This window comes from Amblyraja radiata, chromosome 34 (assembly GCF_010909765.2).
Source record: "Amblyraja radiata isolate CabotCenter1 chromosome 34, sAmbRad1.1.pri, whole genome shotgun sequence".
NCBI lineage: Eukaryota > Metazoa > Chordata > Chondrichthyes > Rajiformes > Rajidae > Amblyraja > Amblyraja radiata.
In genome coordinates, this window is record NC_045989.1 from 4,182,675 (window position 1) to 4,326,853 (window position 144,179).

The following is a 144,179-nucleotide window of genomic DNA, read 5'->3' on the forward strand; positions in this document are numbered from 1 at the left end:
TAAAATTGACAACATATAGAAATTGATTGATTAAATTTGAACAGCTGGGAATTCTACAGGAATTGGAATGGAATTATGCTATCAATCACAATGCTGTGGAATGAGAAGGGCGAGATGGACACTGAAATTAAAAATAGTAAATTAGAGGCTGGGGCTGAATTTGGTTGAATTGAAACATTTTTCATCGTTTGCTTTAGATTAGTCATGCCTGTACGGAAATCTGGACTGAACCTAGCTGAAATTTATATGAGAAACCATCATCAGATATACATATTATAACATTGTGTGAATATGGAGAGGGCTGATTAGTGTTTAGTGAAGAGTATATTATAGAACAGAATAGTAAAAGGAATAGTGATAGAGTAGAATATAATAGAGCAGGATAGTGAAATGGAAAAGGGGTAGTATTGCAGAATCATGGTGAATGTATGGGGAGGCATTGGTGCATGAATGGTAACTTGCTTCGTCCCAAGTTTTTCAGGAATTATAGGTTATAGGTTCAACTATGGAAAGGGATGGAAGAATGGGCAACAATACAGATGGAGGGAATTCACGCCCACGAAAACTCAGGAGGCGAAGCTACACCCACGAAAATTCGGGAAGCTTGACAAGATTCTGCGAAGAAACATCATCATCTTGTGTTGTTGATAGATGAAGAATGTAATGGACACATATATGTATATCTGGTTATCTGATTATCTGACTATTTAGTTATCATAAATGATGGTTTATCATATATGATAAAAGGAAAGAATGTTAATCCTGGCCAAATTGGAGAGGCTAGGATCCTAAAATTGAGTAAAGGCTTCTGGGCTGCTCGGCCATTTGGTCAATTTAAAAGTGCTTTCTGTAGAAATGGGACAAGCTGCAGAACCAGTTTGTCTAGAGCCTAGAACAGAGCTGCAGGAAGAGAATGGGAACATCTGCAGACCCTGACAATTAGGTGCAAAATGCATAGAATGGATTGGATGAATGCAAACCAGACATACACATTATAAATAATGTTGCAAAACTTTACTTTGCTGGATGTTGATTGGATTAAGTATTGAGCCTTGTCTGGTTTTCTTGCATATCAGGGCACATGTTGCGATGTTTGTTTCCTCTGAGAAACACTGTTTGAATACAATGTATTAGCTACCGTATTATTGGGTTAGGGACATTTCTGTCATGTATGGGGTTAATCGATATCTGAAATTGGATTGTAAAGGGACCACCCCCATGTGGTTCGGCCCCTATAAAAGTCCGCTAGGTCCTGTGTCGATCTTCTGGGAGAGCGCTTAGGACTGTGTGACCTTCTGGAGGGTCTCTGTTTGAGTGAGGCCAAGAGGGCTTGATCAGGCAGATACGAGGATCGAACCCGCGGTGGTTAGGTATAGTAGTGGAACTGTAATTGTGTTTTTAATCTAAGTAAAAATAAAGTTTAGATGCGCAAGTGCTTGATTCAGTGATTTTTGACTGAAACTAAACTGGGGGACGGTTAGAACGAGCTATTTACAGAGGCAAGTTAGACAAAAATGCTGGAGTAACTCAACGGGACAGGCAGCATCTCTGGAGAGAAGGAATGGGGAGTTGATGTGCTTTCTTTATAATTGAATCAGCGTGCTTGGTGCAGGAAAGGTCGGTCTGCGCAACTCGGGTCGAAACCCTTCTTCAGAGAGGCAGGCTGTTGTGCTGGCACCATTTGGTTGGTCGATCGATCTCACTTCTATACTCTGAGTCATCATCATCTGTAATTCATCCAACAATGGTGTTGTCGTCTGTGAACTTGAGGATGGAGTTTACACTTGGTCCGGTTACACAGTCGTGAGGAGAGCAGGAGGCTGAGCACACATCCTTGAGGTGCTTCCGTACTGATGGTTATTGAGCACGAAGTGTTGCTGCCAATTCAAACAAATTGTGGTCTTTTGACGAGGAAGTCGAGGATCCATTTGCAGAGAGTTGCGCAGAGACCCAGTTTTACGAGCTCGATAACTAGCTTGGAGGAGGTGAAGGTATTGAACGCCAAGCTGTAATCTATAAACAACAGCCTGACATATGTGTTTTCATTGTCCAAGTGGTCCAGTGCAGAGTGGAGAGCCAGTGAGATTGCATCCTCCGTTGACCTGTTGTGGTGGTAGGCAAATTGTAATGGGTCGAGGTCCTTGTGGAGGTCGGAGTTGATATGCGCCATAACCAACTCAAAGCATTTTATTACCACAGACGTTAGTGCCACCGGTCGAAAGTCAATGAGGCGTCTTCCGGTGGCGCTATGGAGGCTTGAGTCCAGCGCCAACTAGCTCCGTGCCGAAGAAATTTAAAACGGGAGAAAAATCGGGTCTTACCTGCAGCGATCGCGATCTGAACGGCTGCCTGCGTGACGTCATCAGGCGCGCGACTTTAAGATATGTCATCGGTACAACATACCCCCCCCCGTGGGACACAAAAAAAAGCCGGTAAAGGGAGACCGCAGAAGGAAGAGGAAGGCCTTACAGAGGCCTCGACCTCAGTTACAACAACGGCCCAGGAAGACCCTTCGAAGAAAACGAAACCGAAAAAGTCTGAAATGGAGGAGCTTAAAATTTTTCTCTCGGCCGAAATGAAAACCTTTGGAGAGAAGTTTGGAGAGAAGTTTAAAGAGGAACTTGACTCTTTTAAGGTAGATTTTAAAGCAGAAATGCTTTCTACCGTTAAACAAATGCTGGAAATCTGGAAGAAGACGAGGGAGGAAGAGATCAAGGATCAGATGGAAGTGCTGGAAACCAGGCTTGTTTCGGTGGAAACGAAGGTGGACCCCATTTATCACATACTTGATCAGCATAGAACAGTGATAACCGAACTTGAGAATTCGGTGACGACAAGTGTGGAAACTGTAAGTCGACTCCTTATTGAAAACCAACGCCTCTCCGATATGGTGATCAAATTAAATGATAAGTGTATTGATTTGGAGGGGCGTCAAAGACGTAAGAATCTAAGAATTGTAGGGGTGAAAGAAGGAAGTGAGAAGGAAATGGGTACGCGGGATTTTGTGGCAGACCTATTACAAAAAGCCTTAAAATTGGATCACAAACCTTCACTCGGTCGAGCTCATAGAGCGCAGGGACGTCGTATACAAGATGATGGCCGTCCAAGACAAATTATCGTAAAGGTACAATTGGATCATGAATTTGATGATTTAATGAAGAAAATTGTTCGAGGTGGACAGCTCCTTTTTGAAGGTGCGAGATTCAGTATTTATCGAGATTATCCGGCAGAAGTCTTCAAGAAAAGAGCGCTGTTCACTGAGACAAAGAGAATACTGAAGGATGTACCTGATCTGAAATACAGTTTGTTTTACCCCGCAAGACTAAGAGTCCTCTACAAGTCCAAGGAGCACTTTTTTACAGACCATGAAAAAGCACTGGAATATGCCAAAAAAGTCAATAACATGACCATAGACGGAAGAATTCTCATTACTCCTTAGGAGTCAAGCCAGATCTAAAAGGACCTTTAAAGTTCTTTTAAGAGCTTTAAGGACATTCGGAAACCGAAATGGACGGAGGACATTGGATAAAACCGTGATCTTTGTATTTTGGCTTATTAATCAATATTATTATCTGTATATTCATGCCTAACTATATATGTAACAACTAATACTTATTAAATATCTATATTACTACTAAAATTATTAACATTAACATTTCTCATAAAAATTTAATACTGTATATGATTGATAACAATGATTAATAATTAATAGTCTTCGATTAACGTAGAAATGAATTACATACTTATATTATATAGGAAGATATGCAAGAGGTAAATTAGATTACGTCATTAAAAAAGTTTAACGGTTTTTCTCTTTATTTTTCGATTTAAAATTAAATTTATAGATTTAGCGAAAAAATTAATATGATATGTGAGAATAATAACGTTGGGAATTTTTGCGGTTTTTGAATTTTTCTGCAGGGTCACGTGTTTATGTATGGATACATGTGGGTATATATGTATATATATGTATGTGTATATATATATATATATATATATGTGTGCATATTGTGTGTGTGTACGTATGGATAAGTAAATAAGTTTGTTACTCCCAAAGAAGTTATTTGAATGTTAGAAATAATCTTTTTTTTCTTCGGGCACGGAGCTGGAAATTTTTTTTTTTTTACAAAGGCTACGGAAGTCTTTAGAATTCTAGCCACGTTAGTGTGGCTATCACTAACTACACTAATTGTAGATGTAGTTCTTTTTCTTTCACCCTATACTAACCAACTCTATCACTTTTTTCACTTTAAATATTTTTATAATTTAATGTTTGAATGGAAAAATAAGACTAATACAAGGAGATGTGTTCGGAAGAGCGATGTATATGATTTTAAATTCATCTATTTGAGGTTCGGGAGCAGGGTCAGGTTCTATGTGTTGTACCTTCTGCTCGGTTATAGACCACCTTAGAAACAATATGCAAGATGTTAATATGATAAGAGGGGGTCAGGGAATAACATTTTGTAGTTGGAATGTCAAGGGAATTAATGAACCAATTAAGAGAGGTAAAGTTTTGGCACATCTAAATTTAATCAAAACAGATATAATATTTCTACAAGAAACACACCTTAAAAAGGAATCTCAACATAGACTTAAAGCTAAGTGGATCGCTGAATCATATCATTCCTCCTTTTCCCATAAGTCCAGAGGAGTTGCAATACTAATTCGTAAAGGAATACCTTTTAAGAACTCTTCAACAATAGTGGATATTGATGGTAGATATATTATATTAGTTGGAGAGTTAAATGGAGAAAAAGTGATTCTTCTTAATGTTTATGGGCCTAATTTTGATAACCCCAAGTTTTTTAATAAAACATTTAATAAAATTCCTGAATTTACACAATATAAATTAATAATTGGAGGAGACTTCAATTGTACATTAGATCCATACTTAGACAGATCATCAAGGCAAAAAAAAGTAAAATCTCAATCAAGTGTATTTCTAAATTCATTTATTAATACCACTAATATTAAGGATATCTGGAGAATAGAAAACCCAACGGGACGGGAATATTCATTTTACTCACCAGTACACAAAACATACTCAAGAATAGATTATTTTTTAGTTGACTCTACGTTTATCCCATTTATTTATAATTCAAAATACCATAACATTATAATCTCAGATCACGCACCTGTAACATTCATGATTAAATTAAATGGAATGTCCGAGAAACAATCATATTGGAGATTTAACCCACAAATTTTGAACGAAAGATCATGCCAGGAATATATTATTAAACAGATTCAAATATTTTTTGAGGTAAATGACAACCCTGACACACCTACTTCTCTTATGTGGGAAACGTTTAAAGCGTATGTTCGAGGTACATTAATTTCTGCTCAAGCATTTTATAATAAAGAGAACAGGATTAAGCAACAAACATTGGAAATTGAAATCAAGCAACTAGATATAGAAAATGCGAGAATGCCATCTACTTTAAAACATAATAAAATTGCTGTATTGAAATATAAATTAAATAAAATGTATTCAGAACAAGTAATAAAACTTTATCAAAAAACCAAACAACTACATTTTGAATTTGGAGACAAACCACAAAAATTATTAGCACGTCAGTTACGAAAAATGGAAGGGGAAAAAACAATTCATAAAATTAGAACAGAGACAGGAGAATTATTAAAAATGCCCAAGGATATAAATGATAGATTTCTCCAATACTATCATAACCTTTATTCAACTAAAACCGTAGCACAATCAGAAGGAATAGCAGATTTTTTAATAAAATGTAATTTAAAAGGTTTAGATTCAAACGATAGAGAATTATTAGAAAGGGAGATTACGATAAAGGATATTGAGGAGTCTATTGGCTCTTTAAAAAATGGTAAAGCAGTAGGACCAGATGGTTTAGGTTCCGAATTTTATAAAAAATTTTATGATTTGCTTAGCCCACGGTTACAAAGACTGTATGAGTATATATATACTCAACAGAAACTTCCAGACACTTTAAATGAATCAATAATAACACTTATTCCTAAAGCTGATAAAGATCTGGAAGACCCGGGATCATACAGAGCAATTGCACTTTTAAATACAGATCAGAAAATTTTAACTAAAATACTAGCGCATAGATTAAGTACAGTGATGAATAAATTAATACACCCTGACCAAACAGGCTTTATTCAGAAACGGTACTCATATTATAATCTAAGAAGATTATTTAATATTATATATTCTAAGAGAATTATTAATGAAGATCTAGCAATAATTTCACTTGACGCTGAAAAAGCATTTGATCAGGTCGAATGGCCTTATTTATTTTCGGTGATGGAAAATATGCAGCTAGGGGAGAAATTCTGTACATGGATAAAACTGTTATATACAAATCCCACGGCTAGAATATTTACAAACCAAAGGTTGTCACCTAAATTTAGCCTATCTAGAGGTTGTAGACAAGGATGCCCATTATCTCCATTATTATTTGCGCTTGCTATTGAGCCACTGGCAGAAAGAGTTAGGGGGCATCCGGAAATACATGGGTATAACACAAAGGACACAGTGAATAAAATTTCTCTATACGCAGATGATGTATTAATTTACATTACAAAACCAGAAATTAGTATTCCAAATTTATTAAAGCTAATAACCCAATTTGGTTCACTTTCAGGATACAGAATAAATTGGAATAAAAGTGAAATTATGCCAATAAGGGAACATAACAAACAGACAATACAACAATTTCCATTTAAAATAGTAAATGAAAAATTTAAATATCTAGGTATTTATGTAACTAAGATATATACATCATTATTTAAAGCAAATTTCCCCCCATTACTGAACAAACTACATAAGAATATTCAATACTGGAAAACACTTCCTATCTCAATGGTAGGCAAAATCAATGCCATAAAAATGATTTTTTACCGCAAATATTATATCTTTTTCAGACAATTCCGATATATCTGGCAAAAAACTTTTTTAAAAAATTGGATTCTATTGTTAATGATTTTATCTGGGATTATAAGAATCATAGGATAAACAAAGACACTTGTGTAAATCAAAAATAAATGGAGGCTTGGTTTTACCCAATTTTTTGTTTTATTTCTGGGCAGTTAACATTAAAAATATGAATTTCTGGTTGGAAGAAATAGATCATCAACCAGACTGGTTAAAAAATGGAAAAGGAAGATTGTTTACCTTTTGATATCGGTTCGATATTATTTGCTACGTCTAAATTAAACAAAAAAATTTATAGGGAAAACCCTATAATATTTAGTGCTATACGAATCTGGAAACAATTAAAAAAGACATTAAAATTAGATAATTTATCACTTTTTCTTCCAATTGTGAATAATCCTTTGTTTAAGCCTTCATGGTTGGACGGGGGTTTTACACAATGGAAGAATTATGGAATTAAAAATATGGGACAACTTTACAAGGAAGGCACTTTTCTGACATTTCAGGAATTGCAACAGACTTATGGACTTCGAGGAAATGATTATTTCAGATATCTTCAATTTAGAGATTATGTAAAATCGAACTCCCAAAATTTTCGAATTAGAAATTCAGAAATTCTTGATGAATGTTGGAACAAACATCCTAACACAGAAAAATTAATATCTTATATATACAATATCTTAATAGACAGTGACATTCCCTCGACGGACTTACACAGACAAACATGGGAAAAAGAATTAAATCAAGTAATAACGAAAGATACTTGGGAAGAAAGTTTGCAACACATACATCAGTGTTCACTAAACGCCAGACATTCTCTAATACAATTTAAAGTAATACATAGGTTACATTATTCAAAAACAAAACTACATAAAATTTTTCAACATATCTCACCTATATGTGATAAATGTCAACATTTAGAAGCTACATTATCTCATATGTTTGCAAACTGTATAAAAATTAAAAAATTCTGGGTAAATATTTTTAGTATAATATCTAAAGTAACCAGCACACAATTGGACCCAGATCCAAAATTAATAATACTCGGAATATTAGAATTAAATCAAACACTTAGAACAACACAAAGAAACTTTATTGATTATAGTTTAATAACAGGAAAAAAATTAATTCTAAAATTTTGGAAAGGCCCTACGGCCCCCACAATCAAAATGTGGATTATAGAAATGACGGAGACCTTAAACGTGGAAAGAATCAGATTTTCCCTGTTGGACAAACAGGAATTATTCGTTGGAACATGGTCTCCTTTTATTGATTACTTAAAGGGTCAGAATGGTTCAGCACAGGAACCTGACTAGCACGCGGGCTAAAGAATGGATGAAATACTATACTCTGAAATGTACGAATATATCTCGAATGAAGTCTTTTTTATTTTAACAAATTTTTCCATTCTTCTTTAACTACCTTTTTTTTTTTTTGTTGTTTTTGTTTTTTTTGTTTTTCTTCTCTTTCTTTTCTTTCTTTACTTCATCTATCTCTTTAGTTCTATCTAGTTTAAAAAAAAAAAAAAGGCAAAAAGTATTGGAGACAATGTAATAATAATTGACAATATTATCAATTTAAAAATGTAAGACTGTAATGATGTATTTTGGTTATGTACCTATCTCCAATAAAAAATATTTTCAAAAAAAAAAAGAAAGTCAATGAGGCACGTCACCTTACTCTTGCTCTGCCAGCTGTGGCACCCTAAATCTTTGTACAATTACATTGTATTAAACAACGTAACACACAGCCTTTAGAATTTTTTGCTTGCATTAACAAAACTAAAATTGTAGCTATAATATGACCGTTCTGAAAATCCTGCAGTAGAATTAACTTTGTGCAAGTTCAAGTTCACATTTATTGTCACATGCACCAATTGGTACAGTTAATTTGAGTTACCAGCCATACGAACACAATGCACAATAGAGTTTAACATAAACATCCACCACATTGGAATCAACATTTCACACTGTGATGGAAGGCAATAAAGTTCAGTCATCTTCCTCTTCGTTCACCCATGGTCGGGACCTTTGAACCCTCCACAGTCCCCGCCACAGACGGCCTGATGTACAGGCCCTCTCGCCGGGATGATCGAAACTCTGGCGTTGGAATGGAGAAACACACTCTGCGGCGTGGAGTTTCCGAATTGGCCACATCCTACCGGAGACCCTGGCTTCCGAAGTCCACAGGCCGAGCTGGATGGAACTCCAACACTGGCAATCCTCGGCAAAAGTTCTCAGGCCTCCGCGATGTTAAAGTCAGCGCCGCACCCGTGGCTAGAAGCTCCGCAGACCACAGCTCCACAAAGTTAAAGTCAGCAGGCCCTGCTGGATGGAGCTCCAACACTGGCGATCCCTGGCAAGGGATCGCCCCGCTCTGCGATGCTAATTCAGCGCTGCACCTGCTGCTGAAGCTCTGGGCCGGTCACCGGTAGGAAAGGCCGCACCAACCCAGTTGGTAGGCCGTGAAGGGGGGGGGGGAGCGAAGATGCAACACAGAGAAAAGACACATCTCCGTCCTGGTAAGTGACTGAATAACGGTTTCCCCCTATTCCCCTCCACCACACCCACATAAGACATACTAAGAAACATTAAAACATACACACTAAAAATAACCAAAAGAGTGAAAGGACTAACGAGCTGCTGGCGTGGCAGCCACTGCGGTGGCGCCACCCGATGGAGATCTGGGAGTTATTGGGACTCTGAAACTCTGCAGCTCCTAATTCATTTCCCCATTAATACAATTTTTTTATAACACAATTTTCCATAACACAAGGTTTCTTATGATCATAACAATCGTGCTATAGCAGAACTTTCTGAATTTAATGACTCACTTTTGGTGGGCACAGTGGCATCGAGCTTTCTCAATGTAGTGGGATTGGACATCCATGGTAAAGATAAGGCTGATTATTTTCCCTCCCCTTCCCATTTCCATACTTATCTTGCTGTCCTGTGGCTCCTCCATTGCCAGAGTGAGGTCACACACAATCTAGAGGAACAGCGCCTCATATTCCGCTTGGGCAGCTTGCAACCCAGCAGTATGAAAGTTGAATTCTCCAATTTTAGGTAACTTCTTCCCTCCTTCCCCCTCTCCTTTCTCCCCCAACCTCTCCTCCACCACTGAACCCTGGCTGAGCTTACACTGGTTTCTCCCCACCCTCTCCACCAACATTCCTTCCTCCGGCTTCACAATTCACAACTTTTCTATAATCGAGCGTCACAATTCACAACTCTTTATTCTTTTGGCTCAGATCTGTTTTATAATCTCCGGCCTTTGTCCTACAACCTGCCTCTCAAAAACCCTCTCGTCTGTGCCATAGAAACATAGAAAATAGGTGCAGGCGGAAGCCATTCATTGTGATCAAGGCTGATCAACCCCTATCAATAACCCGTGCCTGCCTTCTCCCCATATCCCTTGGCTCCACTAGCCCCTCGAGTTCTATCTAACTCTCTCTTAAATCCATCCAGTGACTTTGCCTCCACTGCCCTCTGTGGCAGGGAATTCCATAAATTCACAACTCTCTGGGTGAAAATGTTTTTTCTCACCTCAGTCTTAAATGACCTCCCCTTTATTCTAAGACTGTGGCCCCTGGTTCTGGACTCACCCAACATTGAGAACATTTTTCGTACATCTAGCTTGTCCAGTTCTTTTATAATTTTATGTTTCTATAAGATACCCCCTCATCCTTCTAAGCTCCAGTGAATGCAAGCCTAGTCTTTTCAATCTTTCCTCATTGTCAGCTATTACCATCAGTCCTGTCCTCCCTCTCTTCCAGCTTTCTTTCTCCCCCCCCCCCCCTCCATCACCAAAACATCACCTATCCATGTTTTCCAGAGATGTTGCCTGACCTGATGAGTTACACCAGCATTTTGTGTCATTTTATTGTAAACCAGTATCTGCAGTTCATCATTTCTAGATTTTAAAATGACGGTTATCTCCGTTTGTATTCCATTCTCCTTACTCCCATCTCTAATTTCACGTTGTGCATCCCATATTCTGCCTGGAATAAATATCTAACAGCTTTGACTGCTGCAGTCTTTCATTTTCACCCCTTCGTTGGCAATACATGGCAATACATTAAGTGAAACCATGCAGGTTCCACTTCATGTTAGGTTTGGGACTTGGAATTTCAGGATCCCTACAGATAATTCCAACAATAATAGATCTGAACACTACCCTCAACTCGTAGCAGAAGATGGAAATGTGGTGACTCGCGTGCTGTCTCAGTGTAATCTACTAGTCTTACATGCTTGTACACAAGTATGATCGTGCCTATGTATAGTAACATTTTTACTGAACTGTATGCAAAAGAAAAGGAACTTCACTGTGCCGAGGTACATGTGACCATAAAGTACCATTGTGACAAGATATCTGGCATATTTGAGATTGGCATTGGCATACTGAGTGTGGCATGACAGGCAGTTGGTTTGTATGTTCTTCCTGTGACCACTTTGGTTTTCTCTGGGTGCTCTAGTTTCCTTCCACATTGCAAAGACATACAATTTTGTAGATTAATTGGCATGGTAAAAATTGTCCCTACTGTGTAGGATAGAACTGGTGAACTGGGGTCTGAAGAAGGGTTTCGGCCCGAAACGTTACCTATTTCCTTCGCTCCATAGATGCTGCTGCACCTGCTGAGTTTCTCCAGCATTTTTGTGTACCTTAGAACTGGTGATAGCTGGTCAGCGCGGACTCGGTGGGCCGAAGGGCATGTTTCCGCGCTGTATCTCTAAAATCTAATGACGCTAAGTGCTGGAGTAACTCAGAGGGTCAGGCAGCATCTTTGGTGAAAATTGATAGGTTTTGGGTCGAGATCTTGCTTCTGATTGATTGTTGTGGAGGGGGGGGGGGGGGGTAACTAGAAGAAAGGAGGGGCAGAACAAAGCCCACAGGTCAATACAGCTGAGGAGGGTTATTTGATCCCAGCAATGAGTAAGCTAACCTATGATCAGCGTTTGACGGCACTGGGCCTGTACTCGCTGGAGTTTTGAAGAATGAGGGGGAACCTCATTGAAACCTACAATAGTGAAAGGTAGACAAAATTGCTGGAGAAACTCAGCGGGTGCGGCAGCATCTATGGAGCGAAGGAAATAGGCAACGTTCGGGTCGAAACCCTTCTTCAGAATAGTGAAAGGCTTGGATAGAGTGGATGCTTCCAGTAGTGGGAGAGTCTAGGACTAGAGAATTAAAGGATGTTCTTTTAGGAAGGATGAGGAGGAATTTTTTTAGTCAGAGGGAGGTGAATCTGTGACATTCTAGAAGGCAGGAGAATGGGGTGAGGAGGGAGGGATAGATCAGCCATGGACGAGTAGACTTGATGGGCTGAATGGCCTCATTCTGCTCCCTTGTGTTCTTTTGAACTTATGACAGGCAGGTCGTGGGCAAAGGCCAGAGATGAAAAGTATGAAGGGGTGAGACAAAGGGAGAGGAGAGTTTTGAATTATGAAGCTCGAGGAAGGATTGCAGGTGGAAGGGGAGCGGGATGGGAGAAGTGGATGCAAGCCCAGGGCGGCAGCGGCGGGGTGAGGGGGTTTGGTAGTTACCGAAAAATGGAGGAGGGTACAGCTTCTTTTAGAAGGAACGCAGTGATCCCTCCTCTTCCATCTCCCCTCCCTCAGCCCATACTTTCCCGCCTCTTCCGTCGCGGGGGCTGATGTGTTTCCGGCGCCGGCAGGGCCCGCCTTGTGTCTGCCTGTCCCGACCCCGGCCCGGAGTGCGGCCTCTCCCCGCGGACACCCCCACCTCTCCCGGTCAGTCGTGTTTCTATCGAGCGTCTCCGGGTCTCTGGCGGCGGCCCGCTCCCCTCCCCCGGCTCCATCACCACCTCGCCGGTGCGCTCTCGCCCCCATCTCCCTCCTCCAGCTCCCTCTCTCCCCCCCTCTCCTCTCTCCCCCCCCCCCCCTCTCCCCCCCCCCCCCCTCTCCCCCCCCCCCCCCCCCTCTCCCCCCCCCCCCTCTCTCTCCCCCCCTCTCCTCTCTCCTCCCCCCCCTCTCTCCTCCCCCCTCCTCTCTCCCCCCCGTCTCGCTCCCCCCCCCTCTCCTCTCTCCTCTCTCCCCCCCTCTCCTCTCTCCCCCCCCCCCCCGTCTCTCTCCCCCCCCCCGTCTCTCTCCCCCCCCCCGTCTCTCTCCCCCCCCCCCCGTCTCTCTCCCCCCCCCCCCGTCTCTCTCCCCCCCCCCCGTCTCTCTCCCCCCCCCCCGTCTCTCTCCTCCCCCCCCGTCTCTCTCCCCCCCCCGTCCTCTCTCCCCCCCCCCCCCTCTCTCCTTCCCCCCTCCTCTCTCCCCCCCGTCTCGCTCCCCCCCCTCTCCTCTCTCCTCTCTCCCCCCCTCTCCTCTCTCCCCCCCCCCCGTCTCTCCTCCCCCCCCCCCGCTCTCTCTCCCCCCCCCCCGTCTCTCTCCCCCCCCCCCGTCTCTCTCCCCCCCCCCCGTCTCTCTCCCCCCCCCCCCGTCTCTCTCCCCCCCCCCGTCTCTCTTCCCCCCCCCGTCTCTCTCCCCCCCCCCCCCGTCCTCTCTCCCCCCCTCTCCTCTCCTCCCCCCTCCTCTCTCCTCCCCCCCCCCCCCCCCGTCTCTCTCCCCCCCAACTCTCCCCTCCCCTCATTGTTTGATGACAAGCCCAGACCTTTCAGCAGAGGAATAAAGCATGGTTTTAGAATGAATTTTCACAGTGACAAAAGTTGAAGTGAAATAGTTTACGTTCGGTAATTTTTCACAGTGTGTGTCTGCCTATGACAATGAATTGCATTGTGTTTGTTTGTGCCTTCATTAATATTTCAGGGGGTGGCACAGTGTTACAGCAGTAGAGTTGCTTCCTTACTGTGCTAGAGACCCGGAGTTGTTCTTGACTACAGGTGTTGTTTATACAGAGTTTGTAAGTTCGCCCTGTGACCAAGTGGGTTTTCTCCGGGTGCTCCAGTTGCCTCCCACAGTTCAAAGACATACAAGTTTGTATGTTAATTGGCTTCTGTACATTGACCGTATTGCGTAGGATAGAACTAGTCTGCAGGGATCGCTGGTCGGCGCAAACACGGTGGACCAAAGGGCCTGTTTCATGCTGTATCTCTAAACTAAACTAAACTCATCTAAATTTAATGAGATTATAATATAATTTGACCCAGTGAGATCATTGAATGGTGGATTGTTTTGGTGGAATAATCATTCCTTTTTAACTGCTATTTCATATTTGCATCAGAAGTACTGTCACTTAAGTTAGATCCGCTGACATCCCACATCTCTGTCAGATCTTTGTGGTAAGCATAACTGCAGAAGGTAGTTTTTTTCTTTAAAGACTATGTCATTTAGTTTAGCGATACAGTGCGGAAACAGGCCCTTCGGCCCACCAAGTCCATGCCGACCAGCAATCCACTTGCACTAACCTACACACTATCGACCAAAGCTAAATTAACCTCCAAACCTGTACGTTTTTGGGGTGTGGGGGGAAATTGGAGCACCCGGGGAAAACCCACACAGTCACAGGGAGATCATGCAAACTCTGTACAGACAGCATTTGTAGTCACTTTTGAATTCAGGTCTCTAGCGCTGTAAGGCAACCCCTCTACTACTGCAATACCATGCAGCCCCTGGTATGCTGTAGTCTTCATTAAGTTCTGAAGATGATGCCAAACACCTTTTGGTTCATCCTCGAGCTATAATTTTTCAACAGTGTTAAATTCTATGTTATGGAAGACAATGTTCACTCTCTTCCACAGCGCTCCAGCTCAATATTGTCAGGGATTTGGTTGTTCGGAGAGTTCACCACTTGAAGGGACAGCTTTGGGCTGCAGACATGCCTCCAAAATCGAGTGGCTCCACAAAGACTGAAGAATCCGCAGTGAAGGTGGCAGTTCGGGTGAGGCAGCTGCTGCCCAAGGAGCTACTCCACAGACATCGGTCCTGTGTCCATGTTGACCTCGACACGCAGCAGCTTACCCTGGGGCATAACCGACATTTTCACTTTGATGTGATCTTTGACCAGAATTCCACCCAGGAGGACGTGTATACAAGCTGCGTGGAGCCGCTTGTGACAGCTTTTTTTGCGGGTTTCAATGCCACAGTGTTTGCCTATGGACAGACTGGATCAGGCAAAACCTACACCATTGGGGGATCGTACATATGTAAGTGAAGTAGGAGTCAGCACTTTGACATTGTCAGCAGTTCTCCACTAAAAATTGTCTTGTTTGTTTGCATGCAAGAGGCTGAGCTACGCAGATTGAAAAGATGCTATATTTGAACTTCACTTGCTCCTATTATCTCGCTGAAATGGTTCCGCAGGATTTATTTTAATGCTAGAGAGAGGGAGAGGTCTGTCAAAATTCTTGCTGTCCATTACAAACCAGCTTGTTCCATGTCAGAAAATGATCGTGGTCAATATTTATCGCTCACTCACAACCAAATAATTTCTGAAAATCAGTGGTGCAGCGGTAGAATTGCTGCCTTAGACCCAGCACCAGAGAACCGTGTTCGATCCTGACCGCGGGTGCTGTTGGTACGGAGTTCGTACGTTCTCCCCGTGACCTCCGTGGGTTATCCCCAGGTGCCCCGGTTTCCTCCCACACTCCAAAGATGTACAGGTTTCTAGCTTAATTGGTTTTGGTAAAAGTGTCTCTTGCGTGTGTAGGATAGTGTTAGTGTATGGGGATCGTTGGTCGGCATGGACTCGGTGGGCCGAAGGGCTTGTTTCTCTAAACTAAACTAAGAAACTAAATCTAGCAATAATGTTTGGACTTTCAGAACTTGTCTGCTTGAATGGGTCACTTCCTCCATTTTAGGGGGCTGCACTATAAAAGTAACTCTCGGTTTTAAATAAATTTGGATGCCCTGCAGCACCTTGGAAATGTCCAGTCTTTTGTTCCTTCCTTGAAGGATTGTTCTCCCTGAATACGACAATCTGAAGGTTTGATGTGGTAAAAAAGACACAAAGTGCTGGAGTAATTCAGGCAGCATCTCTGGAAAACATGGATAGGTGCCGTTTTGATCTGGACCCTTCTTCAGACTGAATGTTGGGGGGGCGGGGGGGGAAGAATGCTGGAAGAGAGGTGGGGCAAAACAAACCCTGGCAATAATAGGTGAACACAGGTGAGGGGGGGCGGGGCACGGGGCTTGATAAGTGGATAGTTGCACAAAGGGGGGGGGGGGGGGGGAGAGAAGGAAGTGGGTGTGGGGGGGAGAAGACGGGGATAAGAGGGGGGGTGGTGTTATTAGAGGTTACCACTGTATATTCAGGAGGAATTCCATGAAACTGTTCAGGCAGCGACACTGGATATACACATATTGGAGGACCAGCACCACATATTTCGCTTGGGTAGTTTACACCCCAGCGGTATGAACATTGACTTCTCCAACTTCAAATTGCCCTTGCTTTCCCTCTCTATCTCCTCCCCTTCCCAATTCTCCCACCAATCTTACTGTCTCTAACTACATTCTACAGGGCTGCCAACATTGGGTGAGAGTTGAGAGTGAGAAATTGCGAGGGAGCGTAGCGACCGATGGGGGGAGGGTGTGAGAGGGGGTGTTCCCCCTCCCATAGTAGGCTCCGGAGACGGCACCAACGCCCCCACTCACCCGGTCCGCTCCTGACTCCGGGCCGGGGTTAAAACTCCATGGGGTGTGGACAGAGCGGTCGACGGACATAGAGCCGCCGGAGGTGAGGATGGGAGGTTTGTGCCGTGCCTCAGGGGGGAAGGGGGAGGGGGGTTGGTGCTGGGACCACTGCCGTCGTGTCTCACCTATCACACCATCTGCATGGGAGAAACTAAACGACTTTTTTTTCCCCCCAAAATCATCCCGCAGGCCAGTAGTTTGATAGCTCTGCTTTAAACCCCTCTATTGCTTGAATCACATATCCTGGGAAAAAGAATATGCATTCACCTGATATTCCCATCATGGATTTTACTCACCTCTAAAACAATTATTGCTTTATTTTGAACTTTCAGCACCTGCAGATATTTGAGCGTGAGAAATTTTGTGATCAGTGTGAGAGCATGAGAATTTTGTGAAATGCGTCTCACGCTCAATGCGTGAGAGTTGGCAGTCCTGCTAATAATGCAAACGTTTTATGCAATTTCCAATTGTTTGGTCAAAAATCACTTATTACTGCTTTATAACAGTTAAGTTACTTTAAGACCATTTCAGAAATGATGGTACTCAACAAACAATCAACTAACAAATTTAAGCAAACTAAAAAGAAATAACATGTTCCCTTTCCTGACTCAACCTCATAAGTACTTTAACGCTGTTAACAGAGCAAAGGGATATTAATCTCAAGAATCAGAGTTATACAACATGTACGTGGCTGGCCCAATTTGTCCATAATGATCAAGTTGGCATTCTGAGTGCCCAGGGACTAGCTGCCGTTCCCAGATCAGCTGGCGTCCCAGGGACTGGCTGCAGTTCTCGGGTCGGCTCACCTGCCCCGACCCTGCGAAAACGAATTGAAAAAAAACACTGTTTTTTTGGGTTACGGGCCGGATTCAGCCCGTGTGCCGTAGGTTGCCGAACCCTGTCCTTGATGTTTGGCCTCATTGTGGTCCCCCCCATGTTTTACAACTGATTCACCTGGTTAGTTCTATCTCCGGCTGCTTCGTGTTGTCGGCGGCTGCACATCCAACCAAGAAAGAAGAGAAGAGACTCGACGTCACTCACAGCCGCCAACTGATGCGCTTCCCCAGACTGCACAGATCGCTGTGATGTGGCGCAAAGAGACAAACTGGGCAGGGACTGAAGACAGCGTGAGAATTCTGTCATAGGGTGAGAATTGGCTGAAATGCGTGACTCTCACGCTCAAAGCGTGAGAGTTGGCAGCCCTGTCTAAGGCCAGGATGTGACAACAGACGCACAGGGAGACACATACACAAAGGAAGACACACACACACACACACACAGACACACACACACACACACACACACACACACACACACACACACACACACACACACACACACACACACGGAGACAGACACACACACACACACAGGGAGACAGACACACACACACACACAGGAAGACACACACACACACACAGGGAGACAGGGAGACAGACAGACACGCACACGGGGAGACACACACACAGGGAGACACAGACACACACACACACATAGGGAGACACAGACACAGACACACACACAGGGAGACAGACACACACACACAGGGAGACACAGACACACACACAGGGAGACAGACACACACACACAGGGAGACAGACACACACACACACAGGGAGACAGACACACACACGGGGAGACACACACACACACACACACACACACACACAGGGAGACACACGGAGACACATACAGGGAGGCACACACACACACAAGGAGACACACAGGGAAACAGACAGACACACACACACACACACATCTTTCCTTCCCCCCCCTCCATCCTCCCCTCCCTCCCCTTCCTCCCCCCATCCCTCTTTCCTCCCCTCCCTTTCTTTCCTCCCCTCCCTCTCTTTCCTCACCCTCCCTTTTTTTCCTCACGCTTCCTCTTTCTCCCCTTTCTCCTTCCCTTCCTTCATCCCCTTTCTACATTTTCTCCCCCTGTCTCTCTTTGCCTCCATCCCTTTTTTTCTTTCTCTCTCTCTCTTTCTCCCCTCCCTCTCTTTCCCAGCCGGGCACGGTGAAGCGTGGATTGGCGGCGTTGGCGCTGCCGTGTGAGTTGAAGGGCAGGAAAGAGCGAGGTTGCCGCGGCAGCCAGAAGCGCAGCGTTCGCAGACGGCGCACAAAAGCGCTGACACCCGCTGCCCGGGACCGACGCGCTTCCCCAATCCGTGCAGATCGCTGTCATGTGGCGCAAAGAGACAAACTGTGCAGCAAAGTTCCTATAGCTCTGCTCTAGGATCTTTGCTGTGCAGGGACTGAATTCAGCGTGAGAATTGTGTCTTCAGTGTGAGGGCGTGAGAATTGGCTGAAATGCGTGAGTGTCACGCTCAAAGCGTGAGAGTTGGCAGTCCTACATTCTATCTCTGTCACGCCCACTCCCCTGGCATCAATCTGAAGAAGGGTCTCGACCCGAAACGTCACCCATTCCTTCTCTCCAGAGATGCTGCCTGCCCAGCTGAGTTACTCCAGCATTTTGTGTCTACACATCTTACCCATCAGCCTGAACTGAAGATGTGTAGTCATTGACCTTGCGATCCTCTACAATTAATACCTTCTATGATTGTTACGGCAGGATGTTGTCAACTTTCATTTTATTTATTACTAGACCAAGGGGGACCCGTTGGGTGCCGTCCACTTTTTTAGCTCAGCGGTTTCCCTATTCTTTCCGCAGTTTAGTTGTTTTATTGTTGTACAACGTTATTGCCATACAACTTGGGCATTTCTTTATCTGCCAAAGATATTCTTTCTTTGTCTGTTGTTATGGCAACAAAATGAGAGAAGATGCATTTCTTTACTTCAGGGGCACGGTGTCGCAGCAGACAGCTGCTGCCTCACAGCATCAGATACACTGGTTCGATCCTGCCCTCGGGTGCTGTCTGTGTGGAGTTTGCACGTTCTCCCTGTGACCGTGTGGTTTTCCTCCCACATCTCGAAGACATGCGGGTTTATAGGTTAATTGGCCTCTAAATTGCCCCTGACGTGTAGGGAGTGGATGAGAAAGTGGTATAACGTAGAACTAGTGTGAATGAGGTGATCAGTGGGTGGTGTGGATCCGATGAGCATGTTTCCCTCTGTATCTCTAAATTAAACTAAATCAGTATTGCACCTCTGGTTCAGTGGTTTTAAATTGCAATATGCCCATTCAAGAGCTATTTTAATACCACAATGTGACCTTTACGCAAGTTAAACTAGCTACTATTCTAAATATACCCATGAAAACAAGTGTACTGTTTTGATCTAAAGAGTCATTAGTAGCCGTAGGAAAGATAACCATTGTTGGCCATCCCAACGAAGGGGAATCTCTCACGCTTCATATTTCATATTGAAAATAAATTGCTTGTATTTGTTGAATCCGGGCAAATATTTAATCTGGGTAGTGATTGATGGAAGATTTTGTTGAAGTTTTGTGAATTCCAAAGAGTTTGTAGGTCCAACATATTGACAGAACTTAAAGGAGACATTTGCAAAACCAAGCACAGCCGATGACTTCCACTGCAGCAGCATGAGAGGCCGCGTGCACTCATAGCCATATAACGTGGAAGCTGGCCCTTCGACCCAACTCATCCACGCTGACCAAGATGCCCCATCCACACTAGTCTCACCCTTCTGCATTTGCCCCATGTCCCTCTAAACCTTTCGTATCCATGTATCTGTCCAAATGTTTGCTAAATGTTGTTATAGTTCTTGCCTCAACTCCCACCTCTTGCAGCTCGCTTCATATCCTCACCACCCTCAGTGTGGAAAAAGTTGCCCCTCAAGTTCCTATTCAATCTCTCCCCTCTCACCTTAAACCTATGTGCTCTGGGTTCTTGATTGTCCTACTTTTGGTAAAAGTGTGCATCTACCCTATCAATTCCCCACATTATTTTATGCACCTCTATAAGATTGCCCCTCATCCTCCTGCACTCCAAGGAATGAAGTCTCTGCCAGCTGAACCTCTCCCTATAGCTCAGGCCCTCAAGTCCTGGCAACATCCTGGTAAATCTTCTCTGTACTCTTTCCAGATTAATGTCATCCTTCCCATAGTAGGGTGACCAAAACAACGCAATACTCCAAATGTGGCCTCACCAACAACTTGTACAACTATAACATAACGACTCATCTAGTGACTGCCGGCACGGTGACACAGAGGTAGAGCTGCTGCCTTACAGCGCCAAAGACCCGGGTTCAATCCTGACTGCGGGTGCTGTCTTTACAGAGTTTGCATGTTCTCCCCGTGATCTGCATGGGTTTTCTCCAAGATCTTTGGTTTCCTCTCACACTTCAAAGACTTGCAGGTTTGTAGGTTATTTGGCTTGGTGTAAAAATTGTCCCTAGTGTGTGTAGGGTGATGTAACTGTGCGAGGATCGCTGGTTGGTATGGACTCTGGGCTGAAGAGCCTGTTGCCATGCTGTATCTCTAAACTAAAATAAGCTAAACCAGACTGCAGCTACCTACTCTGTTGTTGGTCATTGGCTGCACTGAGTGGGTTTTCTCTTTGGCAGCACCTTTCAGTTTTTTTCCATGTTGCAGGTTGTGCCAAATTGTCAACTTTATATCAGGCCCTGATCCTCTGTTTTCTGCAGTACAAACCTGGAATTCTTGTTTACTCGATATTCTTGTTTGTTTCGCGGGCAAATGAAACTATTCTCAGATAAGAATTGAAGCACTGCATGTAAATAAGGTGTACAGTGCTAAAGTAATAGTACAGTGTTCATAAGTAATAGAAGCCGAATTAGGCCATTCGGCCCATCAAGTCTACTCTGCCAATCAATCTTGACTGATCCATGGTTCCCTCTCAACCCCATTCTCCTGCCCTCTCCCCGTAACCCTGACACCCGTATTAATCAAGAATCTGTCAATCTCCGCCTTAAAAATATCCATTGACGGCCTCCACAGCCTTCTGTGACAAAGAATTCCACAGATTCGCCACCCTCTGGCTCAAGAAATTCCTCCTCATCTCTTTCCTAAAAGAATGCCTTTTTATTCTGCAGCTATGCCCTCTGGCCCTAGACTCACCCACTAGTGGAAAGATCCTCTCCATGTCCACTTTACCCAATAGCGAAAGGCCTGGGTAAGTTTCAATGAGGACCCCCATCCTTCTAAACTGCAGCGAGTACAGGCCCAGTGCCGTCAAACACTCACCATATGTTCACCTGCTGATTCCTGGGATCATTCTTGTAAACCTCCTCTGGACCCTCCAACACCAGCACATCCTTCCTCAGATGTGGGGGCCATCCTTCTTCTTGTGTATGGGGTGCACAGCCTAAAGTTGTAGGACCACTTGTTCTATTTGATCTTATTTGATTGTGCATTTGTTGATTGCATTTGTCGAAACAGGGCGGTCCACGTGAAGGTTGCAAACTTCCACCCCAGAGGAGGGGTTTCTGATTTCATTATTTCCGGCTATTTCTGATTTCATTATTTCCGGCTACACCAGACCTTAATATCACACACCATTTCTGATTTCTGATGTAGTTACTTCCGGATCTCTGCCCTCTAAAGCCTCCAACCTTATAGTTCCCCAGCCCCGCACGGCCCGATTTTATCTTCTCCCCAAAATCCACAAACCGAACTGCCTTGCAGACCCATTGTTTCTGCTTGTTCATGTCCCACTGAATTAATTTCCACATACCTCAACTCCATCCTATCCCCCCTGGTCCAATCCCTCCCCACCTATGTCCAAGTACCCTCACACGCTCCTCGTCTCTTCAATGACTTCCGTTTTCCAGGCCCCCACTCCCTCATCTTTACTATGGATGTCCAGTCACTCTACATCTCTTCCATTATAGATGAGGCTCGATATCCCGCAGCTCTGCCCTTGCTCCCTCTCCCCCCCATTCGTAACAAGGACAGAGTCCTCCTTGTCCTCACCTTCCACCCCATCAGCTGTCAAATACAGCATATAATCCTCCAACACTTTGCCACCACCAACAGGATCCCACCACTGGCCACATCTTCCCATCTCCACCCCTTTCTGCTTTCCGTAGAGACCGTTCCCTCCGCAACTCCCTGGTCAACACGTCCCCACTCAAACCACCCCCTCCCCAGGTACTTTCCCCAGCAACCGCAGGAGATGCTGGGGACAAGAACACTTGTCCCTTTACCTCCCCCGCGACCATCCAAGGACCCCAACAGTCGTTTCAGGTGAGGCAGAGGTTCCATTGTACCTCCTCCGATCTCATCTACTGTATCTGCTGTTCCAGGTGTCAACTCCTGTACATCGGCAAGACCAAGCGCAGGCTCGGCGATCATTTCGCTGAACACCTCCGCTCAGTCCGCGTTAACCTACCTGATCTCCCGGTTTGTTCAGTACTTTAACACCCCCTCCCATTCCCAATCTGATCTTTCTGTCCTGGGCCTCCTCCATTGTCAGAGTGAGGTCCAGTGCAAATCGGAGGAACAGCATCTCATATTTCGCTTGGGCAGCTTACACCCCAACGGTATGAACATTGACGTCCCCAACTTCAAATAGCCCTTGCTTTCCCTCTCTCTCCATCCCCTCCCCATTCCCAGTTCTCCCACCAGCCTTACTGTCTCCGACTACATTCTACCTCTGCCCCGCCCACTCTCCTGATATTAGTCTGAAGAAGGGTCTCGACCAGAAACATCACCCATTCCTTCTCTCCAGAGATGTCGCCTGTCCCGCTGAGTTTCTCCAGCAATTTGTGTCTACTCTGGATCAAGCAGATTGTTCTACTATTTTCAAAGACAGTTCAAAACTAAGTCAGACATGGTTATGAGGAGCAATGTTGCGAAATAGGTAGACTTGGCATGTTCTGTTGTTCTTCAGTGAATGAGGTATTCAGTGTTAGGTAAAGATTATGGATATGAATCTCTTCTTTCTCCCCAGCTTCTGTGATTGAGGAAGATCAGGGGATCATACCCCGTGCTTTGGCTGAGATATTTAAGCTGATCGATGAGAACGATGCAGTGGATCACACCGTTAAGGTGTCGTACCTTGAAGTATACAAAGAAGAATTCAAAGATCTGCTGGAGGTGGAGACGGCAAGCAAGGACATACGCACTCGAGAGGATGACAAAGGAAACACAGGTCTCTCAGTTCATATTCAAAAATCAAATGGCTCTTCTTTTAAATTGTGCTGCTTTAGCTGACGAATTTTGGATTCAGGAGGCAAGTAAAGTTTACTAAGAGAACAAAGAAGACTTTGCAGTCAGTAGCAGTTTTGCCACTGAATTTAATGCAAACAAAATAGTCTTCTCCAAAGTGCTTTTTGTACCGCAGCACAATGACGCACTGGTAGGGCTGCAGCGACCCGGGTTCGATCCTGACTATGGCTGTTGTGTGTAACAGTTTATACGTGCTCCCTGTGACCGCCTGGGGTTTCTCCGCCTGCTCCGGTTTCCTCCCACAATCCAAAGATGGGCAGGGTTGTTGGTTAATTAGCTTCTGTAAATTGTCCCGAATGTGTAGGATGGAACTAGTGTAAGGGTGATCGCTGGTAGGTGAGGACTCAGTAGGCCGAAGGGCGTGTTTCCACACTCTATCTCCAAATTAAACTAAGCCAGAAACACAAGGTAAAGCTAGAAAGATCCTTTTTGCGTAAAGCCTTTTGTCGACAGACAAAATTATGCAAAAGGAACCTCAGTTCTCCTCACCCACAAAGAGGAAAAGCTGATAGACGACTTGTTCTATAGAACTGTCTGTAAGTGAGTTTCTGAATCATTTACAAATATTTAATAGAATTTCCAACTTTGCAAAAATATATACAATATACTAGATCAAAGTTTAAAATATTAGTACACTCAAAAAAAGAGTAATCATAATTAGAAATATTCCCTTCAATTCATTGTCGACACACTCTATCAATCAACTATTGATATGAAACTCAGACTCTGGTTCAATCCTGACCTTGGGTGCTGTCTGTGGAATTTGTGTGTTCATCCTGTGACCAAGAGTTTCCTTCAGGTGCTGCAGTATCTTCCCACATCCCAAAGATGCAAGTTTGTAGGTTAATTGACCTCTGTATATGGCCGCTAGTTTAGTGTAGTTTAGAGATACAGCGCAAATAAAGGCCCTTCGGCCCATCGGCCCACATGGAGGTACTTTCTACTTGGAGGTTTTGCAAGGTCTTTGGAAAGATTCTTGGCATCATGTTCGGCACAGACATGTGGGCCTAAGGGTCTGTTTTTGTGCTGTAGTTATATCTTCCATCTTCTATTCCTTGCTTGACTGGTGCACAACTTTTCACCCCTTCTCTGAACTTTACTGGAGCGCTGTATTGATAAAAACCTTAGTTTCTCATTCCATACACAATTGAGTAGATCGGGTAAACACTGAGTCTCTTGCCCATAGGGGAATCGATAACCAGAGGAAATAGGTCTGTGAGAGGGTGGGGGGAAGATTTAATAAGAACCTGATGCATCACTTTTTCACACTTAAGGGTGGCGGGAGTATGGAACGAGCTGCCGGGGGAGGTAGTTGAGGCAGGTGCTGTTGCATCGTTTAAGAAACATTTTGACAGGTACATGGATAGGATAGATTTAGAGGAATATGGGCCAAACGCAGGCAGGTGGGTCTAGTGGTTGAGACATGTTGGTGGGTGTGGGCAAATTGGGCAGATGGGCTTGTTTCCAAGCTGTGTGACTATGAAGTCACACAGGGCTGCTGTCCATTAAGCAGGGTAACGCACTAAAGCTGATAGTTTCACTTGGATTTTTCCACCATGCAGAATTCCATCAATGATTAAGTTTCCTGAGAGGCCACTGCTTTATCTTTTTGTTGATCCCTCTGTTGTTTCCAGTGCTCTGTGGTGTCAAGGAATGCGACGTGGAAGGTTTGGATGAGGCTCTGAGCCTGCTGGAGATCGGGAACAGTGCTAAGCACACGGGTGCCACCCAGGTCAACCTATACTCCAGCCGCTCCCACACCATCTTTACCGTCACCATGGAGCAGAGGCGAGGCGTTGGCCGGGTCACTCGGCTGGCAGCCGCCGCTGGAGACCGATTAAACTCGGCGCAGGTGATAAGCTCAAAGTTCCACTTTGTGGACCTGGCCGGCTCCGAGCGCATTATTAAGACGGGCAACACTGGGGAACGCTTGAAAGAATCCATTCAGATCAACAGTGGATTGTTGGCACTGGGGAATGTCATCACTGTGCTGGGCGATCCTAAAAGGAAAGGGTCTCACGTTCCTTATCGGGATTCCAAGATTACCAGAATCTTGAAAGACTCGCTTGGCGGGAATGCAAAAACGGTCATGATTACCTGCATCGGCCCATCTTCCTTAAATTTTGATGAGAATTTAAACTCTTTGAATTATGCCAAAAGAGCCCAGAACATTAAAAACCAGGTTGTGATAAACTGCAAGAAGGAGGTGGACCGTAACAGTGAGCTGGACCTACAGATCAGAACCTTGCACGGGGCTCTGAAACACGGCCAGCGCGAGGCATCGGCCAAGAGCTTCCCGCTGTCGGCTGCGGAAGGTGTAGCTCGACTCCAGGCCGAGAGCTCCCATTACCGAACCTGCACGGATGCTGCCCACCGTATCTTTATGGAGCTGCAGGTGGACAGGAACCTCACGGTAGATCAGGTGCTAAAAATGAAAGAGTGGCTGACAATTGTGGAAGACACACGAAGTGAGCTTTCCACCGCCTCCGCCTTGGACAGTGGTATCGAGTGTACGTCCATTGATGAATCCAAGGCTCAGAATGTATCCATGGCACAGGTATATCTCTAACTGATAGGTGTCATAAAACACTGTTTAAACATATATGGTAACACAAGGAACTTCAGATGCCAGTATCTTGAGTAAAACACAAAGTAACTTGGTGGGTCAGACAGCATCTGTGGAAGGAATGGACAGGCAACGTTTCAGATTGAATGAATGAATAAGTTTATTGGTCAAGTATGTACACATACAAGGAATTTGCCTTGGTGCTCCGCTCGCAAGCAATAACACGACATACAGTAAATCATTAAGAATTAAAACATAAAAACATTAAGAATAAACATTCTTTCGACTGATTGTAGTAAGGGAGAAACATGGCCTATCTATGTTCCCTCTGAAGAAGAGTCCCAACCTGAAAAGTCACCTATCCATATTCTCCAGGGATGCTGCCTGAACTGCTGAGTTGCTCCAACACTTTGTGTCTTTCTCCTCAGATACTGCCTGACCCACTGAGTTGCTCCAGCACTTTGTATGTTAAGCATATGTTATAAAATTGGCACAAATATCTTATTTTATTTTTCTGAAGTAAAATCTTGAGGCTATGAAAGAAGAACAATTGAGTCTCTAACTTTCCTGATCTGCACAACCTTTCCAGGATTTTCAAATTATTATTTTCTATAGAAAAAACAAGATTTAAACAAAAAGTAGGGCTCTGCCTGTAAAATATCCTGCCTGTATAAACATATAATTGAAAGCCAAATGTTGAATTCAAAATGTGTTTTAGGTAAAAAATATATATTTTTTGATATTGTAAATAGATTATTAGGCTTATTCGGAATGACTAGAGGCACTTTATCTGTGATGGATGTCTATTATGATTTTGTTTATTTCTCTCAGGGTAAAACAGAATTTGGCAACAAATCTAAAGAGCAGAAGCAGCTTGTGCCAAAACTGCAGGCACAGGTTCAGAGGCTGGAGGAAGAGAACAGAGATTTCCTTGCAGCCCTTGAGGATGCCATGGAACGGTTTAAGCAACAGGTGAGGACAGATGCAAATATGTTCTGTAAGAAGGTTCTCGACCCGAAACCAAATTCCTTCTATCCAGAGGGTTCGCCTGTCCCGCTGAGTTACTCCAGCATTTTGTGCCTATGTTCCGTAAGGGACCTGAATAACACAGCTCAACCAAGACCAGCAGAAGCACAGAGCTGGCTTGTACTCATGAAGTCATACAGCACGGAAACAGGCCCTTTGGCCTAACTTGCCCATGCTGACCAAGATGCCCCATCTACACCAGTCCCACCTGCCCGTGTTTAGCCCATATCCCTCTAAACCTTTCCTATCTATGTACCTGTCCAAATGCATTTTAAATGTTGTTATAGTACCTGCCTCCTCTGGAAGCTCGTTCCATATATCCACCACCCTTTGTGTGAAAAAGTTACTCTTCAGGTTCCTATTAAATCTTTCCCCTCTCACCTTAAACCTATGTCCAGTGGTTCTTGATTCCCCTATACTGGGTAAAAGACTGTGTATTAGTTAATTCCCGGGATGGCGGGTTAACACAAGGTTAATTCCTGGAATGGCGGGACTGTCATATGCTGAGAGAATGGAGTGGCTGGGCTTGTATACTCTGGAATTTAGAAGGATGAGAGGGGATCTCTTTGAAACATATAAGATTTTACTTCGGAGTCACGTGAGTGACTACGTGAAGAAGGGCCGTCCGTCTGCGTGCGCGTCATTACGTCTGAACGCAATGCGCACGACGGACAGGCAGAGGCACTGCGTCCTCCCAGCCGTCGGGATGGGCAGGTAAGGAAAGTTGAACTACTTACCTGCGTTCTTTCGGGCTTGAAGCTTTTTGTAGTTTCAGAGCCAAGATGTCGAGGAGACGGTCCGCGGGGAAGTCGGCTGCCGAAGACCGCAACATTCCCAGTAGCGGGCGACGGTCTTGTTCCCGACATTGCCGCCGGCAGCACCGGCAGGAGAAGACTTGGTGCAGGAGGAGGAGCTCCGTGGTGGTCTTGCGGGACGTAAAAACCACCCGCAAGTCTGACAAACCCGTTGACTCAGATGAGTCCGGGGAAGAGGGATACCCTCCCTCAACGGAGAGCGTCTGAGGACGACTCTCCCACATGGAGCAACTTATGGAGAAGTTGCTCCAACAATGATCTGCTCCGAAAGAGGGAGCAGTATCAGCACGGGCCTCTACAGCAGGCCGTGCCAGTAGCCTCACACATGGGGAAAACAAAACGGGCCAGGAGTACCTAGGCAAACCCAATTGGAGGGTTAGCCACTATTTGATCTCTCGCTCTGAGGAAGGGAGCGCAAGGAGAAAGCCCGCAAACAAGTCGGGCCAGGAGGATCCTGGATGGAGAGGATAACCTCCTTCATGTGTAACGTCTTTAAACGTCCAAAACCCACATGGAGCACGTGATGGAGAGGTGCTCCACAATGATATACTCCAAAGGAGGGAGTTATCAGCCTGGGTATTATGGAGAACCCGCAGGCAGCGGCACCTGTTTCAGTGCTGCACAAATGTCTCCTGCTCTGAGGAGAGGAGCATCGACGGTCAGTTTCAGTCTGACCCAAAGCAAGAACCTCATTTAGTTCTGCTGGAGGGGGCCATGTCAGCGCAGGTATCCACAGGGGCCTGCGGCAGCACCTGTTTTCAGGGCTGCCTACAAATCTCACTCTCAGTGGAGGGGAGTGCGAGTGATCAGTAGGTAACTGATCTCGAATTTAAAGTATGAACATACTGAAGCACATGGATATGGCCTCAAGAGCCAGCAGTTGGCAGAATATCCGCACGCTACAAGTGCCGGCAAGGGAACAGCGCTATCAGGGTGACTTTGGAGAAACCAGCCGCCGAATCCTCTCTTCAGGTAAGACCAGAAGAAGGAAGCAAAAGCTGTCGGACCAATCAAGGTACCAACGATAAGCAAAACTTCATCAGTAGGCGACAACACACCCCACACCTCCATAGGGGGTAAGCGGTTCACTGAAGCCGGTGGTAGCTTGAAAGCTGGGCATGGAAATATGATCAGAGTCGTCTTTCGAGGCAGACTCAGAATTATGGCCAGAATTGTCTTACAAGGCAGGCTCAGTATGATGAGGTTTTTCAGACCAAGGCCCAAGCAGAGGTCAGGAGAAACATGGAATCCACACTCCCTACCAACCCTACTCCCAATCAAGGAGAGAAAAGGAACCTGCATCAGGGGCCTTTGGGCTTACCACAAGACCACCGGTAGCCATGGAGGTAGGTGGGTCTGGGTTTACCGAAACAAGGGATTGTGGACCAGTTACATGTTGGTGATTTTACTCTTGTGTTTTTGTTCATCTCCAGATGGTCGAAGGAGGTAATGGCGGTAGCAGAAGTAAACATTTATATGGTTAAATCTCACTCCACCAGGGCTGCATCTATTTCGGCAGCAAGAGCTATGGACGTGCCCCTTGACGACATCCTAGTGGCTGCAGGATGGACGAATGAAATAACGGTCCACCGGTTTTATAACAAACCCATAACCGGACTGGGGGTGTTTGCACGTACCATTTTAAGTTCTGTCCCCTAGTTTCCCCCCAAGGTTGGGAGGGGTAACTATTTTTTTGTAACTTTTCTGTCATTTAAAGCATCAGTGTCTTTACTTAACTACGTAATGTCTGAATGCTTTAATGATTACACTCATCCATGGTCAATCCATTCAGTGTGTGACGCCTGGCTTCGTAACCGGCGTAAAATCACAGAGCTTTGAAATCTTCACGTAGTCACTCACGTGACTCCGAAGTAAAATAGTAAGATTAAACGAGAACTTACCAGTTTGAAGTTCGATCTTGATTTTATGAGGAGTTACGATGAGCGATTATGTGCCCACCGCTCCCACCCTCATACTATCAAGGTCATATGGAAGTTCTAGTTTCTTCACAATCTTACTATTCTCAGGTCTTTTTATCTGTGATTTAACACCGCTGCTTTGAAGATTGACGCGCACGCAGACGGACGGCCCTTCTTCACGTAATCGCTCATCGTAACTCCTCATAAAATCAAGATCAAACTTCAAACTGGTAAGTTCTCGTTTAATCTTACTATTATTAAGGGTTTGGGCACATTAGAGACAGGAAACATGTTCCCGATGTTGGGCGAGTCCAGTACCAGGGGCCACAGTTTAAGAATAAGGGGGAAGCCATTTAGAACGGAGATGAGGAAACACTTTTTCACACAGAGTTGTGAGTGTGTGGAATTCTCTGCCTCCAGAGGCCGGTCTCTGGATATTTTCAAGAGAGCTTGATTTGGCCCTTAAAGATAGTGGAGTCATGGGATATGGGGAAAAGGCAGGAACGGGGTACTGATTATGGATGATCAGCCATGATCACATTGAATGGTGGTGCTGGCTCGAAGGGCCGAATGGCCTACTCCTGCACCTATTATCTATTGTATTTATCTAACTATTCCCCTCTTGATCTATACTTCATAACATCACCTGTTATCCTCCTGCACTTCAAGAAATAAAGTCCCTGCCTGCCCACCCTATAGTTCAGGCTCTCAAGTCACAGCAATATCCTCGTAAAACCTCTCTGCGCTCTCCATCTTAATAACAATATTTCAATTCGAAAAGAATGCGCTAAATAATGGTGCAGAAGAAAGCACCAATAACAGAGAAAGGACAAATTTGATAAGCATGTATTAATCATAACTGCTGGATTTGATGTACATAACTGATTATTCCTTTTATCATTTATTGAATGTCCACGGCAGCAATCTAGAAATTAGATCATGTTTGTTTCACTTCAGAAATGTGACTTAAGAATTTCTTGTCATGCAATCTTTCTTTCATGTCTGACACATTTTCTGCTTTAGATAGTCATAGAATTATATTGCAGGGAAACAGGCCCTTCGGCCCAACTCATCAGGGCTACAAATGTGCTCCGTCTAAGCTCGTCCTATTTGCCCGCGTTTGGCCCGTGTCCCTTTAAACCTTTCCTATCTGCGTACCTGTGCACCAATTTGCACCATTTCTCGGGCAAGACTCTTTTTGGACTCTTTTATTGGTGTGCATCATTCTTCCCTTTAGTCCCGACTGGCTAGCACATAACAAAAGCTTTTCACTGTACCTCAATACATGTGACAATAAACAAAACTGAACTGAAACAATTTTTCTGTGGTGTATATGGCCACACAAATCCTTCTCTGTAATTTACTATCCTTTCAAGTGGCACCCAATTTGGATTAACCCATTGACAAGCCTTTTACTTGTAAAAGCTGATTTTTGTTGCTCTACAATCCTTGCAGTGTTATTATTTTTGTGGGAATTATGGTTGTGTGTTATTATCAAGACACAAATACTGTTATAGGCTTCAAATGTACACTCGGATATCCGTGATTCATTTCTACAGGCTGCTTATTAGTACTGCTCCATGGTCCTTATTGCCCTTTTCTTTCATTTTATATATTCTTCCAATATTTATGTAATTTCCTCTTAAATATTCTAATTGGAAGTGTGTCAGTGTTCAATTGTCAAAGTATTTTTTTAGCCATAACAAAGAATATCGCACAGGAATAGACCCTTCAGCCCACTGTCCATGCCGACATGATGCAAGTTAAACTAATCTCTACCTGCACGTGATCCATATCCCTCCATTTTCTGCATATCCATGTGCCTATCTAAAAGCCCTTAAATATCACAATCCTCAATCACCAACCCTGGCAGAGCAGTCCAGGTACCCACCACTGTCTGTGTAAAAAATAACTTGTCCTGCACATCTCCTGGAAACTTTGCCCCTTTCACATTAAAGCCATGCCCTCTAAACGTTGACATTTCCACCCTGGAGTGAACAAGGGTCTGATTGTATACCCTATCAATGTCTCTCATAATTTTATAAACTTCCAACAGGTCACCCTTCAGCCCCCGACGCTCCACAGAAAACAGTTCAAATGGCCAGAACAAATCAGAGCCAGCAACAGATTACCTCATTAAGGGTTGGTCCCATAATTATCTGTTGCCAGCTATGATTTGTTTACTTTAGTTCAGAGATACAGCGTGGAAACAGGCCCTTCGGCCCACCGAGTCCGCACCAACCAGCGATCCCCGCACATTAACACTATCCTACACACACTAGGGACAATTTACATTTATACCAAGCCAATTAACCTACAAACCTGTACGTCTTTGGATTGTGGGAGTAAACTGAAGATCTCAGAGAAAAGCCACACAGGTCACGGAGAGAATGTACGAATTCTGTACAGATAGTACTCATAGTCATGATCAAACCCGGGTCTCCGGCGCTGTAAGGCAGGTAAAGTTACTGCTGCGCCACCGTGCGTTTTCTCGCTTCCGGTTTATTTCTCCATCCCCTCCCACCATCTCTACTTTTAGTGCGAAGAACGTTTCTGACCTAAAACGTCACATATTCTTTTTCTCCAGATAAGCTTTTATTGCGTGCTAACCAGTCAGCGGAAAAACTATATATGATTACAATCAAGCCATCCACAGTGTACAGATACACTGTTAAGCTCGATCTGAATTTTCACCGCAAGCTTTCATCCTGTTCATCCGTTCCTTTCTCCAGGACGCATTAGCTTCCCCTTGCATGCGTCTCGCCAACATAAGCTCTGACACCTTGCATATTCTGACCACTCTTTGGGCAAAGCAGTGAACTCCTTGTTGAATCCTGTACCCCTGGTGAAGTCACCACTTACCACGAAACATCGTGTAATATTTGGGAAGAGGTCGAGGCAGTGTTCATGTTTTATTTTTAATTATTATCTGTTCAGAATGAAACATTGCTGGATCAGGAGGATCAGATTGTTGCTCTGCAGAGCAGACTGAAACTGGTGGAGGAGAGCCAGACAGTGGATGAGTTGCTGGAAAGCCTTCACCTTGCAGACCTAAGCTGCAGACCTCACACCGCCCCTGCAAACAACGCACATCCTGGCAGATCCAACGCAACACATTACAACCGCCTTCTCAGCATTCAAGCCGGTCAAATTTCCAATAAGGTGCGTCTCAATTATCCATTGAGAAAACTATTGAATGTACTGACGACAAAGTGGTGCCACTGGTGGTGCTGCTGCCTCACAGCACCGCAGATCTGGGATCTTTCCTGATCTCGGGTGCTATCTGTGTGGAGTTGGCATGTTCTCCCTGTGACTTGAGTGCTTTTCCTCCGGGTGCTCCGGTTTCCTCCCACATCCCAAAGACGTGCGGGCTGGTATGTTAATTGACCTCTGTAAGTTCCCTCTGGTGTGTAAGGAGTGGATGAGAAAATGGGATAACGTGGAACTCACAGAAACGGGTGATGGATGATCGGCATGAACTGGGTGGGCGGAGAGGCTTGATTCATGCCGTATCTTTCAAGCAATCAATTCACAGCCCTTTTGTCGCATGAAAAGGTGTGCGTACAAACCCTTTGAGAGTTTGAGTGTCAAATGATAACATGAGCTGACATTTTATAGGAATAGTACTTTGTTAGAAGTATTGCCCTTTAGATGAGACATTAAGTTCCTGCAGCTCTGCTAGAGAGGAGAAGGAAGTTGATATTTTGACAAGTAAAAATAATCAGCAGAGAAAAATGACTCGATTATGTTACCGAGGCTTCTGCCAACTTGGGAGTAAATTAGTGACCATGTTTACTCCCCATACACTGACACTTCAAAGCAATTCAGCGGTAATTAAAGACAGTGGTGTCGTCCATCTTAGTTATTTGCTTGGTAGGTTCACTTGCACCTCCTCCAACCTCATCTACTGTATCCGCTGTCCCAGGTGACACCAAGCGCGGGCTCGGCGATTGTTTTGCTGAACACCTCCGCTCAGTCCACCTCAGCCTACATGATCTCCCAGTTGCCAAACACTATAACTCCCCTTACCATTCCCACACTGAATTTTTCTGTCCCTGGCCTCCTCCATTGTCAGAGTGAGTCAAATGTAAATTGGAGGAACAGCACCTCATATTTTGTTTGGGCAGCGTACCAGTGGTATGAATATTGATTTCTCTAACTTCAAGTAACCCTTGCATCCCCTCTCTCTCCGTCCCTCCCACAATCAAGTCGTTGTACTAGTTTCAAAGTCGTCTTGTTGAGTCGCAATGTGTGTAACCCGTTTTCACCTATCCCACAACTAACAATGGACTGGTTCCTTTATCATCTTTATTTTTTGCATAGTTTTCATTCATTTGTTCTATATCTCTCTACATCACCCTCTATAACTCTATTCCCTCTCCCCTGCCTCTCAGTCTGAAGCAGGGTCTCGACCCAAAATGTCCCCTATTCCTTTTCTCCAGAGATGCTGCCTGTCCCGCTGAGTTACTCCAGCTTTTTGTGTCTACCTTCGGTCTCTACCAGCATCTGCAGTTAACTTCCTATAGAGTAGTTAGGGCTTGTTGATTTCTCTTATTTCAAGTAACTCCTGCATTCTCCCCCCACCCCGAACCCCACCCCCCCCTCCCCCTCCTTTCTATCCCCTCCACCCATTGTCCCACTAGTTCCACAGGTTTGCATTCTTATATCCCTCTCGTTAGCGCATCTTCCCCAGCCAACTGTGGGTCATTATAGGCTCCTTCCTTCCCATTGCCGGCCCTGATTTGTTCTAGCCTTTCCTCCCCTCAAGTTTCCACCATCCCCCCACCGATCTTTCAGTCTGAAGAAGAGTTCTGACTCGAAATGCCACCTATTCCTTTTCTCTGGAGATGCTGCCTGAATCGCTGTTACTCCAACATTTTGTTTCAATCGTCAGTCGTTGGAGCGTTCTGATTTCCTCCCCCACCTACTGCCACCCCAGCTGAGATGAGGTAATTGCATTCACATGGCTCTGTAACATATGAGGCTGAATGTTTACCCACTGAGTTGTGTTTGCTTGACTGCTTGTGGAGGTTGCACAAAGTATGGGAAGCGTTTGTACAATAAGGCGGCCCAGTGGCGCAGCAGTAGAGTTGCTGCCTTACAGCGCCAGAGATCTGGGTTCGATCCTGACTACGGGTGCTTGTCTTTACGGAGTTTGTACGTTCTCTCTGTGACCGCGTGGTTTTCTCCAGGATCTCAGGTCTCCTACCACCACACTCCAGCGACGTACAGGTTTGTAGGTTAATTGGCTTGACATGATTGTAGTGTGTGTAGGGTACTGTTAATGTGCGGGGATCGCTGGTCGACACGGACTCGATGGGCCGAAGGGCCTCTTTCCGCACTGTATCTCTAAATTAAACTAAACAATGGTTCTGCTTTCTGCCACGGCAGGAGGTCAAAGTCTTAAGCCATTACATACTGTTATTTTTCATTTTGGTAATTTCCTTTGCTGCCTTTTAGACTGGTGCATCTTCCTTGGAGTGTTCAGGTGTTGGATTTTGCGATCGCAGTCACTGTTTGCAAAGGAATCTGCCGGGTGAGTATTCTGTGCCTCACAGATACATCGCAGAGGACCTCAGTGAATCCACAGTGTCGCCATCTGATGAGGAGCCAGAGGATGCGGAGTTGTGCAGGAGTAAAGGGAAGAGCAGGTACGATATATCTCAACTGATACTCTCGGAACAGCTGTTTCCCGGTCACTCCCTCTTCTCCCCTCTCCCATCAGACAAGCTTCGGGGGAGAAAAGATATGGAACCCGCTCAGTCTGAATAAGGGTGTCGACCCGAAACGTCACACATTCCTTCTCTCCAGAAATGCAGCCTGTCCCGCTGATTTACTCCAGCATTTTGTGTCTATCTTCGGTGTAAAACAGCATCTGCAGTTCCTTCCTACACATTGAGAAGCCAACTCTCAAGTGTCTTAATGCCCCTGTCCCACTTAGGCGATTTGTTAGGCGACTAGGCTGTCGCCACATGATCACCGGGGTGTCACCTGTATGGCCGTGAGTCGTCTCCTCAGTCGCCCAAAGAATCGTAAAGTTTTTCTCGTCGCTGCTGGATTTTGAAATGTTCAAAACTTTTTGGCGACAGTTGGCTTGTCATAGGTTGTAGCCGGTGCTGACTTTGGTGAATTCTATTGGCGACTACCTACTTCAACCTACGTCAACCGGCGACAGGTACCGGCGACTGAATTGTCTTCATTTGTCGCTGACAGGGTCGTTACCTTGTCGTAACTTGTCGCGGGTGGACGTAGGTTGTCGTAGGTGGTAGATTGTTGTAGACATTGTCGTAGGGGGGTCCAGTCGACGTTTTTTCTGCTAACCTGATGTTATGACATTACTATAGGGGTTGACAAATCGGAGATCTGTATTACACAAGAGTTATTGCATTCAGGAAAAAAATGGACAAGATATTTAGAAATAATTGTTTAGGTTTGCAGGGCAGAGGATTTACATCATAACGGAAAGACTCATAGGATTGCACTTTTATTCAAACAGTACAGCACAGGAACAGGCCTACAATATCTGTACTGGATATGATGACAAATTAAATATTCCCTCTGCTTGCATGTGATCTACATCCCTCTATTCCCTGCACATCCAAGTGCCTATTTAAAAACCTGTTGAATGCCACCGTCATACCCACTGCCACCCCACCCCCCCCAACAGGAAGCACGGTGGCACAGCTGTAGAGTTGCTGCCTTATAGCGCCAGAGACCCGGGTTCCATCCCGACTAAGGGTGCTGTCTGTACGGAGTTTGTACGTTCTTCCCGTGACCTGCATGGGTTTTCTCCGAGATATTCAGTTTCCTCCAACACCACAAAGACGTACAGGTTTTTAGGTTAATTGGCTTGGTATAAATTTCAATTGTCCCTAGTGTGCGGGGATCGCTGGTCGGTGTGGAACCGGTGGGCTGAAGGGCCTATTTCCGCATTGTATCTCTAAACTAAACTAAACATTCCAGGTACCCACCACCTTCAGTGTGTTTAACAAATAAACTTGCTCCATAAACTTTATTCCTCTGATCTTAAAGAATCGTTAATTCCTTAATTCCTTTGTTCCTCTGCCCTTTCATCTTCAACATTTCCACCCTGGGAAATAATTCTGATGGTCTACCCGATCTATTCATCTTGTATTTTTATAAACTTCTAAACAGATATTCATTTAACAAAGGTTAAAAATGAATGCAAGATGTAATGAATGAATTAATATCTTTACGTTGCCTGTAAAGGGCAATGGGCATATTTGTAAAGATTTGGTAGTGTTCTGATATCCTGAGAATTATTATTTGTCCCTAACAGACGGCAGATCAATCTGACCTGGACGAAAAGGGACGTTCCTAGAATGAGCAGCATGGTGAACAGTAGAGGCAGCCTCGTCCAACAGCAACACAGTGACTCGAGCAGTCCTCCGGGTGAAATACTGAAGTGTAAGTATCTCTAGAGCTCTGGTTACTCATGGGCAGTTAGTGCTTCAATCAGCATTTCTTTGTTGCTATGTTAAATTCCAAACGTCTTACAACAAGGCTTCTCATGGAAGCTTCAGTCTCCATCCAACCTATGCCTCAATGGTGGTACACTCATGGAATGGTGGAGTTGCTGCCTCGTAACGTCAGAGTCCCAGGTTCAGTCCTGATCTTGGGTGGTGTCTGTGTGGAGTTTGCACGTTCTCTCCCTTTGATGACATGGGTTTCCTCCGGGTGCTCCCACATCTCAAAGACATGCGGGTATGTAGGTTAATTGGCCCTCTTGTGGTGCGTAGGTCTCGAAACGAAAGAGAGGAGTCAGGTATTTCGAGAGGCACCTTTATTTGTGTTCCTCCCGGTTGTAGGGAAGTCCACACGAGAGAAAGATGGCACCCAAACCCCTGCCTTTAAACCTTCTGGCTAAGGGCCGCCTCCGGACTGAACCACTCCCGTGCCGAGGGGTTCGACAGTTAGGATGGTCCGACCCTTGGGAGCCGCCACACTCTGTAAATTATCCCTAGCGTGTGGTGGGATAACTAATGTGAAAGGGTGACCAATGGTCGGCATAGACTCAGTGGGCCAAATCCATGATGTATCTCTAAAACGTCCTTCCTTTTCTTAAGCCGGGGTTTTCTCCCATTTACTGGTATTATAAAATACCAGTGCGTGGTTGTAGCCTGATATGTCATGATGGATAGTCCACGGAAAACTGCCTGAGAATTGGGAGAAAGTTCTTCAACTGCGTCAGCCAAAAGTCTGTACCTTGGTGTGCATCGATGGTTGGTAGACCTTAGGATTGAACTCATCCAGTAGTCAGTGGTGCCATATTAGGTGCACTATTTCTCAGTGACAGGAGATCAACAATCCTGACAATCCCACCACAGTACAACAAGTCAGGTTCCACATAAAGCAAACAAACTGTAAATGTGAGAAATCTGAACGAGCAACAGCGCTAGACATACACAGCAGGTCCGAGATTGTCTGTTGGAGAGAGAAGGAAGAGTTAATGGTTCACCTTGATGTTTAGTTTAGTTTAGAGATACAGAGTGGAAACAGGCCCTTCGGCCCACTGATTCCGCACCGACCAACTATGCCCGCACACTAACACTATCCTACACACGAGACAATTTAGAATTTTATCAAGTCACTTCGCCTACAAACCTGAATGTCTTTAGAGTGTAGGAGGAAACCGGAGCACCCGGAGAAAACCCACACAGGTCATGTCAAAACAGAAAAAACGTACAAACTCTGTACAGACCGCACTGTAATTCAGCAACTCTACCCTCAAGACAATGACTCAAGACAAATGAATAAATTAAGCTATCCTTTGTCTAAGGCATACTCCAAAAAACTGAAATTGAATTTTCTGTTGTTCAGTATTATCCCAGGCAGTAGAGATAGCTCTACTGATAGAGATCGAGTTTCTCCAGCATGTTTGTCTACCTTCGATCTTCCAGCATCTGCAGTTCCTTCTTAAACAGTAGAGATAGCTTCCACTTAAAAACAAATAAGATTATGGGCTGGAAATTATGGATACAAGGAACTGCAAAAGCTATTTTACAAAAAAAAGACACAAAATGAGTGGGTCAGGCGACATCTCTGGAGAACAAGGACAGGTGACATTTCGGGTCAGGGCCCTTCTTCAGACTGGGCTAGAAATTGTTGTGTGATGCTTTGCTTTCCTCAGAGAGATTGATGTTCCAGAGCTGAATGAAATAATGTCCACTTCCATCTCACTTTGTGTCATTCAGAAATGTAAAAAAAACACATTTGTTACCCTTAAATACACTGGAATTTCCACCAGGCTTCCCCTGGAAGCACCAGTCTCCATTCACCCCTTGCCTACCTCAATCACCGGTCATGTTTTAACCTTAATACCACGTGCTTGCAGCAAACCATCAACCCGATGGTGCATTTGGCCATCACCCACCACCCATCACTGGCCTCAATCCTGTCTTCAAGATTTAGTTTAATTAATTGTCATGTGTGTATTGTCGGGTACAGTGGAAGGCTTTTGTTGCATGCTAACCAGTCAGCGTAAAGACAATACTCGAGTACAATCGAGCCATCCACCGTGTACAGATACATGATAAGGGAATATCATAAATAACATTTAGTGCAAGTTAAGCCAATAAACCGTTCAAAAATAGTCCGAGGGTCTCTAATGAGGTAGATAATACCTCACGACTGCCTCTAGTTGTTGGCGGGGTGGTTCAGTTGCGTGATAACGGCTAGGAAGAAACTGTCCGTGAATCTGGTGGTGTGCGTTTTCACATATGGGAGAGGGAAGTGTCCGGGTGTGCAATGCCTATTCAGTTGTCCGTGTAACCTTGGACTTCGGCACAGCTGAAGTTTGCAGTAGATGGAACGTGAATAGAAGTGAACCTGCAGAAAGTTATGATGTCGTGCGACTGCTGCCCTGGCCCGACTCAGTGGGAACCTTGCACTGACGGGATGTGCGGTAGAATTTCTAGGTGAATCTATTTCATAAAAGCCCTACGTGTAGGAAAGGACTGCAGATGCTGGTTTAAATCGAAGGTAGACACAAAATGCTGGAGAAATAGATCAGTCTGAAGAAGGGTCTCGACACGAAATGTCATCCATTCCTTCTCTCCAGAGATGCTGCCTGTCGTGCCGAGTTACTCCAGCATTTTGTGTCTACCTACTGCTTTAAAAAAAAAAATTTTAATCAATTGTTAATAAACTTGCTCAGTATGTTCCAGTCGGCCCAACTTGCCCATGCCAACTATGATGCTCCATCTACGATACTTCCACATGCCCGTGTTTGGCCCATATCCCTCTAACCCTTTTCGATCCATGTACCAGTCAAAATGTCTTTTAAATGTCAATAGGCAATAGGTGCAGGAGAAGGCCATTCAGCCCTTCGAGCCAGCACCGTCATTCAATGTGATCATGGGTTATCATCCCCAATCAGTACTCTATTCCTGCCTTCTCCCCAAATCCCCTGACTCCGCTATCTTTAAGAGCTCTATCCAACTCTCTCTTGAAAGCATCCAGAGAATTGGCCTCCACTGCCCTCTGAGGCAGAGAATTCCAAAGGTTCACAACCCTCTGGGTGAAAAGGTTTTTCCTCATCTCTGTTCTAAATGGCTTGCCCCTTATTCTTAAACTGTGGCCCCTGGTTCTGGACTCCCCCAACATCAGGAACATCTTTCCTGCCTCTAGCGTATCCAAACCCTTAATAATCTTATGTTTCAATAAGATACCCTCTCATCCTTCCAAATTCCAGAGTATACAAGCCCAGCCGCTCCATTCTATCAACATATGACAGTCCTGCCATCCCGGGAATTAACCTTGTGAACCTATGCTGCATGAGATAAATGTTGTTATAGTACCTGCCTCCACTATTTCCTCTGGCAGCTCGTTCCGTACACCCATTAGCATCTGACTGTAAAAGTTGTTCCGTTTAACTCTGGGTAAAAGACTGTGCATCTACCCTATTTATTCCCCTCGTGATTTTGCATCTTAAATCGTACTTTCCCATTCTACAGCTCCACACGGGATGGGAGACCACAACGAGGCCCACTGTCTTTCCTTTTCAAATGAATTCAGGGAAAGTTCTCCTGTGAGTCGTCCCAAGTTGGAGAATTCGGAGTGGAGACTTGTCCAAGCGCAGCATAAGATGCGGGAACTGGCCATCAACATCCGTATGAAGGAGGAATTGATCAAAGAACTCGTCAAAACAGGTGCAGGGGGTTAACTCCGTATAGATTTATCAAACAGTTTTTTGCATTGACCTTTTCCCATTATCAACAAAACGCACACGAGGTAATCCATCAACCTGATAATTCAATCTGTGTTTCTTCTGAAAATTTAAATAGCAGTCGATGAACAAAGACGGCAATATTCCAGGAGTCATATAATAAATCAATTGCTGTAATAAATAAATTAGTACATGTAAGTAATCAATAGGATATTTGAATTGGTTTCCAATATGCACTGGCTTTAATAATATAATTTTTATCGTATTGAGTTATTTTCTTCATAATTTTGTCAGATGACATTTTTGTTAACAAAACATCATAAATGTTGCCCTATCACAAAGTAAAAGGTTACTGTACATCGCTCTGACTGCACTTGTTAACATATTATCAGGGCAAGACAGTTATCTCACTGCTTTTGTCATCATTTTAATGCAGCAATTGAAATTTCTCACATTCAAAATGAAAGATTATTGCATTTTAACGTTATCAGTTTTATCGGTTGAATTGCGTTTGTGGCTTTAGCGAATTCATTAAATGCAAAAACATTTTAAAATATGTGGAGGAACTTCAACGCCTCTTCTAATTGCAGTTGACTCTTTGTGACCGACATATTAAGATTTTAGAAACAAGGAACTGTTGCTGTTTTAAACAAAAGCACACAAAATGACTCAGCAGGGCAAGCAGCATCTCTGGAGCACATGGATAGGTGATGTTTCGCTTTGGGACCCTTCTTCAGAGCACGGTGGTGCAGCAGTAGAGTTGCTGCCTTACAGCGTCAGAGTGCCTGGGTTTGATCCTGACTACGGGTGCTGTTTGTACGGAGTTTGTATGTTCTCCCCTAAACCGTGTGGGTTTTTCCGGGTTGCTCCGGTTTCCTCCCACACTCCACAGGTTTGTAGGTTAATTGGTTTTGGTAAAAATATTAAATTGTCCCTAGTGTGTAGGATAGTGCTAGTGTACAGGTGATCGCTGGTCGGCGCGGGCCGGAGCGCTGTTTCTGCGCTGTGTCTAAACTAAGGGTCCCAACCCGAAACGTCACCTATCCATGTTCTCCAGGGATGCTGCCTGAACCGCTGAGTTACTCTAACACTTTGTGTCCTTTTTTTATTATTAAGCTGATGTCTGGATTTAGAAATTGTAAATGTCTTTTACTGTAAGTAATCCCATAAACTTTCAGTTAAACCAGTTTTTTTTAACTTGCTTGAACGGCCAGGAAGAGATGCCCAGGTGATGAACAAGCAGTACTCTCGGAAGATTCGGGAGCTGGAACAAGAGGCGGAGCAGGAGAGGGCAGAGCTGAGAGAGGCTCAGAGGCAGCTGCGGGATCTGGAGGAGAAGGGACCCAGGGACCTGATGGAGAGGACCAAGCTCCAGGAGTACCATAAAAAAGTTGTGGCAGCTCAGAGCAAAGTGCAGGTGTGTGAGGTGACGAGTTTGCTAACTTAACTCCCTTCGAATGAGGTGGTCGTATCGCGCACTGCAGATGCCATGTACAAGAGCAGGCTCCAATTCTGCAGAGTCGATGTGACAAAGGGCCTGGCCCACTTGGGCGTCATTTGCGCGTCACGCAGATGGCGCGCGAAGATTTTATACATCCCAAATTCCTGGGGAGCCGTGCGCGACCACGCATCTCTGCCTACCACACCACGCACCATGCGCGCATAATGTGCACCATGCAGGCATCACGTGCACGACACGTAAATGATGTCGCGTAAATTACACGCAAAGGACACCCACGTGGGACAGGCCCTTAACACAAACTCAAATTCAATGGCGAATTGCACATTTGTGCACAAAGACTGGCCACTTTGGTGAAGTACCAGAAGGTAATTGCCTGCTGTAGACCCAGCATAGAGGGGAAAGAAAGTTTCCTTCTGCATTCCTAGGGCGGCATTGTAGCGCAGCAGTTGAGTTCAAACCTGACCTCCAGTGCTTGGCTGTACGAAGTTGTATGTTCTCCCTGTGACTGCGTGGTTTTCCCCGGGTGCTCCAGATTCCTCTAACACTTCAAAGATGTGGAGGTTTGTAGACTAATTTGCTTCTGTAAATTATCGCGAGTGTGTAGGATAGTGTTAGTGTACGGGGATCGCTGGTCGGCGCGGACTCAGTGGGCCGAAGGGCCTGTATCTAAACTAAACTAAACTAAACGGAAATCAATAGAGGGGAAGGTAAATTTCCATCAGCATTTAGGATCTGCCTCAGAGGGCGGTGGAGGCAGGTTCTCTGGATGCTTTCAAGAGAGAACTAGATAGGGCTCTTAAAAATAGCGGAGTCAGGGGACATGGGGAGAAGGCAGGAACGGTGTACTGATTGGGGATGATCAGCCATGATCACATTGAATGGTAGTGCTGGCTCGAAGGGCCAAATGGCCGACTCCTGCACCCACAGTCTATTGTCTATTGTCTATACTCACTGTCATACAGTTTAATTTCCTGCTTCAAAAGGTAAGCACTGAATGATTTTATTTTGTACGCAAGCTGCAGCTAATCTTGGCCTTCATCTTGTTGCCAGGCGCTGAGTCAGAAGAAGCGGGACACAGAGCGGCTTGTGTCACTCTCGTCACAGAGTGAGCGTCGCATCCACGAGATGGAGAGAAACGTGCAGCTGATGAAGCAGCAACAGGCGCTCCTGCAGAATAAATTGAAAGAGGAAATGCACCAGAAAAGGCGATTTGAAACGGAGATGCACAGAGGAAAACATCGCGTGCAGGTGCACCTTGGTGTTTAGTTTAGAGACGAAGCATAAAAATTAGGTCAAAGTGCTGGGGTAATTCAGCGGGACAGGCAGCATCTCCGGAGAGAAGGAATGGGTGACGTTTCAGGTTGAGACCCTTCTTCACCCGAAACGTCACCCATTAACAGTCTGAAGAAGGGTCTCAATCCGAATGTCACCCATTCCTCTCCAGAGATTCTGCCTGTCCCGCTGAGTTACTCCAGCATTATGTGTGGAGTAAACCAGCATCTGCAGTTCCTTCCTACACATAAAAACAGGCCCTTTGGCCCACCGAGTCCATGCCGACCCATTCACACTGGTTGTTTGTTATCCCACTTTCGAGTCCATTCCCTACACACTAGGGGACAATTTACAGAGGCCCATTAAACTGCAAACCCAAATGTCATTGGGATGTTGGAGAAAACCCATGTGGTTACAGGAAGAATGTGTAAATTCTACACAGACAGCACCCAAGACCAGGATTAAACCCGGCTCTCTGGTGCTGTGAGGCATCAATCATAATCACAATCATACTTTATTAGCCAAGTATGTTTTGCAATATACGAGGAATTTGATTTGCCATAGTCATACTATTAAAAAGCAACAAAACACAAAATACATTTTAACATGAACATTCACCACAGTGACTCCTCCACATTCCTCACTGTGATGAAAGGTGAAAAAAAGTTCAATCTTTTCCCTTCTTTGTTCACCTATGGTCGGGGGCCTCGAGCCATCCGTTGCCGGGACAGTCTTGGCTCCTGTAGCCGACGGCGTTCGGGCCCTCTGCGTTCAGGGCGATCAACTCTACACTCTGCCTTCCTATCTGTGAGGACACAAAGTAGTATATATTGGATTATCACCCGTTATCTTGAGCAGCCTTCATTGTTTCCTTGTAGTTGAAGGATCAAACACAAGATATCAGGTTTGTTTAGTTTAGAGATACAGTGTGGAAACTGGCCCTTCGGCCCACAGAGTACAGGCCGACCAACAATCCCCACATACTAGTGCTCCCCTACACACTAGGGTCAATTTTACCGAAGCCAATTAATCTACAAACCTGCACGTCTTTGGAGTGTGGGAGGAAACCAGAGCACCTGGAGAAAACCCACGTGGCCACAGGGAGAACGTACAAACTCCGTACAGACAGCACCCATAGTCAGAATCAAACTCATGTCTCTGGTGCTTTAAGGCAGTAACTCTACCGCTGTGCTATCGAGGCCACCATTTCAACAGTTATTGAAAGATTTGTTTCCTTGGATTGGGAACTCTTTAATCAGCATGAAGAGCACCTGAAAAGCTGCTCCAAGCCAAGAGCTGAATGTTTATACAGCTGTACCCCAGGAATAGAGCCGCTTTTCAGCCCGTAGGGTCTCCATAAAGAACTCTCCCATTTGGGAAGTGTACAGAACCACCTTACAATGCCTTCACCTCAGCAGCAAGCACTGAGAAGGAGTGCCAGACAGGGAGGGATGTGCTGGGCATGAATTTCCAGTCCACCACCCAGTCACTCACTTTCCCCCATCAACTCTGACATGAGGGTCCTAGGACAGTGCAGTACAACCCTTCATTCCATGCCTGTTCATGTGTCCGTCTAAATGCTTCTTAAAGTTGCTAATGTATCAGGTCTCCCCTCAGTCTCCTACTAGAAGGCAGGTACAGGATACTGAGTTGGATGATCGGCCATGATCATATTGAATGGCGGTGCAGGCTCGAAGGGCCGAATGGCCTACTGCTGCACCTATTTTCTATGTTTCTATATTTAAGAAAGAACTGCAGATGCTAGAAAAATCGAAGGTAGTGTAGAGGCACCAAACATCGTGAATAAATGGTTTCATGCGCGTTTAGTCCTCAAACACAATAGGTGATGTTTCGGGTCGACACCCTTCTTCAGACTAATGTTAGTCCCACATCAGTCTGAAGAAGGGTCTCGACCCGAAACGTCACCTCTTCCTTCGCTCCATAGATGCTGCCTCACCCGCTGAGTTTCTCCAGCATTTTTGCCTAACTATGATTACATATTCTGTTTTGCTGCTGTGGCTAAATGATAATAGATATCCAAGTTCAGAAAGCAGGGGTTGGAGAAACAAAGAAAAGTACAGAGAGAGGATTGGGGAATGACACAAAGAAGCTGGCGTAACTCAGTGGGTCAGACAGCATCTCTGGAGAAAAGGAATAGGTGATGTATTGCGTCGAGACCCCACTTCAGACTGTGTGACATTTCAGACAAAATGTAATATGTTGTAGAGATGGCGTCCATGATAACAAGACGAGGAAATAATGGAGTGCTAATCTTTCTGTCTCCTGTGTGCAGGAACTTGAAATAAAACATGAACAGCAACAAAAGATTCTTAAGATTAAAACGGAAGAGATTGCAGCCTTCCAAAGGAAGAGGCGAAGTGGCAGTAATGGATCTGTAATCAGCCTTGAAGAGCAGCAGGTAAGATGGATGAGAGCAAGAACAGTTCAGTCGTTTGGATCTGAACCAAAAGGGATTTTTCTTTTGTTTCTAGACACAAAATGCTGGAGTAACTCAGCGGGTGAGGCAGCATCTATGGAGAGAAGGAATGGGTGACGTTTCGGGTCGAGACCCAAAACGTCCCCCATTCCTTCTCCCCATAGATGCTGCCTCAACAGCTGAATTACTCCAGCATTTTGTGTCTACCTTCGATTTTATTCAGCATCTGCAGTTCTTTCTTACACATTTTTCCGATGTTTATTTGGTTTCCTTTTCATCTTCCTACCATGGTCCTCCAATGCTGGAAATGGAGGTCCTTCCTGAAGTTCTGCACGGATCATTAAATATTTGCAGGTCGGGCAGCATCATTGGAGAAAAGGAAGTGGTGATGTTTCGGGTCGAGACCCTTCTTCGGAGTCAGGGGAGAGGGAACCTAGAGGTACGAAAAGGTACAGAACATACCTCTAGTTTCCATACCTCAAGTTTCTGTAACCCTGACTCAGTCTGAAGAAGGGTCTCGACCCGAAACGCTACCTATTCCTTTTCTCCAGAGATGCTGTCTGACCCGATGAATTACTCCAGCTTTTTGCGTCTATCTTCGGTGTCAACCAGCATTTGCTGCGGCACGGTGGCACAGCGGTAGAGTTGCTGCCTCACAAATCCAGAGACCCAGGTTCGATCCTGACTACGGGTGCTGTCTGTACGGAGTTTGGATGTTCTTCCCGTGACCACGTGGGTTTTCTCCGGGTGCTCCATTTTCCTCCCACACTCCAAAGATGTACAGGTTTGTAGGTTAACTGGCTTCAATAAGATGGTAAATTGTCCCTAGTTTGTAGGATAATGCTAGTACGAATTTGCGTTGTTAAATACGGATTTTATTTTTTAAAACGACCATGGATAATCGTTACAACGAGTCACCTCTGCACCTGCCATGTTGCAGCAAAATCGCCTTGGAATTTTACATTTTTAAAAAGCTCGGGTTTAATGAGTAGTGCAGAAAGATTGGAGTCGCTTATCACTTGATTGAACTGAGACGAAAACAATTTGTTAACTACCACTGTTAGCACTTGTTAACAGCCAGTAGTTAACACGTAGTTATACAATGTGTTACCAATACATCGATCTGCATTCCTTTGAATAAAATTAACGGGAGAATTTCTTAAAACTTACTGTCATTAAGGGCTCCGGACCGCGAGCACAGGCTTCTTCCTGGTGTGCAGGTACAGTCATTCACCCACGTTATTTTAAGAAGCAACTGCAAATGCTGGAACAATCGAAGGTAGACAAAAATTCTGGAGAAACTCAGCGGGTGAGGCAGCATCATCTGCAATCAATTTGTACCCGTCGTTTAGGGATGTTATCTGAATTTTTTTTAAATATATTTATGTGTGTTGTTTTCTCTCTCTCCTTCAAGGCTAGTTCTTCTGTTTGCCTTTATTTGCTTCAGTTTTATTTAGTGTTATTTATCACGTTGTGGTTGTAGCTTTTGAACGATTTAAACCATCGGATTTTTAAAATTCATATCAATTTATAGCGTTGCCCGAGCACCAAATCCCTTCAGCTGTACCTGCAACTGAAGCTACGGTGGATTAGTAGACCTTGAAGAGGTATTGACACTTTGTTTTTATGTAGAGGGGTAATAGAGAAGGGCTCCGGACCGCAAGCTCACTGACTGAATGATACAGATGTCCTGACTGAAAATCACACCCTTCCGATCAATTATTTTAGGATAAGCCTTTCTAGAGAACATGCTACTTTTTGCTTTGCCCATTTTCAAAATATAGAATTTTGAATTTGGCTTTTGATTGGTACAAGGAGACTACAAAGCTCTTACTATCTAAATTTTTTTTACACACTGTAACTTTCTACATTTCTACTTTTGGGTATGTATGTGGCAATTATGGCTCATGGAATTTTCTTCCACACTACTAATTATATTCGTAACAACATATTTAAATACGTGAAATTTTCGATCTTTCCCAACCCCTTAAAAAATGCCTGAAGAAGGGACCCGACCCTAAACGTCACCTAGCCATTCCCTCCATAGATAGACACAAAATGCTGGAGTAACTCAGCGGGTCAGGCAGCATCTCTGGAGAGGAGGAATAGATGACGTTTTGGGTCGAGACCCTTCTTCGGACCCTCCATAGATCCAGCCTGACCTGCTGAGTTCTCCAACACTTTATGTTTTGCTCTTAAAATAAATCCGTGGTCCGCTGAAGAAACAACACGATAGACCACTCTGGAAGTGCAAGTTTTGCTGTACACATCATACTGTAGAACACACCATAATACACCCTGAGTGAATTAATGGGGTTAGATTATTTTTTTTTTAAATCTGTTGTCTAGAATTAATCGATACACACCCTATGTACCTTATATCAGATTTAAATCGGAATTCCGATTTTTTTGTTTACCTATTTGTCAATTTTTTGTGCCCGATTATTTGGCGGCCAATCAACCGCTGGCTCTAAGGGGGTTGCGTACAATCACCAACCAGCTTGCCTTAAAATTCCCGTCCAATCAACAAATCGGTCTCCTCCCGTCCAATCAGACGCTGCCTCCAAGAGCATTGTGTCCAATCACATAATGCGCTGGTCACTCGACGGCCAATCAGACGCAATCTCCGAGGGGCGTTGCGACTAATCACCTACCAGCCTCCCTTACATAGAGAGCGAGATGCAAGAAAGCAGCTATGACATATAATACACAATAAACTATTACAAATACGCAATAAACAAGTTATGCATTCTTGTACTCTTACATGGGTATGACCGCACACGGCAAAATGGCACCGCGTAAAAATACTGATTTCCTCAGCAAAATACTGATTTTCAGGTACTAGAATACTGAAATGGTCTGACAGAACTTGGCAGCTCTGCATGTACCTTCCTGCAAACACATCACCTAGAGGAATGGGGATCAAGGTTTTAAGCACTGGTAAAGTGCAGTGAAATGCTTTATTTTACATACAACCGAGGCAGTACAGAAGTGTTGCCACGTGTCTGGCACTGACAAAGTTAGAAAGTACCGAACAGTCCTATCTACTGCCTGCCGTCGGACATTGCAGCAGGCCTCCCCCTGCAGGTCTCCCCCTCAGCCCCCTTCCTCCCCCTTCCTTCTCGGCGAACCCCCCTCCCTACTGGATCCTCGTTCGCTCTCGGCACCACATTGTTCTTGGCGGTCACTCCTTGCTCTCAGCAGTGCGGTTCCCGTTGACATCGGTGTCTCGGGTTCGATTTGGAGTCCGCGGTGGGCGAACCAGGCTCGCCGGCAGATCCTCCGTCGTCGGTCCGTGGCGGGCAATCTTTGGTCCAAGGTCCGCGGCGATCGTGTACTCCGCGGCGGTGAGCCATGCTTGCTTGCCGGCACACTCCCGGCACGTGGCAAAAGACCTAAAGAATTTCTGACCTCTTTTTTTAAAGAGTGGGGCTTGTTTTGGCTGTCTTGTTCTGACATGAGTATCAACTGATTATTTTGTAGAAAATCGAAGAGCAGAAAAGGTGGTTAGACATGGAGATTGAGAAGGTTCTGGAACAACGAAAGGCACTTGATGACCTGGAGGAGGAGCTGAACAAACGAGAGACCATTGTGGAGAAGAAAGAAGCCTTGCTCCAGGAGAAGAATGGTCTGGAGAGCAAGCGTCTGCGATCCAGTCAGGTAACAAGGCTATAATCTAGTCACGCAAGACAGTGTTCCATGGGAAAGAAGCTGATGGATGATAGAATAAGGGTGAATTTAAGATGTAGATTTAGTGTACCCAGGTCAAGATCAGTGGCCACACCCGGCCCAGGCACCACATTTTCAGGGGGATATCCAGTGGGATATTTCAGGTGCGCTCTTGTAATTTTCTCCAGATTAAAGGAGGTGCCGGACCATTAGTTGCCGGAAAATCAGTGGCGAACCTGTACTACTTTGATAAAGTTCCTGTAATATATTTCATCCAGAGAGCAGTGTAATGGAGCTGCAGTAGAACTCAAGGGGTGGTGCAGTTAGTAGAGCAGCTACCTCAAAACGCCGGAGACCCGGGTTCGATCCTGACCATGGCTGCTGTCTGTGTGGAGTTTGCAAGTTCTCCCTGCGACCATGTGGGTTTCCTCCAGGTGCTCTGGTTTCCTCCCACGTCCCTCAGATGTGCGGGTTTGCAGATTAATTGGCCCCTGTAAATTGCCCCCAGTGTGTAGGGAGTGGAACGAGTGCTCGATGGTCATCGTGGTCGTGTGGGCCAAAAAGTTAATTGCTTTATCTTTCAATCAATCAAGCAATGAATAATTGAAAAGGGAGATTGTTGTTTCGTCTCATTCTAACTTTCCACTGTATTGCTCAATGTGTTTCTCCCGTTCCTCAGGCCCTGAGCAATGACATTGTGAGAGTGTCGAGCCGCATTGAATCTCTGGAGAAGGAGCTGTCTGAGAAGAATGGGCAACTGCGCGATGGCAGTGCCAATGACCAGCAGGAGGTCCGCCATGAGATCTCCAACCTGCGGCACGAGAAGGATCAGATGATGAAGCAGCGCACCGAGCTGGATGAGAAGCTGCGGATGGGAAACCTGCTCTCAGCAGAGGTGCCCCACTTCTACTACATCCTCTACCTTCTGAGAGAACGGCCAGCACTGGGCCTCTACACACTGCAGTTGAGAAGGATGAGGGGGACCTCATTGAAACTTACCCAATAGTGAAAGGCTTGGATAGATGGATGTGGAGAGGATGTTTCCACCAGTGGGGAAGTCATAGCCTCAGAATTAAAGGACGCCCCTTTAGGAAGGAAATGAAGAGGAATTTCTTCAGTCAGAGGGTGGTGAATCTGTGGAATTCATTACCACAGAAGGCTATGGATGCCGTCAATGGATACTTTTAAGTCAGAGATAGATAAATAGATTATTGAGGATGTCAGGGGTTATTTGGTGAAGGCAGGAGAATGGGGTTAGGAGGGAGAGATAGATCAGACATGATTGAATGGCGGAGTAGATTTGATGGGTCTTATGGTCGAATTCTACTATCATTTATGACCTTATATCAAACAAATGGCTACATTGTGCTAGCCAACTATTCTGTCTTCAGGTCCATTTATTGCAGTTGAGTGCAGAGAGTCCATGACATTGGTGTTTAGATGGTGTAGAATCAGTTGTAGCCCACTCATTGTTTCATGGTCACAGAGGCATGGTCACACATGGAAACAAGCCATTTGGCCCAACTCGTCCATGCCAACCCAATCTAAGCTAGGCCCATTTTCCTGTGTTTGCCTAATATCCCTTTAAACCTTTCCTATCCACTTACCTGGCCAAGTGTCTTTTAAATGCAGCTCTAGTACATGCCTCAAGTACCTCTTTAGACTTCTGAGATACAGCGTGGAAGAGGCCCTTTGGCCCACTGTGTCCATGCTGACCAGCAACAACCCCTTACACTAACACCATCCTACACACTGGGTACATTTACAATTAACTGAAGCTAATTAACCTACAAACCTCAATTCAATGTGGTTCAATCAATTAAATGATTCTTTCTTGTCACATGTATCTAGGTTTACAGTGCCGATGGTGAAATGCTTTGTTTCTGTGAAGTTTAGTAGCAACACCAAGCATTTTGATCTCGGGCACAGAATCTGATACAGATTCTCCTTATCCTGTTGTGCATTCAACGCACGCACACACACACATACACACACACACACACACACACACACACACACACACACACACACACACACACACACACACACACACCAGTTAAAGCAGTATATTCTCCACTACAATGAGAGATCTGCTGGTATGCGAGTATAATTCATAGGTTTTTTTTAAAGGAAGTTCCTCCAATGATTGACCAATTTAGTCTTTGAGCGAGTGATGGCTGAGTAAGATTCTTTCACCTGGGGTGAGATCATAGATAAAGTGAAGGCCTCTCTTCAAAATTGGCTCTTACGTTACTATGGTGTCTGGATTCCGAGGCCATGTAATTCGTCTCCACCTTCATGTTGCTGGTGGCAGTGGCATGATCTTTTTACCCTCCTGTAAAAATGTTGTGGGTTCATAAGAACATAGAACAGTACTAGTGGTGATTGTGTGGAACTCATTGCCACAGACGGCTGTGGAGGCCAAGTCGATGGGTATTTTTACAGCAGAGATAGATAGATTCTTGATTAGTGTGGTTGTCAGGGATTATGGGAAGAAGGCAGGGGAATGGGGTTGAGACTGGAAGACAGATCAACCATGATTGAATGGCGGAGTAGGCTTGATGGGCCGAATGGCCAAATTCTGCTCCTTTCATTTATGATCACAGCACATGCCCTTCGGCCCGCAATGCCTGTACCGAACATAATGCCAAGATAAACTAATCTCCTCTGCCTGCCTGTGATCCATATCCCTCCATTCCCTGCATATCCATGTGCCTATCCAAAACCCTCGATCACCACAGTAGACTATTACTGTTGGGTGCTTCACTTAAGTGGTCTTTACTAAGGGCTGGATTGTGCTGCATCTGCTCACTGCTATTCCCATGGTCAAATGTGCTGCTGTGACTGTTGATGCAAATGCCCTCCATGCCTCATTGCCATGGCCATCCCTTGAAGTACCCCATGGGCAATGACAAAGCCCTAGGCTTTGAATACTGCTGTCAAATGCCTTTGAACTGCTTTGAAAAAAAATAATTGCCACAGATGCCTGTGGAGGCCAAGTCAATGGGTATTTTTAAAGCAGAGATTGACAGGTTCTTGATTAGTAAGGGCGCCAAAGGTTTCATATAACTTATAAGATTGAAACATATAAGATTGTTAAGGGCTTGGACACGCTAGAGGCAGGAAACATGTTCCCGATGTTGGGGGAGTCCAGAACCAGGGGCCACAGTTTAAGAATAAGGAGTAAGCCATTTAGAACGGAGACGAGGAAACTGCTTTTAAAACAAACTGAATATGGGTTATGGGTTATGCTAGAGTAACTCAGTGGGTCAGGTAGCATCTCTGGGGGAAAAAAAGGTTATGTGATGTTTCAGGCTGGAACCCTTCTTCAGACCCCAATATCACACACCCTTTTTTCTCCTGACCCGTTGTGTTACTCCAGCACTTTGTGTCTATCTTTGCTATAAATTTGCATCTGCAATTCCTTCCTACACGTGGATATGGGTGATGTGCAGGTAGATATGTGATAGCCTTGGCTTCATTTTCGGCACAGGCATTGTGGGCCGAAGGGCCTTTTCCTGTGCTGTAATGTTCTATGAATACCTCTCGATGATCAGAATATTGAACAAACTGGTCAAAAGGATTTATAATTTTAGGAATACGTGTTAATAATATTACTTTAAAAAACTCATTTAAGTGAGAAATAAAATTAAGAACATTCCAAATAATGTCATTTACCTATACTTAATAATCAAGATGAGCTACCCTGGACTTTGATATCAAGTCAGATAATTGGCTATACTTACCAGTTGACCCATATGGAAGAGCTTGTGCACACTTTCAAGTTTCTGAGAAAGTATTTAAATTTTCAATCTGTTTTCAATTGAATGTTAAGTGTGTTAAGTTCATATGTTTCCCTCGGGGCAAAAGAACAGCTGTGCAGGAATGGCAACTTTCTTTGTACATGTAGTACTTGCTTTAAAAAGAATAAGCAGTGAAATTATTTTCCTCTTTTGAAAATTATTTCAAGGCTGCCTCCATCATTCTTTCACCCTGAGCGTTACCAATCACCGACTGTATATACAAAAGAATGACCTGGTTTCACCTCTGTTTTACTGTAATTCACTTTAATTTGTTTTCTGTGCCGGAAAGAGTTTCTCACTGTTTTAGTGAAACTACTTGTGACCCTGAAGGCATCTGTCAAATTCCCGATAAATGTTTTCAAGTCAAAGCAACTCGTTTTCCGGTCTCTGCTTAACTGAAGTCAGAGAGCCGGGTGCAATCCTGACCTTGGGTGCTGTCTGTGTGGAATTTGCATGATCTCCCAGTGACCACGTGGGTTTTTCCGGATGCTGCGGTTTTCTCCTACATCCCAAAGACGTGTGGGTTTGTGGTTAGTGATAGTTGGCCTCTGAAAACATTGCTCCTAGTCTGTAGGGAGCAGGTGAGAAAGTAACATCGATCCAGTGTAAACGGTCGAATGATGGTCAGCATGGTGGGCTTGTTTCCACGCTGTGCTTCTAAATTAAACTAAAGTAATAGATTAAGTCACTTTAACACCAGGCAAGCTGGAATTTGTGATGGGAGAAACAAAATGAACATTTTGGGTTAACCATGGTTCAGGGTTCAGGTGATAGGTCATTATTTTGTTGTTATTTGTCATCGTCCCCTCTCTCCCCCTCTTCCTCCACCCCCGCCCCCCACTCCCCACTCCCTCCCCGTCTCCTCTCTCTCTCTCTCTCTCTCGGATCTGCTGATGCTGCATTTTTATATCAGATTTCAGGCATTTGCAGACTTGACCATGTGTTTCAGTGATGTTTCTACTGTTGCTCTCCAGGAAGAAAGGATCCTTTTCCAGCTGGACGAAGCCATTGAGGCTCTTGATGCTGCCATAGAGTACAAGAACGAGACCATCACCCGGCGTCAGAGGGTGCTGCGTGCGTCAGCCAGCATGCTGTCCCAGTGCGAAATGAACCTGATGGCCAAACTCAGCTACCTCTCAGCATCCGAGACCAGAGCACTGCTGTGCAAGTACTTTGATAAGGTAACGCTGGATTTTTAATACCCTATCACTGCACCATCCTGGGTGGAGTGGCATGGTGGCACAGTGGTAGAGTTGCTGCCTCGCAGCACCAGAGAGCCAGGTTCGATCCTTACTTCTGGGGCTGTCTGCATGGAGTTTGTTCTTCCTGTGAATGCATGGGTTTCGAGCCAGCTCCGCCATTCCATGCGATCATGGCTGATCATCCACAATCAGTACCCCGTTCCTGCCTTCTCCCCATGTCCCCTGACTCCGCTGTTTTTAAGAGCCCTATCTAGCTCTCTCTTGAAAGCATCCAGAGAACCTGTCTCCACTGCCCTCTGAGGCAGAGAATTCCACAGACTCACAACTCTCTGTGAGAAAAAGTGTTTCCTCGTCTCCGTTCTAAATGACTTACTCCTTATTCTTAAACTGTGGCCCCTGGTTCTGGACTCCCTCAACATCGGGAACATGTTTCCTGCCTCTAGCGTGTCCAAGCCCTTAACAATCATGATGTGGTGGATTGAGCAGTGCTCTAAAGCAGTGTCGCTGTGTTGATTGCAGGTGGTGACACTGCGTGAAGAGGAACACAAGGTGCAGCTGGCCTTCATGGAGCTGGAGATGCGGGCAGACGAGCAGCAGAAACTCATTTACTGGCTGGAGGCAGCGCTGGAGCGGCAGCGGCTGGAGACCGATCGCTGCCTCACCTTGCAGCAGAAGGAGCATGAGCGCAACCTGCAGGTCCTGCTCCAACACTGCCAAGGTAGTGCTGCACAGTGGCAAGTTTTACATTGTATCGTGCACCCAGGTGTGCTGATAATATATAAGAATAATCATTAGGGCGGCCCGGTGGTGCAGCGGTAGAGTTGCTGCCTTACAGCGTCAGAGACCCAGCTTCGATCCTGGCTATGGGTGTTGTCTTTACGGCGTTTCTACGTTCTCCCTGTGATCACGTGGCTTTTTTACGTGTGCTCTGGTTCCCTCCCACACTCCAAAGACGTACAGGTATTGTAGGTTAATTGGCTTTGGTAAAATTGTACCTAGTGGCGCAGGATAGTGCTAGTGTATCGCTGGTCAGTGCAGACTCGGTGGACCGATGAGCATGTTTCTGCTCTGTCTGCGTTGTGTCTTAAGGGCCTGTCCCACTTGGGCGTCATTTGCGCGTCACGCGAAGATTTTGTGAATCCCAGAATCCTGGGGCGCCACGTGCGACTGCGCCACTGCCTATGCCACCACGGGCCAGGCGCGCGTAATGCACACCATGCAAATGATGTCGTGTAAATGATGTTGTGTAAATGACGCCTAAGTGGGACAGGCCCTTTACTAACTTGACTTTTGAGGAGATGACAAAGGAGATTGATGAAGGTAGGGCGGTAGATGTTGTATACGTGGATTTCAGTAAGGTTTTTGATAAGATCCCCCCCCCCCCCTCATGGTAGGCTGATCCAGAAGATTAAGATGCACGGGATTCACATTGACTTGGTCGTATGGATTCAGAACTGGCTTATTTATAGAAGACAGAAGGTTGTGGAGAAAGGAAGATATTCAGGCTGGAGGTCTGTGACCAGTGGAGTTCCGCAGGGATCTGTGCTGGGACCTCTGCTGTCTGTGATTATATATAAATGACTTGGACAATTTAGATGGGTTGGTGAGTAAGTTTGCCGACAACACCAATTAGAGGGTTTCAGCTCCAAGGAGAGGTTGGATAAACTTGGATAGTTTTCTCTGGAACATTGGAGTTGAGGCGAGACTTGATGGAAGTATATAACATTATGAGAGGCATAGATCGGGTCGACAGTTAAAACCTTTTTTCCAGCATGGAAATGTCCCAACACTAGAGGGCACAGCTGTAACGTGAGAGGGGCATGTTTAATGGAGATGTGCGGGGCAAGTTTGGGTGGTGGGGTGTGGAGGGCATTGCTAGGGGTGGTTGTGGAGGCAGATGCAATAGTGGCGTTTCAGAGGTTTTTAGATTGGCACCGAGAAGTGGCGGGGATAGAGGGACATGGATCATGTACAGGCAGATGAGATCAGTTTAACCTGGCATCGTGTTATACACAAACATTGTGGGCCAGAGGGCCATTCCTGTGCTGTACTATTTACGTTCTATGTCCACCATATAGTATCCTCCAGTTATTCTCCTGTATGTTTTTTTTTTCATTGTCTACAACTATCATACAGATCTATTTGTTACTATTATTAAATTCCTGCAATATATTTAATTCAGTGGGAAGCACAATGGCACAGGCAGTAAAGCCCCAGCCTCACAGTCTCTCGACCTGGATCCTATGATGGGTGCTTGATGGTTAGTGGTGACTTGGGGGATGTGGGGTTGGTGGTGAAGTGCCTGCTTCTGAGTAGCATCTTTCTATTACTGCAGAAACTGCTTTAAATTTGACCGAGTCATCGTTAAGTGCATACTAGCTCTATAAAGCAAAGACCTGTGGTTCAACTCCGCAGATGCACTCACTGACGTGCAGTGATAAGCGCGCTTTAATCAACCTGAGCACCACGCACACAAGAAAGAGAGACCAAGCGTAGGCTCGGTGATCGTTTCACTGAACACCTCCGCCCAGTCCGTCTTAACTAAGCTGATCTCCCGGTGGTTCAGCACTTCAACTTTCCCTCCCATTCCCAATCTGACCTATCTGTCCTGGGTCTCCTCTATTGCCAGACTGAGGCCCGGCGCAAATTGGAGGAACAACACCTCATATTTTGCTTGGGTAGTTTACACCCCAGCGGTATGAACATTGACTTCATTAACTTGAGATAGCCCTTGCTTTCTCTCTCCATCTCCAACCACGGTGTATCTTTGTCCCGCCCCTTCCCCTGACATTAGTCTGAAGAAGGGTCTTACCAGAAACGTCGCCCATTCCTTCTCTCCAGAGATGCTGCCTCACCCGCTGAGTTACTCCAGCATTTTGTGTCTACCTTTGATTTAAACCAGCATCTGCAGTTTTTTCTTACACAATCTTTCTTTCCCAATCTGTATGCCGATGGGGAAGCCTGTCAGACTGGTACCCATTGGGAACCATGTACACAGATATATTACACTACATTACATTGACATTTACAGTGTGTTGTTACACAGGAAGAACAGCAGGATGAATGAGCAATTTATTCATATCAATAGGACAGTATTTTTATCCAACGTCAAATGCTTTTGGAAAGGAGAGAGAACATTTCCCATTCCGTCTACTTCCCTCCTGCCAAATTCCACCACTCGCCTACACCATAAGAAAAATTTAGATCGGTCAGTTGTCCGACCGAACTGCAAATCTTTGGTACTTGGGAAGAAACTGGAGCATGAGGTAAAAACCTTTACAATTACAGGGAGATTGTGCAAACTCTACAGGCAGCGGCAGAGGTGAGGATTGAACCCGGGTTGCTGGCCCTCCTAGTTTAGTTTAGTTTGGAGATACAGCGTGGAAATAGGCCCTTTGGCCAACCAAGTTCACGCCAACTATCTGTTCACACTAGTTGTGTGTCACCCCACGTATTCATCCATTACCCACACACTAAAGGGGCAATTTACAGAGGACAATTAACCTATAAACCTGCATGTCTTTGGGATGCGTTCAGAAATCGGAGCACACGGAGGAAACCCACACGGTCACAGAGAGAAGGTGCAAACTCCACACAGACGGTACCCGAGGTGAGGATTGAACCGGGGTCTCTGTTGCTGCACCACTCCCTGGGTTCTATTCCTGTGCCATTGTGCTGCACTCTGGATGAAATATATTACAGGAAATGAACAAAAGTAGTGCAGGTCCACCACCAATTTTCCAGCAACTGATGGTCCGGCACCTCCTTTAATCCGGACAAAATTTCGAGAGCACACCTGAAATTCCCCCTGAAATCACCCGATAATGTGGCGTCCAAGCCAGGTGAGGCGGCCGATCTCAACCATATCGGGACTCCTCGATATAATGCGATTTGTCAACGACGCTGGCAACTCGGCAGTATGGGCGTTTGGGCACTTGAAATTCCCCAGGGGTCCATGAAAATGTGGCTGCGAGGCCGGCTGAGGCGGCTGATCTCGACCTGGGCTCGGGTTTCTGCCCCTCATGGGCCGTACGTCTGCTGGGAAAGCAGCCCCTCGTCCCCGCGGCCGGTCGCCAATCCATCCAACCCTCATCGGCACTTCCGAGGGCAGCTCGTTAACCAGCGCCCGGGCTGCCCGTGCAAGGAATGCAAGTTTCACTGTAAATGTAATTTACATTTAATATCTGTTTTATTTAGGATTCTAGCAGTCCATGGTGTTTTAGAGACAAGGGAGGTATAATTAGTGGGTTAGAGGTGTATTGTTGTATTATTATTACCTGACCTCAATTAGTCCGGCAAAACGGATGATCCAGCAAGGCCCTGGAACCAAGGGTGCCGGAAAATCAGTGGTGGACCGGTAATTCACAAAGTGTCTTGGTTGCACCAGGGACTGGGCTCTGTCTTTTTTTATATTATGAACTTTTTTGTTTGTTTTATTATTATATTACCTGTCGAGTACTGTGTTTACAGATCTATTTTGGTGCTGCAAGTTGGAAAGAGTGCGGAAAAGACTTGTGAGAACGTTGTCAGGACTTGATGGTCTGAGCTGTGGGGAGTGGTTGGGCTGGCTAGGGCCGAATTCCTTAGAGCATAGGAGGATGAGGGGTGATTTTATACAGGTGTATAAAATCATGGGAGGAATTGGTAGAGTGGACACACAGTCTTTTACCCAGAGTAGAGGAATGAAGAACTAGAGGCCATAGGTTTAAGGTGAGAGGAGAAAGATTGGATAGGAAACTGAGGGGCAACTTTTTCACACAGAGGGTAGTGGGTTAATGAAACGAACTGCCAGAGGGGATTGTTGAGGCAGGTACTATAACATTTAAAAGACATTTGGACAGGTACATGGATAGGAAAGGTTTAGAGGGATATGGGCTAAATGCACGCAGGTGGCACAATGCAGGTGGGCATCTTGGTTGGCACGAGCAAATTGGGCTGAAGGACCAGTTTCCATGCTTTCTGACTATAACTTGATCTGTTTCCGTACATACGACAATAAAACACTCATGACTCTTGACTTCAAATGCTTGAATACATAGAACGAGCAGTCAAATGCCGGCAGGTGGCACTAGTGTGGATGGGACGTGTTGGTCGGCATGGGCAAGTTGGGCCGAAGGGCCTGTTCCCATGCCGTATGACTCGATGACTAATATAAAAGCACCCAGCGGCATAGTTTAACGGTTCAGGTGGAATTATGTTTCCCTTTCTGCCACCTATTCACAGGCCAGGTGGATGAAGGATTTGCTGGGCGCCAGAAGCAGTACGAGGGTTGCATCCAAATGCTGGACAAGGAGCTCGCTTGGTACAAGCAAGCCAATCATGAGTTGAACCTGAAGCTGAAAGACCTGTCCACTTACCTGTTGAACCACCCAGCGGAGCAGAGCAAACGTAAGGAGGATTCACTGAAATTATAACTTAAACTGCACTTCACGCCTCTGCTGCCCAGTCACTGCAATAGGTTTGTTTTATCCTGAGAGTGACCAATATGTGAAGCCCTTTCAACAATGGGCCGGCACAGCCCCTGCCCCACAGCGCCAGAGACCCGGGTTCGATCCTAACCTCGGACGCTGTCAGTGTGGAGTTTGCATGTTTTCCCTGTGACTGAGTGGGGTTTCCTCTCAGTGTTTTGTTTGCCTCTAACATCCCAAGGACGTGCAGGTTTGTAGGTTAATTGGCCTCTGTAAATTGCCCCTCGTGTGTAGGGAATGGATGAGAAAGTGGGATATCATAGAACCAGTGTGAATGGGTGATCGATGGTCAGCATCGACTCCATGCTGTTTCTCTAAATAAAATAAAATTCAATAATTTGTATTCACTAAACTATAGGAGATGATATGTTAATCAGTTTTATTTTTAATTAATCTTTCCTGATATTTGGAGCTTCAATTTTTGGACGTGTATGTGAATAGGAAAGGTTTAGAGGGATATAGTTGAAACACGGCAAATAGCAACTTCCTTAGATGGGGCATCATAATTGGCATGATGAGTTGGTCTGAAGGTTGGTCCGATGAATTGCTTCTGAGCTGTATGACTATGATTCTATGACTTTTTTAGTTTAGTTTAGAGATACAGCGTGGAAACAAGCCCTTCGACCCACAGGGCCCGCGCCGACAAGCGACCCCCACACACTAACACTATCCTATACACACACTAGGGACAATTTACAATAATACCAATCCAGCTAGCCTACAAACCCATACATCTTTGGAACGTGGGAGGAAACCAGAGCTCCCGGAGAAAACCCATGCAGGTCACGGGGAGAAGGTACAAACTCCGTACAGACAAGCACCCATAGTCGGGATTGAACCCGGGTCTAGCGCTGTAAGGCAGCAACTCTACCACTGCGCCACTGTGCTGCTCCTATTTTTATTTTATACCATTCTTTAAAAAAGTTTGCCAACGAATGCATATTATGGAAACGCGGGCTTGTGCAACGGCTGCCATTTGTTTGAATCTTTCCATGAACTTTGTGTCTGAGTAAGGATGCCTGTCCCTGCTTTGTACCAGCCCTCCATCCTGGACCATATTTGAAGCTTTCTGTCTGTTACTTCTACAATATATGAAGTAAAACATGCATTTATCCCATCTTTCATATCACAGTGAAGTTCCCAGTATTTTGCACCAAACTATTTTCAAATGGTGAGAACTCCCACTGAGCAAAGTTGCCACTTGCAGCCCTTAGTGTGATGTTACTGTTGAGCTACTCCCTCAAGTGGCATTAAATGTAGGTCTAATATGCCCAGGATGGCAAAGAAGTCTAACTTGCCCTGGATGGGGATTCCGTCAGTGGGTTGGCCTCTACCAGGTTTTCCCTGTATAGGAAGAAACTGCAGATGCTCGTTTACACCGAAGACAGACACAAAGTGCTGGAGTAACTCAGTGGGTCAGGCAGCATCTCTGGAGAAAAGGAATAGGTGATGTTTCGGGTCGAGACCCATCTTCAGACTGAGAGTCGGGAGAGGGAAGCGAGAGATATGAAAAGCTACAGAACAAATCAGAGCCGCCACCGATGGCCTGTGTATAAAATGGAGGAGGAGCCATCTTGGGGAACGGCTGCTAACCAGCAGCCGTCCATTTAATTCACTTTTTTTGGGAAGTTTTAGTGTGTTCTGTGCCTTGTCTGTGGGAGAAATTACTTTTTAATGTGGGGGGTGGGGGGTAGGGGGTAATATTATTTCTAGGTCCCTACCTGGTTGGTGAGGCAGCTTTTTCTCCGGGCTGCCCTGTCAACCCGTCCTCGTGGCCTACCAGCGGGCGTGGAGCGCCGTTTCCTGTCGGGGACCGCCCAGCACCTCGGCTTCGGTGGCGGCACAGCGTTGGAGCGCTATTGCGGAGCGGAGCGGGCGATGCCTTGCCTGGGTCGCCGCGCTGGATCGACGCGCTGGAGCTCCGGTGAGCTGTGACCGCCGTGTTCAACACCTCCGGGCTGCGGGGCTGCGGAGCGGGCGGCGCCGACTCTAACATCGGGAGCTCCAAACCGGCGCGGCCTTGTCGGCTTCGGGAGTCGTGGTCCCCAGTTACGAAGCGGCCGTTCCAGGTGGCCCAGCCGCTGAAAGGACTCTCCCGACGCCGGGGCAGCACCACCCGGCCAGAACGGCCAGGAACATCGGGCCTCCATAGAGGCAATAGCGGAGGCCTCAATAGGCCTGACTTTGGGAGAGCTCGAGTTGGGGACTGGACATTGTGCCTTCCCCCACAGTGGCAATCATTGTGGGGGGACGATTTTTTTTTGTGTGTAAGTTAATATGTTAGTCTGTGTCCAAGATGGCTGTCGGAAGGGAGAGTGGACGCTGGCGCGCTTTAGCTGCCGCTGCTCTCTCTTCACATTGTGTTTTTGATTTTTTGTCTTTGTAGAGATTTCTGTCTTTAATTTGTGTATTGGTGATGTTTTATTATTTATTTTACTCCGACTATATGTTTTTTCTCTCTTGTTAATCTCTGTAAGGTGTCCTTGAGACTTTCAAAGGCGCCCGCAAATAAAATTTATTATTATTATTAAACCATCTTGCAATTCCCTGCGTTTTATCTCAAATCTAGAAAGAAAGGGGTGGACCCATAAAAATAAATCCTGTGTCTTTAAAAGCAAAAAGCCGGAGTAACTCTGCCGGTCAGATAGCATCTCTGGAATAGGAATAGAAAAGGAATAGGTGACGCGATTTCGGGTCGAACCCCTTCTTCAGACACCCAAATCTTCAGTCTCGACCCGAAATGTCACCTATTCCTTTTCTTCAGAGATGCTGCCTAAGCTGCTGAGTTACTCCAGCTTGTTGTGTCTATCTTCAGTTTAAACCAGCATCTGCGGTTCCTTCCCACACAACACTGTCTTTCCCTTGGATCCTTCTGGCTTTTTACCACTTTGTAAATGTCACTGATTTGAATATCGCTAATCTGGGGCAATAACAAACTTCCACATCTTTCCTCCCAAGGTCTCGGAGCTGTCAGTAGAACTCAGCCGGCTATAGATCGAGTGCTCCCTGCAGTTGGAGGAGAAGTAAATGGCAATAGTATTCCATCAGACCAATCGTTTGCAAGGTCGGTGGCTCCGGAACAGACGACCAGGTTGAAGGAGGAGCTCCGAGATTTGGTTCACGTGCCGCTGCCACCGACGTGGCGGAGACCGTCGCTGCCAACAGAGGAGCAGACTGGTTTGGAAGAACTGGACCATTTGTGCAACAGAGTGGTGCAGCCTGCAGAGGGTGCCATGCACTGGAGTATCACAGCCGGACAGAAACCCCAGAAAGCACCCAGGCACACAAATCTCAACGCAAGCATCAGTTACTTCAATCCTGGGATCATTGATGTCCGTAAAAATCCAGTGGGATAACCAAATGTTGGGCGCCATATGACATTTAAGAATGCAAAAGGTCAGATGTCCATTTTGTTTTGTAGAGATACAGCGCGGAAACAGGCCCTTTGGCCCACCGAGTCCGCACCGACCAGCGATCCCAATTTAACACTAAGGACAATACATTTTTACATTTATACCAAGATAATAATTAACCTACAAGCCTGTACGTCTTTGGAGTGTGGGAGGAAACTGAGGATCTCGGAGAAAACCAATGCAGGTCACGGAGAGAATGTACAAACTCCGTGCAGACAAGCATCCACAGTCCGGATTAAACTCTGGCACTGTGAGGCAGTAGCTCTACTGCTGCACCACTGTGCTGCCCTAAGATACACTAGTGTTTGGGAGAACCTGATCTGATGGGTCCGCCCAGAAGTCTCGATGTGAGAGAGGGATCGGCGAGGCTGAACCTGGGCCTCTGGCGGTGTAAGCGCTGTATGGCAGCAACTCTACCACTGTGCCATCGCTAAAGCTAAGAAAACAGTAGTACATCATAAAAAACACTCTTGACCAACATTTTGGAGGGAAAGCAACTCGTTTTCTACAAATCAACTAAAATCTGGAAAGTAACAGTTAAAACATTGTGCTGAAGCTTTAATGAACTGGGCAGACATTGTAAATGTCTTTCAACTGACTTCACTTTAAACAAAACTCCTTAAGAGCGGCAATGAGATTCATGACTTCCGCAATTAAGGGTGAAACTCAATGAAAGAATTAGAACAACACCAAGTATTAACAATCCCAGTGCTGGATAGCTAAATCCACTGCCTTGATCTTGCACGAGGAGGGAACTGCTGGGACCTCCTAAGGTTTAAGTTTATCTGGTCCCATCTGGATTTAAAGTAATGATCATTAATTTTCTTGTGGATGTATTGTTTTAGAAGGAACTGCAGATGCTGGAATTGAAGGTGGACAAAAGTGCTGGAGAAACTCAGCGGGTGCAGCAGCATCTATGGAGCGAAGGAAATAGGCGAAGGAAATAGGCAACGTTTCGGGCCGAAACCCTTGGGTTTCGGCCCGAAACATTGCCTATTTCCTTCACTCCATAGATGCTGCTGCACCCACTGAGTTTTTCCAGCACTTTTGGCTACTTTCTTGTGGATGTTCTTGTGCTTTTTGTTTCTGTTTTTTTCTTTGGTGGTTTGTGCTTCAGAGAGGAACAGCTGGAATTATCCGGCCTGCCATTTTGCTGTTTAAATTTTAATTAACATTAATTATTCTCTTGTGGAAACATTTTGTACAATTTTGAGAACCTCATCCCTTGTTTAGGAACAGGTCACTTTCATATGCCAAAAGTTAGCTATCATTTCTGGTTAAGAGGTTTAAGAATGCAGATGCTGGAAAATCGAAAATCGAAACATTCCTTCGCTCCATAGATGCTGCCTCACCCGCTGAGTTTCTCCAGCATTTTTGTCTACCTTCTAAATTCTGGTGAAGCTCACTGTTTTGTTTCATGTTCAGATGGGTCATTGGAGTTAAAAACAAATTAAGTCATGGTTCTGAAGTTGTAGCATAGATCAAACCGTATTCTCCAGAGGAAGAGTTTACAACTTGATTTTCTAATGGTTCTCAAACCACATGGAGATTCAATTATGTAAGATCAGTGTAGGAAGGAACTTCAGATGCTGGTTAACACCGAAGATAGACACAAAATGCTGGAGTAACTCAGCGGGTCATGCAGCATCTTTGGAGAGAAGGAATCCGAGATGTTTCAGATTGAGACCCTTCTTCAGACTCTCCCCTGACGTAGCCTGAAGAAGGGTCTCGGCCGAAACGTCACCAATGCAATTCCTTTACTCCGGAGATGCTCTCTGACCCGCTGAGTTACTCCAGCTTTTTGTGTCTATATGGAATATGCAGGGATACATACAGGTGTCACTAAACGATGTAGGGAGGTCTTTTTCTTGCGAATGAAACATAAATCAAAGGAATAGTTGGATCTCAAGCTGGGTTGTCTCAGCCAGGTCAATGTCTGCTAGGCCCCGCGCTCCATTTGGTGGGTGGTAGAGCGGGCATCCAGAGGTGTAGGGGGAGGTGGTTCTGCCACTCCACCAGGTGTACACTACCCCATCCACAATCTCCCGGTACATTCCCCTACAACCACAGAAGATGCAGCACCTGCCCGTATACTTCCTCCCTTGACTCCATCCAGGGATCCCAACAGTCCTTCCAGGTTCACATATATCTCCTGTAACCTCATCTGCTGCATCCAGTGTTCCCGGTGTGGACTCTACACGGTCGGGACCAAATGTGGACTTGGCCACGGTTTTTCTGAACACTTGCGCTTGGTCCACCGAGGCCAACCATTTCAACTCCCCATCCCATTCCCACACTGACCTCTCAGACCTGGGCCTCTCCACCTTTGCCAGACTGAGGCCCCACGAAAGTGGAGGAGTATTTCACGGGTAGCTTACAATCCAGCGGTATGAACGTTGAATTCTCTAATTTTATCTAACTTCTCCTGAGTTCTTCTCTCCCACCCCCCCTTGGCTTCCTTTCTCACCCTAGTCGTGTAACCAGCTCTACCATTTACCACACAGCATACCTCTTGAGATCACACCTTCCCCAGCCAATAATGGACCTACCAGGACACCACCATGCCTGTGGTCATTTGCTGCCAGACCTGATTGGTCCTGGTCTTTTAGTTTAGTTTAGAGATACAGCGCGGAAGCAGGACCTTCGGCCCACCGAGTCCGCACCAACCAGCAATCCCCGCACATTAACACATTAACTCTACCGCTACGCCACCATGCCGCTGTTTCTCGCCTCCAGCTCTTCACCCCCATCCACCCCTCTCAGCCTTAAGACCCGACACGTCACCCATCCTTTTCCACCAGAGACGCTGCCTGACCCGCTGAGTTACATTTGCACTTTGCGTCTATGGTGTAAACCTGCATCTGCAATGCTTTACTTCTACAGCAGGAGGCGGTATTTGAGTTAGCAAGCTTTCAGCAAATGCCCAAATAAATAAAAATATACTTGTAATGTTGGCTCCCCGATTAATGCAGCAGCTTTTGGTTGATGACTGTCCCAACTCATTTTTACAACTTCATCAGACGTGTACGGAGGGTGTGGTCACAAGGTGTATCAAGTGTAAACAAGTAAGGTTGGAACTGCTGCTGTATCTAATCCAAGAGTGCTTTATAGAACAGTGTGTAACATGTAGCTCTTCAATATCACATAGCTATGGACACTACTGAGCAGATAGAAAGGAGTTTTAGTTTTGTAAGCATTTCAACAATTTTCTACATAACTTTTCTGCTTTTTGTACTTTTTTAAACTCTACGGTACCAACAGGTTTAATTGTGTAGCCAATGTTTCGAATAGCAATACAAACTATTTCTTTACTGCTGTCTCGTGCAGTTGTTGTTGTTGTTGTTGCTGTTTCCTGGTAAGAAGTCTCCTTGGTTGATTTGGAAACAATGTGTATAAGTCCTGAAATTCACATAAGTTTGCTTTAAGACATTCCAGGTGCCTGTTTTCAAATACAGTGATTCAGTGTTACTTTATAGTCCCATGTACCTATATACAGTGAAATACTTTGTTTTGCATTCACCCCGACCGCACAAGTGTCGCCATGTTTTGGCACCAACAATGTTACAAAAGTTCACCGAACAGTCTGAACTACTGCCTGCCGCCGCCCCACGTGGCAGCAGGCGGCCCCTCTACTGGATCCCCCATTGTGTTCGGCAGTTCCCAGCCGGGTCCCCCCCATCATTCTCGGTGCCCCCCGACCTCGCTCTCTGACGGGCCGTGTCCCACTCCGACTGCCCCCCTCGCCCTCAGTGACGTGGGTCCCGTCGACAGTGGCTCAGGGCCAAGATCAGAGTCCGTGCAAGGCGAGCCAGGCCTGCAACCTATATGGAGATTAGTTCAGTTTGTAGATGCAGTATGGAAACCGAATCTACGCTGACCATCCATCACATGTTCATACTAGTTCTATGTTATCCCACTATCCTATTCACTCCCTGCACACTAGGGGTACATTGCAGAGGGCCAATTAACCTACACGCATGCACATCTTTGGGATGTGGGAGGAAACTGGAGCACCTGGAAGAAACCCACATGATCACAGGGTGAACACACAAACTCCACCCGAGGCCAGGATTGAACCTGGACTCTGGTGCTTTCAGGCAACAGCTCTAGCATCTGTGCCACTTTGCCGTCACGTATTCTTGCACAGTGCCAATGTACATTCACACAATTATACCACACCACGGCAAATTTTCACAGACATGTTCTCCAGGTGTTCCATATCTTTCTAGACATATGGAAGATGGAGAGAGAGCGGAGACTTCAGTGTAATGCATTCTTACTGGTACTGTGCATTCACTATCTCTTAGTCTGCAGAGATTAGTTTAGAGATACAGCACGGAAACAGACACTTCGGCCCACCAAGTCCGCACCGACCAGCGTCTCAGTACACTAACACTATCCTACACACACTAGGGGTAATTTACATTTATACCAAGCCAATTAGCCTACATACCTGTACATCTTTGGAGTGTGGGAGGAAACCGAAGCTCCCGGAGAAAACGCATGTGGTCACGGGGAGAACGTACAAACTCCATACAGACAGCACCCATAGTCAGGATCGAACCCGGGTCTCTGGCGCTGTGAGGCAGCAACTCTACCGCAGCGCCACCGAGCCGCTCACAACACACTGTTTTGGCTTGGTGCGGGATGTGAGGTAGGTGATGGTGGCGACCTATTGCATTTGTACATGAAAAGAAGCATTCGCACTAGCTTCCCGTCAAATAAATGTGTCTGCTTAACCGATCTTTCACTTTACAAAGGGTGGGAGAGGGAGAGGCCTGTTCACCTTACCGGTCTGGCCTACACACTTACTCTCTGATTGAACAAAGCATTGACATATTTGTGCACAGTTGCAGATTAAGTGTGGCATCTTCTGTGCACCGACACAGTTATCACTTCTTGGCCAACTCAAAATGAGAAGGCACACGAGTCTGAAGAAGAGTTTTGACCCGAAACGTCACCCATTCCTTCTCTCCAGAGATGCTGCCTGTCCCGCTGAGTTACTCCAGCAATTTGTGGCTATCCAGGCACATGACCAATTGCTTCTGACATCACCGTCCTGAATGTTCAAATTGCTTACAGGGTCACCTGTGAGCCGAGGCTGACAGAAATGCTGGAGAAACTCAGCGGGTGAGGCAGCATCTATGGAGAGAAGGAATAGGCGGCGTTTCTGGTCGAAACCCTTCTTCAGACTGATGAGCAGAGGCTGATCGCCTCAGGCCTTCAGCCTGCCATTGCTCAGTTAAGCTCATTGTTCTCATTAATGATACAGAGAACAGGCTGGTTATGTCCAATTAGCACACTTCCACACATAACATCTTTTAACCAAACTTATTTCCACATACCTCAACTCCATCCTATCCCTCCCCGGTTAAATCCCTCCCTACCTATGTCCAAGCCACCTCGCACGCTCTTCGTCACCTCCATGACTTCCGTTTTCTAAGCCCCAACTCCCTCATCTTCACCATGGATTTCTAGTCACTCTACACGTCCATCCCCCACCAGGAGGGTCTTAAAGCCCTCCGTTTCTTCCTCGACCGTAGAACCAACCAATCCACGTCTACTGATACTCACCTCCGCCTAGCGGAGCTGGTCCTTACCCTTAATAACTTTACGTTTGACTCCTCCCATTTCCTCCAAATACAAGGCATAGCTATGGGCATGCGCATGGGCCCTAGCTATGCCTGCCTCTTTGTTGGGTACATCGAGCAATCTTTGTTCGAGGCGTAGCAGGGCCCCACCCCCGACCTCTACCTCCGCTACATCGACGACGGCATTGGTGCTACCTCCTGCACCCACACACAACTCAATGACTTCATCCATTTCACCACTAACTTCCATCCTGCACTCAAATACACCTGGACCATTTCCGCCACTTCCCTACCCTTTCTAGACCTCACTATCTCCATCGCAGGTGATAGACTACTGACCGACATCCACTACAAACTAATCAACTCCCATGGCTATCTGGACTACACTTCTTCCCACCCTGCTTCCTGTAAGGACTCCATCCCCTACTCCCAATTCCTCCGTCTACGCTGCATCTGCATCCAGGATGAGGCGTTCCATACCAGGGCATCTGAAATGTCCTCATTCTTCAGTGAACAGGGGCTCCCCTCTTCTACTAATGATGAGGCTCTCACCAGGGTCTCTTCTATACCCCATAACTCTGCTCTCACTCCCCATCCCCCCCCACTTGTAACAAGAGCTGAGTACCCCTTGTCCTCACCTTCCACCCTACCAGCCGTCACATACAACAAATAATCCTCCAACATTTTCGCCACCTCCAACAGGATCCCACCACTGGCCACATCTTCCCATCTCCACCCCTGTCGGCTTTCCGCAGAGACTGCTCCCTCCGTAACTCCCTGGACAATTTGTCCCTTCCCACCCAAACCAACCCCTCTCCTGGCACTTATCTTGCAACCTTGGAGCCACAGGAAATGCTACACAGTGTCGCTTTACCTTCCCCCTTGAGTCCATTCAAGGACCCAAGCAGTCTTTCCAGGTGTGGCAGAGGTTCACCTGCACCTCCTCCAACCTCATCTATTGCATTCACTGCTCTAGATGTCAGCTGCTCTACATCGGTGAGACCAAGCATAGGCTTGGCGATCGCTTCGTCCAACACCTCCGCTCGGTTTGCATTAACCTACCTGATCTCCCGGTGGCTCAGCACTTCAACTCCCCGTCCCATTCCGAATCCGACCTTTCTGTCCTCGGCCTCCTCCATGGCCAGAGTGAGGACCACTGTAAATTGGAGGAGCAGCACCTCATATTTCGTTTGGGCAGTTTGCACCCCAACGGTATGAACATTGACTTCTCTAATTTCAGGTAGTCCCTGCTTTCTCCTCCCCTGAGGCTCTTCCTCAGCCCACTGTCTCCGCCTCTTCCTTTCTTCTTCTGCCCCCCCCCCCCCCCGCCCAAACCATTCCACATCTCCATCCACTGCGACCATTTCACCTCTTGGCACTGCACAGACATCTCCATTGATAACAATGCCTCTACCTTTGTGGAAACAAAAAGCTGGAGTAACTCAGTGGGTCAGGCAGCATCTCCGGAGAAAAGGAACAGGTGACATTTTGGGTCGATACCCTTCTTGCGGTCTGAAGAAGGGTCTCGACCCAAAACATCACCTATTCATCTCCAGAGATGCTGCCTGGCCCGCTGAGTTACTCCAGCATTTTGTGTCTATCTTCGGTTTGAACCAGCATCTACAGGTCCACCAAGTCCACGTTGACCAACGATCACCTGTTCACACAAGTTCTATGTTCTATATTATCCCACTTTCTCATCCACTTCCTGCACACTCGGGGTAACTTTTTCTTTACAGAGACCAATTAACCTGAAGACCCGCACGTCTTTGGGATGTGGGAGGAAACAGGAGCACCCAGAGGAAACCTTCACGGTCACAGGGAGAACATGCAAACTCCACACAGACAACACCTGAGGTGAGGATTGAATCCAGATCTCTGGCGCAGTGAGGCAGCAGCTCCACCAGCTTTTGGAGTTGGTGAATAACTTGGAACATTGTTCTCCCAGTACCTGTCACCTTGCAAATACACCACAGTAATAACTTTTAGATCAAACTTATTTGTTCCTGTATCAACCATAATAATAATAATAATAAATTTTATTTATGGGCGCCTTTCAAGAGTCTCAAGGACACGTTACAAAAATTTAGCAGGTAGAGGAAAAACATGTAAGGGGAATGAAATAAATAATAGAGACATGACTAGTACACAAAGTAAAGACAGAATTCAATTCAAAACACAATATGAGGCAATTAATGCACAGATGAAAAGGGAGGGGGACGTGGGGCTAAGGATAGCCAGAGGTGAAGAGATGGGTCTTGAGGCGGGACTGGAAGATGGTGAGGGACATGGAATTGCGGATCAGTTGGGGGAGGGAGTTCCAGAGCCTGGGAGCTGCCCTGGAGAAGGCTCTGTCCCCAAAACTGAGGAGGTTGGACTTGTGGATGGAGAGGAGACCGGCTGGTGTGGATCTGAGGGACCGTGAGGGTTGGTAGGGGGAGAGGAGGTCAGTGAGATATGGGGGGGCCAGATGGTGGAGGGCTTTGTAGGTGAGGATCAGGATTTTGTAGGTGATCCGGTGGGAGATGGGAAGCCAGTGAAGTTGTTTGAGGACTGGAGTGATGTGATGCCAGGATTTGGTGTGGGTGATGAGTCGGGCGGCTGTGTTCTGGACCAGTTGGAGTCGGTTGATGTAGGTGGAGCTGATGCCAAGGAGAAGTGAGTTGCAATAGTCCAGTCGGGAGGAGATGAAGGCATGGATGAGTCTTTCAGCAGCGGGAGGTGTGAGAGAGGGTCTGAGCTTGGCGATGTTGCGGAGATGAAAGAAGGAGGTTTTAATGACATGGTGGATGTGAGGCTCAAGGGAGAGGGTGGAATCAAAGATCACGCCAATATTGCGGGCCTGGGGAGATGGGGAGACAGTGGTGCCGTCGATGGTGAGAGTGGGGTTATTGATTTTGCTGAGTGTGGCTTCATCATCAACTCACCTGTCTTGTTACTAAAGGTACGTGCATTTATCCTTAAGCTTTCCTAAGGGTGGCGTAGCAGTAGAGTTGCTGCCTCACAGCGCCAGAGACCAGGGTTGGATCCTGGTGCTGTGGGTGCTGTCTGTGCAAAGTTTGTACATTCTCTCCGGCAAAGATCCTATAGCGAGCAAGATAGTCCACTCGACGAAAAAGACGTAGTACGGTCATGGGCAGATTCATGGGTAATTTTCTGCCCCATTTCCGTAACCGGCTTCCGTCTCCGCACCAAAGATCCCAAAGGATACTAGTGCGGAGACGGAAGCCGGTTACGGAAACATCCTCGTAAAAATAAAAGTTATTTGGTAAAAATCTTCTCCTCATTTTCAGAATTTTAATTTATTAACACAAACTGTTCCCCCGCAACGTTGATTACACTACGGGTCGGGTCGGGTTACGGAAATGGATGAAAAAAAAGGCCCACGTTCCGCTCCGTTGCGTACCACACGTCAGCCCATTGCATTTTGAAGGAGTGGTCTATCTTGCTCCGCTATAGGATCTTTGCTTTCCAGGTGCTCTGGTTTCCTCCCACACTCCAGACAAGCAGGTCTGTAGGTTAATTGGCTTCGTAAAATATTGTAGATTGTCCCTAGTGTGTAGGATAGTGCTAGTTGGAATGGAAGGGCCTGCTTCCATGCAGTATCTTCAAACTAAACTAAACTAAAGCTGGTGACATTTTATTAATTTATATTTTTCCTTCCCTGATTCACTTAGTGCTTATACTTTCTGCACTTTCCTGTGATGCTTTGATTGTTCTGTTCCTCAGTATCCTGTGCCATGTTCACTCGTTTCTTTTGATTTATTAAACTTTCGGCCATTAGAACCCTTGGCCCAAATTCATTTGAAGTCTGGTCTATAATCCGATTTAAGTGGTTTAGCAAGACACTCATCTCAGGAAACCCTTCCCTGTGAATGATGAATGAATACGTTTATTGGCCAAGTATTCACATGCAAGGAATTTGCCTTGGTGCTCCACACACAAGTGACAACCATGTACAGTGACACTGTGGAACAGCTTCCTCACTACTAGTGCTGGTGCTTCTCCATAATACCCACTGCAGAAACCTCTTCCTCATTCATTCTATACTTTTATTACCCATGTGGACCCTCACAAGTGGAGCCTTTTGGAGTGTAGTGTGCAGTTCTGGTCACCCGGGGAGGGGGGTGGAGGTGGAGGGCTGCTGGCCAACCCGGCGCGACAGGCAGAGCCGAGCTGGTGCCAGCGGCTGCAGGTCCGGGGCTGTCCCGCCAGCCCAAGACCACCCCGGCCAACTCCGGAGAGGAACGGGACGGGGACGGCCCACAGCAACTCAACAGCACCCGCAGCGACGGAGAGCTGGGCCCTACCCCGACCACGGACGAAACGCAAGTCTGCACACAATGTAGCACCACTGTTGCCGAGACTTTATAGCTAGTGACCTATGACCTGGACATGCGCAGTCGGAATACTGAACTCACTTATTGGGAGGCATAGATAGGGTAGACAGACAGAACTTTTTTCCCAGGGTGCAAATGTCAAAGAGTAGAGGGCATAGCTTTAAGGTGAGAGGGCAAGTTTACAGATGTGTGGGGCAAGTTTTTACACAGACTGGTGGGTGCCTGGATGTAGCTCAGTCCATCACACACACACCAACTCAGGACCAGGAGGCAAGCATTCCCTTCGAATGATGAAAAGGGAGGGGAAGAGAAGATTTGTCTGGTGGTACCCATTTAAACATGGTGGAAATTATGAAAGGTAGTTTGTTACTGACATATACAGCGTTAAAGCAGGACCTTCGGCCCACCTATGTCCATTTGCCAACATTTTTCCTGCAGCCCTCTAAACCCTTCCTACCAAAAATATCTGTCTAAATATATTTTAAAAGATATAATTATATCTGCTTCGGGTGAGGCAGCATTTAGGGAGCAAAGGAAATAGGCAACGTTTCGGGTCGAAACCCTTCTTCAGACTCCAGCATTTTGTCTACCTTCGATTTTCCAGCATTTGCAGTTCCTTCTTAAAGATTATATCTGCTTCTATAGCTTTCTCTGGCAGCTCATTCAAGATATGGATTACCTCTGAGTAGAAAATATTGCCCCTGACCAACCGAGTTACTCCAGCACTTTGTGTTTTGCAAGTTCATTTGTGGAGGCCATAGTCAAAATAAGTTCCTGATAATGTAATCTTTAATTTCATCTCTTTTTCATCACTTGATCTTTCTGTTGGCCTGGCAACTGGAGTGTGGGTGGAGTCTTTCATCACAGATCCAATTGCCTTTCAAATTGATTCAGCACTGCCAGTCACCTATGCCTCACTCAGATCTCCATCTCTGGCCACCACCATTAGGGAACAATACAGCTCACCCCCTCCGTGACACACTGGTCAAAATGAGGAGCACCTTCAGCAACAGACTGGTTCCACCAAGATGCAGCACAGAACGCCACAGGAGATCCTTCTTCCCTGTGGCTATCAAACTGTACAACTCCTCCCCCTTCTGTCGTGGGGTAGACTGCTTCCCCTTGTCTTCCCCATCCCCCACTCCCCGATCTTTGCACAGCCCCAATCCTGGACTTTCCACTCGTCACTTTAATTTCATGTTCCTTCTATCTTGTGGTGTTTTCATGACTGTTGGCAGATTATTTTCCCTCCTGGGATAAATAAAAGTTCTATCGTATCGTATCGTACTCCAGTGATGCCAAGTGTAAACCCAAGGAACAGCACCGCATCTTCTGTCGGGGAATGTTGCAAACTGTGGAACTTAACACTGGATTTAACAATTACAGCCGACTGCCCTTGTTTCTCACTCACCAACAACTGTGTCCTTTAGTTGCAACTTGTTGCTTTCCTGTCTCTAAATACCAGATGTTAAGTAAATAATAATAATAATAATAATAATAATATATTTTAGTGTCATTGCACGTCAGTGCAACGAGATTTAGTATGCAGCTTCCAACCGATGTAAAAGAAAAGTAAAATAAATAAATAAGATGTGTGACGTGACCATCCGAGGGAGACAGTCCAGGGGGGGTGGGGGGCACTCAGCAGGGCCGGTTCAGAGCTATAGTTCTGGGAATAAAGCTGTTTCTGAGTCTGGAGGTTCGGGCGTAGAAGGCCTTGTAACGTCTGCCGGAGGAAAGTGGTTCGAACAGTCCGTTACAAGGGTGCGAGGAGTCTTTATGGATGCTGACGGCCTTCCTGAGGCACCGTGTGTGGTAGATGCCCTCCAAGGCTGGTAGCTGTGTCCCAATAATCCTCTGCGCTCTGTGGACGACGCGCTGAAGAGCTCTCCTCTCCGCCTCCGTGCAGCTGAGATACCACACAGAGATGCCATACGTTAATATGCTCTCTGTGGTGCAGCGGTAGAACATTGTCAGCAGCTGTTGGGGCAGACCAGTCTTTTTTAATGTCCTCAGGAAGAACAGTCATTGCTGTGCCTTCTTGACCAGCGCAGCGGTGTTGGTGGACCATGAGAGGTCCTCTGAAATGTGAGTGCCCAGAAACTTAAAGCTGGACACTCTCTCCACACTTTCCCCGTAAATGGAGATTGGGGCGTATTCTCCATTATGGGACCTCCTGAAGTCAATAATCAGCTCCCTGGTCTTGGAGGTGTTTAGTGACAAGTTGTTACGTACGCACCAGTCTGCCAGGTTCTGCACCTCCGCTCTGTATTTTGTTTCATCACCGTTGGTGATCAGCCCAATCACTGTTGTGTCGTCTGCAAACTTCACGATGGTGTTGGTGTCGAATGCAGGAACACAGTCGTGAGTGAAGAGGGAGTAGAGCATGGGGCTTAGTACACAGCCCTGTGGTGTGCCGGTGCTCAGGGTGATAGTGGAGGACAGGTGCGGGCCCAGTCTCACTGCCTGCGGTCGCTCCATCAAAAAGTTCAGGATCCAATCGCATATCGGCGAGCTGAGGCCTATCTGGTGGAGTTTGGTGGTGAACTTGGTGGGGATGACCGTATTGAATGCAGAGCTATAGTCAATGAAGAGCATCCTCACGTACGTGCCCTGTCTGTCCAGGTGAGTCAGGACAGTGTGAAAGTTAATCACAACAGCGATGGCCCTCCCTCTTGCCGGCTGCGGGGGCTTCGATCGCCCCGACTGCGAATGGTTCGATTCCCCCCACCGCGGGAGAATAGAGAGGGAAGAAGATTAGACTTTATTGCCTTCCAACACAGTGAGAAATGTGGGGAATCCACTGTGGTGGATGTTTATGTTAACGTTTTTGTAGAGGTGTGTCTGATTGCTTTTTTTAATATGGCTGGATGGTAATCGAGTTTCACTAGACCTTAATTGGTACACGTGACAATAAACTGACGTTTGAAACCTCTGTCTCAGACATCACCCTGTTTCCTCACTTTCTGCAATGTAAAACATACTCGTGTTCTCACTTTGCAAGTCTGGTTCAGGGTCCTCGGCACCAACTGTTTCTCTGGTCACTAATGCAGCTTGATCTGCTGAGCAATCCCTCACATTCTGTCTTTGTTTCCGATTCTTGGCATATTGTATTCCAATGTTCATAATAGTTTCACCGAATCCTCTATAAAATGGTTCGACCAGTGAAACGGCTTCATCAATCCAATAAAACCGGTTATCTGAAACCTTTGATAAAATCTTCTCCTTCCTGGAGTCAATGGCCCAAAACATTTCCTAGCAAATCTCTCCACAGAAGCTGTTTAAGAAGGAACTGCAGATGCTGGAAAATCGAAGGTACAAACAAATGCTGGAGAAACTCAGCGGGTGCCGCAGCATCTATGGAGCAAAGGAAGTAGACGCTCCATAGATGCTGCTGCACCCACTGAGTTTCTCCAGCATTTTTGTGTACTCTCTCCACAGAAGCTGCCTGACCAGCTGAGTTACTCCAGCATTTTTTGTTTTGCTGGGTCTGAAGAAGGGTCTCGACCCGAAACGTCACCCATTCCTTCTCTCCAGAAATGCTGCCCGTTCTGCTGAGTTATGGGCCTGTCCCACTTAGGAGACTTTTTAGGCAGCTGCAGGAGACTATGTGGTCGTCACATGTTGGCGGGTGGTTGCCGGGGAGTCGCCTTCGTGGTCGTGAGGAGTTCCCGCATTCTCAGAACTAGTCGCGGCCTCATTATGGTCGCCACAAATTTTTCAACGTGTTGAAAAATAGCGACGACCAGAATGAAGCTGCCATGGAGAGTAGCGAGAATTCTTGTACCGTAGGTGGGTCGCCAGGAGGTCGTAGGTTCCCGTAGGTTGTAGCCGGTGCTGACCGGTGAATTTCATTGGGGAAAAAAATGTAAACAGTAGTTTTGAGAGCCAAGGATAACTGACCGATAATGTTAATGTCTGCCGAGCTTCACAGCCATGTATCTCTGGCTTCTTAAAAGTTGTCTCCACTCCATCTCACCACCCGCCTCCCCCTTCTCCCCCCCCCGCCCCCCCTTTCAAAGGACTTAAGTGACCCTTCCCGTACACTATGCTTTCACCATCTTAATTACAGCGCCAACCTTCCTGTTCATCGCGGTGTGTGTCTGTATTTTCTCTCATTGGTGTCAAACCCACTGTTGCTGAAAAATTTACAACATGTTGAAAATTTAGCGGCGATCAGAAAGACGCTACGACTTTTTGCGTGACTGAGGAGACTACTCCCGGCGACCACCGGCGAACATGTGGCGACAAACTAGTCGCCTGTAGTTGCCTAAAAAATCGCCTACGTGGGACAGGTCCACGAGAAAACCTAAGCATTCACGGAGAAAACGTTCAAACTCCACACAGACAGCACCTGAAGTTGTGATTTAGAAGAAGGAACTTTCCATTGAATGGTTGTTCACCATGTTGGTGGTGAAGTGTACCGGATGGTGGAGATGTTGTATGTAGTCTGGGACATGTAGTCTAGGGGAAAGAAAATACACAACTGATTGCATCTGATTTCTGGTCTCGGCTCCTGTTGGCAAGGTCTAAGTGTTTGTGAGCATTTGAACGTTCACAGGATACGGCTGTTGCTGGCAACACACAGCATTTAATGCTTGTTGCTAATTGCCTGATATAGATATTGCTCAGCTGCGAAGCGGTTAGCACGCAACAAAAGCTTTTCACTGTATCTGGGTCCACTGGACAATAAACTAAACTACACTAAACTAAACAAGGACAGCTAGTTGTGTGTTAGTTTGCAGTCATTTGATTGTCCTGAGGTCACCGTCCTACTGACTTTAAATTCCCCGATAGTCCTGATGGGATTTGAGGATAGCTCTGGATCTTTCATCCGACCCTCCACATGGCTGAGCCACCAATGAAATAGTTTGTGTTTCTACTCTCTGTTGGGAATAGTAGTTCTACTTATGATCATTATTAGGATAGTTCATGTGCTGAGGTGCAGTGAATATGAAGATGGAGCTGAGGGAATTATTGATGGCCTCGACTCACTCAAATAAACACCCCACTCGCATGCCAAGGCTGATAGATTGATTGAAAGATATAGCGTGGAAACAGGCCCTTCAGCCCACAGAGTCCAGACCGCCCATCGATCACCTGTTTACACTCGTTCATTTCTATCCCGCTTTTGCATCCCTACACACACGAGGGTATTTACAGAGGCCATTTAACCCACACGGTGGTGCAGCGGTAGAGGTGCTGCCTTGCGGCACCAGGGACCCGGATTCGATCCCAACTACGGGTGCTGTCTGTATGGAGTTTGTATGTTCTCCCCTTGACCTGCGTGGGTTTTCTCTGGTATCTCTGGATTCCTGCCACACTCCAAAGAACTACAGGTTTTGTAGCTTAATTGGCTTCGGTAAAATTGTAAATTGTCCCTAGTGTGTGGAGGGTAATGTTAGTGTGCTGGTCAGCCCGGAGTCGGTGGGCTGAAGGGCCTGTTTCCACGCTGTATCTCTAAACTAAACTTAAACTACAGACCCGCCCAGAGAGGAGAGTATGATGTGGAGGAAACCAGTGCTCCCAGAGGAAACCCACGGAGTCACAGGAAGAACGTGCAAACTCCACGCTGACAGGAGAATGAGTCTAAGAAGGAATAATAGATCAGACATGATCAAAGGAAGGAGCAGACTCGATGGGCCGAATGACTTAATCCTGCACCTATGTCTTATGGCCTTATCTCCACACAGACAGCACCAGAGGTCAGGATCAAATCCGGGTCTCTGCCACTGTGAGGCAGCAGTTCTACCTGCTGCGCCACTCTGCTACCCAAGAGCAAGCGAGAACTGTACCCACAGTAGCCGTCTCAGAACCCGCACACTCAGAGTGGAATCGAGCCACCTTCAGTCTCAATGGATTAATTTAGTTTAATAAGTGTTTCTGGGAATGCTAGCAAGATGTCTGGAAATCTTTTGGAAGGAGTTCAGGCCAGAACCGTGAGCTGGACACTGGGATGGGTTCCATTGCAGATGAAACATATTTTCAACCACTTCACAATAGAGAAAACTAATCCAGACTGGAGTGCACTCTGCAGATTCTCATAGTCATAGAGTGATTTTGAGCAGAAACAGGCCCTTTGCCCCACTTGCTCACACCGGCCTCCCATCTTCACCAGTCCCAGCTGCCTGCGTTTGTTCCATGTCCCTCTAAACCTGTCCCACCCATGTACCTGTCTAATTGTTTCTTAAACATTCCAATAATCCCTGCCTCAACTACCTCATCTGGCAGCTTGTTCCATACACCCACCACTCTTTGGTGAAAATGTTACCCCTCAGATTCCTATTTAATCCTATGTCCTCTGGTTCTCGATTCCCCTACTCTGGGCAAGAGACTCTGTGTGTCTACCTGATCTATTCCTCTCATGATTTTATACACCTCTGTAAGACCACTCCTCATCCTCCTGCGCTCCAAGGAATAGAGTCCCAGCCTGCTCAACCTCTCCCTGTAGTTCAGACCCTCAAGTCCTGGCAACATCCTCGTAAATATTCTCTGTACCCTTTCCAACTTGACAACATCTTTCCTGTAGATAGACACAAAAAGCTGGAGTAACTCAGTGGGACAGGCAGTATCTCTGGAGAGAAGGAATGGGTGACGTTTCGGGTCGAGACCCTTCTTCAAACATCAACGTCTTATAAAACTGCAACATGACTTCCCAACTTCTATACTCAATACTCTGACTGATGAATTCTCTTCCCATTAACGGATGTAGACAAAAGTACATTTTGTAGTGGTGGCCCCAGGCATATTTAATAAAGAAAATGAGTTAGAAACATGGTAAATAGGTGTAGGAGGAGGCCATTCGGCCCTTCGAGCCAGCACCGCCATTCATTGTGATCATGGCTGATCGTCCCCTATCAATAACCCGTGAGTTCTCTGCATGTTAACTATAGTTTCCGTTTAGAGATCTAGACATAGATACAATTCAAGAGATTTGATCTTTGACACCGTTTAATAGAGTAAAACACAAACTGATTGGTATTCATTGTCCAAAGACTAGCGTATATTATTAGGAAATACTTCCAATTATATAATTTGTATGTCACAGTTAGTTGACGTTCACTTTATTAAAAGGTATGAATGCTGAATGCTGCAAGGCAGGGCACACTGACAATCAGGTAGATATGAACTGTTGAAAAAGGTTTGTCATGGTTTGAGTTGACAATCTGTAGCAGATGTAGCTCAGCGGCCCTGGTTCTTAATGGTAGAAGTTATTGGTTTGGAAAGTGTTCACAATTTGGCCTTCATGAATAACTGTATTGCATTCGTTGGACAGTGCACGCTACCAACATGATGTGCTGGAGTCAGAGTCATACAGCGTGCAAACAGGCCCTTCGGCCCAACTTGCCCATGGATGGAAGGAATCTGATTGGAAGGAATTCCTCTGATGGAAGGAATACATGTTTGAGATGGTGGATGTTGTACGTTAAAATAGGCCATTCTGCCCTGGGTAGTGTACAATGACAGGAGCAGAATTAGGCCATTTGACCCATTAGGCCATTCGACCCATCAAATCTACTCTGCCATTCACTGAGTTACTCCAGCAATTTGAGTCCATATACGGCAACATTGGAAAATATTGATGTATAAAATGCACTAAAAGCTGGATGCAACCTTGCTCCTGGGCTGACATCTGCTGAGAGAGGGTCTTTGTTGTAAAGTTCAACCCAGGAGAAATAGTGTAGAGGCATTCAGTTCCAGTCAGACCCAGGATTCTGGGCAGGTTAGAAAAATAATGCCAGAGAAGGAGCATTCTGTCGTGGTTACAGAAACACTGAGTACTAGACTAAGTGGGACCCATTGGGTCCCAGCATCACATGGGAGGGCTGGTCCCCCAATGCAATATTCCACCTCCCCACCAATTCCAATATTGGTGGCCTAGTATTGGTGTTGTGGGCTGAAGGGACAGGTTTCCAGGGGGCTAGTATGGACATTGTGGGCCGAATGGATTCGTGGGCTGACGGCTCAGTCACTCAAGCCTGTTGTGCTGGCAGCTCACTCACTCACGGCAGTTTCTTACCACTTGAAGCAGGGTGCAAGGCCACCAAATTAAAACGCAGTCTCATACAATTTCAAGCAGGGTGCAAGGCCACTAAAGACAGTGCATCGTGACCTCTCCCTCCTCCATCTTGCAGAGACTGAGCAACGCCCACACGTCTGGGTTTTATAGTCCCTCCCCCCCCTCCCACCAGAAGGGGGGGTGGCCTTCATGGCGTGATTGACAGGAGAGAGAATCTCAACCATTTTTAAACACTAATAACTCTTTTAATTTTCATCGATGGCAAAAATCGTCGGCACCTGATGAGCGGAGGGGGACTCTGAGTAAGATGGCCAAAAACCACAGCCGTATGTGGTGGCGTTTCTTCTAATATCAATATAATGCGCAAACAAGAAGTGGTCAAGATTAGACTTTTAATTATATAGAAAGAAAGGCAACTTTAAGTAGGCAAGGCAACTTTAATTAGGCAACACAGCTTTAGCATTTCCAAACCAAAGGCAACACAGCTTTAGCATTTTCAAACTATATTATCAAACCACATTAAGGTCACTGACAGGTCAGTAAAACCACTCACAGTTTAGTAGACATGTGTTCAGTGTTATTCACAGCTCAGACTGAGAGACGTGACCCTCTCGCTCCCCTATCTTGCAGAGAATGACTGAGGCACTCAACACTTCCGGGTTTTATAGTCCCTCCGGAAGGGGCGTGGCCTTCAGGTGAGAGAATCTCAACATTTTTTAAACATTAATAACTCTTTTATTTTTCATCGATGGGAAAAACCCTCTTGTCCTGCGCAGAGATGGGGACTCGGAGTAAGATGGCCAAAACTCACAGCCGTAAGTGGTAGTGTTTTTTCTAAAATCAATATACAGAACAGCAGGAAGTGGTCAAGATCAGACTTTTAGTAATATAGATATTTGAAATGGAGAGAAATAGGAGAATGTTGATGGACAAAATGGACTTGGGTGTTTTTGTGCACACGCCATTGGAAGCCAAAGTGCCGGTGCAGCAAATAATGAGGATGAACATTTTTTATCTCTTTAGAAAATTGCGCGCATGTGAGAAAGAGCTTCCATGCATTGTGCAAGAAAATCCAGCTTTAAAGAACGTGAAATAACTAAAAAGGGCGATTCCCAACTCTAAAAGGGTCATCTCACTCCGTCTTTTGCTTTTTGCTACAAACAATACGACAAAGTATCTTCACTGTTCCAACCACTAACACAGTGAGCAGGAGTAACACAGACAACAGGAAGATCATCACATCTACACAATAGTAAGCGTACCAGGAGAGTCGGTGGGATTCTGAGCGCAAATGCCCCGCTCCTTTGTGTCGGGCAACGTACTCAACCCAGAAAACGGCTCTCTCCATTGGCGACTCTGGCTGGTCCCGATGGAGAACGGAGAGTCTCTTCATGTTGTCCCCATAAGATGCGGCGTTTATCACCTCGTTGAGTGCCTGCAACAGATCTGTGGAGTGCATGGTTGCAATGTTGATCACTTTTGCTGCTCCTCGGGATTCAAGTCTGACTACATTGTCAAACTGGTCAAAGAGCAGAGGCATGCCGATCACTGGCACCCCATGGTAGATGGCTTCATAAATCCCATTGGTGCCTCCATGTGAAACAAAGGCTCGTGTGTTGGGGTGACCCAGCAGGTCGTTCTGAGGGATCCATTTTGCCAGCAGTGTATTATTCCCTATATTGGGAGGGGTCTCACCATCATATCTCCAGATAACCTTCTGGGGGATTTGAGATAAAGCTTCTGCTATTTTCATTGTAATCTCCATTGGTAAAGAGTGGACAAAGGTCCCCAATGACATTACAACAAGTCCATGTTTCCCTGAGCTTTGGACAAACTCCTCAAACTCTGCTGCCAGAGGCCGTGCTGGTTTACACTGGAAGCCTCCGATGTACACAATGTTTGGCATGGTGGGTCTTGGGAATTCAAACACAAAATCCACCCTCATCAGCCACACGTCAGCTCTGAGGAGAATCGACTTGAAGTCTGTGTCTGGTCCCAGATACCGATGGCAGATTTCATTGTAATTGGGGTAAATGACAAGTTCTAAAGCAAATAGCTGAATCAGACTTTGGACGACGTTTTGTGTTCTTTGGAGAAAGGACATTTTGTCGGTCAGTTGCGAGCTGGAGATCGGAACATAGGAAGGTGGTGACGGGGCAAAGAGGGAATGTGCTTCCCCGCTATCCAGCCATCGGACATTATACACCAGCGGAAGTTTTAAATAATACGCAAGCATTGGACCTGTACCAAAAAAAGGATCTGTAAGCACTAGGTCAAAATTTGCCTCTTCAAGTTGATTTAGCAAACCCTTGTTTTCAAAGATATCAGCAATAAACCTATAAATCGTCTTATAACGATTTTGAAAATAGGTTAATGCTTCAAATTGTGACTTAACTTTGCCCCAGAAGGCCCACCCGCGCTGCGCAACTAGCAGTGTGTTTTGGAGCATTATTCCCCCTGCGTCGATCTTCTCAGTGGTTCCTTGCACTTGAATGACAATGGATTTGTACAGGTCAGGTCTCTCTGTGATGTGCCAAGCCCCTGCTTGATAAAGCACAGTGATGTTGTGTCCGTGAAGCTTCAGTTCTTCGATTAGAATCCTCATGTTGATCCAGTGACTTCCAGCAATGGGGACAACTAATATATTCGCTGCCTGGTTAATGGGACAATACAGAGTGATGATAGTGCCAAGGACAAAGAACACCAGTATTCTGCTCTTCCATCCAGAACCCCCCATACTGAGGGGCTGTTGTATGTAGATCCTGGTCAAGAAATGAAAATAAAGGTTATTTAAACACAAAAAAAACATTGTTAATACATCTGTGCCCTTTCGCAGACTCCTTGGCCAAGTTAGTCCTGTGGATTGAGTGAGTTAGCATGAGAAATATTTAATGCTTTAGAAGTAGATTATGTTTCTTGATCAACACTCACAATTCCAACATACAACCAAGGATCATAGACACAAAAAGCTGGAGTAACTCAGCGGGACAGGCGCATCTCTGGAGAAAAGGAATAGGTGACGTTTCGGGTCGAGACCCTTCATCAGACTGTGTCAGAGAGGGGGACACTGGAGATGTAATAAGGTCCAGGAGAAAGCAGAGCCTGCATTGATAACTCAGGAAAGATAGAGCCCACAATGGTCCATTGTTGGCTGAGGACGAGGTGATAATGAAGGAATACAAACGGTGAAATTAGCAAGAGTCCTAGGGTGGGGGAGGGACAGAGAGAGAGGGAATGCAAGTGTTACTTGAAGATAGAGACGTCAATATTCATGCCACTGGGTTGTTTCATGCCAGGGAGTTGTAAATCCCAGCACGGAGTATCAATGGGCATCAACCTCTAGCATAGTCTCTGGCGTAGAGCTGCAAATTCTGGCAGCTTGTAACTAAAACCAACTTTGGGAGCCAGAGAGGATAAAATGCCAGGTCAAGTATTGAAAAGAAATGTTAATTAAATATAAATCACCAAGAAGCATTTTAATACGACTTCCATTTCCAACACCATGAACAAATCACTCCTGAGTTAACATGGGGAGATATTTATCTGCCTTGGAGATTGTTTGTATTGGGCCAGCTGTGTCAGTAGTTGACTCAGAGCAAGACGTGTGGAGGGTTGTATGCGGCAGGCCACGTCTCACTAACCTGATTGAGGATGTGGCAAGGGTAGACAATGAGGGTAGGTGGACAATGTTGTCTCAATGGATTTTAGTAAGTTGTTAGATAAAGTCCCGCATGGTAGGTTGCTCTTTTATTTATAGACACAAAATGCTGGTGTAACTCAGCGGCACAGACAAGATCTCTGGATAGAAGGAATGGTTGACATTTCGAGTTGAGACCTTTTGTTGCGATGGAATTGTCCTTCCATCACAACCCTCTGTCTTCTATCAGTAAGCCAGTTTTAAATCTGTATGACCATGTCACTGTTAGTCCTGTGCATCTTAAACCTACCATTCCGCCCCTTCCCCACCACTCCAACTACATTCCATCCTCTAGCTTCACAATCTGTAACTCTTCAATCCTCGCAGCTTCTGCCTTTTCATCTCTGGCCTTTGTCAACCACCTGCCTATTACCCCCTCCCCCCACCCCCCCCCACCCCCCCCACCCCCCGCCCCTCGCCTGTGTTCACCCACCATGCTTTGATGTGCCCTTTCTCTCTCACAGCTTTCTCTCCCCCTCTGTCTACAATCAGTCTGAAGAAGGATCCTGAACAGAAGTCACCTATTCGTGTTCTCCAGAGATGTTGCCTGACCCGGTGAGTTACTCCAGCACTGTATGCCTTGCATTGTTATATTCCCGATGTCAGACTGAATTCTAATCTGCATCTGAGAGAGCAATTATAACGGTTTATCGAAGACTTTGTCAATAAAATGCGTTTTGTCACTTACTTATGAAGCCAAGGTTGAAAGCGGGGGACAAGTGGTGTTCCCGATAGATGAGACTTCACCAAGAGCGTAATGAAGCTCAATTTGTAGTTACAAAACCTATATGGAAGTCTAATTGCAAAACCTAGTTTGTTTTTGCACAAGAGACGCTCTGTACATTCTTCAAACCGTTCCTGTTTAGCAGGTTATCAGTTCCGATTATTGTGCATGACATGCACAACAAGAAGAAGCAGAAGTTCCGATGATAAGCATTGACTCAGCCAATGAAGGTGTTGCTTATATCAACTTCTATAATGAACTTAACCCTTTGATAATTAGTTGTTCTATTTCCATTCTCAATTTAGTTTCAAGATACAGCAATGAAACAGAAATGAGTCCAGTCCGACCATCAATCACCTGTTCACAACAGTCTATGTTATCCCACTTTCTCACTCCCTGCACACTGGGGGCAAGTTACAGAAGCCAATTAACCTACAAACCAACACATCTGTGGGTGGAAACCGGAGCATCCGGAGGAAACCTCGACGGTCACAGGGAGAACGTGCAAACTCCGCATAGACGACAAGATTGCTGTCGACCCCAATGTTGAACCTGTGATCCGCCCGCCGCACCGCGTCTCCTTCGCCATGAAGGACAAGGTGGAATCGACGCTGCTCGACATGGTCACCATGGGCATCCTGAAAGAGGTGAGCGATCCCACCCGGTGGGTCTCCACCATGGTTGTTGCCGCGAAAAAGGACAAAAGTGAAATTCGCATTTGCATCAACCCCAAGGACCTGAACCTGGCCATCAAACGCCCGCATTACCCCATGCGAACAGTGGAGGACGTCGCTGCACAGGTCGGTCCGGCCACTGTCTTTTCGGTCCTCGATGCCAAGAGCTCTTTCTGGCAGATACCGCTGGACGAGCGATCCTCCTACCTGACTACGTTCAGTACACCTTTCGGAAGGTTCCGATTCCTCCGCATGCCATTCGGGATTAACTCTGCCAGCGAGGTATTCCAGCGAACCATGGAGCAGCTGTTTGCCGGTCTGCCGTGTGCTATCATCGTTGACGACATCCTGGTCTACGATAAGGACGTGGCTGAGCACGACCTCCACCTCCGTCAAGTCCTGGACCGGGCCCGTGATATCAACCTCAAGCTCAACCCTAAGAAGTGCCGTTTCCGCATCCCGGAGGTCACTTACGTGGGCCACGTTTTTACTGCCTCGGGGCTGAAGCCTGACCCGCAAAAAACGGCTGCTGTCTCCGGGATGTCCTCACCCACCGACGTGCCCAGCCTGCAGCGTTTCCTGGGCATGGTCAATTACCTGGGGAAGTTCATCCCCGACCTCAGCGAGCTGAGTGCGCCCCTGAGGGAGCTAGTCAAGAAGGACACTGCCTGGGCCTGGTTCCCGCATCACCAACAAGCTTTTGATGTCCTGAAGTCTAGACTAGTCAGTACTCCCACTCTCAAATTCTTCAATCTGCAGCGTCCCATCGTTCTCACCTGCGACGCTTCCAAATTCGGTCTTGGTGCCGCCTACCTGCAGCTCCACGATGGCCTGCAGCTGCCCGTTTCCTATGCCTCCCGCACCATGACCCCGGCCGAGCAGCACTACGCTCAGATTGAGAAGGAACTGCTTGCCGTGGTATTTGCTTGCTCCAAGTTCAAGGACTACATTCTGGGCAACAACTTCACGATCGAGACCGACCACCAGCCGTTGGTCACCATCCTAAACAAGCCAATCCACGTTGCCTCTTCCCGGCTGCAGCGCATGATGCTGCAGCTCCAGCGCTTCACTTTTAAAATTGTGTACCGCGAGGGCAAGGACATGTTCGTGGCCGACACGCTGTCCTGCGCGCCACTATCGTCCACTGATCGCCACCGCTACGAGTCGTCTGACCTGATGGTGCTTAACGTTAACATTGTGCCTTCACAGCAGATGCAGTCCCTGGTCAAGCACACTGCCATGGATCCTGCCCTGCAGCAGCTTGCCGACGTCATCCGGCAGGGCTGGCCAGACCGACGTTCATCCTTGCTGGCCGGTGCCGAGCCCTACTTCCTGGTCCGTGACGAGTTCGTGCTGCACGACGGCATGGTGGTGAAAGGACACAAGGTGGTTGTGCCCGCTGCGCTGCGGGACCACTATTTTCAATCCGCCCACCGCGGTCATCCTGGGGCCGAGGCCACTCTGTCCCACGCCCAGAGTCAGTTCTACTGGCCCGGCATGGCCTAAGACATCCGGGAGAGGGTCTCCGCCTGCTCTACCTGCAATAGCCTCGCTCCCCATCAGCAACGCCAGCCGCTTCTGCAACAGCCTGCCCCTGAACTGCCCTGGATGACTGGGAAGATCCACCTAAAGATGCCGGAAGATCCACCTCTTCAATAAAAAATTCCTGGCCTACCTTAATTCCACTATAAAAGAGTCTGAAGAAGGGTTTCGGCCCGAAACGTCGCCTATTTCCTTCGCTCCATAGATGCTGCTGCACCCGCTGAGTTTCCCCAGCAATTTTGTGTACCTGCCCTGGATGACTGTCGCCACTGACATTTTCGAGTGGCCTGGCAAGCACATCCTGGTCCTTGTTGACTCTTATTCCAGCTGGTTCGAGGTCGACCAGCTGCACTCCCTCTCCTCTTCCGCCGTCATCGGGAAGCTGCGCCGCCACTTCGCCACTTTCGGCTCCCCGGCGAGCCTCCAATCTGACAACGGCAGCCAGTTCACCAGTGCCAAGTTTCGGGGTTTCGCTGCCAGCTGGAACTTCCGACACTACACCAGCAGTCCAGAGTACCCGCAGAGCAATGGCCTGGCGGAGCGCGCTGTCCGCAGTGCTAAGGACTTGCTGGAGCATTGCAGACTGTCCGAATCCGACTTTTACCTGGCCCTCCTCAAGCTTCGTAACATCTCCCGCGACCCTGCCTTGGGCTCGCCAGCACAGTGGCTGATGGCTCGCACTACGAGACCTCCACTCCCTGTGACCCAGCAGTCCCTCGTGCCCTCTGTCCTCCAGCCAGCTGCTGTCCAGGAGCGCATTGCCCTCAAGCACGCAGTGCAAAAGCACTCCCACGACCAGTCCTGCCGTCCCATACCGCGTCTGTTCCCCGGCCAAGTCGTCCGGATGCAGTCCCCCTCCCGTCACTCCAAGCTTGCCACCGTCGTCGGTGATGCTGGTTCGCCGCGGTCCTACCTGGTCGACCACGACGGTACCATCTACCGCCGGCCCCGCCAACATCTGCGGCTTGTCAACGAGCCCCCACCACCGCCTGCCGGCCCTTTCTCCCCTCCGTTGTCCGCCACACTGCCTGCCGCCCCACGCATGCCTCGGTCCCTGCCATCTCAGCTCTTCCAGCCCCGCTCTCCACCAGCCAGCCCTCGCTCGCCTGCCCGTCCACCCGCTGCTGCGCCTGCATCCCCTCCTCTGGCTCCGCCGGCTCTTTCTCCTCCGGGTTCCCCGGTTCCGTCACCCGCTCCCGCTCCCGCTCCGGCCCCTGCTCTTCCTGCAGAGGGGGGAGATGGCGAGCTGTGTACCCGGTCCGGCCGGTTGGTTAAGCCGCCTGTCCGCTATGGTGAATTTGCTTAGCTGTTTGCTCCTCTGTTTGTTTAACTGTTTGCTTACCTGCTCGTAGCGCATGAGACGTGGTCGCCCCGTCACTACTGTATTGCTTTGTTTCCAAGGGGAAGGATGTAGATGACATGTGCATGTGCCTTTAACATAGTGACCTCACCACTACTAACCACTCCCCATATCAGAAGTATAATTGCAACCTCCCCACCCATTGATCTCTCTCTAGCTCCTGTGACAGACCACGTACAGCTAGGGCAGCAACGTTTGTGTATTACCAATAAATAGTAGTTAAGACACAGTGTGTTTAGAACTCCTCTTTACAGTTTCATGCCAGGGAGTTGTAAATCCCAGCACGGAGTATCAATGGGCATCAACCTCTAGCATAGTCTCTGGCGTAGAGCTGCAAATTCTGGCAGCTTGTAACTAAAACCAACTTTGGGAGCCAGAGAGGATAAAATGCCAGATCAAGTATTGAAAAGAAATGTTAATTAAATATAAATCACCAAGATGCATTTTAATACGACTTCCATTTCCAACACCATGAACAAATCACTCCTGAGTTAACATGGGGAGATATTTATCTGCCTTGGAGATTGTTTGTATTGGGTCAGCTGTGTCAGTAGTTGACTCAGAGCAAGACGTGTGGAGGTTTGTATGCGGCAGGTCACGTCTCACTAACCTGATTGAGGCTGTGGCAAGGGTAGACAATGAGGGTAGGTGGACAATGTTGTCTCAATGGATTTTAGTAAGTTGTTAGATAAAGTCCCACATGGTAGGTTGCTCTTTTATTTATAGACACAAAATGCTGGTGTAACTCAGCGGCACAGACAAGATCTCTGGATAGATGGAATGGTTGACATTTCGAGTTGAGACCTTTTGTTGCGATGGAATTGTCCTTCCATCACAACCCTCTGTCTTCTATCAGTAAGCCAGTTTTAAATCTGTATGACCATGTCACTGTTAGTCCTGTGCATCTTAAACCTACCATTCCGCCCCTTCCCCACCACTCCAACTACATTCCATCCTCTAGCTTCACAATTTGTAACTCTTCAATCCTCGCAACTTCTGCCTTTTCATCTCTGGCCTTTGTCAACCACCTGCCTATTACCCCTCCCCCCCCCCCCCCCCCCCCACCCCCCGCACCTCGCCTGTGTTCACCCACCATGCTTTGATGTGCCCTTTCTCTCTCACAGCTTTCTCTCTCCCTCTGCCTACAATCAGTCTGAAGAAGGATCCTGAACAGAAGTCACCTATTCGTGTTCTCCAGAGATGTTGCCTGACCCGGTGAGTTACTCCAGCACTGTATGCCTTGCATTGTTATATACCCGATGTCGGACTGAATTCTAATCTGCATCTGAGAGAGCAATTATAACGGTTTATCGAAGACTTTGTCAATAAAATGCGTTTTGTCACTTATTTATGAAGCCAAGGTTGAAAGCGGGGGACAAGTGGTGTTCCCGATAGATGAGACTTCACCAAGAGCGTAATGAAGCTCAATTTGTAGTTACAAAACCTATATGGAAGTCTAATTGCAAAACCTAGTTTGTTTTTGCACAAGAGACGCTCTGTACATTCTTCAAACCGTTCCTGTTTAGCAGGTTATCAGTTCCGATTATTGTGCACGACATGCACAAGAAGAAGAAGCAGAAGTTCCGATGATAAGCATTGACTCAGCCAATGAAGGTGTTGCTTATATCAACTTCTAAAATGAACTTAACCCTTTGATAATTAGTTGTTCTATTTCCATTCTCAATTTAGTTTCAAGGTACAGCAATGAAACAGAAATGAGTCCAGTCCGACCATCAATCACCTGTTCACACTAGTCTATGTTATCCCACTTTCTCACTCCCTGCACACTGGGGGCAAGTTACAGAAGCCAATTAACCTACAAACCAACACATCTGTGGGTGGAAACGGAGCACCCAGAGGAAACCACGACGGTCACAGGGAGAACGTGCAAACTCCGCATAGACGGCACCCGACGTCAAGATTGAGAGGACTAGAATACAAAAGCAGGGATGTAATGCTGAGATTCAGATTCAGATTCAATTTTAATTGTCATTGTCAGTGTACAGTACAGAGACAACGAAATGCATTTAGCATCTCCCTGGAAGAGCGACATAGCAAATGATTTAAATAAATAATAATAAGTGATAATAAGTGTCCGGGGGGTGGGGGGGTGATTGGCAGTCACCGAGGTACGTTGTTGAGTAGAGTGACAGCCGCCGGGAAGAAGCTGTTCATGGACGTGCTGGTTCGGCAACGGAGAGACCTGTAGCGCCTCCCGGATGGTAGGAGGGTAAACAGTCCATGGTTGGGGTGAGAGCAGTCCTTGGCGATGCTGAGCGCCCTCCGCAGATAACGCTTGCTTTGGACAGACTCAATGGAGGGGAGCGAGGAACCGGTGATGCGTTGGGCAATTTTCACCACCCTCTGCAATGCCTTCCGGTCGGAGACAGAGCAGTTGCCATACCATACTGTGATGCAGTTGGTAAGGATGCTCTCGATGGTGCAGCGGTAGAAGTTCACCAGGATCTGAGGAGACAGATGGACCTTCTTCAGTCTCCTCAGGAAGAAGAGACGCTGGTGAGCCTTCTTGATCAGAGTTGAGGTATTGTGGGTCCAAGAGAGGTCATCGGAGATGTTGACTCCCAGGAACCTGAAGCTAGAAACACGTTCCACCTCCGTCCCGTTAATGTGGATGGGGGTGTGCGTGCCGCCCCTGGACTTACTGAAGTCTACAATGAGCTCCTTGGTCTTCTTGGAGTTAAGGGCCAGGTTGTTGTCAGCGCACCATGCTGCTAAGTGCTGGACCTCCTCCCTGTAGGCCGACTCATCGTTGTTGCTGATGAGGCCAATCACCGTTGTATCATCTGCATACTTGATGATGGTGTTAGTACCATGTACAGGTGTGCAGTCATAGGTGAAGAGGGAGTAGAGGAGGGGGCTCAGCACACAGCCCTGTGGAACGCCGGTGTTCAGGGTGAGGGTTGAAGAGGTGTGCTTGTCTAACCTAACAGACTGGGGTCTGTTGGTTAGAAAGTTCAGTATCCAGTTGCAGAGGGAGGGGTCGATGCCCAGGTTACCGAGTTTGGTGATCAGTTTTGATGGTATAATGGTGTTGAATGCTGAGCTGTAATCGATGAACAGCATTCTTACGTAAGTGTCTCTGTTGTCGAGGTGGGAGAGGGCGGAGTGAAGTGCCGTTGAGATGGCATCCTCCGTACTCCTGTTCTTGCGGTAGGCAAACTGATAGGGATCCAGTGTGGGGGGTAGGCAGCTTTTGAGGTGTGCCAGGACCAGCCTCTCGAAGCACTTGGTGATGATGGGGGTGAGTGCAACTGGGCGGAAGTCGTTGAGGCTTGCCGCAGTGGAGTGTTTTGGCACTGGCACGATGGAGGTGGATTTAAGGCACGTGGGGACAACTGCTTGGGCAAGTGACAGGTTGAAGATGTCAGTCCAGACGTCTGTCAGCTGCGCAGCACAGGCCCTGAGCACGCGCCCGGGGATGCCGTCAGGGCCAGCAGCTTCATAAGGTGCTGGTCAGACTGCATTTGAAGTATTGTGAGCAATTCTGGGCCCCATATCTGTGGAAGGGTGTGCTGGCACTGGAGAGGGTCCAGAGGACGTTTACGAGAATTGTCCCAGGAATGAGCGGGTTAACATATGATGAGTGTATTACAGCACTGGGCCTGTACTCGCTGGAGTTTAGAAGAATGAGGGGGGACCTCATTGAAACTTACCAAAGATAGAAAGGCCTGGATAGAGTGGATGTAGGATGTTTCCACTAGTGGGAGAGTCTAGGACCAGTGGTCATAACCTCAGAATTAAAGGACATTCCTTTAGGAAGCAGATAAGGAAGAATTTCTTTAGTCAGAGGGTGGTGAATCTGTGGAATTCATTGCCCTAGAAGGTTGCAGATACCAAGTGAATGGATATTTTTTAAGGCCGAGATAGATTCTTGATTAGTATGGGTGTCAGGGGTTGTGGGGAGAAGGCAGGAGAATGGGGTTAAGAGGGAAAGATAGATCAGCCATGATTGTATAGTGGACTAGACTTGATGGGCCGAAAGGCTTTATTCTGCTCCTTTCACTTATGAACTTGAACTTATGAAGGATCGAACCCGGTCCCTGGCGCGGTGAGGCAACAGCTGCTCCACTGAAGCACCTCCAGGTACAGTAAAGGTGCATTTGAAATTGAGAATAGAACATTTGTTAGGAAGGTTAAAGGAGCCTGCGGATACAGTTAATTAAAAATATATTTCAAAATATATTTTAAAAGATAATTATCTAATTGGTTTGGGTGATTACTGGTGCAAAGTGATCTCTAAACATCTCCAAGACCAAGGAGCTGATTATTGACTTCAGGAGGACACAAAATGGGGAACACGCCCCAATCTCTATCTACGGGGACAGTGTGGAGATTGTGTCCAGCTTTAAGTTTCTGGGCACACACATTTCGGAGGACCTCACATGGTCTACCAACACCGCTGTGCTGGTCAAGAAGGCACAGCAACGACTGTTCTTCCTAAGAACATTGAAAAGGACTGGTCTGCCCCAACAGCTGCTGACAACGTTCTACCGCTGCACGACAGAGAGCATATTAACGTATGGCATCTCTGTGTGGTATCTCAGCTGCACGGAGGCGGAGAGCAGAGCTCTTCAGCGCATTGTCCAGAGGGCGCAAAACATTATTGGGACACAGCTACCAGCCTTGGAGGGCATCTACCACACACGGTGCCTCAGGAAGGCCGTCAGAATCCACAAAGACTCCTCACACCCTTGTAATAGTCTGTTTGAACTCGTACCTTCCGGCCGACGTTATAAGGCCTTCTACGCCCACACCTCCAGACTCAGAAACAGCTTAATTCCCAGAGCTATCGCTGCTCTGAACCAGCCCTGCTGAGTGGCCCCACCCCCATGAACTGTATTCATGCACATCGACTCAGCACAGACGTATTTGCAATTTAGACTGTTTTATTGTTTTACTGTTCTTTTCTTTTATAAATCATGTTTCTCTGGGTATCTAAATTTTATTAGTTGTTTAAGTTATGGCATCGGATGGAAGCTGCATACCAAATCTCGTTGCACATATGTGCAATGACAATAAAATATATTATTATAATAATAATAATTATTATTATTATTATTATTATTATTATTATTATTATTATTATTATTATTATTATTATTATTATTATTATTATTATTATTATTATTATCTACAGAGTTGGGGAAAGAGTGAATCATTTTGAATCATGGTTAAGAGAATTTACTTCTATAGTGGAAAATATTGCTGAACAGATTCTGACTTATTTGGGTTCAGATCTGTTTATTCATTTGTGTTTATTTTAAAGGGTCGTCATTCACAGGATGTGGGCATTCTTGTTAAGCCACCAAGCGTAACCCTTAACTAATCAATCTGCAGAATCTAGTGGCACGAACGTTTGTGATGGGCATCTGTGTTGTCTTCAAAGGCAATTCTAATGTCAGACCATCCCTGCATGTCTCGGGGGGGGGGGGGGGGGGGGGGGGGGGGGACACAGGGGGATAAAGATGCCCGATCTCCTCTACTAAAGGATTTCCTTCACTAGATTTCACAGGGGTGGCACGGTGGTGCAGCGGTAGAATTGTTGCCTTACAGCACCAGAGACCAGAATTCAATCCTGACTATGGGTGCTGTCTGAACTGAGTTTGTACATTCTCCCCGTGACCGCGTGGGTTTTCTCCAGGTCCTCCGGTTTCCTCCCACGCTCCAAAGACATACAGAGTTGTAGGTTCATTGGCTTGGTATAGCTGTAAATTGTCCCTAGTTTGTGTAGGATAGTGTAAATGTGCAGGAATCACTGGTTGGCATGGACTCAGTGGGCCGAAGGGCTTGTTTCCGCTCTGTATCTCCACAACAAAGAAGAAAAGATTCTTCCTATTCCTTTGGTTAATTTATAGGGGACTATGGGGATGCTGGTGATGTGGATGATGAAGTCCAATGTTGTTACCTGGAACACTTGCTGCCCCCATCTCAACTCTCCGGTCTACTCTCATTCCACGTTCAACCCAGTTGGAGGGAAGTTCACAGAAGGGAAGCTGCAGCAAAATAAAATCTACAGTGAGCATTCAATCCCTTCCTGTCACAGCTGATATCAGCACTTCTGTTAGGGGCAATCATTGTAGTGAAGTAGTGATCACCATAGTTCATTGCACCATACATCATGGTAGTGGAGTGATCACCATACTTCAATATTTCATCACTGTTTCAATGGATTTAATTTAGTTGAGTTTAGTTTATTGTAACGTATACTGAGGTACAGTGAAAAGCTTTTGTTGCTTGTTAACCAGTCAGTGAAAAGACTGCATGATTACAATCCAGCAATCCACAGTGTACAGATACATGATGAAGGGAAGACTGTTTTGTGTAAGGTAAAGTCCAGTAAAGTCCCATTAAAGATATTCTAATGCCCCTGTCCCACTTAGGAAACCTGAACGGAAACCTCTGGAGACTTTGCGCCCCACCCAAGGATTTTGTGCGGTTCCCGGAGGTTTTTGTCAGTCTCCCTAATGGTCGAAAGTGGTTTCCGCTTCTTCTATGTTCCGGCGATTATTGCAAAAAATTCAAAACCAGCCGCGACTAAAAATAGGTTGCCGTTTTAAAAATCGGTAATTTTTTAGTTGAAGCCGGTTGCGATGCTAGTTGAAGGTGGTTGCCGGAGGTTGCAGGTAGTGGAAGGTAAGACCTTTTTTTCACCCAGTTTTATTCCACCAGGGAGGTCATGTTGTCGGACAGTTGCGAGCTGGAGATCGGGACATAGGAAGGTGGTGTAGGAGCAAAGAGGGAATGCGCTTCCCCGCTATCCAACCATCGGACGTGATGCACCAGAGGAAGTTTAAAATAGTAAGCAAGCATGGGACCAGTGCCAAACAGAGGATCTGTAAGCACTAAATCAAAATTAACCAAGTTGGCCTAGCAACGCCTTGTTCTCAAAGATTTCAGAGATGCTACTATCAAGCATTTTTTGGCATTTTTGCACAAGGGAAAGTGTTTCAAATTGAGACGCAACTTTCCCTCGGAAGGTCCACCCACTCTGAGCGATCTGCATTGTGTTTTGTAGAATTATTCCCACCACACACGGCTTCAATGTTTGCTGGCATTTGAACCACCACCGACTGATACAGGTCGGGTCTTTCAGTGATGTACCCACTTCCTGCGTAGTAGATCCAGTGACTTCCCCCAATGGGGACAACCGATATATTAGCAGCCCGAGCCATGGGATAACTGAGGATAATGATGGTCCCAAGTACACACAGAGGCACTTTACTGCTCTTCCAGCACAAACCCTCCAGACTGAGGAAATGGAGCCTGTTCAAAATGAAAAGGAAATAACATTAACATGTTACATTTTTGTTTTAGCTGACACCTACTGGTCAACATAACAAAGTTAGTCGAAGATAGACACAAAAAGCTGGAGTAACTCAGCGGGACAGGCAGCATCGCTGGAGAGAAGGAATGGGTGACGTTTCAGGTTGAGGCCCTTCTCCAGTCTGTGTCTATCTTTGATTTAAACCAGCATCTGCAGTTCCTTCCTGGAGGCTGGCTCTCTGGATACTTTCAAGGGAGAGCTATATCGGAGTTCTTGAAGATAGCGGAGTCAGGGGATATGGGGAGAAGGCAGGAACGGGGTACTGATTGTGGATGATCAGCCATGATCCCATTGAAATGCGGTGCTGGCTTGAAGGGCTGAATGGTCTACTCATGCACCTATTGTCTATTGTCTATTGTCTATTGCACAAATGTTAGTCATGTGCTGGGCCGGCATTAGGAGGTGCGGGGCCCAATGGGGAACAATTGTGGTGCACGCAAGTTAATGGACCAAACAGATCTGAGCTACAATTTAAAATTGCATACATGTAAGCCTACAAGTACCAAACAAAATGTGTAAATCACCTCTGAAAAGTACATAGTTACAATACCACTTGTTTTATTGTGAAATTATTTAAAAAGTAATTTAATTAACTAGATCCTGGAAAACCAATAACCATTGGCAAAAAAACAATCCAAGTATTAAATTTTGGGCTTCAGCCCCATCCTATCCTTTGTGCTTCTACCCCATCCAAACTTAGTTTTGCGTGAGTGTGTGTGTGTGTTAGTTGTGTGTGTGTTAGTTGGCTGTGCGTGATGTGTGTGTATGTTAGTTGCCTGTGCGTGATGTGTGTGTGTGTGGGAGGGAAGAAAAGAAGGGAGGGAGGGAAGGAGAGAAAGGAGGGACGGAAGGAGAGAAGGGAAAAGAGAGATAGGAAGGAGGGAGGGAAGGAGAGAACGGAGGGAGGGAAGAAGGGAAGGGAAGGAGAAAATGGAGGGAGAGGGCCGGCAGCGGGAGTGGATGCCGGGGTCTGGGCAGACGGGTGTGAGCTGAGGCCAAGGTTTGTAAACGTTGCTCCAACCCCCGGCCCGGATCTCCCTGTATTGATCACCGCGTCTCCCTGGGGAGAGAGAGGGGTGAAGCCAGGGCTGTGTGCATGAAGCACGGCGACTGGAGGGGCGGGAGCGCTGCCCTGGGACCGTGAGGGAATGACCCACCTCCCCCTCTTCCCCTTCTCCATTCCCCCTCACACTCCCCTCCCCGTCTCCATCCCTTTTTTTCCCCTCCACTCCTCTACTCTCTCTCCACCCCTCTCTCCCCCCTCCACCCGGGGTAGATCTACCCGAGCCGAGAGAAGATTACTCTAGCGCGGGGCCCCCTTAGGCGCGGGGCCCAATTGGGAGCAATTGATCCAATTGGCTTAAGGCCGGCCCTGGTCATGTGCATTGATTGTGTTGATGTAGGAACCAAGTTGATATCATTTCAGTAGATTGTTACCGTGATCTTATAGGGGTGTATAAAATTATGAGAGGAATAGATCAGGTAGATGCACAGAGTCTCTTGTCCACAGTGGGTGAAATCGAGAACCAGAAGGAATAGGTTTAAGGTGAAGGGGAAAAGATTTTATAGGAATCTGAGTGGTAACTTTTTCCACACTAACGGTGGTGGGTGTATGGAATGAGCTGCCAGAGGAGGTAGTTGAGGCAGGTACAACAACTGCATTTTAATGACATTAAACATAAAGAAGCAATTAGGCAGAGACATAGATAAAACAGGTTTAGAGGGACATGGACCAAATAGAGGCAGGTGGGACGTGTAAATGGGACATGTTGGCCGGTGTGGGCAAGTTGGGCCGAAGGGCCTGTTTCCACGATGTATGACTCTGTGACTTCCTTGATCCGCTGTAACTCCACACGTGAATAGAGAGCAGGATGTGTGTTGTGTGTCAGGGAGTTGTGCATCCCAGTCCATGTGTCAAGGGGCATCAAAATCTAGACAATGCACCTCATCATAGAGCAGTCAATTCCAGCAACTCATAACTGAAAACAAGTTCAGAAACAATATATTATGGTCATGTTACAGGGGCGACACAGTGGCACAGCGGTAGAGTTGCTGCCTTACAGCGCCAGAGACCCAGGTCCAATCCTGACTACGAGCACCATCTGTACGGAGTTTGTACTTTCTCCCCGTGACCGCATGGGTTTTCTCTGGGTGCTCCAGTTTCCTCCCACACTCCAAAGACGTACAGGTTTATAGAAACATAGAAGCATAGAAACTAGATGCAGTAGTAGGTCATTCGGCCCTTCAAGCCTGCACCGCCATTCAATATGATCATGGCTGATCATCCAACTCAGTATCCTGTACCTGCCTTCTCTCCATGCCCCCTGATACCTTTAGCCACAAGGGCCACATCTGACTCCCTCTTAAATACAGCCAATGAACTGGCCTCAACTACCTTCTGTGGCAGAGAATTCCACAGATTCACCACTCTCTGTGTGAAAAATGTTTTCCTCATCTCGGTCCTAAAAGATTTCCCCCTTATTGTTAAACTGTGACCCCTTTTTCTGGACTTCCCCAACATCGGGAACAATCTTCCTGCATCTAGCCCATGTAACCCCTTAAGAATTTTGTAGGTTAATTGGCTTGTGTAAATTGCCCCTTGTGTGTAAGATTGAACTGGTGAATGGGTGATGCTGGTCAGCATGGACTCAGTGGGCCGAAGGGCCTGTTTCCACCTTGTGCCTCTAAAACAAACTAGATGGAATATAGTACCTCAGTGGTTCAGGCAGCATCTCAGGAGAAAACGGATGGGTGATGTTTCGGGTCGGTACCCTTCTTCAGACTTCTGAGAGGTCCAGACCCGAAACGTCACCCATTATTTCTCTGCTGCGCTGCTGCCTGACCCGATGAGTTACTCCAGCACTTTGTGTCTATGGTTGGTATAAACCAGCATCTGCAGTTCCTTATTGCCACTCTGGTATTAGCTGATCTGTTGGGATTAGCATGCAAAGCAACACTGCTCTCTGTCCCTTGATACAGGTAACATGAAAAATAAATCACAACCAAATACAGAATTTGCCTGAGGTGCTTTTTCATGCCAAAGGGTTATTTGTCAGTTGGATTTTATTGGACTGCAACATTATTGTGCAACTTTGCAGGTGCCAGAATCCTGGCGCCACTTGTGTACTGCTCAGGTGAGGTCTGCTCAGGTGAGGTCTGCTCAAGTGAGGTCTGCACAGGTGAGGTCTGCTCAGGTGAGGTCTGCACAGGTGAGGTCTGCTCAGGTGAGGTCTGCTCAGGTGAGGTCTGCACAGGTGAGGTCTGCTCAGGTGAGGTCTGCTCAGGTGAGGTCTGCACAGGTGAGGTCTGCTCAGGTGAGGTCTGCACAGGTGAAGTCTGCTGTATTATATCCATTGATGCTGCCTCACTCGCTGAGTTTCTACAGCTTTTTCATCTACCTTCTGCTGTGTCATATTACCTGGTCGTATGCCAAACAAAGTATTTCACTGCACCTAGGTGCGTGTGACAATAATAATTGTGACATTAAGTATAATTGAATCGAATGAATCATTGAATGAATACATCAAACGTGACTCGGCTTACAGCTCACCACAGCCGCTGTGTTTATCAGTGTAATTAACCAGACACAGATGGTAATTTGTTTCTGACTGGCCAGTACAAATTAACTTGACGGCTTTCCTTATTTGTGGCCATTTAATTCCAGGATGATGAATATTAAAGTTGTTCAGGCGTGGTTACTCTCCCCCCACCAATATATCTCCCTTTGTTGTGAACACCTGGATAAAGGCTGGAAGGTCTGTAATATTACAGTGCTCAGGATTTGCCGTTTTCATCGTAAAGAAACTGCCAAGCAATTCCTGTTTGCGCGTTTCACCTGGAACCGGAAGAGAATCCCGTGAATCTTTCTAAATGGAAAATAGGGGGGTTGCACGTAAGGTCATCGGGTCAAAGGGCGTGATGCACGGAGCAGCTCAATCCACGTGGAGGACATGCCTGCGTTGGCACACATGTTAACACACGGAACGCGTACCTTCTCATCTGTTAAAAAAACGCCAAAATTGTCATTTTTTGAGCTATAAATATTTGTGGGTATTGTTATTGAAAGTGGGAAGGTATCTGTCAGTATCTTTGCTCTGGACCCAAGCACCAAGGTGTAAGCGGCCGAAGGAGAGCATCCCTCGGGACAGCCCGCACTCTCCCCCCGGGGTTAGCGCTGGCCGGCCACGGCTGCCCTCCGCTCCGTCTACCTGTGTGGGCCGCACTGTCACGGGCTGTGGGTCGGCAGCGCCCACACACGGGGCCGGGGGGAGAAGGGCCAAGTGGAGAAGGGCCGGAGAAGCGGGGCCTAGTGGAGCGGGGCCGGGGAAGCGGGGCCTAGTGGAGCGGGGCCGGGGGGTGAGCGGGTGGAGTGGGGCCGGGGAAGCGGGGCCGAGTGGAGCGGGGCCAGGGAAGCGGGGCCGAGTGGAGCGGGGCCGGGGGGTGAGCGGGTGGAGCGGGGCCGGGGAAGCGGGGCCTAGTGGAGCGGGGCCGAGTGGAGCGGGGCCGGGGAAGCGGGGCCTAGTGGAGCGGGGCCGAGTGGAGCGGGTGGAGCGGGGCCGGGGAAGCGGGGCCGAGTGGAGCGGGGCCGGGGAAGCGGGGCCGAGTGGAGCGGGGCCGGGGGGTGAGCGGGTGGAGCGGGGCCGGGGAAGCGGGGCCGAGTGGAGCGGGGCCGGGTGGATCGGGGCCGGGGGGTGAGCGGGTGGAGCGGGGCCGGGGAAGCGGGGCCGAGTGGAGCGGGGCCGGGGAAGCGGGGCCGAGTGGAGCGGAGCCGAGTGGAGCGGGGCCGGGGAAGCGGGGCCTAGTGGAGCGGGGCCGAGTGGAGCGGGGCCGGGGAAGCGGGGCCGAGTGGAACGGGGCCGGGGGGTGAGCGGGTGGAGCGGGGCTGCGGCTGTGGGCAACGTCAGCTGCAGCAGAGTTGGGGACGGTCTGCTCCCTCCGCCCACCCAGATCACTGACACGGCACCCCGACCTCTTCCTCCCAGACGGCCTGGGGTCCGCGAGTGTGCTACCAGTCCGGATGCTGGGCCAGAAGGGCCCACTGTGCTGCCAGCCATAGTAAATGCTTACCTGCAGTTCATCGCGTGTACTCCAGTTGGAGTAGCGCGGCAACAGTATGGGTCACGTGTCCTCGACTGCGTGCAACCTCCCTATAGACACAAAATGCTGGAGTAACACAGTAGGACAGGCAGCATCTCTGGAGAAAAGGAACAGGTGACGTTCCGGGTCGAGACCCTTCTTCAGACCTGGTCACCTATTCATTTCCTCCAGAGATGCTGCCTGTCCCTCTGAGTTACTCCAGCATTTTGTGCCTTTCTTTGGTATAAACCAGCATCTGCAGTTCCTTCTTACAGGATCTTTCTAAATGTTTGGCCCAGTTAGAATATTGGATTCTGCTCAGAGCAACAAGCTAGTTTGTTAGAAAACGTTGTGGGGAGGAGAGGGGAGGAGGATGGAAGACATCCACAGATGATCAGAAGTGTAAGTGAGTAAGAATTTAAACATTGGAAAGTGAGAGGGTGTGTTGGAGAGACGTCAGGTGTCAGGTGGAGTTGTGGCTTTTAATGTGTAGGAAAGAACTGCAGGCAGAGCCGGATTTACGTATAAATTTCACAAGCTTAAGCTTAGGGCCTCGAGATCTAGGGGGGCCTCGGTAGGGACGGATTTACCTATAGGCTACATAGGCTGAAGCCTATGGCTTCAAAATCTAGGGGGCCTCCAGCCAAGGTGTTTTTTCCCATAGTAAAAAAAATCCAGAGAAAAAAAAAATTGGAGCGCTATCAGAATTTCCACTTTGACGGAAATTACCCGTATCTCCCCCCCCCCACTGCGCTCTCTCCACCACCCTCGCCTCTGTCAACCAGCCGTCATTGTCACTTACTTACCAAAACAAAAGTGAGCGCGGAGAGAGACTTGTCTGGAGGTTAAACAAGGAGCCGGGCAGAGCGCAACTGCATTCAACCTGTGGTTCCAAAGTCCAATACCGCCACCTCAACGTTGGGTTGGTGTTGGCACGTCGGCAAAGACAATGTTCTCATGGTGTGGTTACATCGAGCAGTATCAGTCGGCGGTGAGGGAATTCCTTGCATCAGGTCTGATCTTGGAGAGGGGAAATGGGCAGCATGGAAGGAGGCCATGAGGCAGAGGGTAGAGTGACTGGTGGACAGAGCAGGGTAATGGAAGTATGAAGCCAGCTTCATCATCCCCCTCCCCCTCCCCACTTCCCCTCCTCATTCCCCCCCATCTACCATCCCCCACTCCCCCTCTCTCTGCCCCCCCCCACTGCCCCAATCTATCCCCCCTCCCACTATCTCCCCCCACTGCGCTCTCTCCACCACCCCCCCCCTCCACACTCTCCCCCTCCCCCTCCCCACTTCCCCTCCTCATTCCCCCCCTCTACCATCCCCCACTCCCCCTCTCTCTGCCCCCCCCCCCACTGCCCCAATCTATCCCCCCTCCCACTATCTCCCCCCCACTGCGCTCTCTCCACCACCCCCCCCCCTCCACACTCTCCCCCTCCCACTCTCTTCCTACCCCACACTCCCCCCCCCACCCTCTCACCCACCACTCTCTTCCTCCCCCCACTCTCTCACCCCACTCCCTCTCCCCCCCACTCTCTTCCCCCCATTCTCTCCCCCCTCCCCAACTCTCTCCCCCCCACTCTCCCCCCCCCCCCACTCCCCTTCCACCCCCCAACTCTCTCCCCCCACCACCCCGGTTTCTCTTCCCCCACCCACAAGGATTGATTCTGCACACGCCAGCATTTCAACTCCAAATAAATATCTGATAATATTCTATTCACCCACCAGGTTATTGTTGCTACAGCAGGTTATTGTTGCTGCTTGCCTCATTTTGAAACCAAAACCTCAGCTCCCTCATCCTACCCCCTTACTGACCGTTCCATCCCACACACCCTCTGGGAACTAATCCCGTCAAATCCCTTCACATTCCCCCTCCGATGTACACAATGTTTGGACAAATGCCTAGAGATCTGCTCATTGCCCCACCCCGCTTCTTCAGTGCCTCCAATGTGTTGGTCCCAATGGGAAACACCTCTTTCTCGATTGAACGTGTTGTGGATGGTTGCATCACGATCAAGGCATTAATGGAAACTTGACAGGTGCCCTCTTGAATCTTGGCATCTGTTTTCCATCACTTACCCAATCCAGATTTTAAAGGTGTGGCCGTTGTACACAAATCAAACCTTTGACTGTCCCCGCCCCCGCCTTTACCCCTGTAGCACTTTATATATCTAACCTGGTTCCACCCTGGTAGTCCATCAATTAGAATTTTTATACTTAAGAGTCAAAGAACTATAGAGCTGTACGATAGCTCTTCAGCACACTCAGTTTTAATTATACTCAATGTCCCAGCTAATGAAGGTAAGCATACCACATACAGAGAAGACATGCTGTATTTGTAAACTAAACCCTCTGTCAATTATCCCCTCTCTCTTTCTCTCTCTCTCTCTCTCTCTCTCTCCCCAACTTCCCCAGCATCCAGTTGTGAAAGAATAACTTCCTTTTCTTAAAACATCAAGAAAATCAGATATACTTTAATTGTTCCGCAGAATTACTTTTTACTGCTTTATTAGAAATATATATTTTTGTACATCAGAGAGTGGCATTACATGAAGTTCAATCATATAATGTAGCAAAGACTCAAATTGCTAGAGTAATGCCCCTGTCCCACTTAGGAAACCTGAACGGAAACCTCTGGAGACTTTGCGCCCCACCCAAGGTTTCCGTGTGGTTGCCGGAGGTTGCAGGTGGTTGCCGGAGGTGGCAGGCAGTGGAAGCAGGTAGGGAGACTGACAAAAACCTCCGGGAACCGCACGGAAACCTTGCGTGGGGCACAAAGTCTCCAGAGGTTTCCGTTCAGGTTTCCTAAGTGGGACAGGGCTGAACCGATCAGATAGCATCTATGGAGAACATGGGTAGGTGACGTTTGGGTCGGGCCACTTCTTCAGACAGAAGAATGGTCCCAACCTGATTTTGGTTTAGTTTAGGTTAGAGATTCATAGAAACATAGAAACATAGAAATTAGGTGCAGGAGTAGGCCATTCGGCCCTTCGAGCCTGCACCGCCATTCAATATGATCATGGCTGATCATCCAACTCAGTATCCCGTACCTGCCTTCTCTCCATACCCTCTGATCCCCTTAGCCACAAGGGCCACATCTAACTCCCTCTTAAATATAGCCAATGAACTGGCCTCGACTACCCTCTGTGGCAGAGAGTTCCATAGATTCACCACTCTCTGTGTGAAAAAAGTTCTTCTCATCTCGGTTTTAAAGGATTTCCCCCTTATCCTTAAGCTGTGACCCCTTGTCGTGGACTTCCCCAACATCGGGAGCAATCTTCCTGCATCTAGCCTGTCCAACCCCTTAAGAATTTTGTAAGTTTCTATAAGATCCCCTCTCAATCTCCTAAATTCTAGAGAGTATAAACCAAGTCTATCCAGTCTTTCTTCATAAGACAGTCCTGACATCCCAGGAATCAGTCTGGTGAACCTTCTCTGCACTCCCTCTATGGCAATAATGTCCTTCCTCAGATTTGGAGACCAAAACTGTACGCAATACTCCAGGTGTGGTCTCACCAAGACCCTGTACAACTGCAGTAGAGAAGGCAGTGCAGTGCAGAAACAGGCCATTCGGCCCACTGAGTCCGTGCTGACCAGCGATCACATCCACTAGCACTATCCTACACACTCGGGACAAGTTACAATCTTTACCGAAGCCAATTAACCTACAAACCTGTACGTCTTTGGAGTGTGTATGGAAACCGGAGCACCCAGGAAAAACTCACGGTGGTCCTGGGGAGAATGGACAAACTCCGTACAGGCAGCACCTGTAGTCAGGATTGAACCCAGGTCTCTGGTGCTGAAAGGCAGCAACTCTACCGCTGCGACACTGTGCCACCATGATTCTGAAGGGTTCAGACAGAAGGGTCCCAACCCAAAACATCACCTATCCATGTTCTCCAGAGATGATTCAGGATTCACGGTGGCATAGTGGTTGTGTTGCTGTCTTACAGCACCTGACTGTATGGAGTCTGTGTGGAGTTTTTATGTTCTCCCTGTGCTCCTGTTTCCTCCCACACTCCAAAGACTTGCAGGTTTGTAGGTTAATTGGCGTCTGTAAATTGTCCCTATCGTGCGTAGGATAGTGCTGGTGTGTTGGGATTTCTGGTCGGTGCGGACTTGGTGGGTGGATGGGCCTGTTTCACATTGTATCTCTAAAGTTTAAAGATGCTGCCAGACCAACTGAGTTACCCCAGCACTTTGTGTCTTTTTTAATAAACCATCATCAGCAGTTCCTGTTTTCCATGCAAGGTAGCCTTTTTGCCTGGGCTCTTGTGAAGCACTCAGACGTGCTGAAGGATTGAACATCATTTGATCTGCCAGACCGCAGGACTACTGCAAGTCCTGCTGCGCGCCAACACAAAGACTGCTCTCCTGTTAATGTGATGCTTCTGGCTGGGCTCCCGTCCAATGCACACATAACGTTGCCCAGGATTACTGATCAGATGGTAGAGCTGTAAAAGTGAAACATTACCCATGCGGGGGAGTGACTCCATGACACCAGGAGGATAACATAGAAACATACAAACATAGAAAATAGGTGCAGGAGTAGGCCATTCTGCCCTTCGAGCCTGCACCGCCATTCAATATGATCATGGCTGATTATCCAAATCAGTATCCTGTACCTTCCTTCTCTCCATACCCCCTGATCCCTTTTGCCACAAGGGCCACATCTAACTCCCTCTTAAATATAGCCAATGAACAGGCCTCAACTACCTTCTGTGGCAGAGAGTTCCAGAGATTCACCACTCTCTGTGTGAAAAATGTTTTTCTCATCTCGGTCCTAAAGGATTTCTCCTCTATCCTCAAACTGTGACCCCTTGTCCTGGACTTCCCCAACATCGGGAACAATCTTCCTGCATCTAGCCTGTCCAACCCCTTAAGAATTTTGTAAGTTTCAATAAGATCCCCCCTCAATCTCCTAAATTCCAGCGAGTACAAGCCGAGTCTATCCAGCCTTTCTTCATATGAAAGTCCTGACATCCCAGGAATCAGTCTGGTGAACCTTCTCTGTACTCATAACGAGTGGGAAATAGTTGCAAGCAACTAGGGCAAGCAAACTCCAACAGTTGGTGAGAGTGGTTGGGGACATGCTGATCTTCCGAAGCCTTCAAACGAAGTATAGGCGTTGGTGTGTTTGCCTTGCCATTGCTAGTCCAGGACAAGTTGCTGATGATGTTTACTTCGAGGGAGTTAAGCTTTCAACCATTTTTACTTCTGCGCAGTCAACACATGTGCACCGCTTCGCTTCCTGAAGTTGATCACTATCTCCTTTGCTTTCCTGTGTGTAATCATAAGTTGCTTCATAAATGTATGGGAGAATTTGCATAAAGTATGATTTCCATGAGTTAGGTAGTTCATTGCCCGGAAAGTCCTTTAATTGTATTCAGACGATTATACATTTAGATTATTGTCACATGTTCTAAGCTACAGTGAAAAACATTTTTGATGTGTGCCATAAGTTTCCTGTGTATTTCTCTACAAAACGATAATATTTGACTGACATAACTTAAAATGTTATGCGAAATTCATGATTTCCAGTAAGGAGGCTCCATGTATTAATGACAGAACCAATATCCTTTAATTAAGAGAATTAAAAAAGACCAGCTCACAAAACAGAAAGGGTCATCTCACTCAGTCTTTTGCTTTTTCCCACAAACAACATGACAAAGTTTCTTCAGTGTTCCAACCACCAGCACAATGAGCAGGAGTAACACAGACAACAGAAAGATCATCACATCTACACAATGGTAAGCGTACCAGGGGAGTCGGTGGGATTCTGAGCGCAAATGCCCCGCTCCTTTGTGTCGGGCAACGTACTCAATCCAGAAAACTGCTCTCTCCATTGGCGACTCTGGCTGGTCCCGATGGAGAGCGGTGAGTCTCTTCATGTTGTCCCCATAAGATGCATCGTTTATCACCTCGTTGAGTGCCTGCAACAGATCTGTGGAGTGCATGGTGGCAACATTGATCACTTTTGCTGCTCCTCGGGATTCGAGTCTGACTACATTGTCAAACTGGTCAAAGATCAGAGGCATGCCGATCACTGGCACCCCATGGTAGATGGCTTCATAAATCCCATTGGTGCCTCCGTGTGAAACAAAGGCTCGTGTGTTGGGGTGACCCAGCAGGTCGTTCTGAGGGATCCATTTTGCCAGCAGTGTATTATTCCCTATATTGGGAGGGGTCTCGCCATCATATCTCCAGATAACCTTCTGGGGGATTTGAGATAAAGCTTTTGCTATTTTCATTGTAATCTCCATTGGTAAAGAGTGGACAAAGGTCCCCAATGACATTACAACAAGTCCATGTTTCCCTGAGCTTTGGACAAACTCCTCAAACTCTGCTGCCAGAGGCCGTGCTGGTTTACACTGGAAGCCTCCGATGTACACAATGTTTGGCATGGTGGGTCTTGGGAATTCAAACACAAAATCCACCCTCATCAGCCACACGTCAGCTCTGAGGAGAATCGACTTGATGTCCGTGTCTGGTCCCAGATACCGATTGCAAAGATCATTGTAATAGCGGAAAATGAAAAGTTCTAAAATGGAATAATGAATCAGACTTTGGACGGCGTTTTGTGTTCTTTGGAGAAAGGACATCTTGTCGGTAAAATGCGAGCTGGAGATCGGGACATAGGAAGGTGGTGACGGGGCAAAGAGGAAATGTGCGTCCCCGCTATCCAACAATCGGACATTATACACCAGCGGAAGTTTTAAGTAATACTCAAGCATGGGACCATCGGCGAATAGAGGGTCTGTAAGCATTAAGTCAAAATTTGCCTCTTTGAGTTGGTTTAACAAAGTTTTGTTTTCGAATGTAGCAGTAATGTAGTCATTCATTATCTTATGGCAGCTCTGCATAAAAGCAAACATTTCAAACTGGAATTCTAAAATGCCTCTGAAGGTCCACCCATTCTGTGCAATTCGCAGTGTGTTATTTAGAATTATTTCCACCACGTCGATCTTCGCAGTGGTTCCTTGCACTTGAATGACAATGGATTTGTACAAGTCAGGTCTCTCTGTGATGTGCCAAGCCCCTGCTTTATATAGCACAGTGATGTTGTGTCCGTGAAGCTTCAGTTCTTCGATTAGAATCCTCATGTTGATCCAGTGACTTCCAGCAATGGGGACAACTAATATATTCGCTGCCTGGTTAATGGGACAATACAGAGTGATGATAGTGCCAAGGACAAAGAACACCAGTATTCTGCTCTTCCATCCAGAACCCCCCATACTGAGGGGACGTATGTAGATCCTGTTCAAGAAATGAAAATAAAGACTATTTAAACACAAATATTGTATGGATATAACTGTGCAGAAGCCATGACCAAATTAGTCCTGTGGAACGAGCTGGAGAAATGTTTTATGCCATAGAAGGCTGTGTAGGGCAAGTCAGTGGATATATTTAAGGCAGAGATAGACCGATTCTTGATTAGTATGGCAGTGGTTATGGGGAGATGGCAGGAGAATGGGGCTAGGAGGCAGACATAGATCAGCCATGATTGAATAACGGAGTAGACTTGATGGGCTGAATGGCATAATTCTGCTCCAATCACTTATGATTGATTATGATTGCATTCCTTCATCATTAACCACGACTGCAACGTGTGATTAAGGACCTTGGAGTTGTAAATCCCAGCACAGTGCATCAATGGGCACCAACATAGAGCTGCAAATTTTAGCTTGTAACTAAAACCAAGTTTGGGAGCCAGAGAGGCTCGAATGGCAACACACTGGCTGAGGAGGAAGCAGTATCTTGAAATTAAAAAGAGGAGAACATACCACAGGTCCACCACTGGCATCTGGCATCCCTGGTTCCATAATTCTTTCTGGATTATCAATTATTTGCCGGACCAACAGAGACCACGGCCTCCAAGAGGTGCCCAACGGTACCGGAATATTCCGCCTAGGCAGCAGAGGAGCCGAGATATCGACCTAAAATCAGCCTTGGAAGTCGGCTATGGTAACCATATCTTTGATGGGAACGAATCTGCTGGCTCCGGCCGGGCTGCAGTTCCAAAGTCCCGGCTGCAGGGGGCAAATTCAACCTGCCAATCGGCCGGTTGTACGGATGAGGTCGAGAGTGGCCACCTAGGCGCCACGTTTTTTTTGGGGGGGCGGGGGCGGGGGTTATTTCAAGCACACTCACATAATATTGTCCGGTTTAAAAGAGGTGCCAGACCACCAGTTGCTGGAAAGTTAGTGGTGGACCAGCCTGTGAATGCGGTGCAGAACAACAGACAACCAACCGTGTCATCTCTGAGTGCCCACTCTACCACCCACCAAATGGAGCTCGGGGCCTGGCAGACATTGACGTAGAGACAACAACCTGGCTGCTCAACACCCGACTTGAGATCTAACTATTCCTTTGGTTTATTTGTTTCATTCGCAAGAAGAAGTGGTGGACCTGTACAGTGAGAAAAACTAACATTGAGATTTGTGTTATTTTCATTCACACTTTGCACTGGCCATTGAATAATTGCGGTCAACCATTAAGACTAACCTGACTGGGAAATGCTGTCAGTTATGTGGTGAACAGAACTATGCTCCTATATCCTACCGACACCCCACTTCCCTTCCCTCGCCGCACGGAAGGAAGAAGCTCCAGTGGAGAGGTTGCCTTTTGTTCATTACTTAAATGTGCTGTAATGATTTCCATTATTTAACTCTTGCGTGCTTTCAACTTATTTAATTATTTTCTTGTAGTTAAAAATATATATTTTGTGTAGGAAGGAAGTGCAGATGCTGGTTTACACCGAAGATAGACACAATACTTTATTATCCAAGTATGTTTTGCAATATACGAGGAATTTCATTTGCCAAGTCAGTCATACAAATAAAAAGCAACAGAACACACAAAATTCATTTTAACATAAACATCCATCACAGTGACTCATCCACATCCACATGCGAAAGTTCAAATATCTTCCCTTCTTTGCTCTCCTGTGGTCGGGGGCCTCGAGCCCTCCGTTGACTGGACGATCATGACTTCCGTAGCCGACAGCGCTTGGGCCTCCACGTCGGGGGGATGTCAGCTCCCCCGCGCCGTTGATCGAACCCCGCGTCGGGGTTGGTCGAGCCTCCGGACCCGGCCTCTCCCGAGACGGCGAGCTCTCGATGTAAAGCCCGCAGACGAATCGTTGGGACGATTCCAGGCAAGGGATCGACTCCGATGTTAAGTCCACGCCCTGCGGTGAAGCGCAAGGTATACATATACAGCGTTGTGAAAAGCAGAGCTGGAGTAGTTAATCGTAGGCGCGCCTCTAACATTAATCTGTGCTGCTCGTGTTTATACCCCAAGTTGGTATAAACATGTTTTTATAATGCAAAAACTTTGGTGGAAATGTTCGTGGCGAGTTGTAATCCTGACGCTGTGTACAGTGATATTGGATTTGGTGTGGAAGACGTTCACACGCAAGGGTTGGACGCGGGGGACTATTTGCTGCCCTTTATAGAGATGCTGTAAGGCGCTCATTACTGCCCACAGCCTTAACAGGACTGCCCGCCCCAGTGTAATAGCGACTGGAAACCAGTCTCTGCTCTGGAAACTAGACAGCCGTGTCAAGCCCCTCACATCCCCCCCCCCCCCCCCCCCCATACTACTTGTTTAAACGCTGAATTTTAATGCACCAGCCCCCGGCTGAATCTAAACGATTGCAAGTAATGTGAAAATTTTGTCAACGACATGCAGCTTTTTACTTACTTCTCAAGCTGAAATTGAGCGTTGGGGAAGGTCCAATCTGTCAACGGAATTCAATTCTGACCGAAACTCCGAGGAGCTGAGCGTCGGTGGTTGGCCAGAAGGCGTGTCTAATTAATGGTTCTCATCTCAGTTCGCTCAGGAGTTTCCTCTTTCACACGGCGTTACAACACGAAGCGCTGGAAGAACTCAGCGGGTCAGGAGGCATCTGAGGGGGGAACGGACAGACGACGTTTCGGGTCGGGACCCTCCTTCAGACTGATTGTAGAAAGCTAGAAATGAGAGGTGGAGGCGGGGCAAAGCCTGGTAAATGGTAGGAGGAATGTAGAAACAAAGAACTGCAGATCCAAGTTAATACACAAAAGGACACAAAGTGCTGGAGTAACAGATCAAGCAGCATCTCGAGAACATGGATGGGTAACCTTTTGGGTACAGTCTGAAGAAGGAACCTAGGCAATAGACAATAAATGCAGGAGTGGCCTTCAAGCCAGCACCGCCATTCAATGTGTTCATGGCTGATCATCCACAATCAGTACTCCGTTCCTGCCTTCGCTCCATATCCCTTAACTCCGCAATCCTATGAGCTCTATCTAACTCTCTCTTGAAAGCATCCAGGGAGCCAGCTTCCATCCTGAGGCAGAGAATTCCACACACTCACAACTCTCTGTGTGAAAACATTTTTCCTCATCTCCGTTTCTAAACGGCTTAGCACTTATTCTTAAATTGTGGCCCCTGGTTCTGGACTCCCCCAACATTGGGAACATGTTTTCTGCCTCTAGCGTGTCCAAACCCTAAAATAATCTTATATGTTTCAATAAAATCCCATTTTATCCTTCTACATTCCAGACTTGACTTGACTTGACTTGCCTATACAAGCCCATCTGCTTCAATCAATCAACATATGACAGTCCCGCCATTCTGGGAATTAACTTTGTGAACCTACACTGCAATCCCTCAATAGCAAGAATGTCCTTCCTCTGGAAACCAAAACTGCACACAATACTCCAGGTGTGGACTCACAAGGGCCCTGTACAACTGCAGGAGGACCTCTTTGTTCCTGTACTCAACTCCTCTTGTTATGAAAGCCAACATGCCATTTGCTTTCTTCACTGCCTGCTGTACCTGCATGCTTACTTTCAGTGACTGATGAACAAGGACTGCACGCATCTGCCCACTCACCCAACCAGTCCAAGTCACCCTGCATCCTCATAGCATCCTCCTCACAGTTCACACTGCCACCCAGCTTTGTCTCATCTGCAAATTTGCTAATGTTACTTTTAATCCCTTCATCCAAATCATTAATATATATAGCTGCGGTCCGAGCACCGAGCCTTGCGGTACCCCACTAGTCACTGCCTGCCATTCTGAAAGGGGCCTACCCTTTGGTTCCTGTCTACTAACCAATTTTCTATCCATGTCAGTACCTTACCCCTAATACCATGTGCTTTAATTTTGCCCACTAATCTCCCAAATGGGACATGACCTAAAATGTTACCTATCCATGTTCTCTGGTGATGCTGCCTGACCCGCTGAATTACTCCAGCACTTTGTGTTGTTAAGTGATAGGAGGATGCTGGGGGAGAGGGTGGTGGTTGATTGGTAGATGGGTGAGACAAAGTCTAGAGATGAAAAAGAGACTAAAAGGTGTCAGATCAGGAGGGAAGAGGAGTAAAATGTGAAGCCAGGGGAAGAAATAGGGAAGGATGGACATAAAAACCTGGAGTAACTCAGCGGGTCAGGCAGCATCTCTGGAGAAAAGGAATAGGAGATGTTTCGAGTCACGACCCTTTATCAGACTGCCTGACCCGCTGAGTTACTCCATCATTTGTGTCTAGATTTAATGTAAGCCAACATCTGCAGTTCCTTCTTACACGGGGATATGGGTGGAAGGGAAAGGGGAAGGAGTAGGGGGGGGGGGGGGGAGGAGGGAAGTTGGGTTGGAAAATGGGAGAAATGGTGCACAGCCAGGTGGGGCACAGGGATGAGAGGAAAAAACGGGGGAGGGGGATTTTATTGCCTGACAATGGAGAATCTAAAGTCCAGTCTGAAGAAGAGTCCCCACTCGAATGTCACCTAACCATATTCTCCAGAGATGCTGCCTGACCCGCTCTTTGTGTCATTCAATATTCATCGTGTTGGGTTGCAAGCTGCCCAGGGTTACGCGGTTCCTCTAGTTTGAGTGTGGCCTCACTCTGGCAATGGAGGAGGCCCAGGGCAGAAAGGTCAGTGTGGCAATGGGAAGGGGATTTAAAATGGTTAGCAACTGGAAGATCCAACAGGCCTTAGCAGACTGAGCGCACGTGTTCGGCGAAACGGTCACCTAGTATACATGTGGTCTTGTCGATGTAAAAGATGCCACATCTGGAACACCAGATGCAGTAGATGAGTTTAGAGGAGGTACACGTGAATTTCTGCATCACTTCGAAGACATGCTGTGGTCCCTGGATGGAGACAAGGGAAGAGGTTTAGTTTAGTCTATTGTCACATGCAACTGAGGTACAGGGAAAAGCTTTTCTTTGCACGGTATCCAGTCAAAGAAGGCTATACATGTTTACCATCAAGCCATCCACAGTGCACAGATAAAGGATAAAACATTTAGTGCAAGATATAACAATCAGGTCTGATTAAAGATAGTTCAAAGGTCTCCAATTAGGTAAATGGGAGGTCAGGACCACACTCTAGCTGATTAAAACATTGTTCAGTTATCAGATAACAGCTGGGAAGAAACTACATCTGAATCTAGAGGTATGTGTTATCAAGCTTCTGTACCTCCGGAAGTGGCGGCGCTGTTAACAGCTGCGGCTCGCCTGCAGTCCGTCTGTCTTTACTTTTTTCTGTTGTTTTTTTTGTCTTGTTTTGGTTAAGTTTTAGTTTGTTGGGTTGTGTTAGAGGGGGTGAAACATGTTCTCTGTCTCTTCCTTCGTGAGAATGCGACCTAATGGCGGATCTGGCGGCCTCCAACCTGCGACCGACCCCGAGGCTCCGGAGGCAGAGCCAGCCAGGACTTACCAACGAGAGGCTGGCCGTCTTCGGGGCTAAGGCAGCGGTGGCCCGACTTGCTAATGCCTCCTGATGCTAATGCCAAGCTTGCAATGAAAGAGCTGCATACTGCCATTAGCAATCAACAGACGCACAACCCCGAGGCAGCCTTCATTGTTGCGGGTGCCTTCAATCACTCTAACCTGAAGACTGTACTCCCCAAATTCCAACAACATGTCTCCTTCCCCACTAGAGTAGACAAGACACTGGACAAAGTCTACACCAACATGGCTGAAGCTTACAAAGCCATCCCCCTCCCCAACATTGGTCAGTCAGATCACGTCTCATTGTTCCTGCTCCCTAAGTACTCCCCACTCATCAGACGGGTTAAACCAACTGTGAGGACAGTTAAAGTCTGGTCAGAGGAAGCGCACTTCACACTTCAGCAGTGTTTTGGAAACACTGACTGGAAGGCGTTTGCAGCCCAGGCCACCCTTGACTCCCACATGGACATTGATTCCTACACATCCTCTGTTCTGGACTTTATAAACTCCACCATCAATAGTGTCACCTCCCTCAAACAGGTGACCATATTCCCGAATCAGAAGCCATGGATGAACAGCGAGGTCAGGCTACTGCTGAAAGCACGGGACACCGCTTTCAGGTCAGGCGATACTCGAGCCTACAGTTCAGCCAGGGCTAACCTGAAGAGGGGCATCAAGAAGGCCAAGCACTGCCATAAGCTCAGGATTGAGGAGCATTTCAATAACAACTCCGACCCCCGACGCATGTGGCAAGGCATCCAGGCCATCACGGACTACAGACCCTCCAACACCACCCCCACATCCAGCGACGCCTCCTTCCTTGAGGAGCTTAATCACTTCTATGGCCGCTTCGACAGGGACAATCTAGAGACAGCCATCAAGGCTGTGCTACCTGCCGATCACCAACCCCTCACACTCACCCCCTACGACGTATACGTGGAACTGAGTAGGACTAATGCACGTAAGGCTGCTGGCCCTGACGGCATCCCCGGGTGCATCCTCAGGGCCTGTGCTGCGCAGCTGACAGACGCCTGGACTGACATCTTCAACCTGTCACTTGCCCAAGCAGTTGTCCCCATGTGCCTTAAAACCACCTCCATCGTGCCAGTGCCAAAACATTCCACTGCGGCAAGCCTCAACGACTTCCGCCCAGTTGCACTCACCCCCATCATCACCAAGTGCTTCGAGAGGCTGGTCCTGGCACACCTCAAAAGCTGCCTACCCCCCACACTGGATCCCTATCAGTTTGCCTACCGCAAGAACAGGAGTACGGAGGATGCCATCTCAACGGCACTTCACTCCGCTCTCTGCAACCTCGACAACAGAGACACTTACGTAAGAATGCTGTTCATCGATTACAGCTCAGCATTCAACACCATTATACCATCAAAACTGATCACCAAACTCGGTAACCTGGGCACCGACCCCTCCCTCTGCAACTGGATATTGGACTTTCTAACCAACAGACCCCAGTCTGTTAGGTTAGACAAGCACACCTCTTCAACCCTCACCCTGAACACCGGCGTTCCTCAGGGCTGTGTGCTGAGGCCCCTCCTCTACTCCCTCTTCACCTATGACTGCACACCTGTACATGGTACTAACACCATCATCAAGTATGCAGATGATACAACGGTGATTGGCCTCATCAGCAACAACGATGAGTCGGCCTACAGGGAGGAAGTCCAGCACTTAGCAGCATGGTGCGCTGACAACAACCTGGCCCTTAACTCCAAGAAGGCCAAGGAGCTCATTGTAGACTTCAGGAAGTCCAGAGGCGGCACGCACACCCCCATCCACATTAACGGGACGGAGGTGGAACGTGTTTCTAGCTTCAGGTTCCTGGGAGTCAACATCTCCGATGACCTCTCTTGGACCCACAATACCTCAACTCTGATCATGAAGGCTCACCAGCGTCTCTTCTTCCTGAGGAGACTGAAGAAGGTCCATCTGTCTCCTCAGATCCTGGTGAACTTCTACCGCTGCACCATCGAGAGCATCCTTACCAACTGCATCACAGTATGGTATGGCAACTGCTCTGTCTCCGACCGGAAGGCATTGCAGAGGGTGGTGAAAATTGCCCAACGCATCACCGGTTCCTCGCTCCCCTCCATTGAGTCTGTCCAAAGCAAGCGTTGTCTGCGGAGGGCGCTCAGCATCGCGAAGGACTGCTCTCACCCCAACCATGGACTGTTTACCCTCCTACCATCCGGGAGGCGCTACAGGTCTCTCCGTTGCCGAACCAGCAGGTCCAGGAACAGCTTCTTCCCGGCGGCTGTCACTCTACTCAACAATGTACCTCGGTGACTGCCAATCACCCCCCCCCCCCGGACACTTATTATTATTTATTCAAATCATTTGCTATGTCGCTCTTCCAGGGAGATGCTAAATGCATTTCGTTGTCTCTGTACTGTACACTGACAATGGCAATTAAAATTGAATCTGAATCTGAATCTGGTGCGGCGTTCTGGCTTTTGGCGGCGGCCTGGAGCTGATGCAGCGGGGCTCGGAGCTGAGACTGCAGGACCCGGAACTGGGGCGGCTGCTCGGAGCTGGGGCGGCGGCCCGGAACGGAGACTGCGGGACCTGGAGCGGCGACTGCGGGACCCGGAGCTGGGGCGGCGGCCTGGAGCGGAGACTGCGGGACCTGGAGCAGAGACTGCGGGACCTGGAGCGGAAACTGCGGGACCTGGAGCTGGGGTGGCGGCCTCGAGCGAGGGCGGCGGCCCGGAGCTGATGCTGTGGCGGGCCGTCTCAGAGTGGAGACGGCGTTCCGGCTTTCGGCGGCGGCGACATCACCACGGAGGTCCGCTGGACTGGAGAGCGGCATCTTCGGCCTGGATCGATCGCCTCAGCGCAGAGGGAGAACAAGGAGGGAAGAGACGGAGACTAAGACTTTGCCTCCATCACAGTGAGGATGTGCTTGGTGAACTCACTGTGGTGGATGTTTAATTTGTGTTTATTGTATGTTTTGTTATTATTAATTCTGTGTATGACTGCAGGCAACATAATTTCGTTCAGACCGAAAGGTCTGAATGACAATAAAGGATCTATCTATCTATCTCCTGTCTGATGGGAGAGAGGAGACAAGGGAGTGACCGGATTCTTGATTATGCTTGTGGCCTTGCCGAGGCAGCATGAAGTGTAGATGGGGTCAATGCAAGGCAGGTTGGTTTGTATGAAGGCCTTGGCTACATCCATAACTCTCTGCAATTCCTTGTGGTCCTGGACAGATCTGTTCCCAAACCATGCTGTGATGCATTCCAATAAGATATTTTCTATGGCGCATCTATAGTAGTTGGTGAGGCTTGTTGTGGGCATGTCAAACTTCCCAATACTTCTAGAGAAATAGCCTCGGAGTTCTTTTTTTGGCGATAGCTTCATTGTGGCTGGTGCAGTACAAATTGCTGGTGATATTTATTCCTAGAAACTTGAAGCTTTTGACCATCTCTACTTCGGCATCATCGATGTAGTCTGGGTGTGTGTACCGCTTCCCGTCCTGAAATCACTCACAATCTCCTTTGTCTTGCTGACATTGAGGGAGAGGTTGTTGCCTTGGCACCAGGTTTTCTATCCTTTCTGCACTCCATTTCGTCACTATTCAATATACGGCCCAATAAGGTGGTGTATTCTGCGAACTTGTAGATTGAGTTGAGCTGGTATTTGACTGCACATTCATGATTGTATAAGGATTATTGTGAGAACGCATCCTTGTGGAGCACCAGTGTTGAAGATTATTGTAGAGGATGATTTGTCACCTGTCCTCGCTCAATGTGGTCTGTTGGACAGGAAGTTATGGATCCTGTTGCAGAGGGGAGTGCAGACTCCAAGGTCCACAAGTTTGGAGATGAGCTCGGTTGGGGTAATCAGAGATTTAAGACAACTGCTCGGTATTTGAAGGGTCACACTGATCTGACAGATGAGGAGGGTGGATTTTGTACATTGTAGGAGTAGCTTCATTAAAAGGGATCTGCCCTTGTACTGAACCCTGGCTGGCCTCCATCCAGCTGCCCAACTTATCTCATTCAGGATCCCTCTCAGTTCAAGGGAACCTTGCAGACAATGGCTCAGTCAAATCTCATCTGGTAATTCCCTTAGAGTCTTAGAGCTATACAACTCAGGAATAGTCCACTCAGCCCAACTCATCCATGCTGCCCAAGTTGACTAAACAGTGTCATCCCACTTGCCTGGGCCTGCCCTATATTCCTCCAAACCTTTTTGTATCCATGTACCTTTTAGACTTTAGTGATACAGTGCAGAAACAGGCCCCTCGGCCCAACAGGTCCACGCCAACCAGCGATCACCTCGTACGCTAGCACCATACTACACACTAGGGACGTTTTACAATTTTACCAATGCCAATTAACCTACAAACCTGTACGTCTTTGGAGTGTGGAAGCAAAAGTAAGGCATCGCCCGCCCCGCGATGTTTCCAACGCTGCGCCGCTGCTGCTGTTGGAGCTCTGGTCAGTCCCGGCAGGAAAGGCTGCGCCAATCCAGAAGGTAGGCCGCTGGGGGGGGGGGGGGCGTACCCTCTTCTCCCACATAAAGACATTAAAAAAAAAAAACTTCCTTTTATTAATTTGAAAGAACTTAAAAGGCTCTATCCCAAAGGGACACACAATCTCACTCCGTTTTTGCTTTTTCATACAAACAATACGACAAAGTTTCTTCAGTGTTCCAACCACCAGCACTTTTCATCTGCACATCAATGCACAAAGGTTATTATTTCACTCACCTTTCTGGCTTTTATTAGCACATGTTGAATCCATGTTTTGTGGAAAGGAGACTCCGTGGATCAAAGGCACGAAAATCTCACTCAGTCTTTTCCTTTTTCCTACAAACAATACGACAAAGTTTCTTCAGTGTTCCACAAACAATACGACAAAGTTTCTTCAGTGTTCCAACCACCAGCACAGTGAGCAGGAGTAACACAGACAACAGAAAGATCATCACATCTACACAATAGTAAGCGTATCAGGGGAGTCGGTGGGATTCTGAGCGTAAATGCCCCACTCCTTTGTGTCGGGCAACGTACTCAACCCAGAAAACGTCTCTCTCCATTTGCGACTCTGGCTGGTCCCGGTGGAGAGCGGAGAGTCTCTTCATGTTGTCTCCATAATATGCGCAGTTTATCACCTCTTTGAGTGCCTGCAACAGATCTGTGGAGTGCATGGTTGCAATGTTGATCACTTTTGTGTTATGATTGTGTTTATAATTTGTTTGGTTGTTTGGTTGTTTGTCTTTTGCACAAAAGTCCGCGAGCATTGCCACTTTCATTTCACTGCACATCTCGTATGTGTATGTGACAAATAAATTTGACTTGACTTGACTTGACTTGACTTGACTTGACTTTTGCTGCTCCTCGGGATTCGAGTCTGACTCATTGTCAAACTGGTTTAAAAGTAGAGGCATGCCGATCACTGGCACCCCATAATAATAATAATAATAATAATAATACATTTTATTTGTTGGGCGCCTTTCAGACATCTCAAGGACACCTTACATAGATTAACAGGAATATAAACATATAATCAGAGTAAAATAAATAATAAAGACATCACAGAGACACAAACTAAAAACAGAATTCAGTCCAAAAACAGAAAATCAAAAACACAATGTGAAAACCTTGGTAGATGGTAAACCCCATGGTAGATGGCTTCATAAATCCCATTGGTGCCTCCATGTGAAACAAAGGCTCGTGTGTTGGGGTGACCCAGCGGGTCGTTCTGAGCAAAGATCTTATAGCAGAGCAAGATAGACCACTCCTCCGAAATCCAATGGACTGACGTGTAGTACGTGACGGAACGTCACGGCCGCCATTTCTTAATGCGACACGCGACTTCAGATCCAGATCCAAAGCAAAGATTATAGAGCTCCTCTATAATCTTTGATCCAAAGCAATGATCCTCGAGTATCTTGTAGCGGGAACAGCCCCCTCCTTTGCGTAGTTTCCCTTGCATTGTATTGTGCAGTTTCCCTTGTATTGCTTTAACACACACTGCACAAAATTAAATTTAACGTATCTATATTTTATATATTTATATGAATGTGTGTCTGTGTGTGAGAGGCAAGTTAGAGATAATAAAGTTTATTCTCATGGATCAGAAGCAACTTTGATTTAAATAATCACTATTAATTCATTTGTCTTGTAAGATGATATACATAAACCATAAAGGCAATTATATATATAATTATATAGTAATAATAAATATATGCATATATATATATTTATACACATACATATATATATACACATACATATATACACACATGCATATATACACACATGCATATATACACATACATACACACATATACACATACACATGCACACATACAAATGCACACATACATATGGATACATTTATATGCATACATACACACATATATAAACTTATATATACATACATATATACAAACATATACATATACATGCATATATACACATACATGCATATATACACATACATATATATTTATACATATGATCATTTTCCAACGATCAATAGATTTACGATCAGTTCCTGTGGATTGGAGGATAGCTAATGCTATCCCACTTTTCAAGAAAGGAGCGTGAGAGAAAACGGGGAATTTCAGACCAGTTAGCCCGACTTTGGTGGTGTGAAAGATGCTGGAGTCAATTATTAAAGATGTAATAATGGGGCATTTGGATAGCAGTAAAAGGATTAGTCCAAGTCAACATGGATTTATGAAAGGGAAATCATGTTTGACTAATCTTCTGGATTTTTTTGCCGCAAGGCTCGGTGTTGGGGCCACAACTGTTTACCATATATATTAATGATTTGGAAAAGGGAATTAGGAGCAAAACTAATGCATACATACCTACATATTTAAATTCATCTGATACGTTGGTCAAATAACATGGGCACCTTCTTGCTTTTTTTGAGACATGGATTTTTTAAATGTGAATGTCTCATAGCAACACATTTGTGGGTCAGCAGTATTTTGTACCAACCCCCACAATTTCAAATAATTCTAAATTGAACTTCTTAAACAAGGAAAACAATTTTTATTTACATCATTTTGTGTGGGTGTCAAGGTGGCTGTGTTGAATGTAATTATGAGACTGCCGGGCAGTATCACAGTGAATGGCGGTGGCTGTGTGTTTTAATGCAAGTGTGAAAAGGAGAGTAAATTTAAAGAGACAATGTGAGAACCATCAGGGTTTCATCCAAGAACCAATTTAAAGGCAAGATTCCATCAATTACAGTATTTTAATTGAAAATCTTACTCTTAATATTCTTCCTAATTAGGCTTTTTGTGTTCCCTCTTGAACCTTGTGTCTCCCAGAACCACTGGGGAGGTTTTGCAGATACAATAATCCAATCTTGAGGCAAATAACCATCTTTAAAACTGGCATTGCCTCTGCCTTTAATTCAACATTCTCCGAGGATGCAGGATGCCGCGACAATCTCTTGCAACAAGTACAGAAAGGCAGTCAACTGCAAAAAGATCAAAGAGAGGAAAGAGTATGGTAAGGCTTTTCAGAATCAGAATCAGATTTTATTTGCCAAGTATGTTTTGAAACATACGAGGAATTTCATTGGCCAGGTCAGTCATACAATTAAAAGCAACAGCACTAAAAAACACATTTTAACACGGACATTCACCACAGTGACTCCTACACATTCCTCACTGTGATGGAAGGCGAAATAAAGTTCAAGTCCCTTCCTTTTGTTCTTCCTTGGTCGGGGGCCTCAAGCCCCCCGTTCAAACTCCATTAAATGGTGAACTCCTCTTGGTCTCCAGGCCTATAGTGCTGCACAAATCACTGCACCACATGCATCTATTTATTCCCTTTTCACATGGTTCATGCAGCTGGATATTAACTTGCCTCCGTTGCCATACGGTGAGAACGGAGAGGTTGAGAAGGAGTTTCTTCCCAGAGGCCATTCGGACTGTAAACGCCTATCTCACCAGGAACTAACTCTACTGAACGATTTTTCTTCCATTATTTATTATGTAAAAGAATATGTGTGTTATGATTGTGTTTATAGTTGTTTGGTTGTTTGTCTTTTGTACAAAAGTCCGCGAGCATTGCCACTTTCATTTCACTGCACATCTCGTATGTGTATGTGACAAATAAACTTGACTTGCCTTGACTTCTGGGTAAATTAAGGGGCTGCTTGATGGGCTGAGGTTAATCGAGATTGGCTGATTGTCGTTCTTTTGGAAGAACTGATGGAAGTTCTTATGGAAAAGCTGATGAATTGACTATGGGATGAGCTGGTGGGCTCGAGGATTGCTGGATGAGTGTTCCAGAAACATAGAAAATAGGTGCAGGAGGAGGCCACATTTGGCCCTTCGAGCCAGCACCGCCATTCATTGTGATCATGGCTGATCAGCCCCAATCGATAACCCGTGCCTGCCTTCTCCCCATATCCCTTGATTCCACTAGCCCCTAGAGATCTATCTAACTCTCTCTTAAATCCACCCAGTGATTTGGCCTCCACTGCCCTCTGTGGCAGGAAATTCCACAAATTCACAACTCTCTGGGTGAAAAAGTTTTTTCTCACCTCAGTCTTAAATGGCCTCCCCTCTGTTCTAAGACTGTGGCCCCTGGTTCTGGACTCGCCCAACATTGGGAACATTTTCCTGTATCTAGCTTGTTCAGTCCTTTTATTCATTTATATGTTTCTATAAGATCCCCTTGCATCTAACAAGGGTGTTTTATTGTCATGTAGAACAATTTCCTACATCTAGCTTGTCCCAGATAGAACAATTAAATTCTTACTTTCAGCAGCACAACAGAATCTGTAAACATAGTACACTGTAAACAATAATGATAAGATGCCCCCTCATCCTTCTAAACTCCAGTGAATACAAGCCTAGTCTTTTCAATCTTTCCTCATATGACAGTTCTGTTAGGTTATTTGATGGTTAGGACAGGTTTAGAGGGGTATTGGCCAAATGCAGGCATGTGGGACTAGTGTAGATGGGACATGTTGGCCAGCGTGGGCAAGTTGAGCTGAAGGGCCTGCTTCTACACTGTGAGACTCTATGACTAGGTGATCTGTTGAGGCTGGTGGTATGCCATGAGGAACAATGGGCATGGACCTTTGTAAACCACCACCTGGTTGAGTCTCCTTGAGTCACCATCGGCATTGATAACATCAGTCAAGGGTTGATGATCTGCAAAAAACAAGTTGGTCTCATTCTTGTTCTCTCATGCGATACAGGCAGCAGCTCTGAACTGCCTGTGTTTGCCCTCTTGGCTGTCTTGTCAAATTACACTGGAGATTAGAGTCACTCCTGAAACAAACAGTGCCTTGTGATCCACAGGGGAAAAAATAAAATCTAAATGCAGAACAATGGATGGTTTAAATCAAAGAAAATGATACAAAGAGGCCATTAGAGCAATACCGATCTAGGAAACTGAGAGCAGATTTTACAATGCATTTAAACCTCTCCCATTTTTATGAGATGCATTCCTGGAATATGTAGGAAGTTTAATGTAACCTAGTACCCTAGTGGATTAAGGGCGGCATGGTGGTGCAGCGGTAAAGTTGCTGCCTTACAGTGGGTGCTGTCTGTACAGAGTTCGTACATTCTCCCCATGACTGAATGGGTGTTCTCCGAGATCTTCGGTTTCCTCCCACACTCCAAAGACATACAGGTTTGTAGGCTTGGTATAAGTGTAAATTGTCCCTAGTGTGTGTAGGATGGTGTTAGTGTGCGGGGATCGCTGGTCAAAGCGGACGCGGTGGGCCAAAGGGCCTGTTTCCGCGCTGTATCTCTGTAAGAAATAGAAGCAAGAATAAGCCATCTAAGTTCACACCACCATCAGTAAGATTATTGTTGATCCTGCACCTCAACACCTTATTCCCACATTCTCTCCATTATCCTTCATCCTTTTCGTATTTGAAAAAAAATATCTCTCCTTTCAAGGACTCGACTTCCACCATCTCACGCGATCAAGAATTTCAAGATTCCCAGCCCTTGAGTGAAGAAACTGCTCCTTGTCTCATTACTAAATATCATGACCCATATTCTGAGACTTTGGCCCTCGTTCTAGATCACCAGACCAGCCGCAATCTCCACCCACAAGTCCAATCTAAACAGAGATAGACACAAAATGCTGGAGTAACTCAGTGGGTCAGGCAGCATCTCTGGAGAAAAGGAATAGGTGACGTTGCAGGTCGGAAGCCTTCTTCAGACTGCGTTCTGACACTTCTACTTCTTCTTGCGTATGGCGTGCACAGCCTAAAGTTGTAGGACAACTTGTTCTATTTGATCTTATTTGACTGTGCACACCGGGTTGATTGCATTTGTCGAAACAGGGCGGACCACGTGAAGGTTGCAATCTCCCACCCCGCGTTCTGACACCAAAGAGCAAAATGTCCAACGTAGATACAATAATAAATATATCGCCATTTGCATTAGTTTTGTGCAGTTAACAAATCACAATTTCACACAATGTACATAAGACGGCAGTTATTTGACAAATACTCTGCAGTTCGGTGCAGGAGATCTTGTCGACGAGTATTCTGGACCCACTGTTGACATCTGAAATTACAGGAGATATCATTTAGGATTAACTAATAAGAAAAAAAATGATCATAACTACATGCCTGAACAATGGATGATATATCACTTAAACGCAATTGTTTTCAGTTGTGTGGAGAGACCTGTATATTGAAGATGCTTTTTGCCTCTAATATGTCAATTTACCTTAAATGTAGAAGAGCTTATTAAAATCTTCTTACAAAGACCATTAAGTATTTTCTTTCTATCCTCTTTTGGACCCAAGGCATAGCAGAGCTGCCAATTCTCACGAAGAGGTAAGGGAGGGAGAGGGGGAAGGGAGGGAGAGAGGGAAGGGAGGGAGATTGAGAGAAGAGAGGGAGAGAGAGAGAGAGAGATCGAGAGAAGAGAGGGAGAGAGAGATCGCGAGAAGAGAGGGGAGCGAGAGATCGAGAGAAAAGAGGGGAGCGAGAGATCGAGAGAAAAGAGGGGAGCGAGAGATCGAGAGAAAAGAGGGGAGCGAGAGATCGAGAGAAAAGAGGGGAGCGAGAGATCGAAAGAGAGGGGAGAGAGAGATCGAGAGAAGAGAGGGAGAAGGGGGGAGAGGGAGATGGGGGGAGAGGGAGATGGGGGGAGAGGGAGATGGGGGAGAGGGAGAAGGGGAGAGGGAGAAGGGGAAAAGGGGGGAGAGGGAGAAGGAGAAGGGGGACAGGGAGAAGGGGGAGAGGGTGGAACGATAGCACATTATAACGCGCAGCCGTCCCATTCCGACCAAAGATTATAGAGCAGAGCTCCTCTCGTATCTTTGATTGCGGCCGCCGCTGAACCCCCCGGCCCACCATTGCACCCAAAGATGATAGAGCAGAGTTGTATAATATTCACGGCGGGCTTGTGATCTTTGCTTGTGATGTCTCGACAATTCGAGGGATATAACGGGTAACAGCCGCCGCGTTCTCAGACTCGAATCTGAGCTCGAAAAATCTCGTGGTCACTGGGCCCAATGTGTCCCGCGGGCCATATTTTGGAGACCAATCCCTTACAAGAACAAAACCAAAAACGTACAGAAGTGTTAAAATTGTCTTTATTATTATGGTAAGTAAAGATCTATTAAAAATAAGTCTAATAACTTTCTAATGTACCGACAAACCTAGTTTCCCAATGGCCGTTGATGGGAGAACAGAAAATAACATTTTCACGACAGAATATCGACTGAAAATAATAATAATATTTTCTCACCTTTCTTTTTTATTGGGGAACCTAAAGAATGACAGGTCGGGTCGTTTAGATTTACGATTAGAACAATTGATAGCAGAGCAGTGATGTGAAGATTTAGATCAAAGTTCTCTGCTATAAGATCTTTAATTTAGATAAGGACGCCATGACAGTGAGGGGGAAGCCCAATAAAATGCCTCAAAAAATGACGTCGACAATCACACACGTCATACTACGCGTTTTTCGAGGAGTGGTCAAACTTGCTCCTCTATAATCTTTGGTTCTGAGGGAACTATTTTGCCAGCAGTGTATTATTCCCTATATTGGGAGGGGTCTCACCATCATATCTCCAGATAACCTTCTGGGGGATTTGAGATAAAGCTTCTGCTATTTTCATTGCAATCTCCATTGGTAATGAGTGGACAAAGGTCCCCAATGACATTACAACAAGTCCATGTTTCCCTGAGCTTTGGACAAATTCCTCAAACTCTGCTGCCAGAGGCCGTGCTGGTTTACACTGGAAGCCTCCGATGTACACAATGTTTGGCATAATAATAATAATAATAATAAATTTTATTTATGGGCGCCTTTCAAGACTCTCAAGGACACCTTACAAAATTTAGTAAACAGAATACAAAACATGTAAGCGGAATGAAACAAAACAAAAAATAACGACAAAAAAATAAAAAAATAAATAGTAAAGACATCAACAATACACAATTCAAAGACACAATTCAAAGACACAATTCAAAGAGAGAGCAGCGGCAGCTAATCGCGCCAGCGTTCACTCTCCCTTCCGGCAGCCATCGGAACAATAAGGATCTTTAACATAGAAACATCCCCCCCACAATGGTTACCATTATGGGGGAAGGCACAATGTCCAGTCCCCATCCCCAGTCCACCCATAGTCGGGCCAATTGAGGCCTCCACAGTTGCCTCTACGGAAGCCCGATGTTCCAGGCCGTTCTCACCGGGAGATGGTGCTCCGGCATCGGGAGAGTCCTCTCAGCGGCTAGGGACACCTGGAACGGCCGCTTCCTTACCGGAGACCGCGGCTTCCGAAGCCGACAAGGCCGCGACGGTTGGAGCTCCACCACTGGCGATCTCATCGAGAGATCCCAGGCTCCAGATGTTGAAATCAGCGCCGCCGCTCGCAGCTTCCCACTCCGCAGACCCGCAGCTCCGCGATGTTTTTATCGGAGGTCTTCAGCTCACCGGAGCTCCAGCGCTGTGCCGCTGCCGAAGCCGAGGTGCTGGGCGGTCCCCTCGGGAAAACGCCGCTCCAGGGCCACTGGTAGGCCACGAGGACGGTTCGACGGTGCAGCCCGGAGAAAAGCTGCCTCTCCGACCAGGTAGGGGCCTAGAAAGTAGTTTCCCCCTTCCCCCCCCTCCCCCCATATAAAAAGTCTAGCCCTCCTAAAATCAAACACTGAAACTCACTAAAAATTAAAGAAAAGAGTGAAAAAGACGGACAGCTGCTAGCTAGCAGCCGTGCCCCAAGATGGCGCCCCCTTCAAGAATGGTGGGTCTTGGGAATTCAAACACAAAATCCACCTCATCAGCCACACATTAGCTCTGAGGAGAGTCGACTTGATGTCCGTGTCTGGTCCCAGATACCAATGGCAGATTTCATTATAAAGTGGGTAGGCCAAAAACTCTGAAACCAAGTGTTGAAAGAGACTGTGAATTACAATTTCTGTTCTTAGGAGAAAATCCATTTTGTCTGTGAGAAGTGAGCCAGGAAGTGGAACATAGGAAAGTGGTGACGGGGCAGTGAGAAAATGGGCTTCCTCATTCATCTGTAATCAAATGTTGTACACCAGCGGCACTTTAAAATAATACGCAAGAATGGACCCAGTACCAAATATAGGATCTGTGAGTATTAGGTCAAAGTTTGCATTTTCAAATTGATTCATCAAGGTTTTGTTTTCCAAAATCGCCATGTTGAAATTTTGATAAAGTCTATGGAATTTGTACAGAAACGTAATCATTAGATTTTGTAACATTATGTTGCCCCATAGTGTGTGACTATTCTGTAACCTGTCCAGTGACATTCGCACAATTGTTTCCATCGCTTCTTTCCTTGAAGGTGCTTCAATGTTTTCTTGTGCTTGAACTATGATGGTTTGATATAGATCGGGTCTCTCTCTGATGTACCAGTTTGCGGAGTAACAAAGCACAGTCATGTTGTGGCAACGAAGGTTCAGCTCTTCTATTAGAATTTTCATATTGATCTAGTGACTCCCATCAACAGGCACGACCAATATTCTAGCTGCTTGGGTAATTGGACAAGACAGGGCGAAGATGATACCGAGAACAAATGTGACCTTTGATCTGATTTTCCATCCAAGACCACCCATGTTGAGGAAAGATGATCACACTGATCCTGTGGTAGAATTGACCAGAAATGTTGGTAAGTGAAAAACATTGGCAAAAAGAGAATAAAGACACAATGTGCTGGAATGCCTTAGAGAGGTAACTCATTCCGGAAGTGGCGGCGCTGTTAACAGCTGCGGCTCGCCTGCAGTCCGTCTGTCTTTACTTTTTTGTTGTTGTTTTTTTTGTCTTGTTTTGGCTACGTTTTAGTTTATTAGGTTGTGTTATGAGGGGGGGGGGGGGGTGAAACATGTTTTTTTGTCTCTCCCTTCGGGGGAATGCGACCTTTTCTTGTCGTATCCCCCTTCTCTGCGTCCGTCTGCGCTGAGGCCTAATGGCGGAGCTGGCGGTCTCCAACCTGCGACCAACCTCGAGGCTCCGGAGGCAGAGCCAGCCTGGACTTACCAACGCGAGGCTGACCATCTTCGGGGCCGAGGCAGCGGTGGCCCGACTCGCTGATGCGGCGTTCCAGCTTTCGGCAGCGGCCCGGAGCTGAGACTGCGGGACTCGGAGCTGATTCAGCGGCCCGGGGCTGGGGCTGCTGGACTCGGAGCTGGGGCAGCGGGACTCGGAGCTGTTGCAGCGGCCCGGAGCTGAGGCTGCGGGACTCGGAGCTGTTGCAGCGGGACTCGGAGCTGATGCAGTGGCCTGGAGCTGAGGCTGCGGGACTCGGAGCTGGGGCAGCAGGACTCAGAGCTGAGGCTGCAGGACTCTGAACTGTTGCAGCGGGAATCGGAGCTGAGGCTGCAGGACTCGGAGCTGATGCAGCGGGACTCGGAGCTGAGGCTGTGGCGGGCCGACTCGGAGCTGAGACTGTGTTCCGGCTTCCGGCAGCGGCGACAACACCACGGAGGTCCGCTGGACTGGAGAGCGGCATCTTCGGCCTGGATCAATCGCCTCAGCGCAGAGGGAGAACAAGGAGGGAAGAGACAGAGACTAAGACTTTGCCTCCATCACAGTAAGGAGGTGCTTGGTGAACTCACTGTGGTGGATGTTAATTTGTGTTTATTGTATGTTTTGTTATTTATTGTTACTGTGTGTGACTGCAGGCAACGTAATTTTGTTCAGACCGAAAGGTCTGAATGACAATAAAGGAATCAAATTCAAATTCAAATTCAAATCACTTCAGGGATAGATTCCATGTTCAGAAGTTCTCGTGGCAGAATTAGGCCATTCAGCACATCAAGTCTACTCCGCCATTCTATCAATGCTAATCTATCTTTCCCTCTCAACACCATTATCCTGCCGTCGCCCCATAACCTCTTGACTCCCGAATCATTAACTGTTCCCGTTTGCCAGCGATGGTGCCTGACCCACTGAGTTAGTTCGCCACCGGTTTCTGCCCACATCCCGAAGAATTGCAGATTTGTAGTTTAATTGGCGTCTCTATATTGCCTCTAGTGTGTAGAGAGTGGATGGGAAATTGTGATAATACAGAACTAGCATGAACGAGTGATCGATGGTCAGGGTGGACTCAGTGGGCCAAAGGGACTATTTCCGTTCTGTATCTCAAAGGTGTAGTCTAGATAATTGTGGGGGTTAGTGGGTTTGTTCTAGACATCAGTGGATAATTTGTCCCCTCATGGTGAGGTTGATGAAATGAAAGAGTTTGGCCTGGGTGGAGCAGGCAGCTCCGATGCAGTTGTCAATGTGGAGAAACAGTTGGGGGGGGATGTTGACAGTGTATGCTTGGTTCAAGGACAATTTGACATAAGCAACAAAAATAACAGGCATAGCTGGAGCCCATGCGAGTGCCAATGAGTTGTTGAGAGTGGGGAAAGATTTTGGAAGGAGGTGGAGAGTGTAGAGGTGAACCGATTTAGTTTCTGTTGAAGAAGGACCATAAGGGCCCTGAGCCCTTTCATGTGGGGAACAGTGGAATATACTGAACGTCCGTGCTGAGGCAACGGGACCTTGGAATTGAAAGTTGTTGAAGAGCTGGTGAGGTGCGTCGGATGTAAGTCAGAAGGGACTGGACAACGGGTGGGACAAGGTAGTTTAGTTTAGTTTGGAGATACAGCACGGAAACAGGCCCTCCGGCCCACAGAATCCGCGCCGACCAGCTATCCCCACACACTAACACTATCCCACACACATTAGGAACAATTACAAGTTTACCAAGCCAATTAACCTTCAAATCTGTACGTCTTTGGAATGTGGAAGGAAACCGGAGCACCCAGAGAAAGCCACTGGCCGACCAACAGGTGGCGCCAACAATGGCTGCCTCGCCAGCAGACTGTCCTTTCCTTTTGTTGTATGTTTTGTATGCGTTAAATGAATGTTTTAGTGTTCTTTAAGTTGTTTCATGCGTGGGGGTGGGGGGATCTTTTTCTAATCTCTTACCACAACGGAAAAGCATTTTTTCCCGTATCGCATCTCTGTCCGCACTGCGGCCTAACATCGAGGAGTTGGTGGCCTTTGCTTGAGTCCGACCATGGAGGCCTGCATACTTTAAAAAAAAAATTTTTACATATTTTTATTAGAAGTAGACATATTATAAAGTATAGTTACATATTATAGTAAAAAGACTTTTCATATACATCAGTCATACATTATTAAAATTTTCAATTATCAATTACTTCTGCTTCTAGTGTTTTTATTTTTTATAGAAAGAGAGAGAAAGAGAGGGTAGAAAGTTACAAATTAAAAAAAACAGAAAAACAGAGGAGGTGGAATGGGTTACCTGTAATACGTCAATGGACTTAACATCGTGGAGCTTGCGGTCTCTGGTTAGAGACCGATTTCTGGAGCTCCAAACCTCAAGAGCTTGGACCGCCCTGACTGCGGATGGTTTGACTACCCCGACCGTGGGAGAATAAAGAATAAGGAGATTGGACTTCATTGCCTTCCATCACAGTGGGGAATCCGCTGTGGTGGATGTTTATGTTAACTTTTATGTAGTTGTGTATCTTGTTGCTTTTGGTTTTGTATAGTAATTCGAATTTCACTGTACCTTCATTGGTATACGTGATAATAAATTGACTTTGAAAACCCACGCAGGTCATAGGGAGAACGTACAAACTCGGTGCAGACAGCACACGTGGGCTGCATCAAACCCGGGTCTCTAGCGCTGTGAGGCAGCAACTCTACCGCTGTGCCACCGTGCTGCCCCTGAATTGAGGAATTTGGAGATGAGATCTGTGGGGCCGGTGCAGGCAGATACATTGGGTCTGCCAAGGCAGTCCTGTTTGTGGATTATCAGATGAAGACAGACACAAAATGCTGGAGTAACTCAATGGGACAGGCAGCATCTCTGGAGAGAAGGAATGGGTGACGTTTCTGGGTTGCGACCTTTCTTCAGACTGAGAGTCAGGGGAGAGGGAGACCAGAGATATAGACGATGATAGCAAGAGATATAGAACAAACTAGACTAAGTGGGACCCATTGGGTCCCAGCATCACACGGGAGAGCTGGTCCCCCAAAGCAATATTCCACCTCTCCACCAATTCCAATATTGGTGGCCAGTGGGGGAGCTTTCTGGAGCGCTAGTATGGGTGTTGTGGGTTGAAGGGACTGGTTTTCAGAGGTCTAGTATGGACATTGTCGGACAAATGGGATGGCAGCTAAGTCGGCTCGGCTGGTGGGCTGGCAGTTGACTCACGGCTATTCCTTGAAATTCCATTTAAAGCAGGGTGCAAGGCCACCAAATTCAAGTGCAGTTTCATACGACTTCAAGCAGGGTGCAAGGCTACCAAATTCAGGTGCATTTCCCTACCACTTCAAGCAAGGTGCAAGGCCACTGAATTCAAATGCAGTTTCCTACCACTTCAAGCAGGGTGCAAGTCCAACGAATTCAAGTGCAGTTTCATTCCATTTCATGCAGGGTGCAAGGCCACTACATTCAAATGTAGTTTCATACCATTTCAAGCAGGATGAAACCACCATAAAATCACACAAACACCACATAAACACAACACTCACAGTTCAGTAGACATTCCGTGCGTTCAGTTGATTCACAGATCAGAGAGAGTCGTGATCTCTCCCTCCCGCATCTTGCAGAGACGGAGTCACACTCACACTTCCGGGTTTTATAATCCCTCCTCTCCCACCAGAAGGGGAGTGGACTTCATGGCGTGATTGACAGGAGAGAGATTCTCAACATTTTTTAAACACTAATAACACTTTTATTTTTCATTGATGGGAAGAATCCTCTGCACCTGATGAGCGGAGGGGGACTGAGTTTTATCTAAAATCAATATACAGTGCAAACAGTAAGTTGTCAAGTTTAGGCTTTTAATCATTTGCCATTTCAACCCAACCACCACCAACCATTTGCTGTGCTTTATTTCAAACCAACCACCACCAACCATTTGCTGTGCGTTATTTCAAACCAACCACCACCAACTATTTGCTGTGCTTTATTTCAAACCAACCACATTATCATTTTGAAACCTCATTAAGGGCACTCAAGGTCAGTAAAACCACACACCGTTTGGTTGACATGTGTTCAGTGTTATTCACAGCGCACACTGAGATGTGAGTATCAGTATAGGAGCAGGGAGGTTCTACTGCAGTTGTACAGGGTCTTGGTGAGACCACACCTGGAGTATTGCATACAGTTTTGGTCTCCAAATCTGAGGAAAGACATTCTTGCCATAAAGGGTGTACAGAAAAGGTTCACCAGACTGATTCCTGGGATGTCAGGACTTTCATATGAAGAAAGACTGGATAGACTCGGCTTGTACTAGCTAGAATTTAGGAGATTGAGGGGGGATCTTATAGAAACATACAAAATTCTTAAGGGGTTGGACAGGTTAGATGCAGGAAGATTGTTCCCAATGTTGGGGAAGTCCAGGACAAGGGGTCACAGTTTAAGGATAAAGGGGAAATCCTTTAGGAAAGAGATGAGAAAAACATTTTTCACACAGAGAGTGGTGAATCTCTGGAACTCTCTGTCACAGAAGGTAGTTGAGGCCAGTTCATTGGCTATATTTAAGAGGGAGTTAGATGTGGCCCTTGTGGCTAAAGGGATCAGGGGGTATGGAGAGAAGGCAGGTACAGGATACTGAGTTGGATGATCAGCCATGATCATATTGAATGGCGGTGCAAGCTCGAAGGGCCGAATGGCCTACTCCTGCACCTATTTTCTATGTTTATATGTGATCCTCTCGCTCCCCCATCTTGCAGAGACAGACTGAGGCACTCAACACTTCTGGGTTTTATAGTCCTTCCGGAAGGGGCGTGGCCTTCAGAAGAGAGACACAACTTTTATAAAAACACTAATAACTCTTTTATTTTTAATCGTTGGGAAAAAAGCTCTTGTCCTGCACAGCGAGGGGGACTCTGAGTAAGATGACCAAAAATCACAGCCCTAAGTGGCAGCGCTTTTTTCTAAAATCAATATACAGAACAACAGGAAGTGGTCAAGATCAGACTTTTACTAATATAGATTAATTAGAGATATATCAAAATGTAACGATGGAAGAGTAGGTTTGAAAACGGGACATCAAAGGGGACGGATATCAAGGAAACAGGTTGTATGGGATTCAGGAACTATAACAATGAAATCTGTGCTTGAGACAGGAGTCATGGCCAATGCGTAGGTGCGAGAGCTGGGTTGGTTCTTGGCCTCAGCACGGAAGGATGAAGTGGTTTAGTGATTAAGCTGGTTTACAACAGCATTAGCCTTGTCAGCGGACATCGGGATTGTTAAAACAGCTCTCATTCTTCATCAGAGATGAGCGGAACATTGCAACAAACGCAAGTGTGTATGCGAAGCCCACAACAAAATATGGGATAGACACAAAAAGCTGTAATATCTCAGTGGGCCAGGCAAGATCTCTGGAGAGAAGGAACAGGTCGAGACACTTCTTCAGACAAAACATGGACTTCAGTTTCAAGCAAGTAAAAGCAAAAACAGTCGAATGGGCCGGGAATGGGATAATGGATTTGGAATATTGACTATTGATTGAAATCTGGGGAATAGAAATGTGTGTGTATGGAGGATACAAAATATATGTGTTTAGATAATATCGAGTATGAAAACCATTGGTGATGAACCGAGATGCGAGAGAAAAAAAGAACACATTTTGCATGAAACAACAAGCTCTCGGCAAGTTTGTTCAAGATAAAAGGAATTTTCAATATTCCTATTCATTGCCGAATTGATAAATAGAAATCATGCATTGATACAATTCTGAGATGGGGAATTTAGAAGTTTTTCCAACTTATATACTCATCAATGAATTCGATGTAATTTGAATGTCATGTAGATGTGACGGCGATGGGACTTGAACTCTCGGACACTGCGGCTGCTTCCCGTCCCCACAAGAAAACAAAACGCCGGCCCCCTAACACCTTGCTCAGTTGCCCGCGAGTAACACAGGAAAATACTTACGGACAAATACAACACCAAAGCACCCGTTCCCAAACTGTATTTTAAAATAACCGCAAGTATGAAAGTTCATTTGGTAAATACAATCGCGATGGAAGTTTCCTTTCCAATGTCACTTAAATTTCAATCGAAATGATGAACGATTTTCAGTTGATGGGAACAAAGTCTAAGAAGAGCTTTGGTTGTGTAATGTTTGCTTTGATGCGTTTATTTTACATTCCGAGCTACATAACATGTTTGGTTGGTCTTTTTTTTTTGGCAAGAATAAATTCAGTTTACTTGTTGCCTCGGAGTCAACACAAAGTTCAACCTCCTGACTGTTACCCTAGACTTCCAGGAATACAAACTGATGAAGTGATTTTTACTTTTCCGTAATAAAAATATTAATGAACCAGTTGGATTTTATAACAATCCAGAGATTGCATGGGCTTTGCATTCAAACGTTGCTTGGCAGTAGAGAGTAGTGGTTTTTGTTTTGACCGGGGCAGTATGACCAGTGTTGTTCCACAGGTATCAGTGCTGGGACCTTTGCTGTTTGTGAATATATAAATGATTTGGATATATAAATGATTTGAGTTTATAAATGATTTGGTGGGTTGTTTAGTAAGTTTGCAGACAAGCCAAACATTGGGCAGTTTACAAACCCAGCAGTATGAGTATTTTAGTTTAGTTTAGAGGTACCGAGCGGAAACAGGTCCTTCGGTCCATTGAGTTCGCGCAACCAGCGATCCGTCCACATTAACACTATCCTACACACAAAGGACAACTGACAATTTTCACCCAAGCCAATTAGCTTCCAAACCTGTACATTTTGGAATGTAGGAGGAAACTGAGAGAAATCCCATGGAGAACGTACAAACTCCACCAGGGCCGGATTTAGATGAAGAGAGGCCCTAAGCTATTTCACTTGTGAGGCCCCCCCCCCCACCATCCCCCAATCCCCCACCCCCACGACTAGAGGGCCATGACTACCCGACAGTGACAGTGTGACACTTTTAGATCCTACTGAATGTTGTCATTAAACAGTTGGTTTTAAAATACATATTGGATTCACCGCAAGCGTGCGATGCGTTACCTGGATCGCCATTTGAAGTTCTGGAGTGTTGGGCCTGCTGCTTCAACATCATGGAGCTGTGGTTTGCGGAGCTCCCAGCCTCGGGCCGCGCTGATTTAAACATCGTGGAGCCCTGGGAACCCTTTGCCGAGGGCCGCCAGCGTGAATCTCCGCCTAGCTCAGCCTGTGGACTTCGGCAGCCGTGGTCTCCGATAGGAAGTGGCTGATTCGGAAGTCCAAGCTGCTGAGAATATCCTCCCGTTCCGACGTCGGATGGTGACCCCAAATTTCATTGTACCAATTGGTGCATGTGACAATAAGTGTCTCTAGAATTGAATCATGAATATTTGGAAATAAAGAAACTATTAATACACTAAGTGCAAAAATGTTTTTTTCTTGCCTTCTTCATAGCAAATTCATCCAGAAGTTCACCAAGACCTGTTTGTCTAAGTTTGTCACTCTCAATGCACAGAATGCTCAGTGCAGACAACCTCTCTTGAGACATTGTGGACCTTAATTCATTTTTTATTCTTTTGAGTCTTGAAAAAGTCCTATCTCCCGAGCAGTTGGTGACCATTAAGCTAAGAAACAGCCGCAAGATTGCTTCCACATTAGGGAAGGCCATCTGAATTCTTTCCTTGTATATTATTTGATAAAGGTCTGCATGAGACAGAGAGTGCTCTTCTGTATGCCTATGACTTTGTCTCACATACGAGTGAAAGTGCAAAAGTTAATCTGTCAGTTCCAGGTCAACATCTTCTGGGTATGCTTCCATCAACAGTTCAACACCTTGCTGAATTTCTTGCTTAGATGCGGTCAGATTAGCAAGAAATGAAAACTGTTGTGCAACTTCACTATACACAGTACCTCTTCTTTTTAAATTGGTTTCAAGTGCATCTAGTATAGTAATAAAAAGGATTTTATCCTAAACTTATCTCTTGAAGAGAGTTTATCTAAAGCATCAGGACCAGGTGCACTTCCATAATTTCCTTGCCATTTCCTTACTCTTTGTCTCCCTGTGACAGTTCTGTAGTTAACATCTGGCAAGGTGGCCTTTGCTTGTTGCTCAAGCTCATCAAAATCTTCTCTAATTTTGCATACAAAATCTTGAAGTGAACTGTACAAACTTGCACAAGTACTCAATAGCAGTTTGGATTTCGGAATGGCTTTGTTGACCTTGTGGAAATTACCTAGCAGACCGGTCCAAAAATGCAGCATAAACACAAATTCCAGTTCTTCCATTTTCTGCAAAAGATTGTTAGCTTGAAGCCTGGTATCACCCATCACATTAACATCAGAGTACAAATGACCGAGGGCATCAGTGATAGCGCTGTAACTTTCCAAAATAGCATCTGTGGCTTTTGCATGTGCCTCCCACCTAGTGTCTGACAAATATTTAGGCACTTTTGACTGAGGTTGCAAAAATGATTTTAGAACTGCCCATCTCTTTGTGGAGGATGAAAAGAAGGTATAAATTTCATTGATAATTCCAAAACAGTTCACTGCATCAAGGCAGCAATCAACAGCCAAACGGCCCACCAAAATTAATGAGTGAGCAGCGCATGGAATAAATCTTGCAAATTTGTTTTTTTCGAGGATTTTTTACTGCATACTCTTGTACCTACCAGCCATGTTGGCAGCATTGTCATAAGACTGCACTCGGCATTTTCTAAAGTCAATTTCAAGCTCAGTGGTGAGATAGAACACAAAATCAGCCATGCTTTCTCCTGAGTGGTCCTTTAGCTCAAGGTAAAGTTAAAAATCTCTAATTTGGTAAACCGTCTTCAGGTGATACATATCTGATAATTAAAGTCAACTGATCAGTATGTGAAATGTCAGGGGTGGAATCCACTGACAAGCTGAAATATCCAGCCTTTTTCAAGTCAGCCAGAATTGCATCCTTAACTTTTTTTGCCATGAGTTGAATTATATCCTCACATACAGTTTTTGACAAATAAGAGGGATTTCCTGATCCGGAGTTTCCATACCGATTGATATGAGCCAGTAAAAATGGATCAAATTTTGCAACTAGCTCCAAAAGACTATGATAATTGCCGTTATTTGGAGATCCAAATTGTTCATTGTCTTCTCTGAATGGTAAGCCTCGTTCGGCAAGAGTGCATATTGCGGCAACAATTCTCTCCATGACATGCCACCAGTACTGCTGCTCTGCTTTTATTTGTTCCTGTAGCATTGACGTTAACGTTTGCCCTCGCTTTCTTGTTAAGTAGGTCAACATGGCTTTCCTGTGCTTCTTTGAGTTTTCATGAGTTTGGATAAGATTGGGGTTTCGCCAATCATCAAACCCTTCAGAAGCTAAAGATGTAGCAGAAGAATAAGACGCAATGTTTGGAAAGAGTTTACAAACAAAGCAATATATCCGGCCTTTTGAGGGAGAATACACAAGCCACTCTCGGCTATATGTTTCTCCATTGACTTTTGTTGAATAAAAAAGAGCCTTGGTGCAAGACCTAGACTGATTTTTATACATTCGCTTGGAATTTGAAAACGGCCCACAACGATGCTGAACTTGAGAGGGGCCGCTTTCTACCCAATACGATACGTCCTCATGCGATAATTCTGTCCACAAACCAACGTCTGTTACAGTACATCTATATTTGGCATTATCAATCAGTTCTATATTTTCATTTTGAGCTGGCATCATGGCTGCTTCTTCATATTCAGCTTGCTGTTCCAAGTCCTGCTTCGCTGTTTTTGTTTCAGGGAGGTTTTCTTCTGGTTGAATGCTGGATAGCTCCACCAGACTGATTTCCTTGTTAGTATCAATGTATCTGCTTCACCGCTGGCACTTGTTGCCTCTGTCTGTAGGTATGTTACAATACTTACCTTCAGCGGCACTGCAATTCTGCCACTGGCCGTGTGCGCGATTTGGGCGCGCTTGATGGGGGGGGGGGGGGGTTAAAACTTTTTTTTCCCAAACTGGTCCTGAATTATATTTTGTTGGAGTGCAAGATGTTGCTAAAGAATCGTTCCGACGGCCGTTCTGTGTGTTTAAATTTAAAAAAATTGCCAGACAAGTTAATCGCTGGAATGATTTTAAAATCAGTTCTGAAGCCGTCAATGCCGACAACGGGGCCGGATTTTATGTAGGGGACAGGTAAAAGAAAGTAGTTTATTTTTATGTATAAAAGTGTTTCTTAAGATGTATTTAATTCACATTTTAAGTTGTGAAATGGTGATTTTTTACCCCGAAGAACCGGCAGTGTATTTACTGCCGATATGGGGACTAAATTCACCGTTCCAAATGGTCCCATTCCAGAAAATCCCACTCGCAAGCTGATTTAAATGGCCATTAATTTACAGGTATTAAACATTAAATTCCTTCCATTTGGCCTATAAACCCATGACAATGAGATTTAAAAATTATGTTATATTGTGAATTCTTGTGTGAATGTTATTTGGACACTTAGGCTATTTAAAAATGTTAATCTATTCTTAAGAAATGGATAGATGTTTAGATCTAGTAATTGAATTTTGTAATGAGATACAATTAGGTAACTAACTAACTATATGCTTTAATTTCAAGTCATCTAAGTAAGATTGTTTCATATTTGTTTCAGAATGCTTCAAACTATAATAACTGAAAATTTTATTTCAGTTCTCTTAAATTTTAAGAAAGTTATGGGCTTTAAAATGTTCTCGATCACAGCTTTTGTGTTAAGTCAATGAAAAAGCAATAGGGAACAAGATGCCAATTTCTGAGTATGAAAATGGCCATAACTTTATTAATACTGAAGATATGAAAATGAATTAGGTGTCAAATTAAACTTCTTTTTATGCTTTATCTGATGGGATAAATTAAAGATTTGATTTTTTAAATCTCAATATTTTGTAACATTGCTACTGTCTGTGGCTGACCCAAGAAAGCAGTGATTGGTCTTAACTTCTTCACCGTTTCATTTTCAAGTCTCTTTCTCTTGCGCTTGCTAGCATCACTTTCATATTTTTTACTCATGCTCAGATTGGAATCTGAAAATAAAAAGAAAAATTAATATTCAACGGTTATTAGAAAGGAAACATGAAGGGGCATTCTCACAAAATGCAGTGCACTTGAGTGAAGAAAAAAAATCTGTATAATAGTTGGGAAATATTTCTTAAAGAATGGTTCCTTATTGACAATTATATTGCAAAACCTGAATCACATCTGAATCAAATCTGCTTGAAAAAGGCTAACTTATAACTAAACAAACAGGTTCACTACTTAATAAACAGACAACTCACAAAGCAGTTTGGTAGACCAATTCAAAACTTTACTAATTATCGGCCGGTGGAAGGGACAAAGGTGAGGCCTCTGCTGCAGACAATCCGTTCGGTATCTGAGAGGGGGAGGTCAGGGGGGATGGTGAACACACGGCAGGGATGGGGGTTGGGGTCGGAGGAAGGCAGGTGAGTGGGCTGAGGCCGAGGTGATGTCTGTTGGGGGGATGGTGGGTGGTCAGGGGGTGGGGGGTATGAGGACTGTAGTGTGGGTGGAGAAGAGCTGGGGGGGGGGGGGGTCACATGGTTTGAGGGGAATGGGGAAGACCCAGTGGAACAGACTAGCATTATGACCCAGCGCAGTCAAACCCAGGGTAGTGGGAATCTGCAGCGTAGAAACCAAAGATACTAGAGGAGCTCCTCCAGTATCTTTGGTGGAAAATTCAGGCCCGGTGATGAGACCAGGCTACAGGTAAGGCGATGGCTGCAGGCTGCTGGAGGGCGGTGGAGTGGCGAGCAAAGCGTGGGAGGTCCCGGTGGGCGGATGGTCGGTGGGGCGGCGAGGTTCGACGGGTCCGGTGGGGCAGCGATGTGCATCCGCCCCAGGTGCCGCGGCGAATTGGGAAGGCCCCCCGTGCGGCGGCGAATTGGGAAGGCCTCCCGTGCGGCGGCGAGGTGCCTCCGCTCCAGGTGCGGCGTGGAGGTGTGTAGGCCCCCTGTGCGGCGTGGAGGTGTGTAGGCCCCCTGTGCGGCAGCGAGGGAAAAGGGTTAAATAAACTACATACCTTTTCCGTTGTCCTGCACTTCCAATGATCCAAGGATCTGTGGAGCAAATTCCTCTCCACAACTAATATATACCTCACCTGCATTTTAACCCCTCCCCCCCACACCACCAAAGCCACCGGAATCGCAAGCACAGCGCCACCACTGGTAGGTTTTGTAACAACGCCACTATCCCACAGTGCCACTGATGGTAGGTTTTGTAACAACGCCACTATCTCAAAAGTTTAACACACCTTGGTGCAGCGAGCATAGGCCCCCCTAGATCTCGAGGCCCTAAGCTTAAGCTTGTCTAGCTTATACGTAAATCCGGCCCTGAACTCCACACAGACAGCACCCGTAGTCAGTATCAAACCCAAGTCTCTGGCGCTGTAAGGCAGCAACTCTACCGCTGCGCCACCGTACCGCCCTCTATTAATATTGATTTCTCTAATCTGAATGGATATTTTTAAGGTGGAGAATGGCAGATTCTTGATTATTACGGGTGTCAGGGGACTTGGGGAGAAGGCAGGTGAAAGGGGTTGTGAGGGGAAAATAGACCAGTCATGATTGAATGGCACAGTGGTTCAATGGGCCGAAGGGCTGAATTCTGCTCTGATAACTTCAGAACTGATTAGCACCTTTTTCTATTGTTAAATTGTGGTTAGTTTTCTGCCTGATTTATAGTTGAGCTCTCTGGTCAGTCATTGTATGCTGCATTCTGACAAACACCTTTCGCAGTTTATTCAATGGTTGCAACTCTTGTCATCTAAACTGTCCTTCCCCCTCTACTTATCGCAAATCAGTGGTGCAGCAGGTAGGGTTGCTGTTGCATAGCACCGGAAACCAGGTGAGACCCTAAACTCTGGTACTATCAGTGTGGAGTTTGCACATTGGTCCTGTGACCATATGAGTTTCGTCCAGTTGCTCCGGTTTCCTCACACATGGCAAAGATGTGTGGGTTTGCAGGTTAATTGGCCTCTAACTTGCCCCAAATGTGTCGGGAGTGGATGAGAAAGTGGGATAACATGGAACTAGTGTGAACGGGTGGGCCAGAAGAAGGGCCTGCTGTGCTGACAGCCACAGGTAAATGCTTACCTGCAGTTCACCGCCTGCCCTCCAGTTGCCGTTGCATGGCAACAGTACGGGTCACGGGTCGTGACCTCGACTCCGTGCAACCTCCCTATTATGGAGAGATAGAAACATAGAAAATAGGTGCAGGAGGCCATTCGGCCCTTCAAGCCAGCACCGCCATTCATTGCGATCATGTCAAGAGAATGCGGTTGAGGGGGGAGAGATAGACCAGCCATAATTGATTGGCGGAGTAGACTTGATGGGCCGAGTAGCCTAATTCTGCTACAATGATTGACGGACTTATGGTAGGCATCCGGTTCACCCACTGCTGCAGGTGGTGATCGAGTTGCCCGTCGGTGAGGCGCCGTCCCTTGGGCACCGCCCTGCCGCCGCTCAACCAATGGGAGCCTCGTTTTCTCCCGCTCTCCTCCAGCCCGCCATTCCCATCCTCCAATCAGTGGCAGGCAGGCTGGGCCCCACGTGGCCGGCTGAACGCTCCTCCAATCACAGCTCCGCTGGCGGCCGGTCACGTGTCGTCACCCCCTCCGCCGGGGAGCGGGCGCTCGCGCTGCGGCCGTTGGGTTTCAAACGCTCGGGGCCAACCAAAGATTATAGAGGAGCAAGATAGACCACTCCTCGAAAAAAGCGTAGTATGATGTGTGTGATTGTCGACGCCATTTTATAGGGCTGCCCGCATACTGTCATGGAGTCCACATCTACAGTTCAGTATAAATTGCTCTAATCGCCGATGTTGACAACTCAACCTATCTTTCTTCAGGTTCCCCAACATCAAAGAAAGGTGAGGAAATTTTATTGTTTTCTGTCGACATTATTTTGTCCTGAAAATGTTATTTTTGTTCCCCTATCAACACTCATTCGGATACTAGGGTTGTTGGTACATTAGAAAGTTAATAGATTTTTTTTAATAGATCTAAAATTACCACAATAATAAAGTCAGCAAATTTTGTCCTTCTGTACATTTAGTTTTTGTTTCTGTATCGCAGGAGTCTCCAAAATATGGTCCAGAGGGAGAGAGAGAGAGAGAGAGAGAAGGGGCAGAGAGAGAGATGGGGAGAGAGACACATCAGGCCGATCACGAGATTTTAACCTCAGATTCGAGTCGGGGAGCGCAGCGACCTGGGGCTGCTTGCAGTGTAGTTACCGATTAGATCCCTCAAATTGTCAGAGTCGAGACATCACTGGGCCGCCGTGAAGAAGGGTGCAATGGTGCGGTGCGGGGTTCAGCGGCTGTCAGAATGGAGCGGCTGTGCGTTATAATGTGCCATCATTCCTCTCTCTCCCCATCTCTCTCTGCCCCTTCTATCTCTCTCTCCCTGTCTCTCGCTCCCCCTTCTCTCTCTCTCTCCTCTCCCTGTCTCTCTCTATCTCGGTCTCTGCCCCATCTGCCTTTCTCTCCCTCCCCTCTCTCTCAGTCTGTCTCTGCCTGAGAGTTGGCAGCCCTGCTAGTGTATTAGGTCCAAAAGAGGATAGAAAGAAAAAAATGTAAATGGTCTACATTAGAAGTTTTAAATAAGCTCTTCTACATTGAAGGTAAATTGACATATTAGTGGCAAAATGCATCTTCAACATACAGGTATCTCCCCACAACTGAACAATTGCACTTAAATGATATATCATTCATTCTGCAGATATGTAGTTATAACTACATTTTTTCCTTCTTAGTTAATCCAATATGAGATTTTCTGTA

General features: G+C 46.5%; 3 protein-coding genes and 1 pseudogene across 4 annotated transcripts; 1 reads left to right on the forward strand and 3 right to left on the reverse strand.

Annotated features, from left to right (window-relative positions):
• The first annotated feature begins 12,554 nt into the window (after positions 1–12,554).
• Positions 12,555–63,988, forward strand: kif7 (kinesin family member 7). The gene is made up of 18 exons (XM_033050596.1): positions 12,555–12,669; positions 14,622–15,026; positions 23,346–23,546; positions 25,258–26,180; positions 27,021–27,161; positions 32,887–33,111; positions 35,410–35,600; positions 37,250–37,377; positions 40,926–41,120; positions 42,352–42,554; positions 43,650–43,847; positions 46,165–46,290; positions 49,792–49,968; positions 50,657–50,872; positions 54,755–54,961; positions 55,502–55,700; positions 60,206–60,370; positions 63,409–63,988. Exons 1-18 carry the CDS (start codon positions 12,573–12,575, stop codon positions 63,804–63,806), a joined length of 4,395 nt encoding a protein of 1,464 aa, XP_032906487.1. The 5' UTR covers positions 12,555–12,572; the 3' UTR covers positions 63,807–63,988.
• An 18,707-nt stretch (positions 63,989–82,695) lies between these two features.
• LOC116991584 (UDP-glucuronosyltransferase 2C1-like) lies at positions 82,696–87,337 on the reverse strand. Of its 2 annotated transcripts, XM_033050299.1 has the most exons (3): positions 87,333–87,337; positions 86,483–86,484; positions 82,697–84,576 (listed from the first exon to the last, which is right to left on the reverse strand). In XM_033050299.1, the coding sequence occupies exon 3, from the start codon at positions 84,549–84,551 to the stop codon at positions 82,947–82,949; it is 1,605 nt and encodes a 534-aa protein (XP_032906190.1). In that variant the 5' UTR covers positions 84,552–84,576; positions 86,483–86,484; positions 87,333–87,337; the 3' UTR covers positions 82,697–82,946. The 2 variants fall into 2 exon arrangements, with proteins under 2 accessions (XP_032906189.1, XP_032906190.1); XM_033050298.1 differs by lacking the exons at positions 86,483–86,484; positions 87,333–87,337 and adding an exon at positions 86,200–86,310 and having other exon boundaries at positions 82,696–84,576.
• A 20,020-nt stretch (positions 87,338–107,357) lies between these two features.
• Positions 107,358–112,086, reverse strand: LOC116991545 (UDP-glucuronosyltransferase 2C1-like). The gene is made up of 2 exons (XM_033050229.1): positions 111,940–112,086; positions 107,358–109,491 (listed from the first exon to the last, which is right to left on the reverse strand). The coding sequence occupies exon 2, from the start codon at positions 109,467–109,469 to the stop codon at positions 107,865–107,867; it is 1,605 nt and encodes a 534-aa protein (XP_032906120.1). The 5' UTR covers positions 109,470–109,491; positions 111,940–112,086; the 3' UTR covers positions 107,358–107,864.
• Positions 112,087–119,771: 7,685 nt separating this feature from the next.
• Positions 119,772–128,884, reverse strand: LOC116991460 (annotated as a pseudogene).
• Between the last annotated feature and the right edge of the window lie 15,295 nt (positions 128,885–144,179).

Coding starts and splice junctions, on each gene's coding strand:
- kif7 (XM_033050596.1), top strand. CDS start 12,573: ATGTGTTTCCGGCGCCGGCAGGGCCCGCCTTGTGTCTGCCTGTCCCGA. Junction 33,112..35,409: donor CCGGTCAAATTTCCAATAAG/GTGCGTCTCAAT, acceptor GCTGCCTTTTAG/ACTGGTGCATCTTCCTTGGA. Junction 37,378..40,925: donor TCCGGGTGAAATACTGAAGT/GTAAGTATCTCT, acceptor CCCATTCTACAG/CTCCACACGGGATGGGAGAC.
- LOC116991584 (XM_033050298.1), bottom strand. CDS start 84,551: ATGGGGGGTTCTGGATGGAAGAGCAGAATACTGGTGTTCTTTGTCCTT.
- LOC116991545 (XM_033050229.1), bottom strand. CDS start 109,469: ATGGGGGGTTCTGGATGGAAGAGCAGAATACTGGTGTTCTTTGTCCTT.